Source organism: Myripristis murdjan, chromosome 6, assembly GCF_902150065.1.
Source record: "Myripristis murdjan chromosome 6, fMyrMur1.1, whole genome shotgun sequence".
Taxonomy (NCBI): Eukaryota; Metazoa; Chordata; class Actinopteri; order Holocentriformes; family Holocentridae; genus Myripristis; species Myripristis murdjan.
Genome location: NC_043985.1, coordinates 11,989,812 through 12,133,990, shown reverse-complemented (window position 1 = coordinate 12,133,990; position 144,179 = coordinate 11,989,812). Strand labels below are relative to the sequence as shown.

General features: G+C 40.2%; 3 protein-coding genes across 4 annotated transcripts; 1 reads left to right on the top strand and 2 right to left on the bottom strand.

Annotated features, from left to right (window-relative positions):
• Nucleotides 1–2,940: 2,940 nt before the first annotated feature.
• Nucleotides 2,941–11,787, bottom strand: snupn (snurportin 1). Of its 2 annotated transcripts, none has more exons than XM_030054042.1 (9): nt 11,640–11,787; nt 9,438–9,602; nt 8,862–9,045; nt 8,469–8,573; nt 5,876–5,972; nt 5,185–5,282; nt 4,942–5,019; nt 4,373–4,453; nt 2,941–4,054 (listed from the first exon to the last, which is right to left on the bottom strand). In XM_030054042.1, exons 2-9 carry the CDS (start codon nt 9,593–9,595, stop codon nt 3,728–3,730), a joined length of 1,128 nt encoding a protein of 375 aa, XP_029909902.1. In that variant the 5' UTR covers nt 9,596–9,602; nt 11,640–11,787; the 3' UTR covers nt 2,941–3,727. The 2 variants fall into 2 exon arrangements, with proteins under 2 accessions (XP_029909902.1, XP_029909903.1); XM_030054043.1 differs by lacking the exon at nt 11,640–11,787 and adding an exon at nt 11,512–11,633.
• A 587-nt stretch (nt 11,788–12,374) lies between these two features.
• On the top strand, nt 12,375–30,094 carry snx33 (sorting nexin 33). The gene is made up of 2 exons (XM_030054102.1): nt 12,375–14,728; nt 27,739–30,094. Exons 1-2 carry the CDS (start codon nt 13,297–13,299, stop codon nt 27,990–27,992), a joined length of 1,686 nt encoding a protein of 561 aa, XP_029909962.1. The 5' UTR covers nt 12,375–13,296; the 3' UTR covers nt 27,993–30,094.
• Nucleotides 30,095–52,196: 22,102 nt separating this feature from the next.
• cspg4 (chondroitin sulfate proteoglycan 4) lies at nt 52,197–125,242 on the bottom strand. Its single transcript, XM_030054492.1, has 11 exons — nt 125,109–125,242; nt 82,956–83,119; nt 77,417–80,986; nt 76,064–76,252; nt 75,596–75,877; nt 70,438–70,614; nt 62,184–62,382; nt 60,399–60,530; nt 59,129–59,289; nt 56,244–56,427; nt 52,197–55,812 (listed from the first exon to the last, which is right to left on the bottom strand). The coding sequence occupies exons 1-11, from the start codon at nt 125,179–125,181 to the stop codon at nt 53,948–53,950; spliced, it is 6,996 nt and encodes a 2,331-aa protein (XP_029910352.1). The 5' UTR covers nt 125,182–125,242; the 3' UTR covers nt 52,197–53,947.
• Between the last annotated feature and the right edge of the window lie 18,937 nt (nt 125,243–144,179).

The following is a 144,179-nucleotide window of genomic DNA, read 5'->3' as shown; positions in this document are numbered from 1 at the left end:
GACACACTTGCAAGAATATGATGGCGATATTTCAGGACACCTCAGAGTTCAAGGCTAGAGTTGGCTTGATTGATAAATTATTGATCTTTATGTTTTGAAATGTATTTTTTAAGACTAAAAAAAAAATAAGAGGTGTTTGTAGTGCCAAACAGAAACCAAATGTAAATTGTATTTATTTTACAATGGTTGTTAAGATTTCATTGTAAGAGCTGCCTCTCAAACGAGCTGCAGATTTTACACAATAAACTACCTGGATAAAAAAAAAAGGCAAACACTACATTCAGATTGGTTTTTTTTTTCATTATTCATATTTATTCAATTCTCTGACCTGCAATGTTTCTGTAACAAAACACGGGGAATGAGATATTTACAGGCTATTGATGTTTACTTATTTTCCACAAATAACAAGATCCCATAATAACTGTAAATGATGAGGCGTGAGAAAGTCTGTGTTGGAGAGCAAGGGAAAAGGGAGTGGACAACAATAGACTTCCTGTCAACCAGCTGACGTATGGGATCATTTGGGAAAATGTGATTGGCAATCCATAAGCCCTGCCCACTTAATGTGGTAAACCTGGGGGGAAAAAAAGAAACAGCCCTCCTCGCAGTCCTTATTTTATTGCATTAAGGATTTAGAGATGAAGTGCTGAGTTACCTCAGTGGGGCCTACAAGAAACACTACAGAGAGATCCAGTCATGTAGAATTTTCCAGAAACACCTTCAAAACCAGTATGATGTGCTTTACTGTACGATGCCACTATTCATCACAAACTACCCTGAGTCTGATGTGCTCTTTACACTAGTAAGTTGAAAGTCACTACAGGTTTCATGTAAAAACTGCAGCAAAATCCAGCTGATTATGGTTTGTGTAAACATCATGGACCCACAAATGAACAAATGTACGGTATGTTGATTTCAGATTTGGGTTGTCTTACATGGTAAACACTGGTAACGTCTTTTGAAGAACTGGGTATTTTGTTAACCAGCCAGGCTAAACTTTTTATGCCTGACAGGTGCTGGAACAGTTGCAGGAGAAACAGTGCCGTTTTTCGTAGAAGTCTTGTGACAAGTTTTTCACAGAGATCACACTGACCTTCGGTAACCTTAAGAGTGTGAGTGTGTGTGTGTGTGTGTGTGTAGGAGAGAGCGCACTCTGCAATGTGTGACTGTGAACTGACAGGTGCACAGTTCCTGGAAAGCGATTGAGGATGACTAATAACTAAATTCTTGCTCTTTACCACATGCCTGATTTTGCACTCAACAGCCTTCTCAGTTATGAGGTGACCCAATATGAGATAAAAACAATTGACTGTGCTGCATGTCTGCATTTCCCATCCAATTTAAGACCTCCATCATTCCCTGCCTAAAATATAAGTTTACAGGACTCAAATCATTTGGGCTTATTGCACAACCTAAACATTTGCATGTGTTGACCACCAGAAGGTTGAAAGTTCAATTGAATCCTAAAACAAAAATTGGAATTGCTATTTGAAGTTAAACTGGTACAACCCATACAAACACTGTTCCAACCCACAAGTAATGATGTGGGCTAACTGATCTCATTTCCTTGTCTATTCTACATTTAGACAGAACTGAAATCTCTCTGAAAAGCGGCGAGCAAAAGCAGATATGATCACCCTCTGTGATATTTGATCTACAGCCTTTAAAAGAATCATCCACCCTGAGATACTCTTACACTGTTATGTTATCGAGCTGTAATACTCTGCAGTTTGTAGCTGTAATTTGTGATGAAGTGTGGTAATTTACTTTTTTGGGGGTATACCCATGTCTTCAAAATCAACCTTTTCTACTTCTGTTGAATTGAGTGATTTCCTACATTTCCCATAATGACTTTCAACAACCCCCAGAGAACAAACATGAACTTGTTCCATTCCTCACTGTGTAGGTAGAAGGAGAAATCACCATAGCACATTAGAGGGGGAGGTTTTCTAGTTTAAAAGTGTGTTGTGCTCATTACCAAAAACACAACATGTTTTGGGGCTGCACTGCGTTATCTTAATGAAGACCAATGACAGTGGAAAAATTGGCACCTCTGCCTTTTGCATTTGTCCCTGTATGACTGTGAAATGACAGTGCAAAATGGTGAGTCTATAATGAAGCCCGACGGACTGGCAACAAAAGCTGATGTTCATCACTGATATTTGAGATAGCTCACACACCACTGATATCAAACTCTATTGTAGCTTTGCTGGAAATGTCTCAACGTGATGTCATCTCAAAAAAAAAAAAAAAAAAAAAAAAAAAAAAAAAGTTTAGAAACATGGCATATCACCATTTGCTTCCAAAATGTCAGCTTCCTCAAGACTTATAAAAATAAATAAGATCAAGTTACGTTCCTTCCTAACAAGCACTGATTACATCTGGAACTAGTAACCTATGACAGTGTTGGTAGGTGTCTTTTGGCAAGGGATGTGCTGGCAAAAGCCACTGAAACTATAGTCACAACTAAGGCAAGGCACATTCACATCTTTCCTGTTGACAGCCAATTTCCAGCTAGGGCTTCACGGTTACGCAAATGGTACAATAAGCTTGCTGCAGAGGGGAAGACACTCATGAATTCTGCTGATCAGGGCTGGTATCAGCAGTATGAGTCATGTTGTGACGCTAACCAAATGCTGGAACATCCTCTACTCACATTTACACTAACAGTGAATGTCTAGACAGTTCTCAAGTGGTTGCGTGACAACCTGATGTAAAATTCAAATCAACAAATTTTAAAAATCTACCCTCCAAATTTAGTCTACAATGGAAAGTGTGTTTTTTTTCCTCATTATTCAAACTTTATATTATAGAGAATGACTATTTTGCATTATATCCATTCCTGAAACTTCTACCTATTTTCTAATGTTCAAAATACCACAAAATTCCAGAAATTTTAACACCTGTGGGACAGCTGTTATTAATACATTTGTGCAGCAATAGCGGGTTAATAAAAGACATTTATTCAGAGACATACATATTAAAACCTTCAGTCTAAAGAACAACTTTCAATTTTTAAAAGCAAGTGTTAAGAGTCCATATCACTGGAAAAGCCCTTCTTAAGGGCTTTTTGTTCAGCCTGGTGTCAGCCTCCAGGGTAGTAAACAACGCTTTGCCCCCCTCACCATTCTATAAACAGTATTGATAGTAGAGGACACTCATATTTGCCTAACTGATGCTCAAAATAACAATCTCCTCTGTATAGATATCAATTAATCCAAGTGCTGCAAGTGGTAGAAAAGTTGCACTACTGCAAACAACAAGGATGTGTAAGTTTGTTGCATGTGATCTATTTTATTCCAGAGTGCAGCACAGCAGAATAATGTTCCCTCAACTGAGACATTTGTGCACTGAACATGGCACTTTGGATTAAAATGGATCTGCTGTATATTTGAGATAAGAAACATTTCACCCTCTTTTTGGACCGTATGCTGATGTCCTACTGATTACTATGGTGCTATGAGATCACTACTGCATCACAATTCTGGTACCCTCAAAACTTAGGTCAATGGTGGATTTTGTATTTTTAGCCATGAAAAGAACATATAGCTCTACTAATCTGCACGCTGGAGGTGTCTTGAGCCGCTCTGGATTAGAATTAGCCATGCTTTGCAATTGGTCAATCCTGCAGAACTATTCAGAGGAGTTCAAAGAGCCATATGTAGGCCACCAACACTCTAAAACGCTGAGTTACCAATTAGCATTTTGTTCACTCAAAGCATCCCTCTCAGCTCTCCATCTGTGCCTCCTTTATTGGCTTTTGGGGCAAATACCTAGGTGCGTCTCCGTCGCCTTTCTCTTGGCTGGGGGTGGACAGGTACTCTAACTCATAGCGTCCATTAACATCAGCCGGGCGGACCTCAACTGATGTTTTCTTGTGTTCGAGGATTTGCTGAAGCTGGTGGCTGGCATAGTCAGGCTTGGTGGTGAGGGGTCCTAAGGGAACCTCTATACCCAGAATATCTGTGACCATGTATGGGCGCAGCCAGCCTACAAGAGGGGTGCTGCCAGGGGTGTAATGGGTCTGACGGTGGTAAAAGAGCAAACCGTCCACCTGCAGTCAAACACAATGAAGCCGCCTTCAGATTTAAAACAATCAAACTCTGATGAAATGAAACCAAAATGTATTTGTTTCCATATCAATGCTATCGTGACAATTAGAAATCAAAATAATTTACAGCTTAGAGTTTTGGCATATAGATTCAGCTGACATTTTTCCATTTGTGTGTTTGTAAATAAATATAATATAATAATAAAAAATAACACTACTATTACTACTACTTCTACTACTACAACTAAGAGTAATAATAATAATAATAATAATAATAATAATAACAATAATACTAGTAGAATGAACAATAGTTATTCTTACATTGAAGCTGTACTCGGCAGTCAGAGCTTTTTGAATCGATTCCTCTGTGCAGTCTGTGCTTTGGAGGCTCACAAACCGGAACTGTTGGACAAAACAAAACCAGAGCACTAAGTTTTTAGATCCAAACACAACCAGTCTACATGTCAAAAAAGAAAAGTTCCTCTCTAACAGTGAGGTTGCTCTTCAATAACTAAACCAGATTTCGCCCGTTTTGGGCTGTACAGCACAAACATTGAGGATTAGAGAGAGGAACTTGCATAATTGTATGTAGTGGCCACTTAAGTGCCCAATAAATACGAGCAGCAATGATTGCCTTTAATTCTCCTTTGTCTCATTTCCCCCTGAGGTGTTTGAAGTTGAAGTTCAAGCCTTTATTTGCCCCATGTGGGAAACGTGGGTGCAGCAAGGAATAAAGGACAACACATACAAGCAAAAATAAATAAACTGAATAAGCATATTGCAACTTGAAATAGCAATAAGAAGTGCAGAAAATGGGGAAGGAAGCGGGCATGACATCTTCCTATTACAGCTTAAAGTTTTAGGCTTTTTTCTGTGCTGCTGACACTGACAGGGTTGCGCTTGGCGATCTCTGACAGGCACTCTGCCTCCTGGACTTTGGACTGGAGCCAGTAGAAGCGGAACTCAGTCTGTTGATGAGAAAACAAGCACCGTAAACAAAACCCCCCCCTTTCAAATTCCGAGAAAATCAAATGGGCAATGTGGCAAAGAGGCACATCTGTGGCCCAGACATTGCTACTTAAGCAATTAGACAAACATTCTTGGATTGCTGGCAGATTACAAGTCAGTCATACCGGGCAGTCATAGACAGGGTGACCTCTCCAGCACATGACATCCAGGATGTAATAGGTTCTGTCCACTTCACTGTAAATGCAGTCGAGGATAGTGTAGTCTGCATGTGGGATATACAAAGCACCAGTTAGATGCACTTATTTACAGGTAGTTGGCAGTTAAAATGACAAATATATCTGCAAAGGTTTAATGGGTTTGATTACTTCGCTGGGTGCTGAGATTTCTGAATGTCCAAACACACTTTCTGGTCCGTACTCTTTTGGACCATGAACGTGACAACACCTTCTCAAATTTCAACACACTCCCAACAGACTTATATGGGAAAATATGAGCTCTGTTAACATTTATTGACATTGCCTTCAAAATCTTAACAATTTATGTGTTGTACTGCTCCACTGAAGCTGCTGGAGCTGCCTTGCTCCACTGCACCTCAGCACTGGGTGTTCTCAACCAGAATTCAAACAAGCAATCTTCCATGAACAAAGTGGCTTCTATTACCTCTATACTATTACTTCTATTATTAAACTACAACAGGCACATAACATGACCTGTATGTGAGATAACTTTACAGGTGAGCAGGAGCCAAAGGGAGTTGCTTCTGTTGGTGGAATAATTACTTGTACTACTAAAATGCTCTTATCCTTTCCTTGTAATGAACCGCTGAACTCCAGCTCTACAAACCAGCCCACCTACCTTTTCCCATGGCCGAGTTGTGTCGGTTCCCACCAGGCAGCAGGGAGGGGAAACGGTTCACACAGTAGCCACTTTTAGTGTATGCTGCAGTTGAGCCCTTTAAAAGAAAGGCATATCAGAGAGGATACGACTGAGCCCAGAAATGACTGTTGCCAAAATGACAAACGAGGCACTATCATAAGATCTGTTATGTTCCATGTGTTGATATACATGGTTTCTAATTTGAACAAAAGATTAGACCAGATATTGTTTGGTTTCTTCTACCCTGCCTCGTACACTCTCCATCACTTTAAAGCTGTTTGTGAATACATGAGTGCACTGCATATCCAAGTGCCTTTAAGCCAAACTTTTTCTCTGCTTTTGCTGGGATCATATTATACCCATCGAAGGTTTTGCCATTTGCAAAGCACTTGGGCTGATCACTTGCTGCTATTTTTGGCATTTGAGGAAGGGCTGGGTGATATATCGATACCATACTGATATAATGATATAAAACTAGATTGTGTAGGATTGAGGATATCACAATATCAAGTGGCATAAATGTTATCTTCTCCTGTTTTTAATGGCTGCATTACAGTAAAGAGATGCAGTTTTCAGAACTTATTAGACTGTTGGAGTGCTTTTATTCTTTGTCTCTACCTGCTTGATCAATATATCCACATTACTATGATTTTTAATCAAAAATCTCTTTTGTCCAAATATCTTTGTGTCAATAGCTAACTTTTTAATATCAACAAACATCAGTCAAAGATATCATGATATCTGAGTCAAAGATATCATGATATTTGATTTCGTCCACATCACCAATCCATAACTTGAAGCACAAACTTGAGAAAGTTGTAAACTAGAGTGGCAACCTAACCTAGCTGACTAACCATAATGGTCTAACGTAACCTAACATAACATAATCCATTTGATGTACATTTTTACCAAAAATGCCTTACAACCCCAATGAGTGGACACTTTTATGGCCCCAAAGGAAATCAAACCCCTAATTCCTGGCAATGCTTTTGCCATGTTCTCCTCTTTGAGGTGGATGGGAACTTCAGAGATGTAAGATTTGTTCATTGTCCATCAAGTTGGCCAATAATTTAAACAGTGGAAAATAGACTGGAATGTTCTTCAATAGGGGAGATTTGTGCGCATTTGATATTCTTCGGGCAAAGCAAACTGTCTGCTTTTTTTTCAGTTTATCAAAGAATCCATTCTTCCAGATTTCTCTTGCAGAGTGCACTGGGCCATGGCATTTCATAGACCTGCCAACAATGAGGTCAAGCTCTGCAGTGATGAATGCGGAAACAGATGATTGTCAGTGTACATTCATTATGATGCACACTGCAGGATCATGGGGTGTGGGGTGGAAGTGACCAAGGGTTCAGTAAAGGTTCATATGTGCTCAGAGAGAGGAAACCAGTCTATGGGCCAAAGAGTCAGGACACACATAACAGCATTAGAACTATCACCTACTAGCACCTAATGCTAACAAAATGTTCAAACCTTTTCACATCAAAACCAGTCTACATGGAAAAAAGTTGGCAATGTAACATGAAAAAATGAATTTTTTATTGTATGGACTTTGCCAGGAGAAAAAAGTTGTTTAATGTGTGGCCACAATTGAGTAAAGTCACTAAAGTTATGTGGGATTTTGGGCCTCATACTATCATAATAAGTGATATCTTTTCCTGGTGTTAAAGGCTACATTACAGTAAAGGGATTCAAATTCCTGCATTTATTGACAGTTTTATCTGGCCCATTATCTGTCTCTACCTGCTTGGTCATCATATCCACATTACTAATGATTGTTTATCAAAAATATTTTGTGTGTAATTTTCTCATGAAAGCACCAAGTCATCCCTACAATGTTGCTACACCAGTGATATTGAGGTATTCACTAAAAATACTGTAATATTTGATTTTGTCACCCAGATCACCCAGCTCAAATTTTAGAGGTATTATTAGGTCCACACACTCTGCAGGCCATTTCTTACTCTGTGATTCCATGCCTAACGGAAAACAACTCCAACAGTTTGTTGTGTGTCAGTCCAATTTAAAAAGAAAAATGAATTCATTGTAATCTCTCAATCTCCATCTTCATCACCAGGGGATGGTAGTAATATCAATCGCAACAGTTTCTTTTTTTAATATGCGCCTACACTTTACCCAGATCATGCCTATACTTTCCATATCCTGCCTACAATTTTACACCCACTCTTTCCATATTGTGCCCACACATTAGTAATTTACATTTGCTTTATTTAATCATGACCACACATTAAAAAAAAAATAGCTTTCCAGTAATCACTCAGCACGCTCCCTATGATCAAAATTCACTTAGTAAATTCTACACTGCCTGCCTTTAAACTAATTGCTCCCTTACATCCTGAAATTTGGAGATGATGTGACGTGTTATTAAAGATCCCGCCAGAGTTCTGGGCAAGCTACACCTACAAATGGCTGTGAATGTTCATAAAATGTGTTAGTCTGCTGCCCATTCACTAAAACAGGCTTGATGTAAGCCGCAACCAAACCATGCTCATATCATGCCCAGAGCTCTGGTGGGATTCACAATAACACAGCTGTAACAGGTCCTTACCCTTGAGGCAACAATGAGAGATCGTTTCCCCACAGGACACACGACCATCAGCCAATCAGTGTCCAGGTCTGCAGGCACATCCACCAGCCACTCTGACAACATGAGCTAAACGGGAGACCAGAGGCTTCAGTTAGTAAACATGGCACTCCATCTTCACCAGCACCTTATTCAAAAGATCAAGAATAATAATAATGGGAAATCTGCCAGCACTCAACAAATTGGTGCAAACACAATGATGCTGTTTTGGTAGGTTTTATGCATTAATTCTACAATCTACAAACTCATGTGCCCTCTTCTGGCCAAATCAGACAATACATTGCAAAAGTCCACAGTGTGCAGCCATTTGCACATAAACAGTATCTCTCAGTCACTGCATTGGTTGATTAGACTGACCTGGTTGGCATAATGCTTTGGCAGCTTCCTCCTCTCAACCTCCATCCCCTCTTCCTCTGTGGTGGCTTCTTTCTCCCGCTCCCCCTCCTCCTGTTTCTCCATGTCCTCCTCCCCATCGCTGTCTACCCCAGTCCAGTCCCCATCAGCCAGACGCCGAGCGTGGTTGACATAGTTTAACCTTTTTCTGTGATTGGTAAAGGTGGGGTGGAGTGTGGGGGGTGGGGGGATTTAAGAGTCTTGCACTGTAGCATTTCTTTAAAAATGAAAACATCTGTGCAATTTACTTAGAATATTGATATCATTGCAAACAGAATTAATTTAAATATACATCAACATATACTTTATCTATCTATACCAGTCAAGCAAGCAATGCATTACAACATGAGAAACACGCACTAAGATAGCAGTCTTGTGATCTGACATCATTGAAACTTGGACCTATTCTGATGCACTGCATTATGGCAAAGTCAATGATTGTCAAAAACTGAAGGACTGGGACCAAGACTGGAGAAGCTGCAACTCAGAATGGAAATAGAAAAGGCTACTGAGAAATGCTGTACAGGTCAGCACACTGACGTTTTCTGCAGGTCTAGGAAGCGCCGGCGTCTCTCGCTCTGTTCCAGGACGCTGTACTTGCTCTTGTACTGTGCAAGCCGAGGGTGGGGGCCGGCTGTACTGTTGGGCTCGCTGGACACAGCGAAGCTGGCCGAGAGGGCTTGGGTCAGGTCATCCATGGGGACTCTGCAAAACAACACAGCACTCATTATTAGGGGTGTAAAACTGAATAGTAAAAAACCAAACCATAAAGTGCAAAACCAAACTTTAAGAAAACAAGCCGTTCAATACACAGTACCACACCCTACAGAGTTCTCACCAGTGATGGTTGGCCCTCAAAATATATGCACTTGACTGAGTTTAATCTATTTTGAACTGGAAGATGAAAGCGCCGTGTTACAAACTGTGAAAGGAAACATCCTCTATGACAGCCACACAATCATACACTTTTGAATTGATGAATACACTGACAGTATTTTCATGTTTGTTTTAAATTAGTCTAAGCAGACTAATGTTTTGCAACAAGACAAAATACAGAGAACACTGGAAACGGTAGTGGTTTCTTTTCTCTCTAATGTACAAACAAACCAAACCTGAAATTGTGACCCAAAAACCACAATACAAACTCAACTGTGGGTTAACTGAACCGTTGCATCCCTACTCATTATCCAGGTTTATAGTATTTTTTGTACCCCTCATGCCATCCATTCCTGTAACAGAGTATTCACAGCACTGGCACCCTACAAAAATGGAACTAGTGACATTAGTTTTGCTTCTGTACTTGAAGAGTAAGAACATACATAACCCAGTCTCAACTATGTTGGTGCCAGACAGAGTCGAGTCTGCACACTTCAAGTCCATAAATATTATTAACAGCTATAGATGTGATCTTTTGAGCTCAGATAATCTGGAAACATTTACATATATATGTGATAATGAATTCATACACTGCAAACTGCACTCCACTTTTGCAGTCTACTATACTTTTACACAGCTCAATGTAATGACTCTCGTGTAAAAAACAATGCAATGCCATAGTATACATGTAAAACTGTGGTTGTCCAGTGACTACCCTTTACATATATCTATATATATATCTATCTATCTATCTATCTATCTATATATATATATAGATAGATAGATAGATAGATAGATAGCTATTTATCTATCTATCTTTCTAGATAGATAGATAGACAGATATGCATGTACATGTGCGTATGCACGCACGCACACACACACACACACACACACACACACACACACTTTTTTTTTTTTTTGCTTATTTTTTGATTGTCTGCATCTCTGAGTGTCTGGAGAAGTGCTATACAAATAACTACATGTTTGATTATGTAGCCTAATAATGTTACAGAAATAACTGCGTGTTGCCTAAGAAACTGTTCTAAAAAATGTGTTCCTTTCTTCCAGGAATTATAGTTGCATGAAGGAAGACTTCATGCATATTAATTTAACTTTACAGAAGTAAAACCCCTCAAAGCAAACACTGGTAACTCAACTTTAACCCTCACTCCTTTAGGACTACGGCAAGTTAACAAAAACATTTTGTAGTAACTTGCCAAACACAGCGAAAGAAAAAGATTACAGCCAACAATAAAAGTATGCATGATCACCAATCACTGACCAAATCTTCAGATAGTTTTCACTCTAATCCCACCAACCAGCATTTTATTGCTTTTAGTGTCAACTGAATCAGGATTCACTTTTATTTACACAGCACTTTGTGCCTTTTCAGAAGTACAAGCTACTACTATTGGCCTACTTTATGTGTTCACTGCAGTTTTGTGATAATGCAAATTGTGGCGGCACAATAATGAAGCCTGGATTTTGAATGAATTTCCAATGAATCCCCAGGATCAAATAGGTTCAATAACATGACATTCACATGAAATTTGCACTACAGGAGAGTGGATAATGTCTACTTATTAGCTTTGATGTGTCTGTCTCTCCACTATGATCCCCCTTATTCTACATTTTGGAGACATTTCAAAGTTTAGAAACCCTTCTTACGTCCACCTAGCCTGCCACCTAACAAACTAGCATGATGCTAAACAAGCTAGCAGACACTAAACACTCTCACCACATAACACACAGCTACACGCTTCAAGCTACATGCAGTTATGATTTCAATGTCTCTTGGTTCTTCATGGTTATCAGCCACAAATGAACTACTACTCAGTCTATTCACACGAAAATAACATTAAATACCGTGGCTTAAGGAAGCTGCCGCAGAAACGTCACGTTGTCATCTTTCCCACCAGTGGCGACTTTTAGGTGGCCGACTAAAAAGGAGATCTAACCCGGAGTTGCTTTGGAGCCGTAAACTCATACAAGGCGCACCGACACTCGTAGCAATTTAAGATTAAATGGTGACTGTTTTCGTTGCATGTCACCATTAAAGTAGAATGCGGTTATGCTGTAGTAAAATACATATATTTAGATAAACCTGAGAGTGGTTCCCACTTTCAAGAGTGAGTTTGAAGAGCTTGAGGGTGTTCAAGGCTCCCAATTCACCTTTATTTCAAATTAGACAACGAGGACTATGAACAACAAAAAAAAATCAGTTAAATTCCATAGATGAAGTTAATTGTCAATTGTTATCACCCTACTTAGCTTACAGCATGGACATGTATGCAGATCAGTAGAAAACCATGGCGAACAACAAAGTCTTATCATCAACTGATGTTGTCCTACAGTCTGATGTGTATTTCTCTGGGAGTTTTTGACATGAACATATTTGGGAATATTATCATTATTTTATCTCGTAAGACACTTTCTGATACTGATAAGTGATATATGAAGGATTATTATTATTATTATTATTATTATTACAGCTACTGCCACTGTAGCATTCTCAGTGTTTTCATTTGGTCCTTGCATAATAATGCCACACTCCCTTTTCTCTTGTTGGGGGCGGTGTTGAGCCGGTTTCGCCTCTCTGGAAGAATGAAAAGGGGCTGATGAAAAAAGAGAACTTGCCTCAATTGTCCAAGGCTAACGTCATGGAAAGAGTTACTTTGTTGCAGGGCGCATAGGAATAAACCCTAAGAAATTATATTGGCCTGTGATGCTTGTTGTTCCTCTATAGCCGAAGATTATTTACTTGCAAAGTGCGCGTTTTCTCCAAAAGGATCGAGTGAAGATGCGCAAGAACCTGTTTACAAGGAACCCAGAGCAAGTTTGTATCTAAGGGAACGCGCAGAGGGCTCAAAATGCACGGGGATACCATTACTCATCCCTCGGCGTTTCTTCAAAAATGGGCCACTTTGTTTTGGAAATAAGTTGATCAAGGATAATTTCTTGGCTGCCTGATGTGAAAACAAGTGTTCGACTTCTGAACAACGCAAGGTTGCAATACATTTCCAAAGGATTACTGCGACGGCGTGTTTGGAGTAACTCTTTGGTGAATGCAGATTTGTTTTTAAACTGTCTTGTTTGTGATGTGCAAAGGAGTTGAAGACTGTTACAAAGGGGAAAGCAACCTGGCATGCATCATATAGTCTCTGTAAATTTATTGGTAGTCTTTTAATCAAAATAGGCGGTTAATAATAAGACAATAGACCTGAAGCCCCAATGGGTTGAGAATGTTACTGCATTTGATGTATTTCGGGAGATTTACATTTTTTGGCTAATATAGATATGTCCTACTGAACTGTCGAGTTTCCCGTGTCAGTGTCTCAGATCATTAAATTTACATAGGTCACACCTGATTAAATAGCTGTCATGTAATTTGAGATGAGTGTAAATATTACACTGAGCTAGTGTCAGATGTTTCCATTACAAAATGCACCAAGTCAGTAGCATCACAATTTAGCCACTACTGGCATGTAGAATTTCCTGTTTTAGTGCCCATTGGAGTATCAAGATGTCGGTGAAAGCCAAAGCTATCTACACTTTTCAGAGTGAAAACAAAGAGGAGATCAGCATACAGGAGAATGAGGAACTGCTGATCTTTGATGAGAACTCAGTAGACGGCTGGTTACAGGGGGAGAACAGCCGAGGGGAGAGGGGTCTCTTCCCTGCATCCTATGTGGAAATAATTCGCCCTCGCTCAAATTCGAACCTGACAGACTGTTCCATAAGCCCTGCAGGTTCTCTAGGAAATGACTCCTCCTATTTCCCCTCAACTCCAAACACCCCTCTCCACATGCAGCAGAGTTACTATGATGATGATGATGATGACTGGGATGACTGGGATGACAGCTCCACGGTGGTGGAGGATGATGACCACAGAAAGAGCGCTGGGGCCAATGGACATGCCCACCAGAGCCCACATTCCAACAACCCCAATGTGCACTACCGGGCTAAGCCGTATATGGAGAGACAGGACAGTATATCCAGCTCACGCAAAGGCAGTATGGTGGGCAGGAACTTGAACCGATTCTCTAGTTTTGTCCGCTCTGGTGTAGAAGCATTTGTGTTGGGTGATGTGCCCATGATGGCAAAGATAGCTGAATCCTACACCATTGAGATGGGCCCCAAGGGTCCCCAGTGGAAGGAGAACCCACAGCCGTTCTCCTGCTCCATTGAAGACCCCACAAAACAGACCAAGTTCAAGGGCATCAAGACCTACATTTCATATCGGGTCACCCCGAGCCACACGGGACGTCCCGTCTACAGGCGCTACAAACACTTCGACTGGCTGTATAACCGCCTGCTGCACAAGTTCACTGTGATCTCAGTGCCCCACCTGCCTGAGAAGCAGGCCACGGGGCGCTTCGAGGAAGATTTCATCGAGAAGCGTAAACGACGACTGATCCTGTGGATGAACCACATGACCAGTCACCCGGTCCTCTCCCAGTATGAGGGATTTGAGCACTTCCTGATGTGTGCTGATGACAAGCAGTGGAAACTGGGTAAGAGGCGGGCGGAGAAGGATGAGATGGTGGGCGCGCACTTCATGCTGACCTTCCAGATTCCCAATGAGCACCAGGACCTCCAGGATGTTGAGGAGCGAGTTGACTCCTTCAAATCTTTTACTAAGAAAATGGATGACAGTGTCATGCAGCTCACTCATGTTGCCTCAGAGCTGGTGCGCAAGCACCTGGGCGGCTTCAGGAAGGAGTTCCAACGGCTAGGAAATGCCTTCCAGTCCATCAGCCAGGCTTTCATGCTGGAACCTCCCCACTGCTCAGATGCTCTCAACAATGCCATTTCCCACACAGGCCGCACCTATGAGAACATTGGAGAAATGTTTGCAGAACAACCTAAGTATGACCTCTTCCACATGCTGGACAAGCTCTCGCTCTACCAAGGCCTGCTCGCAAACTTCCCAGACATTATTCATCTGCAGAAAGGTAATAAACTCACATAGCTGGCTTCACTGTTTGATTTGAGATTTCTTGATTCCTTTAGAAATGCATGCAAACTTGTATAAAGGGGCTTATGGTATATAACAATGGAGGAGAATGACCATGACAGCTTACTGTCACAATCCACATAGGTGTTTCTCAGGTGAAAACATGCTTTGTTCTTAAGTTCTCATCCTCAGCTTTCCATCCCCATCACTGCAGTTTCCTTCATATCCAAATTAAAATATGGGTCAACATCTTAATTCTTAACAAATCTTAATTGAATGCTTACTGCCATCACACCCGCTCAGACCAAAATTTACCTGGTGCAGATATGGTCCTATTGAAGGGACAACAGCCTTAAACTTTATTTCAGTTCCTAAATAATCTGAAGCATCCACAAATCAGAACTTCAACACTGAGTGCCAAATTGTTGTGCACTAGCATCCCACTGCTGTGATAAGATTGGGCAATCACTGAGGGAGAGCACATCAGGAAAAGGTTGTTATTGCCTCAATTAGTCAAAGTCAAGAATAATACCGACAGTGTCTGTTGATGGGAACAAATTAAAGTCATAGCCCATTTGTTAATGGTATTTGTGAAAAGTCCAGTGTGAACATATGTGTGTCAGTCTTGGCTGATTATTTTGTCATGGATGACTGACAGGGTCAGAAGTTCTGCCTCCAGCATCTCAAGTCTCCTCCTCTCCTCAGAGAGACACACACGCAGACTCTCTCTCTCTCTCTCTCTCTCTCTCTCTCTCTCTCTCTCTCTCTCTCTCACAGAATCCAGGTCAAAGGGTTTTGCTTCAAGCAGATCTTCAGTCTCTGGCTTCACATTCTTCTCCCCAACACAACTCATTTACATTAACAAAATTAGATGCTCGAAATTCAGATGCTCAATATCTGTAGATGTAAAATTGTACATATCTAAAGAGATTAAATGGTCTTTAGAAATTCTCATTCCTTATCAGAATGTGGTGATATCATTAATTTTCTCAGAGTAAGTTTTATTTTTTCTTCAAATCAAACAAGGGATTCTTTACCATGTCATGGGAAAAATGGGATGCCTGTGTAGCATACTGTAGCTTCCATTACAGATTGCACTGCAGCTCTGGCTTGTTTTGTCTTTGGCAGCTGATACCTCCTGTAGTCTGTCAGAGATTTTATTGATGATAAAGAATTGTAGTACCTGATGCAAACTAAATTTGCATCGTCAAGCCTTTTGGCCTCATGTAGGGTTTAATTAATTGGAATATTTATAGTGTGAGATAATGACAATGCCATCTATGCATGTATCTTGAAAAATGGGAATTCAGTGCTGTCTAAATTCACCTTAAATTCACCCGTTCAAACTTTGATGAGACAAACAGGCGCGTCAGACAGGTTAGGAGTTTTGTTCTTGTGCAATATCACAACCAGCAGCCATGTTGTGACAAGGAAACCTGAGTATCAGTTGCAGGGATCGGCTCCTGGGCTGGGCAGACAGAATAAATGGCATGTTATCAGGCTGAATCAGTGGCTACACGGAAGAAAAACCTGTTAACTGATTGTCTCTTAACCTGTACAGTCTTTTTTCCTCAATGTTTTTTTCAGTTCTGTTGGGTGCTGAAAACACGTGAATGATATTTGAACTAGTGAATCACTGATAAATTCACTGTTCAGCCTTGAGCAAACACACCACCATGAGAGTTAAGACTTACCTGTCAGATAGTGTATCCTCAACTGGGATGTGTTTTCCATAGATTTTCTATCAGTGATGTTTGAGGTTTTTTGTCTGTTTCATCACTGTGGTTATTGTTGCTCATGCTAAAACTACTGCCTGAAACATTTGCAAGTTTGCAACAGCAAAACAAAGGCTTGGCCAATAAGCCTAAGACAGCAGCAGGCAAAACAGACATTCATTTGAAAAAGCCACAGAATATTACTTTAATGAACTGTCAACCACCAATTTTGGCCACTCTGGTGTCCTGTAATTACCATGTCTTACTGTTGTTTTGGAAAACTCATTTCTAGCATGTATGCAAGTACTGCAAAGTAGAGCCAGGTCATATTATTCCAGGGAATTAGTTTTCAAGGAGTGGTTCAGGCTATTTGTGATTATCAGTATTCACAGCTGAGGTGGGGAAAAAACAGCAACATCTCAGTGGCCTTTTAGCAGCTGATGTTATTAAAATAATGTTGCTCCTGAACTTCCATCGATGTGTGTGCCGTGCAAAGTGACACATTGCTGTACTTCTACTGCTATCAGAATCCATAGCTTTTACAGTGCCACCAACTGTAATATAATACTATATCATCAATTACAGCATTGACCTCACTTCAGAAAACATGTCATTGTCCTTCAATGGTGACATTACTGCTTTACATACAGTTTCATTGCTGTATTTCCAATGACTGATTGCCCTACAGCAACTGTTGACACAGTTCTGCTAAGAACTGCAACTCAGGCTGGATCTTGCTGTTAACCTTGTCAGGTTTTTGAACAAGGGAGCTGGCACACCTGCCTATCAGCTGTCCAACAAACACCCATATCAGGTGAAAGGAGTTTGTTTAGGAGGAGGGAAAGAATGGCAACCAGATTGAAATAATGGTGTTGGTCAATGTTATTATCTCAGTCAAACAGCTGGTGCTCATAATCAGATAGGTCATTTGTAATATACTTCAACAAATTACATTTATTCACTCCATCCTGGAATAACAGAGTAAAACTGGATCATGTAAAAATGTTAGCTTTTTGTCAAAATTGGTAGAAAAGAAATGTAAGAAAGCATACATAGTTATATGAAATTTTTTGCAGTTTTTATGTGACATCTTTGATTTTTATTAACACATGGCGTCTGACCTTTAAAGGCCATGGATTATTATTTAACTGCAAGGTTGGCACCCATTCCTACCCCTAGTTATTTTTTGTTTGATCATCTCTGCATGTGTTATATTCACCAATGTGTTGTGAGAAAAAGGCTAGCGTGGCAGCACTACTCATTTGTGAATAATATTGAGACCCGTGACATGCACGTAGACATCAATACTTGGAATAGCACTAAGATTTGAGCAAGTTAATTGTCAAACTGGAAAGACATTGTCATGTATGAAAATCAGTTCCCCTTAGAGTCTTGTATTATTTTATAAGTTGTTTTTATTAGACTATTTTACTGCTCAACAACAAGACTCAAATACTGGGAACCTTGCTTGAAGCAAAAAGACAGCTCAGCTCCACTGGTAAAATCTGTGCTATCTTGTGACTCCCAACTAGCTTTCATTCATGCATTGCATTGCTTTACATTTTTGGCTTTTGTTGCCGTATTCTATCCCGATCTTTCTGTTGACTTGCCAAGAGATAACAAATACTGTACATGATATTGGACAGCTCTTGGTTGAGAATGCAGAGGCCATTCCCCTATGCTGAGTCTTCCCTGCAGCTTCCTTGATGTGACTTGTGTTCTGCCGAACCAGATACAGCTGTGGCAACATTCAGAACACTCAGAAACTGAGGTCAAGCTTTTCCGGTGCACTTCTTCTCATCCTTTCATTGCTGCTTTCCTGCTTGACTTCCCCCCTCTATGAGTTTTTTTTTTTTTTTTTTTTTTTAACTCTGATCCTGATGAACATGTGAACTGCAGGAATACTACTGTCTTTGAGATGAGGTGCCTTAATGAGGGCCTTAATAAAACAGAGGTGGGTAAAATGTTTAGGAAAATGTATAAAAAATGTGTTTCTTCAGGGATATGAGCCATACAGCTTTCTCTCTTTTCTTTTGCTCCTTTGTGTTTTGAATTTTACTTAACTGGTCTTTGGGTCCCTCTTTTTTTGGCCTCTGCTGTTGCTCAATCTGCAAGTTAGTCCTTCACAAATTCTTCACTTCTGTTTCATTATCTTCACCTTCTCTGCCTGCTTCTTTTCTTCTTCTTTCTGTCTTTTTTCACACATCTCCCTAAAGACACCCATATCACAATTGTCTGTCTGGACAGCTGCCCTGGTTTCAATAGAACTGAGTAAGTCTAGTCTGGTCCAAAGGCTTGGACTCAAACCAGAACATGCTGTACTTTGAGCCTCTGCCAAAACTAATCCAACAGTTAGACCTTGATCTTGTTTGAATACATTGAAAACCTTTATTTGAAGCATTAATTACATTGCATTGTTATAGAATAAAGGGCCTCTGAGGCTTTTGTGGGACAGGCAGATGTGGGCACTGCCAGCTACAACCACACTGCCTGTTACAATTGCTTGTTTGTTGGTACATCCTGGTCTCTGTAACTGATTTTGCCGTCTTCTATGTAATGAATACTAGACTACTCATCTTGAATTACATAATAATACACTGAGTTATGTACATCTAGTATCAGTCTGGTCCCAAATGTCAAATGTGTATTGTGTGCATGCACAGTAAGATTATGTAATGCACATATCATGCATTGTTTTACATATTTAGTACCTGACAGTGTCAGTATCAGTCCAATTTGGTTGGACATTATGTCAGAACTTCTGAGGCCTATGGTTTGGGCCTGAAGCACCTGTGTCATCAGAATGACATGTATTGGAAGTAGCATCAATATGACTGTTAATATCTCAGTGGCTAGAAGTAAGCAATGAAAATTATCTGCATTAAAGGGAACTGTAATTTGTGGGGTAGTTTGAAATGGCCGCAAATGGTGGCACTGCAATTTAAAATTCATGAGTATAAGGTTATAAATGGCATAAAAACACTACTATTACAAAATGCCACAGTATTGCTTTTACTATGACTCCTTTGGTGACATTTAGAGTGTTTCAGTGTATAGAAAGCATGGCATTTGTCTCTTTCCCTTCATCTCTTGATGATGGGGGGACAAAACCCACTGTGATCAAGACCAGAGCTCAGCTCACAGTCCGACAATGAGCTAGATCCCCCCTGGGATGCCTCTGGCATGCCAGCCAGACTTAAATGTGGACAAGAGGTTAGTTGTCTCCCATATGGCAACACATTACAAAACCACATGCAGCCTCTATCAGTCGAAAGGGAAAGATGTGTTGCCAGTTCTGAGGAAGGGTGTGCCAAATGACATTTAATAACATTAACATAGGTGGGTCTGTACACACATGAATATGGCTTTGTGTCATGTTGCCGCATATCTCTTGAATTGATACTGTTTTACGATTCCATTTGGGCTGACCAGGCATTATGGAGCATGTGACATTTTTATTGTGGTCTCACAAACATTTTATGGATTAACATTCCATACAGTGAGTACAACACACAGGATTTAAAACATGTGGCCAACATGTTGATGAAGCCCAGCCTGTGGAACCAGGCTTCAAAACCATGGAGTCACCTGGATTGATTGTAAATTGATGGTAGGCTGTGTTGTTTTCTTGGCCAGAGTCCCCTTTGCTCACTGTGGTGACCATGGAGAACAAATGTTTTTTCTCTCCTTTTTGCTCACCCATAAATCGTGACAAAGGCTCGGGCCTAGTTTTCACACACTGTCTATTCACATGCTTCTGCATTCCTGTCTGTGATGGCTCAATGTGCTGCTGTTTCACACTGAAGGAGATTGCAGATGTCTGAGGCCATGTCCACACTAAGCCAGCTCAATTTGAAAACACTGCTTTTGGTGTTTCATCCACACTATGTCACACTAGGGTTTCCAAAAGCCGCACTAAAACACCCCAAAACATTTCAGGCCTACCTGCATGGCCTGTGCATACTTGATGCTGGGCTACAGTAGCTTATAGATCACATGACAATCCCACAACAGCTCTATTTTCTCTCGCTCTGTTCCAGCATGTTACTTTCCATGAATACCCTGTTGGTAGCCTAGCCCCATTAACTGCAAATGCCATTGCTAAGTTTCTCACTGTCTGTACTCGAGTGGCTGGTTTTAATATAGTTAAGTTACCAAAGTTGACTGTTTTGGAATCATGAAAGACTTTTCTCAGTGTCAGCTCTGAAAGTGCTAACACTGCTTTTCATGTTAAACTGTGCTTTTTAAGCAAAAGTTTAAGCATGGAGACCACAGCCAATGTGGAGAAAAGTTTTTCTTTATTCCAAAACAGTCAGTGAATAACTTAACTCTATAAATGCCTGCCACTGAAGTGCAGACAGTGAGAATTTGGTCAGGGGCATTTTACATTGTCCTTGGCAGGGTTTTAGAGGAGCTAGATTTAACAACAGGCTAGCCACAGAAAAATGCCCTGGAACAGAGCTACATTTTCTCCATTCACACTATGGGATCTTTTTTCTTTTATATGGACATCATTATATGGACTGTTATCTTTGCTATTTTTGACACTGAAGCTTTTTTGTTTCTTGAATGTATTTTGTTCTATGTGGTGCCCAACAAGAGCAGGTGTTGCCATGTTGCCATTTGCAACAGCTAATGGAGATCCTGATAAACTGAATCAGCATTTTCAAATTGAAACACTTAAGATATAATTTCCAAAAAGCTGTTGTGCAAGTTAAAAATGCTAACTGAGAAAAAAGAAGTTTTCAAATTTAAATATATATATTATATCATATAAATACAGTACAAATCCAGTTTTACCTGGCCTAGTATATAGAACATATCCACCAAATACACTTTTTCTCAACAACCCACCTTGCACCGTCCTGTGCCACTTGGCCAATCAGTGTAACTGACCCTCCAAGTTCAAACTACACACTCTAGGTCCAGTATAAGCTAGTTAGCAAGTTCTGTTTCTGTGTCTCTACCTGTCTACCTGTCTTGTCTTTCTGTTGTGTGAACAATGTTCTACCTCTCACAAGAGCTGACAGTGCACACAGTGATTGTGCTTTCTTGATATGTAGCTGCCCCATTAGTCTCGCTGTTCCTTTGCCTTCTCCTGACAGGAGCGACACTTCAACTGTCAGAGGTTTATCTTCCTGCTCTGGTTGCAGGTACGATAACATTGAGAATGCCTGTGGTTGCCATAGAGATGCCATCCATCAGAGGCAACTGAGTTGTGTTGGTTGTGCATCCTCTGTCCATACCTGTGTGTTGGACTTTGTCTGTGTAGTAGTGTCTTTGTCTGTGGTATTGGGCATGCAAAAAGTGTTAGTTCAATGGAAAATTGTTATTATTTGACTATGTTTATCATGTGGTGAGATTTAGCGGTTTCATTTTGGATGCATATTACATATTGCATGGTTAAGTGATGTATTATGTTGTCAAAGACAAGTGAAGTTTTGATTAGCCATATGTTTTTAAGTTTTTACATGCTCTATCCATAACTGAACAGTCAATGCACATTACCTGACAGAGACTGAGAGAAAACAACACATCTGTGCCATCACAAAAGATCTGTGTCACATTATTGAATCAATTAGAGTTTGATTATGTCACAACCAAACACAGCCTGACTTAACATAATACCCCAAGGACCAGAGGGATTTCAAAAGCAAGGCACTGTGACATCACAGAACACAAATGTGCCAGAGCCTCAACAAAGCACAGTGTATTGAAGCACTGTGATGTCACAATGAATGCTAATGCTCATCATCTTTTGTAAATCATTTGCGATCAATTAATTAAATTGTTTTTGGTGTTTGAAGTCATGACTGCGAGCTTGGCTGAGTTTGAAAGCCCCGTATTTTCAAACACCAGCATAGCACAGCACCATGTAACTTGTCATTTTGTTCCAGAAAGCAGCTTGATATGTCAAATATTTTCATACTCTCCAGCAAGCTTTGGTTTCATAACAGCAACCCCCTTTTTCATCCAGATTTTGGAAACCTGAGCTGAAAAATAGATCATATTAATCCCTTAAAATATGCAGAGTCAAACAGGAGGTTATTTCCAGTCTGATAAATTATTAATACCATCAGCAACCATATTGAATATGTCCCTCCTAAACAAATACATAACGATAGTAACATGGCTGACGTGGATGGATTTACAACCCCATCTCCGGAAACATGAAATGTATAATGGCTTTAGATCATTTAGATCACTTCATACATTCAGGAACTCATCTGTTGAACATCTTTCTGTGTGGCTTCAATTAAGAACATTTGGGAAATGGAGCAGTTGATAGCAATCATGTTCAGCGCAGCATATATTTTGTACCATCGGAAATGCATGTGGGATTGAGTTTGCAGAGGAACTTGCCTGGTCACAGAAGCATTTCTGGTAACTAATTCCCCATGCATGCTAGAAAGGGTGGTTCTGTTTTGAACATTCCTCATCACTGAAGTAATCAAGGATAAAAGAATTGGAAATATTCAGTTTCGTGTTCCACAGCCACTCTATGTGGTTACAGTTAGCCTTGAAGCTAGCGAGGTCATTTGAGATGACCAAAATGGTTTGCGAACACATTCCAACTCGACATAAACTCTAGCTGTTGTTATCTCTTTAAGTGATTGGCTGATGTAAACACTATTACAGTGAGCTTACTCAGCAGAGAGTTTTGGCTTTTTAGTGTTTGTGTATCCTCAAGCCTTTTAACTCCAATTTTAAACACTGGCAGATATTGCACAGTCCTGTGACCCTGTTATTCTTGATGCTACGTCTCAGCTTCCCACCCCTCACCCCTACATTGAGGTCAGTATTAATCTTGATTCCCTCTCAATACAGACCAAGACCCCAATTTTTCGAAAGACTAATATCAGTACATTTGAATGATTTTGACACATTCACTGACATTTTTGTGAGACTCAGAGAGAGAGAGGGAACTAATATCTCACTAGTTCACTGTGGTGCTTGACACAGACGTCAGCCCCTGCCAGCCAGTCTCCACACACACACACACACACACACACACACACACACACACACACACACACACACACAGAGAGAGGGAGCCCTCCACTATCGGTCACTGTTTTTGCGGTCACAAGCCACTTTTGTCCTCAGCTGCAAAATGTTTCTTTATGCTGTCGATTGTAAACAAGATTTACTAGTCTTATTGGATTTGTTGATTTGTAGTCTCACGTAGCCAGACCTATCTTCAAATCAGCTGTGTCAGCAGCTGACAACACAGCCTACCATCAAATTTCAAAATCCCTTATTTGCGTTATAATAATGTGTGATCAAATCTTTTGGTAGTGGAAATGTCTTTAGTCTTATCTTGGGCCTTTTATTTTGCCAGATACATTTGGAGATAAATCTATTTAGCACATTAAATTTAGATATAGGTAGCCTTATGGAACAAAAAAGATGTCTGGGCAACAAATTTGTCACCCTACCAAATAGTGACCAGGGAGGACATCCCGCCTTATTAAAGTGTCTTTCCTTTGGTTGATCAACTTGTTTGTTTTTTGATTTGTATAACTATGTAGAATTAGGTGTGAGAATCACTCCAGGGTGTCTAAATCCTTGTCTAGACCTGTGAAAGAAAACGCCATCATTTAACTGAGATCGTGTAGTGTTGGATATTATCATTGCCTCTTTTTTGCCCTTATTATTTTTTACCCTGATATTGCTGTACAGGATGCTGTACAGGAGTAGAGGAGAGAGGAATTTCTATAAACAACAATATGTAATCCACAACAAGGTCAGTTCTATGGGAAATGTCATTTTCATCAGTTATTCCCTTTATCTGTGGGTTTTGCCTGATAGCGTCTTCTAAAGGTTCAATGCTAAGTGCAAACAGACCTGGTGATAGAGGATCCCCCTGTGTCATCCCCCTTTCAACCTTAAAAAATTCTGAGTAGTAGCCATTGACACTGACCTTTATGTATTAATCCATTCAACAATGTTTTTTTGTCCTCATAATATCCAATCAACTCTGTCAACTGCTTTCTCAGCATTCAACCTGTTGTCTGTTCATTGCAGTAGACCCCTTATGTTATTTGTATCTTGGCAGTTGTGGGTAAATCCAGTTTGGTAAGGCTTATCAAATTTTTAACATATTTCTTGATTTGGTTGGCAAAAATGGAAGTCCAAATCTTTAAGTCAACACAGAGGAGTCTTATTGGTCGATACCCAGTGTGGAATCTTTTCCTCTTTTATGAAGAAGTTTTATGATAGTCCCCAGACCTTATGTCTGTGGTTTCTTCCACTACTTTTTCTAATCATTTACTAGAAATGAAAACAACTGACAGGAAAAGAGATAGTGGTGAGTAGGTTTTAGACCTATTGGTAATATCATCTGTGCTCCTGGTTTCATTCCAGTATTGTAATGTACATGAGTAATGTGTACAGCAGATAGTTGCTTTGCCAAGTATTAGCACATTACCTTGGATTTAGAGCAGACTTGTTGTGCCAATGTTTTTTTTTTAAGAGAAAAACATGGCTCTGTTCCAAGAAAAAAGAAAAAGTGGTGGTTGTTATCTTTGAAGGAGTTTTATTTTTTGTGCCTAGACCTACTTGTGCAATTTGTTTTATGTTGCTTACATTGCATCTTTAAATTACATATCAGTGGCTAGGCTGTGACACATAAACGGATAGCCCAGTACTGTTTTAATACCACATACACACACAAACACATTTCAAGCAGGATTTGGAGTGTCACCAGCCCTTACTAATAAACTTTTTTTCATAAGTGAAGCTGACATTTAACTTTTCCCTTAAATGTCTAGATAAAGTTTTTAAGAAACCTATCATCAAGAAAGTATTCTCTTAGTGTTATTTTGAAATAGAAAAAGCATAAATTACTAGCTTTTGTTAAAATACCATGGTCATCATAGGCAGTAGGTGTATACAAACTGGTATCCATGAGGGTCCAAAACCTTGAAACAAGGCTACCAGTTCCTTGTTGCTCCCACTTAGGGGTTAAACCTGCAGAATGATTTAATTAGCTCTGCTTGGGAACCATGGTCCCATTTCTGGACAAACTAAAATTAGATGCACTTGTCCTAAAACGCTGTGTTAGTATTTGGACTGTAATACAGGTCGTATTCCACAAGGGTACATACAATGTGCTGGGTTTGCCTAAAAGGAACATAGCCACAGGGATTTGGGTAAAGGTCACCATTAAGGCCTAGATACAACCACACAAGCAATTTGTGCTGTAAACAAACACAAGTATCTTGAAAGTAGATGTGCATTTGTGTTTGTGCTTGCATGAGAGCGACAGAGGGTAGAGGATCAAACCCTGTACTCACTGGCTAGATCTGGTGACCTTTGGCCCAGGGAGAGTTGTGGTAACAGTTCATTTTGACCATCCTCTTTCTTTTTCTTTTTTTTTTCCTCATACTATGACTCATTAGCTTTGTAAAATCTCCCTCTTTCTCTCTCTTCCTTTCACCTCTCCTCTCCTTTTTCCAATCACTTCTCACCTACTCTTTATCCCCTGTACAGTAATAGTAGCTACCCAGTGCAGACCCATGAACCTGTCACACATGAAATACTTCAATTCTCCACACAGTCACAGCCATAAAACATGTGGTAGCCAAGGAGTGCAGTCTGGTAGGGCAAGATAAACAAATCTGGTGACTTTCCAGGCTTCTCACTGGCCATGTATCATTATGCACTTGCTCACCAGGGAAAAAGAAGGCAGAAACCCTCGTCAGAAAGAGGGTTTGGTTATAAGAATATCATGACCCCTACACAGCTGCGCTTAATATTCCAAAATATCTTTATTATTATTATTATTATTATTATTATTATTATTTATAACATTTTTTACGTGCTTTTACAGGATGGTTTTGCTTAGAGTAGGAGAAGATTGAGTCACAAGAAGGAGCACATCAAGCTTGCTTTGTCATGAGATTTTGAATCGAGTGAAATGTTGGTTGAAACCCCCGTTTTGCCCTTTCCACAAACCCACACACACACACACACACACACACATTCACATACTCACACATAACTGCGAGCCCGTTTGCTTTATGTCCCACAGACATGCGATCTGGTGATGCACATTCTCCTCTCATGTGGAAAACAGAGTGTATGAATGTAGGTCAGCGCCACAGACTGCACTCCACACGCCTCTTCACTGGAACAGACTGGAAGTGCTGTTCATGCTTTCCCAGACTTGTGCCAGGAATTCCACACAAAATTCAGGGCAGCGCAGACTCACAGATATTGTACTCACAGATAAAGTGAATGGCCTATACACTGCAGCAGCTGCTATAGATTCAAGCTGCACTATATTGTGTAATTTTAACAACCCAACTAGCTTCTTTGTATGCACACTGACAGGATGGGGTTTGATTAAATCCTGACTGTTTCCTGGTTTCAAGTTAAGACCGTATGTCTCGTGATGCAGACTATCTCACAAATCTGATAGGAAATGCAGTCTGGTGACATGCCATTGGGCTGCCATGTTCTGCAATTTGGAAAGTGATGTCATGGCTGTCTGGGTGAAAGAGAAAACAAAAATAACTGTGTGATGTGTTTTCTTATATCTTATGCAAGTTACGATGTTGGTCCTCACTAGAAAGCTATGGCCATATAGATGTTGCCATAACACTGATGTCATTTTAAAGGAAACAGGCATGTATTAACTTTTTTTTATACAGCATGTGAGAATCCAGAGCCACCCAAAGAGCAGCACAATAAAATTCCCATTTCTGCTTCTTCCTCACCCTGCATTTAACTTGATGGTTGGGCCTCCAGGGTTCTCATCGGTGGCCTGACTGACCAGATTATATCCTTGTCCCTCATTTTTTGTCTGCTGGTTGTAAGTGGTCCTCACTTCAATCACCCCTTGGCAGGTTTGGCAGTTTAAAGGTGCACTATGTACCTTTAATGGGCACCTTTAATTTGTAAATTCAACATTCAAATGCTGTGCAAGGTTTTGTTTTTTACTCTTCTTCTAACATCTCAATGCTTCTCGTCAGCTTTTAATTGCCAGGAGGACGATGGAAGAAGTAGGAGTAGTAACATGGAAGGGCGCAAGGCAGTAATTTCGCCTAGGGCGGCAACATAGGCAGAACTGCCACTGGGAGAAATTCTGCTCTTTTATATTACAAAATGGTGAATGTTGAGTGGTCAGAACTCTAATAGGTAGTAGGTGTGTTTGCTTTTAAGGAAACCATTTTGGCCTGCAGTAGACCAATGTGTGTTTTAGTGCACCTGACCACAAAATGACCCTGGCATTTTCTGTTGAGACGCTCACTACTTGCTAACATAGATGCAACATTTTTGCCCTCAGGTGCCTTTGCCAAAGTGAAGGAGAGCCAGAGGATGAGTGATGAGGGCAAGATGGACCAGGATGAGGCCGACGGCATTAGGAAACGCTGCCGGACGGTTGGCTTCGCCCTCCAGGCAGAGATGACCCACTTCCATCGGCGACGAGAGGTGGACTTCAAAGACATGATGCAGGCCTACCTCAGCGAGCAGATAGCCTTTTACCAGCGCGTTGTCCAACAACTGGAGCGCACACTGCGCATGTACGACAGTCTGTAAAAACCCAAACTGACTGCCCAGTCCAAGATGCAAAAAATATGAGAGGCATTCTTTTTGATCATTTTTGGGCTCAGTCTGAGTTTGGAAGTGAAAGACATGCAGAGAAAGGAAGCAATAGTTTGTGGAGAGACTTAATGAAGCCAGTCGACGCTCTCTGTGGAGTCATCATTCACTTTGATGGATTCAAAGTCAAACTTCTTTTTTTTAAAAGACCTACTGTACACTTTATGTCTGAAATATACATCACTTTCGCTATGTCACAGCATATTGTTTATTTTGCATAAACAGGACAATTTATCTTATTTAAAGTATTTGTAACAAATTAAAACAAGAATGTAGGTTTCAAATTAATAGTAGTTCCATAGTGCATCAGTCAATAGTGTAACACAGTAAAGCCATGAAATGGGCTTAATTCTCAAATAATCCCCTTCTTTCCAACATGCGTTTTGGTGTCACCAGGGATTGATTCAAGTTACTTCCACTCTGTAAATTCATAGAGAAATGCTAAATTGTGGTTTGACACTGTCCACTAGCCATTCCTAATAATTTGTAATGAAGTATATTTAGGTTGTGCTGAATTAATTGTCTCAGCTGAAAGTGGATAGATTGTAAGGCCTATTTCTGGTCAAAACAACAGCACCATGTAGTAAAGGGTAATTCTACCCAAAATCATTCACCATCACCTCCACTGGTCCTTGTCAAGGACCTGACTTGCTCAGGTGTTCAATGCATTATTTTACTTCATATCCTTTTCCTTTGGTTAGGTCTTGATACAAGCCACAAATGCCTGTCTAACCTTTGCACCACAAAGAAGAATTACTGCTATGATATAATTCAAACAAGTGATATAATTTTCTTTTTTTTTCATGCAGCAAGTGCCTTTAAGGGGCTGAGGCATCGTGGTGTGACTTTTTTTTGTTTTTTGTTTTTAAATAAATAGACCATTTGTCTGTAGCATGGGTTTTGATGGACTGTAGAGGAAATGGAGCCTTGTTGGAATTGGTGTTTGCACAGGTTTTTAAATTCTCATGGGCCATAAAGTGTGTTAGAATGAATGTGTGTGTTTGTGCGAGTGAAATTAGTCAACTACTGTGCTGATCATTCCAATTCAGTGGTGGAAAGCAAATTCACAACCTTTACTTGCATTAACTGGATTATATAGCCAACCACTATGAGAAGTAGCCAGATTATTGAGGCAGATTAGCTGGTTGTATGAACCAGAACATCAGTTTAGAGTTTCAGCTGAATTTTTGCCAATCACATTATCAGACCTGAGTTATTTGGGAAGCACTTTGTGTACTGTGCTTGAAAAGTGCTATACAGATGGACATTACTATTGTTATTATTATTGTTCTAATTCTAATTATTGCTACTATAAGATCTGCTACCTATCTATTAGGCTGTGTGGGTGTTGTAGTGGCAAAATTATCATCCTTGTTGTTACATTTAGAGGGGTTTCATGTTTATTGTGTTTAAAAACCACATAGAATATACATCTAAAACTACATTACACCATTAATGATGTTTCAATTTTCTACCCATAAGGTAACTGATAATTTAATAATAAGCCATACTGAGTATTGCTTTCATTCCAGCAATAATTACGTAGTGGATAGGTATCACTTTTTCCATCTCAGTTGGGAATGACTCTCTTCATATTTTGTGCACTAATTTGTTCATGTTAAATGAGAGTATGGAGTTGTGAGTGTTGCTCAGTGTTCTACTCTGCTCCGTCTGAGTGAGTGTTTATTACCAAATAATAGTTGTTCCAGTAACATTACTCATTCTGTTTAACAAGAGAAAAAAAATCATGGCGACTTGTGGTTGTACAAGACTATCTTTAGCATTGTGTCAACCTCGGAGGTTTATATGGAGTCTGTGTTGCAATGAAAGCATTACCTCAAGAACTGTAGGGGCTGTGTTTAATCCACTCACAACTCAACAGGATTTTCCTCGAGCAATGGAAAGAAATACCTTCCCACTGTTCGTCTGTGGTCTTGTGAACCACTGAATCGGAAGTTATCTTTTGGATCAAAGAGGATTTGATCTCCAAGAGTTGTATTTTGTGATACAAACAATTAATTGGAAAACTACAATTTTTTTTTTTGTCAAAAATGTGCCCAGTGTCAGCCTCTGTGAAGTCATAATGCTGTAGTTCCCATGCAGTAATTACTGAAACACAGACAGTCCAGGGCTCTCAGTCAGCCTTCAAATGGTCTAACTATGTGTGACTCAGATATGACTGTTGACCATTTTGATCCAGTCCACATCCACAGTTTCTTGGCCCATTTGCTCTCTTAATGGGGTATTGTTTTTGTTTGTTTATGTTTAACAAACTTTGACTTTTCATATGTCAGCGTATTTATTTCTGTCAGCATTGCAGTAACTCCAAGACCAAAGAAGAAGACACTTTCTACTGGGCTTTCAGTTTTATTTGGTTGTGGTGAAAGTTAGTTTGCTTGCTTGTTTCTGAATTCAAACTGTTGTTTTCTGTGAAAATTGTGAAGACAGCATTATAGGAAAAAAAAAATAATAATAATAGCATTCCACATGGAGACTAATGGACACCAAAGGCAAAGGCACATTTTGGGCAAAGGCGGGCACGGGAGGTGTCAAAGGAAGAGAAAAAAAATTCAGCTGATCGCCTCATTCTACAACACGTGGCAGCCCCAGCTGCCATGTAAAGTTTCATGACGACACCTCACTCTCATGTTCCAAAGCTGCACGACAATTTAAAGGCCAGGCATTTCACACAGATGACTGTTTGTTAACATGGATGTGTGAAGCAGGGAGTTGCAGGTGACCTATGCTTTAGTTTCATTCTTTGAAATAACAGATGGTGACTTTCAGCACAGGCAATTTCACACTTAATTAAAATGCAGGGGACCTGAAAGTCTTAATAAAAGTGATGATGATGATGATGATCATTTTCTGCCTTACTCTTCTTTGTGAATTAGCATCAGTTTGTTTTTTTTGTTATTGTTTGTTTTTTCGTGAAATGTGTGCGTATCATGTCTATTGGAGGAGGAACACTGACTTGTTGAAGGGATCATTTCAGCCACCTTAATCAGCACATCTGAAAAACCAAGTGGAAGCTGATCTTCCAGGATAATGAGTTTGCTTCCATGCACACTATTACTCCATTATTATCTCGGACATTCAAATATTTCATTTTTGAGTTGGATCATATAAACATCATAATTTGTTTACAATTACCCAGGTAAGCTTTAAAACACCAAAACAAAGATATTTCCCCTGTTTATCCATCCAGATAGTTCCTGTTTAATTTGGTGAAGTGTTCAGTCTTTTCTGGCAAAAAGTGTCTATCTAGGCGGACAAACGGTTTGCGGGTGTTCTTCAATAGTAAAGAGTTCCCAGCAAAGCTCTGTGCCCTCAGTGGCTTTGGACTGGGGTATCATTGGTTTAGTATCAAGGTGTAGGGAGACAGGGAAGATTGCGACAGAATGGAAAATTCACCAAATCACAGATATTTTCTGTATGGATGACCTTATCCATAAACGCACTCACACAAACACATATCTATTTATCTAAATATCTATAAAAAAGAATCTGTGTATGTGTGTGTATAGATAGATAGATAGATAGATAGATAGATAGATAGATAGATAGATAGATAGATAGATAGATACATACATACATACATACATACATACATACATATGTAGTTTTGTTGCTATGGTAGCTGTTCTTTTTTTGTTATTATTATGCTGTTTTTCCAGGGTAGGACCTTTACCAGAATAGCCAGGAGCTGCAACCCAAATTTATGTGTACATGTAAGCAAACTGACACAATGACACTACCAAAATAAACTACAAATATGTGTCCATCTGGTCAGCAGCTTTCACAGGGGGGAGTACTTTTTGTGTCAAATTCAAGGCAAGAAATCTGGGCAAAGATTTGTTTGTGGTAACCAGGAAGCTTCATTTTGATTTTTCTTCCGTGTTTTTATTTTTATCCATGTGTATAGCTTTGAAAAAAATGGTGTTGCACAACAGATCTAACTATGTGTGACTATGTGTTGCACAATAAAGGAAAGCCCCCATGGTTATTACTGCTGTTAGAGAGCTTTTTTGATGAAGGCTAGACCCATGCACAATTCTGACTTTTTATTGTAGGTTCCTGGTATGAGTAAGGCTCTAGAGCTAGGTTGCCTCTTTGAGACAGCTGATAAATGCCTGATTGTGGCACAATATGCTAAAGTGAAAACACAGGCCTTTCTCTTTAATCTGCTCCAGATGTTTCAGAAGCAAACATTTCATTTGGACAGCAGAACTTAACAGCTCTGTTGTTAAAATGAATGAGGTGTTGGCATCATTGACCATGATCCTGTTGAGCTTGATCCTCTGTTTTCACCCAGACAACAGGTGTCTCAAAACTAATACAAAGCTTAATTACAGATCCCAACTTGTACACTCTAATAATAATTCTTTGGTAATGTGACATATAGAGATGCGATGCTGAAAAAGTATTGTTACTCGCAATCCTGACAAGTACAATCATGTCAGTGTACTTTACAAACACATTTGATTGCAATCTGTCTCTTAATTTTTTTGTCCAAAGCATGCCAGATGTTTCTATTTCAGCCCTGTGCCTCAGTCTCATGGTAATATTTCAGGCCCTTTCAGGTTTAGGAATGCAACTTGGGTATGATGTCACCCTCTTGATATGTGCCAGTAGGAGAGGTCACCAAGTGCAATTAAAAACCTATGATTGACCGAGCATTTTGAATCTAAATTGTATGATCATTTACTATTCTAAACAAAGGGTACAAAAATGATTTGAAAAGGTGCTTTATAATTTAGTTGTATATCATGTGCTTTTATTTTGTACACCATTGACTGTTAGTGTAGCAAGAATGTCTCAATAGAAATAAAATGACACTTTGGAAAAAGTTCCAAACCTTGAGGTATTGCTAAAATAATGCTAACAGTGCACTTCTCTTCTGCGGCCCATTTTGTGTGACTGAGGAAGTGGGGGGTTGAAAACCAGTCAACTTTGTCTTCTTTTAGCTTTTTCCATCAGACACAGCTGAAGTTTGGATGAGCTAACTACCTCTTTTGCAGGAGAAGGGAACATTTCTTGAACTGGCTCCAGTGTGGTGCAAAAATGGAAGTTGTATAAAGCTTGAAATATCTTGAGACAAAGCACTCTTTCAGCTATCACATTGTACCCTACCTGTGGCTAGTTTTCTTCTGATGCTTGAGTATCTTGTTGCAAGGTTTTTGAAACCGCTCACATTTACTGATCACATTCTAAAGTACCACTCACACCTCTTTTAATGCTCTTAACTTCAAAAGCAATACACGTGGCCTGTGTCTCAGGAGAAGCGTGGATTTCTTTCAGGGTCTCCTTGCATTGCTGCTGAAGGGGCACATGGTAAAAGCGTTATGGCCCAAAGTGCCAGCAGATGTCCATAAAAAAACCAACATGCTGAGTGAAAGAGGGGAAAGGAGCAGTTTCATGTCTGTATAGTCTGGGGAGGAAAAACTGTACCTCCATTGCAGGATACCTCAGAGGACATGGCGTACCCAGAGTCCTCATTCGTTCCCCTTAATGAAAAATCAGGCTGAGCTCCAAAGTGCAGCACCAAATGTGTTTTATACAGCAAGTTCCCAGCAGCAGTGGTCTACATAGACTGAGAGATTGTAAACTTGAATCACAGATGTGACTTTTCAAGCACTCTCAGGGTTCCAAGTTTTGATTCTCAGAACTCCCGTTGAATTGTAATGACATTGTCCCCATGTTAAATGATCAATATGTAGTCCAACATATTTGAATTAAGAATTCTTTTGCTGTTATATCTTTTAGATATCAACCCATGCTTTGTAGAAACAGAATTATTTTATGTTTTGTGAACTGACTAGTATGACATGGACTTGACCCCCATGGTTCAGCAGATTATAGCATCCCATTCCTCTTGCACTTGAAGAAAACAAAGGCACCAGATGGTCAAACCAACACACAGCATGGTTCTGGTAATCCCTCCTCCTGCTCCTCCTGCCTGCTGCTGGGGCCAACATCACAGCAGGGCCAAAAGCCAACATTCAAACCAGATTTGTCTTAACCCCTGTCAGCTACTCTGGCCTGACTGAATTAATCTGGAAGGGAATTCCTCACACTGGAAGCTTCTGTCAGCAACAACTGTCCATTCTCTAAAGAACAAAAGGTGAACAACCCATAATCCTTCTGGTCATTCTAGAGTGGTCAAGGGAAGGCTTTACACATGTAGTTGTGTACAGCACTAAAGGATGAAAATACAACATGGCAGCATGCAGAGAATAATCCAGCAACAATTATTTTATTTATGGTATATGTCTATGAAAACATCTTATAATATTATCATAACCTGTTATTCCCTTTAACTTAATTATAATTAAAGGACTACACTAACTTATTGGGAGTTAGCCTAGTTAAAAACTAACAGACCATAAAACCAATACAGGCACTGGATCAATAAAAGATCCATCCTCATATTTTTTGGATTATGCTTGTCACCTACGACTATTTATGCTAAAGCATTAGCATGTCCATCAGATCCACCAGAGATGACTTTGGTGCCAGGCCTCTGCCCAGATGCTACAGCAGGTAATGTGACCAAAATGTCAAATTCTCAAAAAGTCCTCTAAGTGGCAAAATGTGGTAAAAGATGTGTATAAGTAAGCGCAGTCTGTGATTGTGACCATCTCCAGTAAACTTAACAGCTCTGTTACAAATGTTGATGGAAAGTTATATAACTACATAATTACATATAACTGTATAGGGCGTACAGATGGGTATGGGAAATCTCTCAGTAGACGGTGACTCATGTTTCTCTGTAAAATAACTGTTCATTCTTCATCCCCACATCAAAGCCTCTGAAGAATAAGCAGACTTACTGTACAGACTTAGTCAGCAGAATGCATGCTGACTCCTAAACTTTATTAAAGTTTGATAAATCAGCAAACAGTTTGACATTTAGATGATAATAAGAGACACAATGGCCAACTGGCACTGAAACCTAAGAAAATATGGACGTGTCTTAGATCAATGTGGATATTTTTCATGTTATTATTATTGTCATTATTACTTTTTCAGTGGTAAACATCCTGGAGCTTTAGGATGCTAGCTTAGCATTTTGAATGTGGCTTGAATCATCACCAATGGCCATTGTGTAGCACCAGTTTGTTGTTGTCTAAACATAATAAAAATGCATTGCACAAGAGTTGTGAAATAATCAGAAAGAGACCATGGAAGCAGTGGTAAATGAAAATACAATTTTCAAGAGTCTTATTCTGAAGAGAGAATGTGAAAAATATGGCATGTGCTCTTTCACAATGTTTTACAGGCAAGAGAGTAGTTGTTTAGTAGTAGTAGTTTTTTACTGAAATAATTTGCTAGATAAGAGAATTACGTTCTTATGTGTTTATACTGCTACAAACAGCATCTTGTAAATTACAGAATATTCTGTCTAATATTTTGCTTTGTTCTTTTTCTTCTATTGTATTTACCTATCAGACATTGTTTACTTCCATTGTAGTGAGTTGACTGTATTGGTACTTCTTAGACACTGGGTAAAGTAATAGGTCTGACATGATACAAGGCCACTTCTGTGGTTACAGCAGTGGGTCTTTTTTAGTGGTATGAAAATGGTCATAGTGCCCCATCTATCTTCCTCTCTGTCTCTCTTTCTTTCTCTCTGCCTCACCCTTTTCCTCTACTTTCAATCTACTTTGTCATTTTTGTCTCTCATCCTGTGCCTAGCTCTGTCTTTCAGTGTCTCTGTCTCTCTCTCCCCCTTTCCATTGCACTCCAGTCACACACAGTGACTGGAGGGGGAGGAGTGTGCTGGACCTCAGACTGGTTCCAGATGCATCTCTCTGGCCAGGCCTTCAAGCAACTGCATTTCACAGGGGTGAGGAGCTTTTTTTTTTTTTTTTTTTTTTTTTTTTTGTTTCATTTTTGTTTGTTTTTAGCCACAAAGCATTGTGCATTGTATAGTTATGCCAGTAACATATACCATGTGGTGGATGATTTTACAGTACCATCAGTGAACCATCATAATAGTGCCAGTATGGGAATAGAAGGCTGGGTAGTGTTGGCACTGTCAATTGATATATAGGTTAAAATCAACAAGAGGTCAATAGAAAAGCAGTAAGTCATAAATTACGTTTGTCTGTAAAGCATTATTATGAATCCCACCAGAGTGCTGGACAAGATATATCCACCAGTGCTGTGATTGATCATACAATTTGTTGGCCTGTTGCCCATTCACTAAAACAGGCTTGACATAAACCCTCACCTTACTGTAACCCTATCCTTAATCGTGTCGGCAGATCTTGCCCAGAACTTGGTGCGTTTCATAATAACACTGCAGGCATCCCACAATATTACAGTATGGCCACTAAAAACGCCACATATAACACAATATGTACATCAATTCACAAAATACATAATCCATCATACAAATTGTACAATATTCCAAAGTGCATCCTGATCCTAATCAGATAAACATCAGCTCACAATATCAATGTGTTGGAATATAATTTATGGCTGTTAACATTCTTCTGACCTTGTGGAAGTAACTAATTACATTTACTGTTACTGAGCAGCTTTTTGTGTAATTTTACTTTTACTTAGGTACATTTTTGCTTGAGTTTTGTAACTTATACACTCAACGGTCAGTCAGCAAAGATAAGAAGAGGCATCTGCTTCTACGTTGTTGATTCTACATTTTGTCAGTTACAAATTTCCAATAAAAAACTGCATTTTGCAGAACTGTGGATGCTCAGTGGCAGCGAGAACCATTTAGACTCAACAGGCAAAAATGTGTGTAAGTGTGCAAAAAGGAGGGAATAATATCAGTGAGCTGACCTGATGATGAGAACCCTGTAGACTCAAACATCACATTATGTGTTTATTCCGCATTTGACAGTTGAGTCTACAGGGTCCTCACTTCAGTCACCCTTGAGCAATTTTGGTGCAATGGATCTTTAAAAGAAGCTAGTTGGAGCCGTGTACTCTCATCCTTTTAAAACTGCGTGGAAAACATCACACAAACCAACAATGTTACTTTTTTTAAAGTACTACCCTATGTAATAGTCAATTAAGTAGATTTTTACAGCAGTAGTTCTACTTCTACTTGAGTAAAATACCAGCAAAGTAAGAGTACTTCTAATTGAGTAGCAATTTGTAGTACTTTTTACACAGCTGTATAGTACCCATTGACTCTGTGTGGCTCAATGATTTCTAACACTGTCAAGGGAAAGGCTGCACTCTCATGGCTCTACCACAACCATGAAGTTTGCTCTGATGGTAATGTAGGGTGCTTTGGAAAAGGTATTCATCATATGATATGTATTAACAGTCCCTCCCTTATGTAATACTAGTACAGATGTCAAAGAGTCCATGCTGCAGGTAGCGACCCAAACTCAGGCTGGTCTCTTCTGCTCTGCCTGACTACAAGCAAGAACATTCCAGTGGGTTGGACCCTAAACGCTTCCACATTCTTCTGGAAAGTCCCAGGGAAATATTCTGCTGGAGGAGTTTCTCAAGAAGGCCTTCTGACAAGTTAATCAAACCTCAAGAGCCTCATCATGACTGTCCCCGCTTGTTGACATCACTGCTGTCCGGTGGGGAATGTACAGTTTTAGCATCTTTTCTCAGTTACTCTCCTCACGCAAAGAAAACAAGCAGACAAATACTCACACAAAACTCAGTTCTGACTGTACAGTTAGAGAATGCTGGGATCTGTCTGTATAATTAGTGACACACTTGACACAAGCAGAGATTATGCTTTTTAAATGGGAGCAACAATCATTCAAAATGATTATACTCTTGTTGTTAGGATAGTACAATCAGTGTTTGTTGACATGAACAATCCTCTGCCAAAGCTAGAAGTCAGAGAGCCAACACACTAATTTGTTATGTCACATTGATGTACAGCCTGGAGCTGTGCCATAGACAATGGCTAGGAAGCTGACTTTATGGGCTTAATCACCAAATATGAGCGGTTCCAAACCAAACCAGCTTCATATTTTGTTAATACTATCGGTCCCAAACCAATAATTGCCAGAGCTGTCACAGACACCTTTTTTCATCTCTTCCACACCCTTGCTGTGCTGCAATACATCAGTGTGACATCAGATTACAGGGTGTGACAAAGTCCTCTGACTGGTGTCTGGCTATGAAAGAGAATAGCTTACATTCACTGGTGCAGGTTTGATCTCGGGCATTAGTAATGACATTTACCAGCTGAAATTCAGCAGTATTCCCCCTGTAATGAATAAACTCTCAATTCCGTCATGTCACATTTTGGCTGCTGAGGACATGGACACGTTATGATCACTTCTGCCTTTGTTCTGCTCTTAAATAATTTGTAACTGGCAGGCAAAGAAAAACTGACACATTAGTTGTAGCAGTAAATGTGTACGTGTAAGTGTTTTTGTGCCTGTGCTTTGCTTTAAAAAAAAATGACTAAATCTTTTCTTTGCCACAAGCCTGGGCAGGTAATCCATGTGCTTTGATTGAAAGTTTTTCTCCTGACTGTTTTCAGGATGTCACATGACATGATAAAGACTTGTTTGTCCAGGGGAGAAGAGATTGTGAAATCAAAGATCTACAGATAGGAAGCCTAGTCAGACATAAGGTAGTTGTGAAAATTGTAGGGACTGCTGGGACTGCGGGGATAATAAGAGAACACCATAGGATTAAAGACAAGCACAAGACCTATAAACCACAGAGGCAGACAAATAATTCTGCTGGGACAAAAACTGCTGTTGTAACATCTGGACCATTGTCTTTAATTGAGTAAGATGAAAGTAATCTCAGGACAGTACTGTTCCAGTTTTGCTACTTATCACCTTTCATCAACATTCCCATTGTTTCTTTAGTAAAATTCGCTCACTGGATTTGAAGATTTCACTATTCAAAAAAATTACCAATAAAAGCTCATTAATATCCCCAGTAAATTAGGCAGATTCATACTATAGAGAAAGATTTTTGTCCAATGGCGCCAAATGTAAAACTACATGTTAAGCATAACAACAATAATTTTACATGTTTTTCCAGATTTTGAAGTGCATTTCCCAAACTTTTCACAAGCTGTATTCTATCAATGCCACTGTCTCATACTCTTCCAGACTTTCCACATCTTTGTAGGAAGTTTCCTGTGACCCTCCTGACAACCTAAAGTAAAACCTTTTTGATTTCTGACACTTTAAAAGCACCAGGAGACAAATGAGCTGTGACTCAGTCTCTCACATACCTGGGACTTCAGGCACAAAATTCAGGATTGGAGAACTAAGGTGCAACCCAAAGGTTTTCTGAACAGCTGCCAGAGATTCCTCACCTAATGAGGTGTTACATTATCCTGCTGAACTGCCAAATATTGCTATGAACTGAGTTTGAAGAGTCAGAGTAACATGCCTGTGTGTTCTTCTCTATCACACAAAGCTCACAACTTGTTTTAAATTGGTGTGTTAACTTATTTCCTAAAAAAAAAAAAAAAAAAGGTATTTCTGCTGCATTTCTGTGGGAGCCAGAGGGGCTTACACACTGTATAGCAAAGGTCATGACCTCACCATGACCGAGTTACATTGCACATTGAATATATTCTGTACATGCAGCTAAGCTTGCAGAGCATGCAGAACATCTCAAAATGTTTCCTGTTTTTATTAGCACTCAATGTATTTTATTCTCTGTCGTTACGTAAGTTGCAATTCCTCGGCCATCAACATGACAGGGAAGCAAAGTGCAAAGGACAGAGCCACGGTTACCTGACAATGTTATTGTTAACCTAAATGATCATAAAGAGGAATGAGAAGAAAAGAAATACATGAGCGAAACAGAGAGTTTGAGTTTTATTTATTTATTTACTTATTTTGAGAGTGGTTTAAACTGATTTGAGGAGGAAGATGTGGGAGAGAACTGATGATTCATGAGTACGGGATGACATCAAATACATCTTGAAAAAGATTAGTTATATGACAGGAAATAACTCTCCTGTAGTGGATGGAGCTGGAAGATCATTCCAACATTGCTGAGTCAGAGGGATAATGATATTTGATGTAACAGGCCATTTACAATGAACAAGCCATGTTGGCATAATATGTTAATAATAAATATTCAGTGTACCAAAAAAGCCAAGATGTTAAACTCTATTGCTATTGCTAGAAAAGGTCATTCCAAAATTGCAACAAGCATATTTCAGTGGCTACTAAAATTGAAAACAGCGCAATAAAAACGCCCAAACAGCAAATCTGGGCTGAATTAAAGCTTGGTTTAAAACAGATTCTATTTAAAATAAACCTCTGTAAAGGGCACCAAACCATAAAGTGTTGGTTGTGTTCAAGAGTTTGGATTCTCAAGCAGTGTTAATTCAGAACTCTGACCACTGAGCTACAAAGGACCAGATCAGTAATACAGGGGCATCCACAGAGCCTCAAGAGTCATTACCTTCATTGTACCTCTGCCAGGGGAATTGGATAGGGGTAATGTTTTCACCCCATTCATCCCCATTTGTCTTTATCTTGGTTAGTAGCATATCTCTACAAGTTATGAATAGATTCAACAAAGCCATTAAACACAGAGCCAAGCAACAAACAACAAAACAATGGAAACCGCTAGTTCGACAAACAATGAGGCACATGGCCTTATCAGTATTTGAGTAGATTAAAGTGTTCAGCACAAACTTTACTCAAATTTTGTTATGCACTTTGTACCCTTCATGGTTGCTTCATCATACAATGGAAATATAAACAATAGAAGCAATCCCAAAACTGAATTAGGACTCTCCCTCTCATCCATCCAACAAATGGTTTGGGTGTGTCACCTTAACAAGAGGCTAAGGACTTTTGAAATGAGCACCAGCTTTGCCCATCTATTCCATGTTACAGTCCAGGGGTCAGACATACTGAAAATGCATGCACTCAAGATACTGCAAGGAGTTTTGGATATAAGTTAACACCACACAGTATATTATATCACCATATTATCTGTAAATATGATAGGGGCGTTGCACTACAACCCATATGCTACATCTGAGGTCCATCCCTGTCAGCTTCCCCCTGAGTCTGCAGCCAGGCTGTAGAGGTTCCCTCTGGAGACAACAGCCATTTCCTCTGAGCACAGTCTGCATTCCTGAGACGCTGTCCAATCCCTGTAAACAACATTCCATCTTGGGAAACAAACGCCACAGAAAACTATTATCTCACTCTCAGTTCCCAAAACTGCCTCTCATCTCTCCCTATCTCCTTTTCTCTGTTAAGCTAACAACTAACAATCAAGTTTACTGTTTCCAGTGTTTCAACCATTCCACTGGAAACAGGCAGGTGGGTTTCATGAGAATTTCTGAGATTAAATGTAGACCACCAACCTTACATCCTCCTAGACCACTAACGTTGATTTGAGTGGCAATGCCTTGTAATTGACACAAACAATAAAATCCAGTTTTTACAAGAGATAAGTATGTTAGAACTTTATTTTTATTTCTGCTTTCTTATTAAGTCTTCACAGCTGACATGTTTTGCAACACATTGCTTGTTTATTGCACTATCCTCTGTTGAGGATAGCTTGTACACCTATGCTGGGTGTTTATATGCTAGAAGCTTGACCAGTGGGGAGGAAACTTTTCCTACAAAACAGATCATGTCTTAAGTACATGTCAGAAACATTTTATATTCAGTATTTATGAGTTAGAAACAATTGGACGCCCCCCTTGAGGTTGTAATGTCAAATGGGAAACTTGGGATGATACCCGAGTTTCCAGTTTGGGACATTTCATGAAAAATGGTTTCTTTCTACTTCAGCAGCAGAATGTCAGCTCCTCTTTCTGCTGAAACTTAGACAGCAACTCTGTCATTTGTGGTCTTTGTAGTTATGTAAAATCCACTGAACCCCCCCCCCCCCCCCCCCCCCCCCCCCCCAAAAAAAAAAAAACAGCTTTCTAACAGTGTCAGAAAGCCATGTCAGATGTACCATCTTCCAATATGCACCTGGAGACACTAAGACTATAAGCCAAAACGTGAATTTCGAAACAAAAGTCTCAGCACCTGGCATAGTAATGGTAATTAGTACTCATTAACAGGCCCCAACAGACATGCTATGGTCATATGCAGCAGTAATAATCTTACCCATTGCTCCTTTAATTCTTTAGGATAGGAAAAATGGACTGAATACATCTGTCCTATTAAACAGACATTGGAATGCCTGCGATAGTATTACAGTCTCAATGTCCTGGAATGAGAGAGAGACTTGTGGGGAACATTAGGTTTTCTCTGTCTGTCTGACCTTCTCTGTCTGCCTGTGAAATTGTCCCATCTCTCTCTCTCTCTTTCTCTCTGAAACACACAATGTAGTCAGACTCTAATACCAGCCAGTCCCCTCTGTCTCCCCTGGGATGGTAATCTGGCCGTGAAATGGACAGAGCAGACAGTCTGGAGAGTACATCTACAGCCAACACTGACAAAATAACAACGGTTCTGCACCGGACAATGAGACTGTTGAGGGTATACAGTCAAGCGCGATTAAAGGGTTTTATTTCAGTAAGATATACATCCACGTGCAAAGAGTTATTGTTCCCAAATGTTTAAAGCTCAGTAGATGATAACATCACCTAAAATGTGGCTGTTTTGTGAGGAAACGCTTTCCAGATGATAACATCACTAATAATCAGTGAGTGTTAGTGCCATGACAGCAATCTTTTTGCATGAGGTTGTCCTGGTCTTCGAATGGTGAAATTCTTCAGTGCCTCCATGGTAGAAACATCTAAAACGCCATCTAAAATGTCTCAGTCAAAATGCTCATCAAGAATTGCACCAATGCCAGTTTTATTTCTACATTACTTTCCTTCAAGCTTCAAATATCCTTAATGATATCACTTGCTTTTGCTTTTCCTTTTTGTTCTCCATGGCTGAAGATTGGGAAAGGGACAATGTATTGGCATCTATCCATCCATCCATCCATCCATCTGTCATGCAGGTCATGTTTTCAGCCTCTGTGCTTTTTTTTTTTTTTTTTGACAAAACTTGGTGTAATGTGTAATGATGGATTTGGACACTGTTTGGCATTTTTAACACAAATCTGATTGGCCCGCCAGTGTCACCACCAGGCCAACAAGGCAGTAAGCCTCATGTTTAATATCTTGGATACTACTAGGTCAAATTTGAAGAACTTTTTGGGAATGATCCTGTATTCACAAAATGAAACTGATTGGCCCACCACAATGACACCAGCAGGCCCAAAAGTCCCCAAGCCTCAAGCAACAAAGTCTCAGAGACTGCACATCAAACATACTAGAGGCAAAACAAAACATAAACAATACCAAGGGTGATTAAGTTATAGTCAATGTTGACTTGTAAATTCTAAAAACATAAATCTAGGCACATGATGTAAACACATGTAGAACCTTTCCTGACAATATTCCCTTTTCTCTGTTCATATATTTCAAGAGACATTTTTACTGTGTGCATTTAATAACAACTGTTAGAGAAAAATGTTGTGCTCCGATTTTCAGTATACCCAGAGAACTGTCAGTGGTTGAACAGATTTTGATGTCCACTTCATCTAGATATAAAGTGAAATATCAAATGATATTTCCTCACCTAACAGACAATCAGGCAATGATTTTTTTCACAATGCTTGAAGAAAAAAAAAAAAAAAAAACACTCAGGAGTTACAACAAAGACTTACAAACAAAGAGTTACAGAGGAAATTGTCTAGCAACCTAGGCCAGAACTGAGGTACCCTAGTATAATTTCAGTGAAGCGAGCAGAGTTTTACAAGGCAGCCAATATAACTTCAAAGGTAAACTTTAAGGTAAGAATATGCATGACCCAGTTAGCTTTATCAAACAGTACACAAATAAATGTTCTGTGGCATATGCAAGAGTGTATGGGGTTGATACCGTATATCTGATCACATCACGCCCTGTGTAAATGTCAGAGCTGAGCAAGGGGAAAAGATAAGAAAAAAAGCTTTGGCTTGGTTGCTTGACTATGGAGGAGTACCAACATTTTTCCCCTCCCCTCCTGCCTGCAGCCAGCCCCCCCCTTCCTTGCCCTCTGCCTGTGGTTTGAAACATTCCTTGATGCAAGGAAAACTAGACTCTGAACAGATATTAACAGCAATTAGACAGATCCCAGTGATCCTTTCACACAAGCAGAAAAAACATCCACCCACTTCCTAACAGACATTCCTGGTGTTCGTCATGTCTGTGGAGCCTTTAGGTGAAATGTCACTGTATTCGTGTGAACCTAAAAATGCCCATTGTTTCCTTGGTAGCATTTTAATAAGACAAAGGAGCTGCTGATTACATTATCTCTGCTTATCATAGATAATGGTCTTTCCATACACACAACACCAATCATGCATAAATACTGTACATTTGGGAGCCGATGGACACACAGCATAAAACTTTACCTGACAGTGGCTTTATTCCAATGTATTAACTCATGGAAAGTATTTGTAAGCACACAATATGACTGTGACCATGTTAATGAGTAATACTGCAAAGACTTTATGTACTCAACAGTCTTGAAAGCACATCATGTATATGAGAGATTGTGACTTACAGAGTGTTATTATGTACAATATGTTCCCACTGGTTAATAGACAGATTGTACAGTGGAATAGCTGCCACTCCGAAGTGCTATTGAAAATATTTGAAGTACCCAGATCTTTTTACTCCATAGAGTGACTTCACTTTGGTGTCTGCTGGTCTGAATAGCACTGTCTGTAATGAAAAGCTGTGGAGACAGGCAGCTGAGTGAATTTCCAGAAGGGCTCCCCCTTAAAATAACTTCCCAGTTGGGTCCTGCATACCACATCTTTTTCTCTCTTGTACCCCAGCCTGCCCCAGTCTGACCACTACCTCACCTCACTCACACACACACACCCTGTCTTCAGGACCACCTCTGTCACTTCCTCTAGTCCTATTTTCCAAATTCAACATGAAGAACTTGCACAACTTTCCTCAGCTGAGCTCCTTATCTGCGTACAACACTAAAACCTGATTAACATGTATCCCAAAAAGCAGAGCAAGATTAATTCTGTCCTTTGACTTTGACAAGGAATTTTCATACATCCTCACACTTTTATTGCAAATTAGCAAAAAAAAAAAAAAAAAAAAAAAAAAATCATTACCTTGTTGGCTTTGCCATACATGCATGGAAAAATGTCATGCAAAATAATTTTTTAGCAATTGTAATCACAGAAAAACTCCACCCTATCAGCTGGCTGGGGCGACACGACCTGAACCAGCCCCCCGCCAGCTCCCAAGGAGGGGGGAAGGGTGTCCACCATGGTGATTTCCTGCCAGTCCCAGACTGTCAGCCTGTCTCCATGGTTTTGGCTGTGCAGGACATGGGGATGGATGGGGTTGAGGTGGTGAGTGGGTGGAGGGAAGTCAGCAGGGGGTTGACGTTGTAAGGAGGGAAGGAGGTCATTCGGTTACAGACAGAGGAAGAGGGAGAGAGAGATGAGGTGCAAGGGTGGGAGGAAGGGAGGAATCAAGAAGGGTGGAAAGGAGAGACGGAGGAGGGATGAAGGAAGGATAGAAAAGAAAAGGGAGGAACATAGAGGCTTTGCTAGACTGAGCCTGTGTTTTTCTTGGCTCTCTCTGTAGTTCGTCCCACCCCACTGCGGGGTTCTACATGAACACTTCTACATACACACACACTCTCACACACACAAAAGCACACACAAAAACACACACAACAAAACAGAGATTTCCATGACAATAGTGTTCCACCCAGTGGGAGTAACAAAGCACACCACACCACGTTTCTCGTACAGAGAAATGGGTGAAAGTCACTTTTGACACTGGGACCCGAGGAATCATCTGCTCCACCGGTCAGGCCACAAAACCAAATAAACCGTGCTATGACTTCAGAGGCAAGCTGGCATCAGATCAGCCATCATGAAAAATGGATAACTAGGTGGGGTCTGTGGTGAGCTGAGGAATGACATTTGACAACATTGCATTTAGTAGAAGTTAGTGCAAAGAGAGAGTATGTGACAAGGATTTTTGCCGATCTTGATGTTTCACTACCACACATTTAATCTCACCACCTAAAATATTTGCCAGTGATATTCATGTACCACTCAGGCCCAAGAGTCTGCAGATCTACAGCAACTGATTTCACTCATTCGCATACTTTCACTTAAAATATGGAACTAAGTGAACAAGTGGTATAGATTATTGCATTATTCTGTACTAAGACATATCTAAGGGCTCGAACCAGTACCACTATTTGACTTGCTGCAATGCTCTCCCAGCAGATTATTTAAAGGTAACAGACACCTTTGGGTAAATGAGAACATTTCTGATGAGAATTTTAACAGCCATGATGTTGTCTGCCTGGAGGTCTTTTGTTGTGGAAGAGGGCTCATTAACTGCTAGGTATCTCTGGTTAGATAGCTTGCTTTGTTGTGAGCACAATAACAACACAACCTATGGGGGGAAAATACATCTTTGTGGAATCATTCTGGTGCTCCTGAATCCAGAATTATTCCAGCATTATTGCATGGTGGTGTTCATGATAGAGTGTACAGAGTTCTTGTTCATGTATCCATGTGGGGGTTTGACTTTAAAAACATAAATGTTATTTAACATTGTTGGATAGAACTCTGGCCCGCTCCCTTAAACTCACAGGCAATCTGTGACAGAATGAACTTGTTCGTAATATTAAAAAAAAGCCCCAGAGATGATATTTAAACTTGAGGAGCAACTTTGTATAAATTGCAAACCAACAGCAAACCTATAATCCTTCAGTGGAAACTAACAGTTATGTTTCTATAATGTATGAGTTTTGTTTAACAAATCATAACATATCAAGGAGTGGATGGAACAGTGCTTCCATGTGGAGACTATCTGGTGAACAGGAAGGTTGTCATGTCTTCCAGTGATCATTAAGAACTTAAACCACCCTTAAATCTGACAGAGGCTAAGTATTTTTAAAAAGTAGTTTAAAAAAGAGACGATTTCAGGTGCTATACTTCTTTTGTCATCTTCAGCAGGCAGGCTGGCTTGTAAAAAGAGACCGTCTGCACTGAGGATGAGGTTACATAAAACATAATTGCACGGCATAGGTGACCTATAGCGAATGGAATGTTGCTTGGAGATGCTGCGGTATAACTGCTGCTACAGTGCACACTTGCACCGTGTTGTAGTTCCCATCATATGCTTTTGCCTTCATGGACTCTTCACCCACCATTCCTTTGTCTTTGCTCTGTATGATATTTAACTGAGATGAAAATCATGAAATAATCGTAGGTTTAGTAGAGAATAAAACAGTGGGATCTTCCAAATGCAGGTAGCAAGATAACTGAATTTTATATTAAATCATTTCCTAAATGAGGCCTCATAATGAGACATCACTTGGCATGGCTACAAGAGATTCCTAAGACAAAACACTTACATTCAAGCTTAATTCAACACGTTATTCAAAATCCCCACGAAAAATATTCAGTTTTACAGTTTTCTGGCTAAATGGATGATCTTACTTCCTGAAATATCCCACAGGATAGATGACAGCCTGAAAGACTGACATAATTCCATCATCTAGGCCAAGTACTCAAAGCAATACACACCCAAACACTAGCAGACCTAGCCTATGAGAAGGGTAGCCATTTTCATTTCATTTTCAGTGCATCAGGCTGATCTGCTGGGAGGAAAATGATGACATACACATGCACGTGAACACACAGATTGTACAGTGGGCTGCTGGCTGTTCACACAACAACAATATGCTATCAGTTATCTCTGTTCCAGCTGTCTGCGTGTGTGTCCATCTGACTGAAGGGGCCTTTCTTCAACACAGCAGCAGGGTGGTGTTTGGGTCACATTACTCTGTTCTCCTGACCTGACCATATGGCTCCAGGGATCCACCTCCAACCCTGTTTGACAGCTGCATGGGAGTGCGAACAGGCTGCTGCATGTGCTCGGTATGAAACTAAGAGGCTTCATTTACATGCACAGAGAATTCAGTGTCATACAATGGTTATCAAAATGTGAGCAAGCTTGTTAACAGATGTCTGTCTGACATTTCACAGATTTTTGTTGTATGTAAACATTTCATTTCTTTAGCTTTTGGGTTTTGCCATCTGCACAAACTCAGTATCCTACAGGGATATGGGTACAGGGTTTTGACGTGTATAATTGCCTGTAACGTCAGGTTATTTGTGTGGAGCATCAAGAAAATTGAGCAGATTGCTGAGGATCTTCATTTCTTTCCCCTGTGTTTGAAGTAACCTACCATAGCCCAGTCAAACAGGGAGGGATTAGCTAGCAAACAAACACTTTCACACCTTTTTGCTTGTGGATCTTTGTAGCTGTGGATGGGAATCACAAATATTCCATAGCAATATTTTAACTGGTTTACTCAGCGATGCACACTTTGCACAGTATCAGAAGTACATTTAAACAGAATAAGACCTTAACCATACAATGGCTAACTTGTGTTAATGCAGACAATGAAATAAAAAAGAAAACTTAAAACTTGAATTTCAAGGTTAGTTTTGTTGAATTAATTATCTGCAGCATTTTCCTTTTAATAAAAGTTATTTTCTGTTGCAAATTGTGAATCTTTGGCTTGGCATTGATTTAGTTTAATTTACTATCTGGTGACTCAATGTAAGAATGATTGTTATTATTTATTTATTTATTTATTTTTTGAATGATTCAGTTCAATTCTAGTTGGTAAAGCACAGTTGAAGTCAAGGTGAGGTAAGTACTTTTAGCCAAACTCTTATGTCCTAATAAAGAAATACTTTAATGTGTGACTATTGTTTTTTTTTCCAAAATGTGAAATGAAAACTGACCCACCCACTCTCAGCTGAATCCGCAGAATTTAAAATTAATACATCGGTGAAATGAGTGGTTACACCCCTGAATGTCACAATAGCAGTTTAACCTACTGTTCAGTTCAGGAAAGTTTACATTTACTGTTTTAAAAATCTGGAGTCTAGTAAGTCTTCATGGATGAAAATGCGTTCGTGACCGTGGTGACATTTTCCTGTTCCATGTTTTCAGGACCAGAGTTTTGTTAGGAACAAACAAAAGAAAAATCTACCTGTAAGTAGTTAGCATGAGCAGTGACAGCCACAAAGAAAAGAGGGCCATCTAGAGAAGTTCTGACTGCATCAACGGAAAATTCATGAAAATAGTAGTCACACTGTCTGACTGATAAATGACACCAAAGATGTCACACAGCTAACATCAAGATGTTGTGGATTACTAATTAAATCCCTGAAATGATGACTCCTTTTAGGTTTTCATTGCACAAAAGTGATACACCAAAAGGGCAAGGAAGTCATGACCTCTGTATTGACGTGAGAAATATCTGGTGAAGGTGGGAAGAGAATCTAATCAACTATCTGCACAACATACAAGACAGTTCACAATTTAAATTTCAGCAGAAATACAGAGGAAACATGCGTGCTACACACACACACACACACACACACACACACACACACACACACAGGTCTGAAGGTTGTCCTACTACATCCTGCTTACTGCACATTGAAAAACAATTAGATCTATAGATATTATAAGCAGAGTAAAGCCTAAAGCAAACAAGCTGAGGCTGTCTGAAAGCTTGACTGTAAGACTTAACCCCAATGTCAACAAAACCAAGCTCAGCCGAATATTAAAGATAACAATCAAACTAATGGTCTTGGACTCATGGAGGCTGACTTACTTGTCTGCTGCTTTGCTTGTAAAGGGAACTGTGTTATCTGAAAAACTGTTGCTGGTGCATTTCAGTGCATTACACTGCACATCTTCATTTTATCCTTAGCAGACATCTTGCAGGACCATTTTTGTGTCTACTGGATTTTTTTTTTTTTTTAATTTTAATAAGTCTCCTTTAACCAGAAATCCCCAAGCATCAAACATAACTGACATATTTTTGTTAATTGTCTGAGAACCACAATCAAACTTTGAACCGGTTCAATAGAAACCAAGGAAATCAGAGCTGATTCTTTCTCTAACTGTCCATCTTCAGAGTCAAAGAGTACAAGCATTTATCTCCATGGCATCTCAAAAATGGTTCCTCCTCCCTGCCTTGTGTGTTTTCATTCCTAATGGTCCTGTGGGAGAAAGGAGGAGTCAGCCCGTTCCAAACTAACACTGACAAACATCCGCCAATCAGCGGCTCAGCATTTCTGACCAGGCCAACGACATGAAAGAGGAAAACACGTCATTAAGAAATGCATTTCCTTCCAAATCTTGGGACCGAGGAATTAATAATCTGTTATCTGTTGAGAGGCTTGTGGTTTGAAAGCACCATCATACAGCAAAGCAACTTCAGAGCAAGGGATGGGCAAAAAGAAGAATTGTTTCATATTTTTTGGTTTATTGTAGACCCTTCAGAAGAAGCACTCAGTTTATAAATGTCTTTTTATGATTTCACACAGACCAGTGACACTGACCTTGAGCCCTCTCACATCTGCATACTGTTCTTATGTGAATGCACATCTTTTGTTTCAATCTTACTGACAAAACGGTGGAGTTGCATTTCAGGTGCCACTATATGCATATGATGTTAATATGCTGCACCCTACACCCAAAACTAAAAATGAAACAGGTTCATTTTTATTTTATTTCAGTCAATTTTGATAACAGATGTTTTCATTTCTAGTTAAATTTATTTTTCATTTCATTTCATTTCATTTCAATATTTCATTTTTAGTTTTTTAGTTTATTAAAGTGGTTTTCATACCTTTTCTTAAAAAACAATAAACAGTGAATTTGCTACACATAATGTGAGATATGACATGCAGCAGAGAGTGACTGGTTAGAGACCATGACATAAGTAAACACATGTGGACAGACAGCTGTGCCAGGAAGGTTATGAAACGTATGGCATCAGCTCTCATATCACAACACAGTCCGACCAGCGGAGGTGGAGTGACACCAGGATGAGAGAGGAGAGCAGGAAAATGTAAAAGGCTGAGAGAGATGCTTAAAGTAAAGGCCATTCACTGGAAAGAATGACGGCCGGAGAGGGCCTTGTTAAATGCTGACAAATGGCTGCACATTCTCTCCTGTTTCTTAAAGGTCCTATTTGCACCCTAATGCCACCTGGTGGTCAAAATCTCTAGTGGAATCCTTAAAACCCTGGATAAAAAAAGTAGACCTCTAACATCAGAAATGTTCTTGTCTTGCCTTTTCCTGCCTTTCCCCATCAAGAGGCATTTTGTCTTTTGCCTGGACATCATTAATAAGGATTTGTTCTTAATTACCTTGCCTGGTTAAGGTAATGTTCTCTACACAGTCCCTGATAGTTTAAAAAGGTTGGGTCATTGGGCTGGTTTGAGACAATTTTTGTTATGTTTCAACATAGTCTGTTAATAAAAAACTCATATCAAAAACAAACTTTGGTATTAACATGTGTTTAGCTGAAACATAACAAATTTATGTTGAAAATGTCGGTAATTTTGGCCAGTAAACACACATTTATCCTTAGACATATTTGTTCTAAAATCATATATCTAGTATATCTATTGACTTTGATATTGATTAGTGCCTTCATAGAACATACCAAAACTACCAAAAACAATGTTGTACAATTAAACATTGCATTTTGAAAGTGTTCTTTCTTTATTTCTTTTTGCAAAATTTTAGTCTCGCGTTAAATTAAAGAGCTTCAGAGATGTAATCATATCAGTACAATCACTACAGTCATTAATAAGACAATACACATAGGTTTTGTTGCATGAACCTTTTATTTCCATTAGTGCCAAGGACAAGGTTAGAGGCATAGCTTTGTTGGATATTTCTCTCAATCTGAAATCTGAACATGATTTTGTATTGCCATAATTTTGTAAGGCACCGTTTGAAATAAGAGCTTAATCACTGAAAAACCAAATAACTGATTATGAGTAACAGATACAAGGAGAGTGGCAGAAAAAAATAAATAATGAAAAATGAGGGGCACTGATGAAGTTGAGGGAACAGAAAAATAGTGAGACACAGAGAGACAAAGAAATGGAATGGCAGGGAGAGAGAGAGAGAGAGAGAGAGAATTGCAGTCAATCTCAAGATCTACTGAGGAGATGTATTAAAAAGAGAAGTACACCTTAAACATGAAACACAATATATTTCAAGGTGTTCATTAGCCCCAGAAAATAGTATTCAAAACAGAATATTTACACACAAAAATGGCATGATACATGAACGGTAAATCCTGAAGTAGGAGCTATTTTTGCTGGCTGTAAGAGATAAAGATAATGTCACTGGAAATACACAGCCCGTTACCTGAGCTCTCTGCTGTCTTTAAAATCTACATCTGGAATCCTGCTCCTAAACATCTACAAAAATAGAGGATCAACAGAAGATTAATACAGCAAAGAACTCATTGTATACTTAGTATATAACCAAAAAAAAAAAAAAAAAAAAAAAATAGAAAGGGGTCATTGCATAGTTATACAGCATTAGAAAGGAAATGTACAGCAAATACTGAAACTTACTCTTCAGAAAGATTAGTTCTTTGAAATTTGTCAATCAGAGTGTACATTTCCTTCAGTGGGCTGATAAAGGTATCTGAATTTGAACTGAATTTGAACACTTTGAACTGTGTCTAGTTTACCTAAAGCACAGCAGTCCAAGTTTGATGGCTGGTGGATAAAGATGCGCTATGAACATTTACCAACGTAGCCTCCACAGGTCAGAGTGATGATGTAGATGTTTAAAGAGGGACAGGAAGATTCTGATTGAAAGCACAGTCTAAGAGAGTTAATAAACAATTGCTCTCATGGTTTTAAGATATCAACACATCTTTGTTCAGCTCAGAAATAGAATGAATAACACCACAAGAGGCTTTGAAGATATAAAATAAATTGATCATGACTTCATCAAATTCTGTATATATACACACTGAAATTTTGAATCATGTAATATAACCAGTGAAGCATTTTAGACTTTATTCCCACATCTACACCAACCAGTTTCAGCTTTTATAAAATCTTAATTGTGGACTTGGAAAATGGAATCATCCCAGTTCCAGATGACCTCATCCATGCCTATAAGCCAATAAGGATGTGTTAAAGACCAACGCTATTGAATAACTTCCTGCCTGTGGTGTACAAATTTATACTGTGCAGTTTTGTGGTCAGTGCCATGCCAGTCCAGTGAATATTTACAAGCACTTTGGAAGCATACAGAAAGAATAAGATATGAAAGATGACAAGATTAGTCTGAGCTAAATTCAATCAAACCTGTGTAAGTTTTGATGGAGGCTGTGATTTATTACTAGTTTTCTGTATTAATCCAGCTCCTATTTATCCAAAATGTGATGCAGTTAAAATCTACTGAAATCCAGCATGATATTGTGTGATGAAGTTAAACTGAATTTAGCCCTGAGAGACAAAAACAAACAAAAACAAAACCGAACAAAAAAGACAATGATACCTGACTAAAATACAAAAATAAAGCAGAGGCAGTTTTTCATTTTCTTACACATACAGCATATATCGTACCTCATGATTTATGTACACATACTTATCCACTTTCCTGATAAACCAAAACTAAAATCAAACTATTACCAAACTTTAAATTACCTATGCACTCAAATGAATAATATTGGCCTATGATATCATATGGAATACATTGGCAGAGCACACCCAAAATAGATTTTTTGCAAACACAAAGCATGTTTATGTCCTTATTTGTACCCTTTGACGAGAAGGAATGATAAAACTAAAATAAATAGACATGGATAAAGCCTTCTAAGGTAATAAACTGCCTCTTTTGTTGCCAATAGGTATTCAGTGTTTCATTGCCTGAGAATTGGTCCACAGTTTGATCTAAAGAAGTAAATAACTAATGACTTCCAAAAATAATTTTTAATCATACTGCTGTGGCAGAAGTCTTCAATACTATGTGGAATGATTGTGGAGGCAGTGTTTCAAACACTCGAGGATCCACCTCTCTCTGTCTCCTATCTCAAAGTGTCTCAGACCCAGTACTGGTTCTTTTTCAAGGTCGGGTTTGTTGTCCGACAGTGCTGCAACAACTCTGGATCTGCGTCTTTGGAGTCCATGTTGGACATGGGGATGTTATTAGCTGGATCAGTTTTCCTAAAGGTTTCTGTGCTTGCCACTTCTCCATTCTTGGGCTTGGTTGCAGCTGTCTGGACATCATGCTTGCCTGTCTTATTTTTGCGGATCAAGTAGTAAGCCAAGATGGCTGCCAGGAGCAGGAGGATGAGGATGACCAGAATAGGAATAAAAATAGACCAGAAGTTGTTGCGTCGGGAAACCACAGGTTTTCTGTGGGAGTTTTTGCCAGAGGAAGCTGTAGTGGGGGCATCTCCATTGGGCCAGTCCATATCCCAGCGGGGTCTGGGTGGAGTGGCACGAGGGGACCCTGCCCCACCAGGGAGATCATTGCTATCTACCCATGGGATTTCTGCAGGAAACCTCAACAGGGTGGCAGGATAAACTCCAGAGGCATTATAGGGTCCAGTTTGGAAGGAAAGCACACATTCTGCAGGAGGGACCCCATGGGCCTTGAGCAGGAACCGGGCCTCATCCTGACTGTCACCTCCTTGTGATCCTGAAGAAGTATTCAGGATTTCCATAGCCACACGCCCCTCATCTAGTTCCTGCTGGCTGAATGTGTCCACAGGCTGACCTGCATCAGGACCTCCAGACCTCACAAAACGAGCTCCTCTTGCCTGCTGGATGACAGTGAATGTGGGGGAAGTCCTGGTCTTGTTTGCTAGGGGAGTTGCATCCAGAAGCTTTCTGTCCAATTGGACGAGAGCACCTTGTGGTAAGAGTGGATTCTGAGCAATGTTGGCCAGAGGTTGAACTGTGATGTTGAGAACAGAGGATACATTAGCAGCCCGACTGCGGGCTACAAATGCCACACTGTCTCGAGGAGAAGTGGACTTAACAAAGCGGACACTTACTCTTCCCTCTCTGATCTGTGTCTGAGTGAAGGCGGAGGTAGGCTGCCGGTCCACCATGACAGCCGCGTACTTAGGAACACTGGTGATCTTGTATAGGACATCCTCCTCAATAGGGCCACCTGTGGTGGCTCTCAACATCTCCTCAGTTATTAGGGTCTCATCATCTCCTTGTTTCACCTTGATCTCTGGGGCTTTGTCAAGAACTAAAATACGAGCAAGAACACCAATGTGGAGTGTGTGTGGCTCTGTTTGATGTTTCCCATCAGACACAATGAATTCCATAAAGCCATCAGCCAGGCTGCCATCACTGACAAAGCCCACCTGCCCACGATTGACCATCTCTTGTGTGAATTCAGAGATAGGGTCCATCGTGAGTGAGTCTACCAGGCGACCAATGCTGGGGGCTTTGGTTATCTTGAAGTGCACCTCATCGGGTGGACTGTCCTCATCTCGAGTGTTGAGATGTTTCTGTGTCAAGATGGTCATAGAGCCTTGAAGGACCTCAAGGAGCATGTCTATGCTGACCAACTCAGGGGGATTAGAGTCCCGTCGTTTGATGGAAATGTTGAAGATCTCCTCCAGGACTACAGATTGGGCTGGGGATGCCACACCACGTCCCTGAGGGTTCAGACGGGCTCGGAAAGAAAAGCTGTCAAAGGAGGCCCCTGAGTCATCATGGAGGTACTCCAGGTCTCCCTCAGTTACATCCTCCTGCATGAAGTATGGAGCGTCACGGGGTAAGTCCAGACCACCCAAGGTGATACGTCCATGACTAGGGAAACGCCTTATCTCAAAGACCACATCCAGTTGGTCTCGCTCAGACTCAGGTATGCTAGCCAGAAGATTAGAGGCATCAAGAATAGAACTATCAATAGCCCTCCTCTGACCCTGCACAATGTCCAGACCTGACAAGAAACAACAAAAACAAATCAGATATTTAAACATTTTTTTTGCACAGTCAGTTTTGGTTGTCTTCTGCCAGCCAGTATTTAATTATGCAGCAGTATTAGGAGGTTGGTACTCTTGGAGGTTCAAAAATCAGGGTGCCAAAATGCACATCTTCACACTGTTCAGACAGTGAGCAATTATATAGCAAGAAACACAATCTAAAACTATTCCATGTCAACTGTATTCAGTTTAATGGAGCATATACTGACTGCAGACTAAATAAGAATTATGGCAACCTACAAATGTTTCACATCTTGCTGGTGAAATGGTAACCTAATGTTGCACATTACGAGAGTAGCGAAGAGACCATTTATTTAAGTAAAATGTTCAAGAATATTTCTTTAAATCAGCATGTCCTTGATTTCTGTATGTATGTATATATGCTTACCTCTGTTCTTCCACAGTTGTGAAGAGATGTTACTGTGAGCAGCATAGTAAGATATGGTGATGGGTAGGATGTGACGGACATCTTGGGCTGGTTGGGATGACAAAATGAGGTCTATGGAATCCCTCACTACCCAGAAAGGTTCTTCAGGCATCTGGTGCTCATAGAAAACGGCTCCTGACTCCAGCTGGGTGGGTCGGTGGGGGCGGGAGATAAAAACAGGGATAAAAACAGACGATGGTGAGCTGTTTTAAGATAAACAATACTATGCAAATCAGCAATTGTTCCTTGGTATGCTAAGTGTACCAAAATCAGAAACAGAATTACAATCAGAATCAACTTTACTAGACAAGTATACTTATGCATATAAGGAATGAATCTGACCCTGGTTTAACAAAGCTTCTAGTACTTACTGTACATACATCATTCAAAACAACAGAAAAAAGAAATAAAAAGCACTATAAATAGAATACTGGAGGTAAGTATATATGCACAACATGGTACATCACAACCATAGATCATTCAGCCATAACATGGCTGAATGATCTATAACCAGTGTACAGCAGCTGTAGATGTATTTAAAACTGCGCATTTTACACATCTGAGCTAATTGCCTTTATATTGCATGGCTGAGATCAGAGATACTGTATGTTAATGAGAGAAGACAGTCTTTTCAGTATTTCTGAAGATCCCTTCCTGTCCTGTTTGGTGGCTGAGCCAAAGCAGACAGTTACAGAAGTTCAAAGGATAGACTTGGTGATGGCTGAGTAAAAGTGCATCATCAGCTCCTGCGGCAGCTTGAACATCCTCAGCTCGCGTGGGAAGAATATCCTCTTTACAATGGAATTGATGTTAGTCTCCTACTTCAGGTCCCGCAAGACTGTAGATCCCAGGAACATGAAGGACTCCACTGTCACTGTCATTTCCACTGTCCTTTCAGCTCCAAGTTGTTCTGACTGCACTAGACTACCACCAGCCTCTCTTCTATAAGGTCTTTGGAGGTGCAGTCATTTTGTATTTGTGTAATTATATATATTATATATACAATTATGAATCAAGGTTTAATTTGTAGGTAAAAACAGAATGCTGAACTTCTTGTTAGATGCTCCCGGTAGTGTCTTTTGGTTGAAAATTAGTAAACATTTTATAAAAACAGTCACAGGGAAAGGTGAATAATGCATTTTACCAGGAACTCTAAGATGCTGTTCAGATTATATATATGTTCAGTGTCAGCAACTCTTTTTTTTACTTGTAGATGAGTAATTTTGTAGATGTGCTCACATTTTAGTTTGGTAAATATTTCATTGGTTTCTCTGCCTCTGATGTTTGCAGGAATGGTCATAAAATAAGAGCCCAAAAAGACTGTGGCAGTAGTTTGGGATAGTTAAACAGGGATAAGAGTTAAGGAACTGGAATGTTACTGCCTTGTGTATGCTTTCTGAGGTCACTGTGTCCCAGGCTCAACTCTGCTTGCTTACTCACTCACATAAACACACACACACACACACACACACACACACACACACACACACACACACACACACACACACAACTGTGCTGATGAATGCACACACAAGGACTCACTGCTGCTAAATAATTGTGGTAAAATCATCAAATCATGTTCGGAGATAAACACAGTGAATCTCTGTAGCCCACTATATGAATGTTTTATTTTCTGTTGCTTTTGTTTATATATACTTCTGGTTTTAATTTTCCCAGCTGGGAAAAAGGTGAAATAAAATGCAATCATCCCCCTGCCCATCTTCTAGTATATGTTCATGGGTGAAGCACCTAAACCTGACAACAACACTCAGTGCACAGCAATGAATGAGCAATGAGGCCCCCTGCTGGTAAAGAAGAGGACTATGTTGATATCTTTTATGTTGTGAGTTTGGAAGATATATTTCATACACATTTAAAGTACTGTTGCATCAGATAACTTTTAGACACAGAGTGCATCATTTATTCTGAATCTCAACTACTTTTGTTTGACTATAATGTGCCAGTTTTTGATAATAGATAATAAAGTGATAATAGAGTGGTATTGTGTGTGAATAACAGCTTATAATACTGTGAACATTAGTAGATAGATATTTAATGTCTAGTTTTGACTTAGGGTTATAAATAAAGTCAGGTTAGGGTTATATGAAGCCTAGGGTTTAGGATGTGATTGTTGAACATATACTTTTTGCCACCTGATAGTCAAGTGTCAAGATTGGAATTTCCAAATAAAGGGTAAAAACCCTCAAAATTTTAAAGCAAGTTAGAAAATTATCCCAGTAAAACATAATGATTAGATACGATTCGATATCACTTTTCAGTCATATCAACAAACAAGTATCGATTATTGGAGCTTAAATCGAAATGGACTGTACTTTACTAATGAGAGAGTTAGAGATCTAGGCAGAAGCTCTAGCTGGAACAGTTCAGATGAGTTATTTTCAACTTCTGGAAAGTGATGGGTACTGCAGCGCAAATTTGTACTGAAAGGAGGATTAGTTGGGTTATATTTGTATGAAACTGATATTATGTCTTCTCATCTGTCTGCCTGATGCTTCCTGTATATGCAATAGATTACCAGAGTGTCTTCAGTATTTACGATGGCTGATAATAGAAAGGATGTTTTTATTACCTGAAAATAGAGAAGATTCATTTGGAAAAATAGGCAGAAAATAAAATAGTAGTTGAACTTACAGTGTGCCCTTGTGCAATCAAATGATTATTATTAAAGAAAAATGCAATAAAATGAAATTCAGGATTTTATAGAGGAAAGGATCAAAAGGTAGTTCCAAAAAGGGATGAAAAGAGCCACCATGCTTCCCTGTATGAAAAAGACAAAAAAAGCCCCACAGATAGACTCTTTACCATTGTACAGGAGCGCACATTACCTGTGTTTGAGAGAAGCGGGTAATTTCCTCATACTGGTTCCTGTCGTTGAGTAAGATGAGCCTTCCCAGACGAGGTGGGCGGACAAGTGAGTAGCTTATCTCATTTCCATCCTCATTGGTCACAGCCCCCAGATTGGCACTGGTGATGGGCTGTCTTGTTCCTGTGAAAGTACACACATGGTCCTCTGAGTGCTGTGACTACTCTGTGGAAAATATCCTCTTGTCAGTGTAGTTACACTTGCAAAATTAAATGTCATTTAAAATTGTCTCTGACTTTTGCAGTTACTCAGTAACTCACGCACACTTCTGTGCGATGTGATGTGAGTTCTCTGATGTGGGGTGTCTCATTCCAAATTATATAGGCCATTTAAAAAATGTGATACCTCATTGTATACAATGATGACTGCCAATAAAGTAATGCTCACTATAGAATAGAATATTTCTAAAGTTACTATCCATGCTGACACAAAATAGATCAGTATCTGTAATGTCAACGCTTGCATTGATTTTTGATCATCTTTTATGTTTTGGAATGACACTGTTCACATGTCTGAACATTTCTATTTGGTGTACTGTAACTTCTTCTTCTTCTTCTTCTTCTTCTTCTTCTTCTTCTTCTATATATATATATATATATATATATATATATATATTTATTTATTTATTTTTTTAATTACCTTCAAGTGCAGGTATTTTGTTCACAGAAAGCAAGTATTGTATCATTTACTGTATGTCATTAGTAGTGAATAGAATTGGGATATTTTGACAATTACATCACATTTTATACATTTAGTTGACACATAAAGGGTGAATTAGAATAAGTGTAACTGTAGAATAAGATTAAATTCATATACCTCCAACAGGGCAAAAAAATACAAAAGTCATAGCCACAGTGCTTGGAAAATAAATTTCAAATTATTCTGCAGGATTTTCAGTAATCAAAGCAGTTAATAAAAAAGTAAGAGCCACAAAGAAAAGGTGAATGTAGATTCTCAGTCATCTAAATAGGCAGATGTCAGAATTCTGCTCACAAGACTTTGTGTTTTGGTAAAGTCCACTGAATAGTCCAGTGAAGCGAAAACATCTTCAACCCCAAAAGCAAAGTCCCATGAACAGACTGAATTTCCCATGGATAAAAAGAAAAAGTGCTTTTATGTTAAAGCATAATTGTTTATGGTTAAGCTGAAGTCACATCAGACTGCTCACTGGAGCTGTCTTTCCCTCTGAGCCTTATTTGTGGCGTAAACGTAGAAGAATTTTTGCATCATACCTGGAAATACCATGAGCTCCTCCTGCGTTTCCATGGTGATGGTAAGAGGCCTGGCTGTGACGACAAATTGGTAGAGAGGAGATGTATGCTCTCCGTCTGTCACCGTGAAGCTGAAACCACCAGACTCCTCACCTGGTGGGAGAGAAACGGCATGAACTTGACTCATCAGTCTCTCAGTATCTTTCTTTCTTTCTTTCTTTCTTTCTTTCTTTCTTTCTTTCTTTCTTTCATTCTTAATATTTCTTCTTTTTATCTATCATTAATTAACCTGCACTGTAACAGTCAGAAAAGGTGAGCAATAAGCCATCCTGTGGCACAGATTCCCTCCAGGACAGCTGAACTGCTGCTGACCACAGCAAAGCAGAACATGAATGACAAGAAGTTGTCACATCAATGACACTTTTATTCAATGTGTTAATAAGTGATATTTTACTGCCCCATGGCACAAAATGGTCATATAACATCTGTAGGGGTTTTTATTAGGATACTGATCAGTACTAATGAGTCAGTGGCTTCATCTGCATATGCTCAGATTTCTAGCTCTCAGAACTCTTGTGGAGGACTTGAGGAGCTGATGTTTTATCAAAGCTGTGGCATTTTTGGCTCACTAAAGACTTGCTTTATTGTATGGGCAAATACCCTGTGTCTGCTGTTTTGTCCTCTGAGAGAGAAAATAGAGGGTTGTATTTGCTATAATGTTTTAAAGGGCGCTAGAGGAACCAAGGCAAACAGTTACCGTTCGTTTCTCTGCCTCTGTTTATTGTCTCTTCTCTATGGTGCTCAAGTGGAGTTACTGAACTCTGCCTTTGTTTTCCAGAGCATCAAAATTAGGTTTGCCCACACCACTCCACTCCCTCTGAAATGTGAACTAAAGGTACCACTTTACAATTAGACCACCCCTAGTGAATTACAATTAGGTTATTAATTAGGTTGTAGGCTCTAAATCATTCATAGACTGTGAGATTTAACAGAGCAGTAAATTGATCTTGCCAAATAGTGAGCTTGTGCTAGTGCATGAAAACTGCATTATAACGTGTTTATGTGTATTGCCTAATTAATAACCTAACCATAGACCATGATAAACCCTTTATAAGGGTGGTCTTATTTTAAAGTGGTCCTGGACCGAATAGTGTAAATTTTATTTCCATTTTACTGTATTTATTTATATCAGTGTCTCTTTTATTTTCACAGCATATATATTGTGTATAAGTAAGTATATACTGTGTTGGAGTATAACATACTTGGATACATCATGAACAATGGTATGTAAGTTTTATTGTAAAATATTTACTATTTAGTATTTATGATCCTATGGCATTATTATTTGTTTTTGGTCTCCATTGCAACAATACTTTATCATCATTACATAGCTTTTTATTATTAATATCAGCAACCAAGTGAGAGATCAAATGTAAGCTACTGGCTTTGCCTTTGCATGAGCCTTTGTCTGTAGACGGTGCAAAGACAAAATTCAAAGGGTCAAGAATCAAAGATTAAAGGACAAAAAACTGCTGCATTTCTAATAGTTTGCCTAAAACACATTTGCCTGGACAACAAAAAAACTTTAAAGTAATTTTTCTGGACTCTCCTCTTGGTGCAGTTCCTGCTTTTTGCCTTCATGGGGCAGTATTGGTCACTGATAGAGGTCAATAATGGTCGTACATTACTTTATGCCCCCTTAAAAAAAAAGTTTTGACTGAATATACTACACTGAATGAATTCATTATATGCATAGAGGCCAAGAGCATGCAGTGGCTTCTTTACTTCTCATCTTAATGGCCTAACCTTCATGAATAAAGATGACCTCGCCGTTGTTTATGTGAGCCTGTGTGAAATTCAGGATGCTCTCCTCGGGTGACTCTTTTAATGCCACCATGCCGTTGGTTGGTGTCTCGACCTGGTAAATCAGCCCCTCCGCAGGGGTATCTGCGTCCTCCGTGCTCAACATGCTGGAGGTGATATCGACTTCCTCACCAGCAAGGACCTGTGAAATATCAAAGGCGGAGTGAGAAAAGGGGACAGAGAGAGATAGATGCTGCAGAAAAATGACTGATGGCCACTTTATGAAATGTGAATCAAGTCAGAGTCTGCATTAGCAATTAGCATTAGCAACAGTAACACTTCGCTTAACATATAGACTGCTGAGCATAAAGACCTAAACAATATGAGAGAACCAATGTCTTCACATAATACCTGCCTCACAAGCCTTAAAATGATAGATAGATAGATAAATAGATAGATAGACAGACAGACAGATAGATAGATAGATAGATAGATAGATAGATAGATAGATAGATAGACAGATAAAACAGGACAGAGAGACAAGCAAAAACAAAGCAAACCAGGAAACAAATGAAGAAACCTCCAAAGAAATTAAGTACCAAAACAAGACCAAACCCGTCCTACAAACAGCCACCTCCAAAGTAACAATTTAAAAGGTTAATTATTTCTCCGTGGCAGTCTAGACGCTCCTGTTATCAGAAGATGGAGCACAGCAGCACAGGCTGAATGACTCTCCCTGGGTGGAGGCGCTTTAATGGACTTCTAATGGTCGGCTGGCTGAAAGGAGCATTAATTGAAAGAAATGGGCCAGATCCCCTGAAAGACACTCTTAAATAGCAGGAATCATTTGGGAGAGTGAGCTGAGGGTGCCCCTTGGTAAGAGGTACAAATCGATCTCCTCGGAAGCCATTCGCTCTCCGATACCTCTCTCCCTCCCTCTCTCTCTCTCTCTCTCTCTCTCTTGCTCTTCCTCTCTGCAGTCTCAGGGTGAAGAGTAAGACACCTCAGGCAGAAGGAAAGGAGAGAAGAAAACTCGTATAAAAACAACACAAAATAATATGCAATGAGGGACACTTATGCTTCAAGTTCCACTGTCTACTATGTAGAAAGTAACTTATGATCTGCAATTTCTACCTAGCACTTGCACATGGATGAATATAACATGTGCCTGTTGTGAATCAATCAATCTGTGATGTCCAAGGCCTTCCAGATTCAAGTTTGTAACTTAGTGCTTTTAAGGTGTACTCACTTCCCTTAAACTTGCTTCGTCTACATCTCCTTCAGTTAGTGATTTCCTACATTTCAGAGAATGGCTTTCAGCAACCCCCTGAGAGAGAGGGGGCCTGAGCTTGTTGCATTCAGCTGTTGCTTATATATGAGCAGGTGGAGAGAGCTGCAGTGGTACTGATAGCATAGTAAGAGGAAGAAAGTTTTTCCACATTAGAAAAAGTCAGTCAAAACCTACTCAATTCTGGTCTATCGAGAAATGGTATCACCAAAACATAATGTTTACTGTCATTTCCTGCTGCAGACTCCCTTGTGGTTGTGCTCGAAATATCTAAATATGATGCCCCATTGTTAACATTTGGTCAGTTACCAACAGGAAAAGGAATAATACATCCAACAACCCAGAAATGCAAAGCTGCTTTGCCAAACATCAAAAGAAGTTGAAGTGTTTTATCACAAATTTTTCCTTTAAAAATCAGCTAAATAAATGATTAATTTCATGCTCCCTTTTAATGCCCATCAATATTAGCATCTAGATATCAACATCAGCATCTTAACAAGTAATTTAGTCTCATATTCAGTGTTAAAAAATGTGTTTCTCTTAAAGGAGGGGAAAAACTTGCCACTAGAATGAGATACTCCCACTTGTTTCCAATGCAAATAAACTTATTTTAAGAATTTTCTTGAATCGAGTGTAGTTTCCTTGAACTAGTGGGCTGATCGGCCTTATTCTGCCATTTGTCAAGAGATTTATACTTATTCCCTAAAAAAATCCAGAAACTGCATTGGAAACAAGTGGGCTTGTCTCATCCTTTTTTTTTTTTTTGAAGAAAAACAAGATGGCAACACTGGATATGAGACTAAAGGACTTGTTAAGATGGAGGGGGTTTGTGCTGAAGTGCCTAACGACTCAAAAAATGATTTACCAGTCACTGAAAAAAAAAAAAAAAACACCCCTATATATATTTACCTTATGACTGTGAATGCTGTTGCAGTTTGTACTTGATATTGCAGAACTGCTGTGAAAATAACAAACCTGCTGACTTTCACAGTCCGCTCTATCATTTCTGTTATTTCACACCCATCCAGACCATGGTTCAATAAAATAAATGTGTTGTGAGATATATAATTCAGCTGCCTTGGATTCCACTGCTCATAACATCCCATTCAGTTTGACGCTCCATCAAAGCTCTTTCACAGTGACAGGTAGCATCAACTGTCCAAAACCATAATACATCATTACACACTTGGTGCTTTTATGTCGAGAAATTGCCTCTTTTCTCCTCTCAGGTGATAACTTTGATGACTGCTAGAGTGAGTTTGATAACTCCACAGAGTGAAAGCGAAGAGTATTGTTCATGTTGGTTGCTCAGATTCTGCAGCTGTTAACTTTTATTTCAGCAATATTGTTTACAGAGAGAGGCAACAGAGGTCATTAAAAAGCAGGAGTGTATATCCTGCCTGTACTTCCTTGTCTCAGTGAACCAGTGGCAATGTGAAAAACAGCAGACATTTACTTAGTACTTACTTACTACTTTTTTTTTTTTTAATTCTGAGAAAACAGATTTAGGGGCAGAGACCTTTCTATTGACTTTAAAGAAAGAAATGCAAACAATTAACACACTCATTAAATACTAATTATATGTGCCTCTGTGTATGCTTAAGCAGTACCACATCAACTTTGGGGCATTAGGATGATTAAAGTAAACAAACAAACAACAACTGCTGAGGAGACTGGCAGGCTTTCCTGGTCTTGCCAATGCATCTGACATTGAGCGCCACCATGTTTGCGTTAAATCTGTTTGATTGCTTTCCATCACAAAACCGGCAGAGGGCGCTGTTCTACCAGTGCAAGTGGAGCTGAGGCGTTCAGAGTTTCAGAGTAAAAAGGCTGGCAGAAAAATCACTTCAGGCATATTTACCCAATTCACTAATGCCAAAGAGAAAACAAACTCACCTAGAATGAAGTCTCGGAGAGGCAGAGGGAGGAGGGATAAGCAGCAAAATCCTCTTTGCCGCAGAAAGTAAGTAGAAAGGGGAAATGTGGTCTTCATTTTGTGAAACAACAGCACTCATGATACCACTGCTGTGAGACAGAAGCTGCCAGTTGTTTTAAGCGTGGTCTCATTTGTTTACAGTAATTTTTTACCAAGGAATTAAAAGTAATTTGACAATGATATACTGATGCTTGCAAAAGCTACACATATCACCTTTAAAACATTCAAAAAATTAATCGGGCTCTTCCTCAGATTCCTGCTTTGGCTCGTTGCAACCAAGGCATCAAGCTGTAGGGCATGCTGCAATTTGTTCCAGGTATATGGAGCACAAAATCTAAAAGCAGTATTTCCCAGGTCAGTGCTAATCCGTGAAACCTGGACTATCAGTCAGTCCTGAGAGCAGCTTTGATAAACTCCAACTCTCCAGTCAAAAAACTGACATAAGATATCATAACAGGTTTGGGGGAAGTGCTTTATAAATAAATAGAAACCAATGCTAATCTCCTCTCTTATAAATAGAGCAGCTGCCTTTTTATGAGACCCAAATGATAGACAGCAACAAGAAGCTTGTGAGTAGTACCTGCTGTGTCTATATCACCATGGTCTAAAACACAGAGAAATGTAGTTTAGAATGTGTGTGAACAAGCCTTGTTTCCACATTATCAATACTGCAGAGAAGACCCTATAACCAGTCCCCTCCATGTCCAAGTGGCTCTTGGTTCTGGGTTCCAGTGCTCCAGTCTCGTACAACAGTAGGCAGATACTAACACTACCAAATATCTCTAAGTTTGCCAGCTGTGTCATGTTTATGACAGGTTGTAGTGCCTTGGCTAATCTTAAATTGTCATGACCATAACATGCCACATATTCATTTAAAGTGACATAAGAGACCACTAATGACAGTTTTCATTACCTTGGCCTACGGCAAGTTGTTGTGACAAAGACATCCCAGGCAATCTCAGCTTTGCAGGGAAAGTGACCGAACGACACATTATGACAACAGTTGTAAATATTTCTTAATGTTCCTGACAGCTGCCTTGACATGGTAATGACAGTGTTATGTGTCAGTCTTGTGAACAGTCCCCTTCAAATAAAGTGTTATCTAATCTTCTAGAAACAGGTGGTGATATCTCAAAATAAGCCTGATCACACCAGTGGTTTCAAGACTATGCCACTATTTGTTCAGATGCAGATCTTGTTTTTTAAATTAATTAATTAATTTATTTTTTACAGTGTATTCCACAATCCCTAACACTAGATGGCCACATCAGCACACTCTGCACCCCAGGAAGACGTCAGGCAATTTAGGGCAGGTAATCTGAAAATGGCCCTGCAAATTGATGGTTTATATAACAATCAATACATTTAGCACCTAAGAGGATGGGCTTCAAATTCAATTTGATCAGACACAATGGCTGATATTTCATTTAGATGCAGTAATGAAGGAGCTGCCATAGGCAAATGACTTTCTTTGTAGATGACTCAACAGGATACCACTGTCTCTTAAATGTCTGAGACTCTAAGGGGCGCCAGATGTCTGAGCTGTATCCCCAAATTGCCCTGGCATCCAACATCTCTGTCTCTTTTCTCAAGTATGCAGAGAAGGCATAACTGGTTTAAGTGTAGGCTACAATGCTATGTTTCAACTCTCTCTATGCCTGTGTGTGTGTTGGCTGGGGGGGTCAGTAGCTGGACAAACTCTAGGAAAAAAAGCTGATGAATTTGTGAATCTTAGTTTTTTGTTCATAGCCACAAAGCCATTGAGTCACTGTAGCATAGATGCAGTTACATGGAGCCATGAAGGAGAGATCACAACAAAAGCCCACAGTACCTTTTTGATTTCAGCCCATCATCTACAGTTATGTCGTTTTGCCCTGAGAGCTACTCTGCACATAAACCCTGCTTTGTGTATTGGCACAGGATAAAACAAAATTACCATAATTGGTGACACTTAGAGAAAGGTAGCTTTCATTCACCTGGTCACTATCTGGTCATATGCACAAATAGCAAGGGGATGAGGACTGGCATTCACAGTAAAGGTGTTTGGATAGTTATGTAATCGTACCAATACTTGAAAGAGTCTAGAGAGAGGAGGAGGTGGCAGACAGTTTGCTAGATAAAAACACCAGCATATTAAGACCAAGACAGATAGCTAGATAGACAGACAGACAGACAGATGGACAAATCCAGATAATCAAGTAGACAGAGCCAGATTGTCAGATAGTCAGACTGACCCAGAGGAACAACCACACAGACACAAAGTAAAGCCTAGCAGAACCAGACAGAGACAAATGAGTGTGTGCTCAAATCGAGACCAGCTGCATCCTATAGACTGGGCCAAATGGGATCAATAGTGAGCTTGAGTCCCATCATGGCCGTGTAACACATCGTGTCTGATCATCTGCTGTGGAGGTCACTACACATAGACATACACACACACACACACACACACTTCCTGCTTTAAATCAATCCAAGTGCCGCAAGGCCAGCCCTGGCTCTGCATGTGCTGAGAAATCCACATATTATTATGTTACATTCTGCAGCCGCAGCAGAAGAGGCACAGGGATTGGCTGCCTCCCTCACTCTGCCAGAAAGCCGCGGTCTTGTCGACCATCTTGGTTTTCCAAAAATACGGGTTGCCAGGGAGACGCAGAGCCGCAGGCAGAGCAGGGAGGGCTGAATGACACAGTTGGTTTCCAGTTCTGTGAGCTGATTACTGCTGGCTTTTTCCAACTGCCTGCCGACTCTTACAGTAGAATCTGCAATATTGATCTTTCAAAACTTTGCTTTGTTGTCTGAAAGAAATTATAGATTTTTGCAGTGTCTGGCAAAACGCTTCTGAACCCAGACGCTAATTAATTAAACATGCCAATGAATAAACATGCTATTTCTTTCTCCAGAATATATATATATATATATATATATATATATATATATATATATATATATATATATACAGTAATAGGTTTAACAGTATACTGGTGTAGTACTTACACTCTACCACCTATTCTACTCATTATAGTAGTAGCGCAAAGCAAAGTAGCACAAAGCAAAGATACAATTCCAACCTTTAAATCAACTTTCAGATTCTTCCAATCTATCTAATCTTACTTGTGAATCCAAGTTCAACTGCCTCCTCTCTTGTGTGAAGGCACAGAATGCAAACGCACAACATCAAAGACAAGAGAAAAGTTCAGATGTTCCAATGCCCTGCTTTCATCTGACAAAATCTACAAATGGTGCATATGTTTAGTAGGACTGGGCAATGATCCAGCAGTATTATTTATCATCTTCCACCAGAATTAGGTTGTGATTAAACAATGACATCAAGTTCTGTGATACATACTGCTGTTGTCTAAGTTAATCATAAAAAAGAAATACTGTTTAAAATGACAGAATTAAATCTGAAACAAATTAAGCAGTCTTTTTTTTTAAAAAATCCACCTTTATCATACTTTACATTATTATGCAGTTCAATGTGATGACAATGTCATTTTGCAAAAGTTAGTATATTGATACTGTTATCCTGTATACTGCTAAATATAAAGATTTGAATCATTATTACTGCAGTATGAGATTTTTTTGCCCTTTATGTTATCTGAGGTGTTTGCAAATTTGAGACTGCATTAAAATGCATACAGATTTGGCAGTCAGGGAAGATGAGTTCAACACTGCATACAGAGAATGCAATGACTTTGGTGCAGGATGCATGAAACAGTGGACTTCTTCATGGCTGCAAGGTATGTGAAGCTTTCCAGTAGATGCGAGAAAGAAGAGCAACAATTGTTGCAATCAAGAGAATCTTGAGGTTATGAAATGCAGTATGTGCAGTTCACTTCATAATAACTAAATGACTAAACCTTCAGTGTAAACTATTCCTTTACATAAAAGCCAGTATTGGAGAGTAAGTAGGTACAAAATAACAAAGTAATTGCTAAATTAAAAAATAATTGTAATTGTAATTACTTACAGTTACTGAGAAAAAATGTAATTAAATTACAGTTACTAATAAAAATGTTGGTAATTACAAAGGGGTTATATATTCTATATAATTTTCAGTTCAAATTTGAGTGCAACACCATTAAAGGTACATGGAACTGTCCTACAGGGAGCTGGCTCTACATCTACAAAGGTTCTATTCATTTGGCACTATGCGCTAGAATTAGTTGTTTTTGAGTGTTGTTTTTGATTGGTTCACTTGTTTGAATTTGCATGGCCTCTCATCTGCCAATCAAATAAATGCACACTGCTCTAAGCAACCTGTCTGCCATGTGGCATGCCTGTGACCAGCTGATCACGTCAAAGTGGTTTGTGGTTTGTGATCGAAATTCTTGTGATTTGTTTTGGTGGTTGTGCTTAAAAATCAAAAAAAGTTCTGATCATACTGTATTGAAGACTTTTACTGTAATGTGTTGAGTAGTGGTTTAAACTTATGTTTTAAGCTTTATTAACCAGCTTAAAACATTTGTTCAAATAATAATAATAAAAAAAAAAATCAAAAAGTAATCAAAAGTAATGTGTTACATTAGTGTTTTGATGAAGTAATTAAAATAATTACATTATTTATTACATTATCAACTAATACATTAGTAACTAGTACTCTGTAACCTATTAAATTTCAAAATTAACCTAACACTGATAAAAGTTATGGCTCTATGAGCCAGCGTTGACTTCTTTGGTTGCTAAACAGCATTGCATTAATGTGCTATGCCTTGCACTAATGTCCTGTAGCTTAACAAGCTAATTTAACAGCCTTAATTTAGACAAATGTTGCTTGTGATGATTAGTCTGGCAGTTGTGTAATCAAGGTGCATGTGCATGTAAGTGTTTTCTGGTCAAGGTAGAACTTCTTTTTTCTGTGACTTCTAGCTTCATCATCGTGCTTTATCTGACAGCACATGAATGCAGGACAGCAATACAGATTCAACTTTATGTATATAAAAAAAATTCCAGCAAAAGAAACACTTCCACCTCCTTTACAGTAGAGAATGTTGGAAGAAAGTATCATGGCTTTTCAAACATTAAAACATTACCTCCATTCCGGTGTTGCGCATCAGTTTCGGCGGCTCATCGTTGACTGGGATAATGGTCACGGAGATGGTGAAGGGGAGACTCCGGCGCTCTATCTCATAGGCTGAGGCAGTGAGTGTGAAACTATCCTTGGAGCTCTCAGTACTGTCATGCATGTAGTAGACATGTCCAAGTTTCACCTGGAAAAGACAAAAGGGACTCAGCGACACTCAGTTTTGACTCAACATGACTTTTTCAATTGAGAAAAAGATCGGTAAGCCTAAGCAGAAAGGGTTGAATCAAAGTTTATGTATGAGTGTGTTTTCCTGTACACCAACATCCCAATAATATTTTACTTTAGAGTTGGTGCATGAAACCTCAATAAAGGGTCCCTAAACATTTTCAATTTCAAATTTCTAATATGTTTTCCAGCTCTAAATTTGCTGATGTGATGTGAAGATTTTAGTGTGCAGCTGGATTTTGAGCAGATAGACAACATGGCAACAACAGCTGTATAGATGAAAATTATTCTTCAGGCAACAAATGTCAGAATATGTGAGATGTAAAACCAAAGAAAATACTTAGTGTCATGCAATTAGAGACAGTAAGCAATATTTTTTGATACTTTTTAAAACTTGTCATGTTACTTAGAAACGTATCAAGACCTGCAAAATCACTAAATTCTTTTTCCATACATTTCCAGATTTTCCAGAGCTTTGTAGCAACCTATAAATAAGACTCCTGCAGTATATCAATATAATGTGGAAAACTGGGACACGGGCATAGCTTATGAAGATGAGTTGAAGGTGTTTTAGTGATGAGATATGAAGATGCATATAAATAGCTTAATCTGGAATAAAACCTTATCCAGGACTTAACTCAATGTAACCAGAAAATTAATAGTAAGTGCATCTAGACCTACATTAGACAAAGCACACGAGAGTTTTAAATTAAGTGTTATATGCATTTTGATGAATTCTTAAATTCTGCCAAAGCTTGATCAGCATATACAACATTAACCTTTTGGCGCATAGCGGTCACTACAGTGGATAGCTGTTTAAAAGTCATTTTCTCCTAAATGCAATGGTGGAATTGCATATCAGCTGTTAGAATGCTCTCTGCTGCTCGCCCCCATTGAGTTTTATGCAGAGACTGTCAATTCTTGTTGCTGAAAACATATTAATACTAGTATCATGACATGGTAATACCAGTCCTGCATCCTTAAAGAAGTATGGAGACCCACAAACGTGTTCATGCCCTAAGAAGAGTAAAAACACATAAGAAAAAAATCTTGACTTTCATAATTCATGCATCAAAGGGTTAATTCACATATTTTGTATATATATTTAGATCAAAATTCTATAAGTGTGATGCATTTAAGTTCATCCTGTATAAAGAGGACACACGATGTTGATCCTACTAGAATACACTATGCTCGTCCTTTATTTTGTTCATCTGTTAAATGACCACTATGGGTTTTCAATGCTGAAATCCTCTGCGGACAGAATTATTCTTGCTGACAGGTACAAAGGGGAAAACATGCAGGTCAATATAAAAACAACACAAATGCTACATCCAAATGTTTTCTTAACTAGCACTAGCAAAATTGTCTCATTAGGAAATATGTTTCAGGATGCTGATGGTCCTTGACTGAAGTGTGGCCAAACATTTTAATAGCAGACTTTGGCAACAGTGTGCAGGTGTCTTTCACATGCAGATGTCTGAGGTCTTGATAGACAAGGACATGCAGTTACTTCATTCTGCCTCACAAACCGATGAGCAGTAACTGTGTGAGTTTTGAAACTATGAAAAATTACTGACACTGACTATCTCCTGTCTAGACAAAAGTATTGTTTAAACTGAAGTGGACAGTGTATAGTTTTGCAGCTTTTATGACAATAACTTTTGTTTAAAACTCTAGTTATAAACTTTGACCTTTGAAAGACACAAAAATAGTCTCTTTTCTTTGCCTTTCGCATTCTTTCCAGAGTTTTGAAACAAAGGCTATAATCAGGTCCCTGGAGCAGGCAGCAGCACTGGGAAAAGGAGAACCTCCCTGGTATGATGGAACCATGAGAGAGGAACCAGATGCATACAGGAGTCATCCAGTGTCAGGTTGAGCTAGATGGAAAACAACACCTGCACTCTGCCCGAGCCAACTCTGTTGATTTTCCGCATAAAAACAGAAGTGGAGTCATACAGTATGTTTGTTTCTTAATGCTGTCTGGGGAGTATAATCCTTCTATCTGACCTTCTCCTCTGACACTTTTTGAGAGGGCACAAGAGAAGGAAAAAGATATTCACTGTCTCTTTGAGAACTGTTGAAACTTTGTCTATATCCAGGCCAAGGCAGCAAGCCCCTATGAGAGGAGCTGCTCTAAAGAGCAGGAAGTGCCTAATGGATCCCACATGGCTGGCATCCTACTGGAAAAACACCCCCCATCTTTACCAATCGGGGTAAGTAAGTGAGACAATCAGTCCCCTCACCGGGACAATAAACAATGGCTGGTTGTTGGACATGTGGCCATCACATTTACCCAAAAAAAGATAGAGTGCTGATCTAATGTGTGTGTCAATATCAAATTGCAATCCTAATTGCATGATTTATGTAGGTTTGATTTTTGAGAGAGATGCATTTTAAATTGTGGGATCTGTTTAGCTACTGTATGTCGGACAGTTAGTGGGATAAAATGCTGAACTCCTATCATTTTGCTCTGAAAACAACTTTGTTTTTGAAAAATAAAGATGCCTATCTGGGCTTTAATATGATTCCACAGATGGAAGACCTAATAGGGACCTGATGGAGAGTTGAGCCTGATTAGAAAGTGTTTTAAAGTCCTTTATATTTCACATATCTTCTCTGCTTGGATTCCACTCAACACAGCATATGTTATAGGATGTGTGCATACCTCCCTTTCAGTAGTCGGAAAGGCAGTGAATGATAGTCAGAGCCGTGGCTGGCGAAACACTGCATCTTTTCTCACACACATTTTATCCTTGTGTGACACATCTGGGACACATGGTTTGTAGAGTCGTTTCACATTCTTGCGGCTGCTGTTAGTGTATAACTCACGGCCTGTACTTGGAAGCTTGAAAGTGCAGACCACTTATGTTACAGGAAGGCTGCTTGACTCACTCTCCATTTTTTTAAGTGTACCCCCACATTACTGAGCCCTTACATAACATTGTAGAACCAACCCACATGATGACTTTATCACAAGATAACTACATGCAGCAGTTAAGTGAATGTCCAGTCCCAGGGGCAGGGGGACTTGGCCAGTGGAGCTTGAAACAGTGTTGAACTTGAAAAGAACCACTGCTCCCTACAGAAATTTCAAATAACGTTGGATAATGAGGGCTTGCACATCCGACTTTAATTTTGGAACTATTACTCTCTGGTTTACATGCTGTGCTGACTGAGGCTCACACATTTATTTTTCAATATGGTTCTCATTTAGGAATGACTGTGTCTCATGCTCAGAGTATAACGGTAAAAGGAAACAGAGAACATACACAGAGTCAACCCATAAAACTGTTTCCACTAACCACTATACAAAAGTCAAGGCTATGACGTTTTCTCTATGACATTTCCAGAGTGGCAGACGACTGATGTACATTCATTTTTGCCCCTACTACCAAAGTAATCAGATTTAGCTGAATCATGGCTATGCACAAGTCCCAGCTGAGTTGGACTGTACAGTGGGGTCTTTGAGAGACAGCAAGAGTGAGCCTGGCAGTTGCAAAGCGCGGGAGGTTTGTGTGCACACACATTATTACAGAAATATACTGGGCCAGTTTATTTTGGCTCTGGGCAGTCCAAAGGCACCATCAGATTTTCCACAATACTTCAGCAACGAGAGAGGAGTAGAGGGAGAGTATGTCTAGATGTAGAAGCCATAAGATATGTGACTAACTAGCTCCACAAAACCATGTGGTCCATTCAGAATGCATGAGGTTTTTCCACCGGTAAGTACTCATGTATTTTTAATACTTTCCAAAAGCAGGAGCCTCTGAACCACATGGCGGGACACCAGATAACTGTGCAGCAGCTCCAGCATTCTCCCTCTCAGTCTGGTACTACGCAACAAATCCAAAACAGCAATGAATAGTAACTGGGGAAAGTTTCATGGTGACGTGTACTTGTGGCAGTCCTCTTGAACAACCACCATGCTCAAAGTCATCAGAGGAAAATATTAAATTGTGTTATAATTTAGATGAAAAAAGTGTTCCAGAGGAAATCTTTTGGTTCCTGAGTAATATAAATATGCTTGTTTTTCCTGAAGGTTTCTCAAGCTTTGATGGATAACCCTTGAAGCTGTTCCAGAGATTGTTTTTGTGCAAAAATTCACCTGTTTTATCAGCCTAAATCACAAAGTGAGGCTGCAACTGAGAGGAATTTCCCACCCCCACAGCTGAGATGCCATAGATTCACTCTGCAGTATTTGCCCACAAACTCCAGTAAATGAACACTGTTTCCAGAGAAAGTTGGACTCACTAATGCTCGATCTTTTTCCCGTCTTGTCCATTTGACATCTGTTAAAGCCATAACAGACTGTGCTGGTAAACAGTAAACTTGGCAGTTGTACTGACGGCACATTACATGATCTCTGGGTATTGTAACTTCAGGCAGTTTTGAAACAGTCACCTCTTGCTACTATTTTGAGTTGCAAATGTGAAGTTCCGTACCACAGCTTTTAAAGACTAAATCAGCACTAAAACACATAAGACAGAGAATTGCTCCTTCACTGCTCTCTGTGGGTTGAAACTTTAAAGTGTTTTGCACTTCACTTTAACTAGTGATGTCAAAGGAGGTGTTTTCCGTCATCTGTCAAAGCCAAAACAAAGGTAAAAACATCTGACTTCAACCCAAGTCTTACTTTCAGAGTGATTTAAGAAAAACTTGATTGACAACCCAATAAATTATATTACAAATAAACTTCTTTCAAGTCATCAATATATACATAAAAGCCAATATTCCAGATAGTAACTACCACTGGAGTGAATAGTTACTCCTTAACTGAATTTGAGCAGAATAAATGCACTAAACATAGTTCTGAGATACCTGTACTGAATTTGAGCATGTACATTTTAGTTTTTTTGTTAATCGTTTTACTTTCTACTGGAGTGTTCCTGTTTTTACCCAAATAAATCATTTATGTATTCAACCACTGCAATGCCTACCTCTTCCCAGGTGAAGTAGTTGAGTTCTTGCTCATCACCGTCCAAGTAACGGATGTCACCATGTTGTGGCGGCTCCTCCACAACAAACTCAATGTTCACTGAACTGTAGTAGGGGTGTGAGATGTTCAAAATCTCTGAGGTGACTGGCACGCCAGCCCCTTCCTTTACAGTAAAGTTTAGGGTGTGGATGGGGATGATCCGAGGCACGATGTTCACAGAGACATGAAGGTCTTCCACTGTTGTAAAGCCATTACTGACATCTGCTGTGAAGGCATCATTACCCTGGAAGACGAAGGTTGTTAGAATCACCATAATGTTATAGGATAATGTTTTACAGTTTATGTGATTTTTTTTTTTTTTTGAAGAATATGCAATGCTTTATGGCTTTGCTTTTACACTTGTTATGCATATGGCAGTGAATGCTCACATCTGAATTGTCACTATAGTAGAGTAAGATAGAATGTAAACCTGAATGGATGCTGACACATAGAGAATGTGCCCTTGATCAATGTCCTCCTGAGTGAAAGAGTGAATGTAGTCCAGGACAGGGGCGACTGTGCTGTCTGAGTTATTGGTCAGCTTCACCACATGGCCAAGACGAGGAGGCGCTTTAACGGTGAACACCATTTCTGAGGGTAGAATATCAGCCTGCTCTACCTAAAAGACAAAGATATTTCATTGTGTTGTACAATCAAGCTGCTATAATTCTTTGTAGAATGATAAGCTTGCAGATAGAGAACTTGCTTGGGTATCAGACAGCCGAGTGAACAGAAACTATAAATCGAATTGTGACATTTTATATTGTATAATATCATGCTGCAAATGTATACATAAACCATTTATGGTCAATCCATTTTTGAGAAATTTGGATAAACTCTTTGGAGTTTTGCAATGTTTAGCAGTCATGCTTCCATTTGACATTATTTCAAAAGAGCTTGCCATTTTCCATTTCACAGTAAGAGACCACCAACCAAGTCAACATGTTGACGCTTTGAAAGGCCACTCTGCTTTGCTCAATACATTTTTCAGTAAGCCATGTGCTGGGTATATAGGTATAGGTGCTTTAGTCAATACAAAACATCAGACTTTTATTAAACTTTTAAAACAAGAAATTTGATCCAAATTGTTTTATTTTAAAAGTATCTATCTATCTATCTATCTATCTATCTATCTATCTATCTATCTATCTATCTATGAATATATATAGGGATATGTGAAGAATGGTCACACAAAGGTCACATTTAAACTCTTAATTAATTACTTTCAAAATGAAGTGCAGACAGGCTCATCTTATAAATTACAGCAGGCTCCTTAGGGTATACTTAGTGCTCTGTTTTCCACACTTAATAGACTGTAATTTAGTACATAAACTAGATTAAAAGCGGCAACTATATAATCATGCTTAGTCCTACTTTCATGTGGAAGTTTGCAAACAATGTACAACACCCAAAGAGCACTTGGCTGAGAATAGTCTACCAAAACAAAACAAAACAAACAAACAAACAAACAAACAAACAAACAAACAAACAAAAACCACTTTGAAATAATAATAATAATAATAATAATAATAATAATAATAATAATAAAATGTTCAGCCTCAAAGTAATGACTGCCAAGTTGTGTAAATTCTAAATGCTCTCCTCTTAAACGAAACTAAATGTCTGCTATAGGGAATAAATGGCAGGCAATGCAAAACAAAACAAAACAATAAACTGTATAGTGTAGATTTGTTAATAGTAATATTAAATAACTAAAAACATCTATAAATCAGCATAAAATATCACATTGTCCTAATATAAAGGATAATTTCAGAGACAGTACCTTGAGATGATCCTGGGTGATTATGGTATGTTCTCCCTCATAGGAGATGATGACCTCATTTGTTATAACTTCAGGTTCAGAGAGGTAACCATGCTTGAATATTTTAATCCTGAATGTGCCATCTTCAGAATAACCTTTTGCTTGGACAGTGAAGCCAAAGCTGTCTTTGGACCTCAAACTCTGGTAATTATGTTCATATGACACAACTCCCTTCTTCAGGTCTTCCTGGGTGAACTCTGAAGCCTCAATCCCACTTACAATAATCTTTCCATCACTGGGTGGTGATGTCACTTTGAATTTGATCTCACTGTCATCTCTGATGTCCATGTTGGTGTCAGCGCTCAATAAGGTGGTGTTGAGGGTCTTGGTGCTTCCATGGTCCATGACAACCATTGTGTTGTTCACCACCCGCAGGTAGGGGTCACCTGCCTGGATCTGGAGCAGTGTGGTGGTCTTGTGGAAGCCATCTGACACTTGTAGTGGGAAACGTTCACGGTCTGCTCCATGGTGAATGAAGAGAATGTTCTTATCTCTCAGGTCGGCTTGTGTGAAACGGAAGAGGGATTGTGAAGGGTTAGATGCTGACACAATGTTGCCTGAAAGGATTCCCTCACGAGCGTAGACAATTTGAGTGTCATTAAAACCTGAGTCATCATCCCTGAATTGAATGAAATCAGTGGTTAACAATCGCTGTCCATGGCGGACCACATTGAAGACTTTATCCACAACTCGGACAGGCTCATGCTCATTTTTGGACTGAATGGATATTCTGAAAACACCACTCACTGATTCTTGACTGCTTGCCTGGGTGTTTGAACTTCCTGCTCCTTGATCAAATGCCAAGAAATGAAACTCATCGCTGCTTGTCTTGGACCCATCATGTTTGTAAATAAGTCTATTAAGCTGAAGGTCCTCACTGCTGAATACTCTTATGCCCCCTTCAAATCTAGGCTGGCCAGGTGGGGACTCCCTTATGAGTCGGCCATTCTTTGGATCTTGTGTGACACGGTACAAAAAATCTGTCGAGGTTGGTGACTGGATCCACAGATAGTTTTTGGTCAAAGTATCTTCACCACCCTGCAGAACAACCAGTCTCTCATTTGTCAGAACCGGAGCATCTGAATCAGCAAGGATGTTAACTGGGTAGGTATACACAGGAGAGTACTGATCCTCAGCAAAGACTTTAAACTGGAACTGGTCCACACTATCCACTGCTCTCCGTACCCGGAGCCTGTAGCTAATTTGACTATCCCAAAGGTCCTGCTGGGTGAAAATGTCACCCTCAACCAGTTCTTTGTCTACCAACAGGAGACTACCTAGTGTGGGAGGCTTCACAAGGATGTATTTCACAGTCGCTGGATCAGGACTTTTCCCTTTTACTTCAGCCTCAAGCTCGGTGTGCCTGATTGTCTTTTCTTGCTCTCCCTGGATCTCCAGTGGGACCAAGTTAGAAACTTTGACTTGGGCAGGCATGATCTTGACTAAAAAAGTATTATTCCAAAGAGAGAATTGTCCCAGATGGATGTCAAACTGAATCCGCTCAGCCACAATATCTTCCTGGTCACTTGAGTCTGTGCTCAAGTATCTAAGGCGGTTTAATTCCAAATCTGATTGATGGAAAGTGGTCACCTGCTTGGACATGCCATTCCCTGACATAATCTGGAGTTCTCCATATCTCAGAGGTTGTGTAATGTTATATACAATATCTCCATTGCGAGGATGGGCAAGGACAGCCAAATTTTGAATACTTATAGAAGAGTTGCTGCCTTGATACAGGAGAAGACCAGTATTGGTCACAATAGTCATATGTGGTTGTGTGACAGATATCTTAAAAGTAGTTGATTGACTTATTGAGTGTCCATCAGATACTTCAAATGTAATTCTATCAGCACTACCCCCTCTGTGAACAAAATAGATATTTCCATTTTTCAGTTCCCTGCAAGTGAACTCTGTGATGCTTCTCCCTGGTTGCAGGATATTTTCTAAGTAACCAACTTCCTTTGAAAGCTCTGGGGTTATAGATACTACCAATTCATCACAGCGTGTGTCAGCATCCACGATTTTGATGAGATTGGGACTCAAACGAGTCCTCCCATTTTCTGTGATGGTAATGTCACCTCCACCAAGTTGGGGTATATCATTTACAGGAATAACCTCAACTGGGAGGACATATTCACGAGGGTTTTTTAGACATTCTGGTAGGTAGCTGTTACTGTGAACAGCCACTTCTAATTGGATTTGATCTGCATACCTTTCATTTCCATCATGCAGATATTTAATTTTTTTATTGACGACATCGAGAAGAGTAAACTTCTGAGTACGTCTAGTGCTAATGTTCATATCAACAAGTCCATACCAGGGATCACTCTGGAGAGTAAAGATTATCTGAGACTGGCGCAGTCCTGCGGCATTTAGTTCAAATGTAGGGCTCAGGTTGTTTACATCAAAAAAAACCTCTCCACCCTCAGGGACTAGCAACGGGGTGACATTAAGGAGTTTTGTGATATTTCGGAACATTTCTGGTGTATCATCTGTTGGGTAGCAGTGTTGTTTACTGAGATCCATATCGCTATATTGGATCCGAACAGGGGCAATTGTTGTAGTTGCATCCAAGTCATAGTAGGTTGAGTAGTCAGAATAGTCTTCTCCTTCACATTTGACATGGACATCTTTGGTCACCAAAGCATCTTGTAAGCTCCGATCCTTCTGATTTACTTTGATTTCTCCAAAGCACCCAATGAAGGATTCAGATGTTAACTGATCCTCCATACGATCCAAGAACCCACTACTACGGAAGACGTCTTTCATTTTCCCCTGGATACCTCCTAAATACAGATTTCCCACTAAATCCAGTTTTTGTGAGGGGTCAAGAGTGAGAGAGGCAGACTGACTGTCTACATTAATGTCAAATGATTTCTGATCGACCTGGACCCTAACTCTATGCCACTGATCATCATCCACCTTCACCAGGGTATTGTCCAACATCTTCATGCCACTGCCAAGGTCTAACACACCTCTGAGATAGCTGTTCATAACACCAATACCAATGAAATCTGTCTCTCGACCAGGGTGGAAAATAAGCAATGTTTCATCTATGGTTGTTTTCATGAGGAATTCCAAGGTCCGAACAGCTCCGCTAGGTTCGCTCCAGGTAGGGAAAGACACAAAAGAGTCAGGAGTGCTGAAACTAGTTGTCTCCCCATCACCAGCCTCAAACTCACTGCTACAGGATTCCTTAGTGTCATGGCAATCCGTTAACTCAGGTTTGAGAATATTAAATTGATGGGACTCAAGTTTGACCTCAGTCATGCAGCCACGGAATGGTGGAATGGCGTTGCTGAGGTAGGGGGCATCTAGGTCTCCTGTTCCTCCAAGCCAAACTCCCAGGTCAATGTTAAGCTCCTCCCCGGTGTCAGTCACAGGGATGTATGTTGAAAACAAGTCATCAATTGTCATGGTGAGCTTGGCGTCCTGTAGCATGAGAGACACTTTGTGCTCCAGAAGGTTATTCAGCTGTATTCCAACAGATGAGGACAATGTAATCTCACCAGCCCCCATGTTCATTCTTGCCTGTGGAAAAACAAAAATGTTTCACTTAATGCAAAATTATATGACTCCCTATTTCTGTTACTTTTGTAAATGGCAATTGTGACGTTTAGGATATCTTGTGCATTTTTAACACCACCACCACCACCACCACCTTTTATATGAATATCAATATCTAAATTTAGAAATCGTATAGCCATGTAAGATGCAGTGTTCTCTTGCCTAAACCTCTAATCTGTAATGACATCAAAAAACACTTGGTTTTGGTAAGCTGATTTATTGACTCATTGACTCATAAAGTATTTGAGTATAAGCTTCATCCCATTGTAAAGTTAACATTTATGGACCAGAGAAGATACCAAAAACCTAGAAAACACAGGTATACCAACATGCTGACTAAGCTGTATATTCAAATGAAATTTGAAAGTCACTCGCAATCTCACAAATCAGAGTGACATACAGTGCATGGCAGAAAATGCATTTATTTTTACTTTGTGAATGCAATATATATATATATATATATATGTATGTGTGTGTGTGTGTATATATATATATATATATGTATGTGTGTGTGTGTTTATATATATATATATATGTATATATATATATATATATGGGGCTCCAGCGTGCGACCTATTAGGTCGACCTAATTTTTTTAAGGTGCGAGTTAAAATTGAATTAGGTCGCGCCGGTGCTACTTGCAGGAGGACGAGTGAAAAAAAAATCTGTTTTTTTCTCTCATCACTCCCGTGGCTATGTTAGTGCAGTAATGGTTGTGGTTGATAATAAAAATATTAGGCTACTTTCTGGCTCATTCCTGAGACTCCTATCTCTCCCCTCTCTCGCTCCCTGTCTCTGCCTGCCCGTCTGTCTTAATGCGTGATGTGCACAGACGTACACGTGCGTACACTCAGCGCGCTTACTGAATGATCACTGACGATTCCGCTAAAAAAAAAAAAAAAAAAAAAAAAAAAAAACCTAAACAAAGAAGATGAAGCGGTCTATCATTGATTATTTTAAGAATAAGAATGTGTCAGAGGAGGCTGTTGATGCTGGAGGGTCTGAAAATAGGGAAGCAACAAGCGAATTTTGGACTCGGAAACCGAGTCGAAAAGGCAAAGAAACTTTCCAGACTACAGCAGCACACTGACATAGATTGTGTAACATAGCGAAGAGTTGCCACTCCGCTCTATTTTCACTGGCTAACAGCAGCACACTGGCTTAGCTTGTCTATTCAGAGAAGAGGTATCACTTCGGCTAATTTTTCAATCTATGTTATCACATGCATACTACTGCTCTTTCATTGGTAGCTGAGTTGTTAGGTCTGTTTGATAAGCAATTTACATTGTTAAAACAAATAATAATTTAACATATTGTTACAGTAAAAAGTACTCTGTCAACCCTCAGGTGAAATAATTACTGATGCATCCTCTTGTCATTTTTGTTCAATCATTAATAACATATCATTTCGTGGTTTTATAGAAGTATTGGATCGGGACTCAGTATCGGCAGATACTCAAAATCAAATGACTCGGACTCGGACTCGGGGGCAAAAAAACGTGATCGGGAGATCCCTACTTTCATTTTTATGTTTTGTTTATATGAAGAAGATGATCTATTTTGTACTGCTGCTGCAGAGAAACGTAAAGTTCCAATTAAAATATTTTGCAGACAAGTTTGGGTCATTTTTAATCTTTAAATTTCATCAACATGATAAGGTCATGCATTAATAACATGCTAAATATGGTACTACCTAATTTCTTTTGGTGCTACTAAACGAAAAGCTAGGTGGCACCAGTGCTACCTGTGAAAAAGTTAGTCTGAAGCCCTGTATATATAAATATATAAATATATATATATATATATATATATATATATACACACACACATATTGCATACAAGATTAAGACATGTCAAGCTTTGTTCAGTACCTCTATTCATAGTGGTGAGTGTAGGTTGATAGTGCAGTGTCCACGGTTTGGTGCCTACTCACCTGTAATTTCCCATTTTGAAGCTCAAGGAACAGGTAGTCTTCCATTCCTGCAGCCAGGAGCAACAACCCACTTCGTCGACTAGTCTTGAACTGTAGTGACAGGTGGAAAGTGGAGACATCTTGGATGGCCTGTATTTTGCAGAAGCTGTCTCCAAAGTAGGATGCTATGGAAAGAGGTTAAACAGTGTCAGTGGGCTCTGTAACTGTTGGAAGGCTTTGATTGCCATAACAATCCAGCAAAGTATTTAAATTCTATATAAAATCAAACTGCAAATTCCAAAAAATCAACAAAAAGTTTTTTTTTTTCTTTTTTTTCATCCATTGATATTGGGAATCATACAATGAGGCTGTCTCTCAAGGACCCAAGGGTCATGAAATGCTCTCATCATATGTAGTAAATGACAATGTCACCTCACCAACTTGGTAAAAATTAAACTTGAACATTAAGTAGGCTGTTTTTTTTTGTTTTTGTTTTTTTTTGCAAATTTTTTTTTAATTGTTGTGTTGCAGCAGGGCAGCAAACACATTATGGCTCACTGCACTGAGAGAGCACAAAAAGTAACCTACAAATGATGCTATCAAATCCTAACTTATCCTAAAACTGCTGGCAACTCCAGGAACCCTGAAGTGGAAGTTTGGAGAAACCATTAAATAATCTTTTTACTGTGCCTCATGTTAGAGTGCAACTTGCTCAGGATTGACTACTATATTATCAGGCTTGCTCCAGCTGCTCCTGGCTGAAGAGGAGCTCTTCTGGCCTCAAAGGGATTCTCTCACTGAGACATCAGTCATTACCCCTGCGGAGGTTTTCTGGGCATAGAGTCTTGGGGTGTAGGATTTCCCAGGCTCAAGCTGTCTCCTTTCCAATGATATGCAAATTCAGCCACCTGCCTCGGACCGTGCTCTCCGGAGCCCCTGACAAAATGTGAACCACGGAGGAAGTCAATTATTTCCCCATGCACATGCTCCAAAATTAAACTGGACAACCTCCAAGACCCCGTTTCCTACACATGGTTTTCCATGGCCTTAGCCAAGAGACACAGAAAGGGGGCTTTCCACAAGCCACCCAGTTGTCTTCGTAGAGGTGACAGTTCAAGACACAGAAATTCATTGGAGGATGGTGAAAAAGGCACTGAACACAACACAATGGTAGTGTCTTACAATAACGAAGGAGAGACAGAAAATTGCTACTCTGAGATTGCAAGGGACAAAAATATCTGCTGAAAATCAAGTCGTAGCAGCATCTAACAGCGTGGCAAGGCAGTGGGCTCCATGCCACAAGGCAGATATGACTAAATTACTAAAGACTAATGTTATTTCAGTTAGTAAACAATAAACGAGATTTGACATTCACACTCATAGCTATATATGGAAAAACTATTCTTTCAAGTTTGTTTGAGTGTGTCTGTTTGAGAACAAGCGTGCATGTGTGTGTGTCTGTGTAAGGGCTGTGTCTGTATTGCATCCTTGTTAGTGCTTCGCTGACAATTTCAAACACTGAAGGGTACATTTGTCCTTTGCTTTCTCATCCTGTAAATGATCTCTTCAATCCCAGATCTGCAAGAAATCCTGGAAAAGTGAAAAAAGACTCATTTTGATGTCAGCAAGGACGAAAAACAAAGCTTATCATCGCCCCCATGCTTTTGTGATTTTGCTAAGAGGCATTTGCTTTTGGTTCCAAGGCTGCTCTGTCATGAGCGAAGTCAGTGATGAACGGTTTCAACAAGAAGCCAAATACACAGACTGACTTTTGATTACACACTGCTGCACAGCACTGCTCTCATGCAGCCAATGAAATGCTATGTTAGTGGATCACACAGGAAATTGTCTTCAGCATTATCACATGCTGAACATGACAATCCATTATCATGTGAATATGAGTAAACAAGCAATGAGATCATATCATATAATTATAAAAAAAAAAAAAAGTGACACATAAATAATCACATGGTTAAATATTTACAAATGGCACTTTTTTGAGGCGATATTCAGTAGCCACTACGGCTTATGTCTGATGCTCTTTTGATATGTTCAGAGAATTATGGGTAAAGTGAAGGACTTCAGAATAAAAGGGTAACACTAATTGCACAGGAGCCTTAGGATGAAACTAAAAAAAAGAAAGAATCTTTTCTTAAAGGCAATTGCATTAACAAAGCAAACTGCAATGAGCTTCATGGTCCTTAAACCTGAGCTTTTGTTGGATTGTTCACTAAGCATGGGGATGAAAAGCTGAAGGAGAAAGTGATGCCAAGACAATTTTGCCTGGGGATTTTCTGGTTCAAATTGAGCTCGCTGCTGCTGTCTTCAGGAAAAGGAGCACATTTTCTAATGGGACACAATGGCTGTACTCTCTGCAGTGTACCTGAACCTGGAATTCATTAGCTGTCTGGCTAAGCTGTGCAAAGCTGTAAATAGAATACATGTATGAAAAGAACATTTTCAGGAGGCTCTGTGTCTGTAAAATGCCTGGTGCTGTGGCACTTCTCTGTTTCTCTGGCTCCTTGCTTCAGGACTGTGCAGAGCACCAACAGAGGTAAACCGTTTTTGTGTTCACATATTCAGACAAGTATGCTGAAAGAGAAACATACTATGATGGGGTGGGGGGTGGGGATCTTGCAGGAATGGCCTTTTGAGCAGAATTAAACCACGAGCCAGTAGTGTTCTACCGCAAAAGTCCACACAAAATAACATCTTCCAGGGACTTTGGGGCCTGGGCTTGGTAGATGTAGCTTAGGTGACTATTCTGCTAAGGCATCATTAGTACCATCCCTGCTCCCTCAGAATGCAAGCCTGGAGCTGTGAATCCGCTGACAGACTAGGTCAGCATGTGTGTGTATATGTGTGTGAGTGTGGTTATCCCACCGTAGACAACATTCTGAACTGATCTTGGGACAGTCTCTGATGCCCTTTAGCCACCACACCCCTCTTCACACTACTTTATTGTGCAAAGAGTAGAATCCTGGTCTCAGGCCAATGCAGATGGCTATAATTTGATGACTGAATGGGGTTGTATTTATAATGCTTGAAGGAAACCAAGAGTCCTTTTCTTTTTCATGAAAGACTGAATGAATTACCCCGTTGTCTTTCTTTCCCTTTCCTCCTCCTCTCCTACGTCCTCTTTTGGTTGAGCTAGTGACATGTCCGGAAAAGCTACAGGGAAGAGACACAGATCGACCACAAGTGCTAGAGGATTGGAGACACTCAGTCAGCTTTGTATCCTGTGACTTAACAACACCAATGAATCACACTCCCTCGCTATGCACAGAGATCTTATGTGAGCGTGGAGATGTGTTTTGAGTCAAGACAAGTTATGAGTCCTCCAAGAAGAAAGCCATCCATGAAAATACCAGATCAGATACAGTATAAAAAAAACCAAAGCTCTTGAAGAGGTGGGCTCTTTCCATTGTTGAGTTGAACATTATTGTTGAGCAACATGCAGGTATTTTAATGATACTTATTTAAAGGTCCTTGTTTCTATCGTATGCCATTTGCTAAAGTATGTTTACAATTTAAACATCAAAGGAGCAAGGCTACTCAGTGTGTCTTCTTCCCCTCCCATTTTACCATAGCAACAGTGCCTGGAAGCCAAACAAACCATCTGCTTACGTAGCCCATGGTTAAACCATGGTTAGCTTGAGTATAAATAGTGGTTATGTTGGTCATTTGTTTCCCTTGCTGGGCTGTGCCTACTACACCAGGGCATAATGACTTCTGGATATAATTATATGAAGGATAGGGTGCTTTTAGCCAGAGATAGAATGGGGGAGCATTTAGTGATATAATGACATTTACCGTATGGCAACACGGTAATTACCAAGACAAGCAATTAAATCTCTCTCTCATGGGTTATGCATGAGTCAAGACAAGGGTCAATAGCAATCCTGTGTGTTACAAGCACTAGTTTTTCAGTTATTTCTGAAGCTAGAAACTCTCAGTGGCCTGTCAGAATATGAGTTGTAATGTATAGCTGCTATCAGTTATCTGGTGAATGTATATGTGCAGCATCAAAATAACAAATCAAGCACAGATTTTCATCCAGTTTGCTGCAGCTCTCACTTTCTGGCCAAGCTGCAACACAGGAGTGTGCTTTTTTCAGCTACAATCATTCCACTGACCCTGTCTCATTCGACTTTATACCCAACTCAACTCTCATTGATGAGTATTGGTCTAAAGGGCTTAGTTAGGTTCATTCAAACAGAGTGAAAGCTGTTTCCCAGGGACTAACGTGTGCCAAATTTGGTTTTGTTTGGTAATGAACTGCAGTGTAACCTGCAGATGAATGAAAGTAACACTATTTGTTCTGAACCCGCTGGGATGGCAGTGGCACAAGCATCAAGACTTCCTTCTCCAACAAGCGGCATTAATAGCTAAGGTGTGTTAATCACATGCAGGAGGTAAACATTTAACACATAACGGTTATAGAACTCATAGTGCCACGCCAGCACAGTACCATAATTAGCTTTGGCTTCTGAATACGGGAGGGGGCATAGGAAACGGCAGTGAACCCCAACGCTGTTAAACAGTAGAGAGGCGAAAGCACAACTTCACATACCTCAGCAGCACTGTTTTATAAGTCCCCCCTGTTCACTTTTCAGAAGTCACTAGGGACGCACTTTAACAGCCTTCATGGAGCCATTTCACAGACCAGACTATAGCAGTGTGAAAGCAAACACAACATCATTTTAACCTCCTTTCAAATCCCCATCTACCTCCTTATCCGTTTGAGACAAACCAATGCCAAGTGGAGCGAACAAGCACAATACATAAAAAACAGGCTTGTGGAGCCTCAGCGGGTGGTCACCTCCCTAGCAATAATTAAAACTTTTCAGGACTCTTTCTGTAAAACTCGCACTTACACAGCAGACAGGGGGTGGGAACAGTGACAAAAAATTATGACCTTTTCCTGTATAAGGAGAATAACAGTGTAATGTAATTTCAGCTGTGAAAATGGACCTGTGAGAAAAGGGAGGCAAAGCCATGGAATAGAGGACATGAAAGCCTCACTGTTGTCGGAGTTTTGGTCTGTTAATGCGAGAGAGGCTCTGAAAGGCTTGGTTTCTTTACAAAATGAATACAAAAAAGCTTGCTATTTTGGAGGCAGCGCAAAATATGTGGCAGACTTATTTTGTGGAGGACTGATGACATTTGTGAAAAGAAGACATGTTGTCATCCACTGCTGTTTTCTTGTTCCATCTCTGGATTAAATTCTTTGTATCTGAATAGGGAATCAATGAAGTGAGGGGTTATGCATCCAGTAGAATGCCAGGCAGTGGAAAAGATGGAACAGAGTCTTGTTTCATGTCAAATGTACATTTCAAAAACTCACCAGTATCCCTCCCTAACTCAAATGGCCTACATACGCCCTTATTCATATGCCAGGGAAAATAATATTTGCAGACATGTTGGCTGTGCTTCAGTTTCATGTTAAATTTGCCATACTCAAACTCACTGCAAGAGCGAACACGGAATTATTGTGCTACTTCTCAAAGTGTAAAACCTCACAATGGGACATTCACTCTTTTACAACACATGCCTTAGCTGAAGTGTGAACCACTTTTTTCCTGTCAGACTCTATGTTCCAGTCCAGTGAGGTGCATGGGGCGAAGTCACAGTTTGTTCCTAAGCTCATCACACCCAGCTAAAAGACTAGTTGGTCATAATGGCCTTGGAGCGATGATCTCACTCACCTAACAACACTGCAAGATAAACAAAGCTGTGAACAGAAGCATTGTAGTGACTCAGGGCTCTGCCATAGTTTATGACTTGCTAATACAAAGCGTGCCTCTGTCAGCCCAGCCAAGCTACGGAAGCCATCAACCGCCAAGGTCCCAGTAGGTGGGCCCTGTTTAAATAATCCCCCTGTGACATCAGGAATGACCCCCCCCGATTCTATCACACTTTATACTATACCCCTCAGCCGCCTACATCCATACTCACACACTCTCTCTGTCTCTCTTTCTCTCTCTTTGCCAAATAAGCTCGTGCTGCAGCAAGAATACTAACAAACCAATATTTATATATCTATCTGTAACCTTCTCTGCTCTCCCTCAGCTGGAGGTAGGTGGCGTGAAGGACGTCTTATCACGCAAATAATGAACTGGCTCCTGGGCGGATAGGATGCAGTGTCAAGGGACGTCCAGGAAGAGGAAAGTAGGTATAGAGTTGAAGTAGTGTCATACTGAGTGGCTGAAATCATGCAGCAGCTGTACAAGTGATGCAATTGTTACTGTGTAAATTATGCAGTACCCTCTGCTTAACTGTGTACTTGTATATATATTTCACTCCAGGAACCCAGGGGTGGGCTTCTATTTTGACAGGTTTTATTTAACCCACTGACAAAAAATCCCTTTGTTTCTTTTGAAAAAATCTATTTCAAAAAATTACTTCTTTGGCTTGTTGAAAAGTGTCTTAAAAATTAGAAAAAAAAATTGAAATGTCCATATAAATATATTTTAGAGTCAATAATTCCTAAAAGATTTTCGCTATCCTTCTTCATTATTAAAATTTAAATGAAATGTAAATGATAATGAAATAGAGTGAGAGTGCTTGATGTTTTTTTTTTTTTTTTTTTTTTTCCCATTTCAGGTTGGCTGCTCTGGCTTTGCTCCATAGTACCTACGGTGCAAGATTATAGCTGGAGGAAATGTACCTAGTGGTTAAGTAATGGCTCTTAACTTTCTAATATTTACAATGTAAACAGGAAAGCGGGAGAGCAAAGAGTGTTGATTACTGATTAATCTGGATAATTCAATCAAATTATTGATTTTAGTGCACCAGCTTTAAGGATGATGCTATGATATTCCAGTGATGATTATCAGTCCCTCATGTGTCATAGCTTACTACAAGGGTATTTTCAATTTTGTCATGGGGTGTGTTACTTGTCTTCAAATATCACATCACAGCTGTTTCAATCATTTCTCCATATATACAATGTATGATGTTAGCTAACAGGAAATCCCTCTTGACTACTGCTACTGTACTGGTGCACATTACTAATGCACAGAGGAATCCTTGTTTAGCCCCAGCCTAAATTTGGACTTTGCCAAGTTCAGACCACACAGTCACAGGCACTCGACACACCAGTATCATTTGCCTTGCGTCTTGGATCAGAATCACACCAATTCTTGTCTAATCACTTTCTGTTGCTTGTCAGCAGTTATTATTCTTGGTGCTATCATGTTTCTGTCAGTTACATGCAGTATTACGGATACACTGCTGTGCGTTGTTGAGTTTTGAGAGACTCTGTTGCAACACTGAACACTGTTAATTGCATTTATGAATGAATAAAAACTTCTTGACATTACTGCAACTTGGTCTCATCATTTCCAACATAACACCTTGGCTATTAAAATGTATTTTTGCAGGCTCCGTCTCATCCTGATTATTTCTAGTGCTGCCTCCTTCACACCATTCCGCAGTTATTTCTGACATATCAAGAGCTTCATTCAGCATTTGCTCTGAGAGCTCTTATAACTTTAGTTATGCGCACGAGTGCAGGCATCAGTCACTCCACCACTAATTATCAGCATGACATTGGCTTTTCAGTGGGCTGGAAAACACTTTGCTGAGTAGCAGTTCAGCGTCGTAAATCATTCCACTTAAACGTCAGCACAGGGGAAGAAATTTAGGACCTGGACCCTGAGAGACCTCTCTCAGCGTGGGGTTCAGTACCGGAGAACACTGAAAAGAGATGGGGTCTGGGTTTGGCTGCTGCAGGGTCGCCATTTTGGGCCCAGTCAGACTCTTTAAGTTTGCAATTTCTGTTCCTATTCCCTTCACCTCCCCCTTCATTTTTTAAAATTTATTTATTTATTTTTTTGTCATTTGAAAGCATAGAAACATTTTCTGAATTCATTTTAAATTTAGTTTTGAGTGCACAAAGAAGTGTATACAAAACTCATTGATTTGATCTACAGGCGGGACCCTTTGTCATGTCAAATTTAAAGTTTATGAGTAACTACTTTAACATTGATTTATACAAATACAGACTTCTACAGCCTAATATGATAGTGAGGCCTTTCTATAAATGAGGCCCCTGGTCTAGCCGCGGGATAAGAGGGGAAACTGTGATACAGAAGCTGCAGTGAAGGGGCCTCCTAAAACCCATATCCGGCCTTAACCTAGGTCTGTAAAGTCAGTGTGTGTTTGAGATCAGAGCGTCACATTAGACCCTGTAATGAGAACCAGCTGAAGGTACACACTACCAGTCTGACCCTCTCCAGCTCAGGGTCATCCTCTATCACCACCGCCCCTACGCCCAAACCCTAGAGGCACTGCTCCTTTATACCCATAACCCACTGTATTTATGCCCAGATAAATGCTTTATCCAGATGCTCGTTTTCTTCTTCCATCAACCAGTGGTACTTATGCACAGACACACAGATGTGGTGCAAATACAAGCACCCACACACACACACACATGCACACATTAGTGGCCATCCTCTCACACACTCTCTTGCCACTATCCTCTAACAACCTGTCAATCACTCCTCACAGACCTGCTGGTTGAGTCAGGCCACCCTCAGCTGCCCCTCCCTCCTGCCATTCACACCAATGCTTTCCACCACACTACCACCCCGCCCAGCTAGCTGCTTTTCTCTCAATAGCTTGCCTCTCATTTGGGAGAAATTAGGCGCACCCCCAGCCTCCATTTCCCTGCTCTTGCGCTTCCTTTGCCCGCCACTCTTGGCCCAAAATAAACAGCGTATTAGGTGGAAAGCCTGGGAATGCTGCAAAACAACTTAAACAGCACTCTAATCTTTGAGCTCCAACTTTTTCATCCGTTTTGTTTTTCCACAGTTTGGTTTTGTTGTTGGGGTACTGATCTGAAGATGGATAGTGTTGGTTTCAGTGGAAAATGGTGGACATGGAGAGAACTCTCCAAAGGACAGGAGAAACAAACCTTTCTTTCCCTTTTTATAAATTCTCATGTGGACCTGTTGTACTGTACCTCTGTGTTCCTGAAAGCAGATTTGATTTGTTATCATTTCATACAGAAACATTGAATCCTCAGTGCTCTTACATACCATCTATTGTATCTAAATATTCTGGTGTTTTCATATGTTGGCTTATGTGGTGACTCTTGGGCATATTTGAAATGTACGTCTAATCCAGTCCAGAACAGGCCATACAGGACTTGGACTTCGGACATATATTTATGGAGACTCTGCTGGGGTTGGACCAACAGTAAATGCCCATGCCGTATCAGTGATGATGGTTTGAACATGTGCTGCAGTGAGGAAATTCCCCTGGGCGAGAACAGACTGAGCCTTCCCCAACTAATCAACCGCTGACAGCAGCTACTCTGTACACCGCAGTGGGCCCTGAGGTGCGGTGTGGTGACACGTGTCCTCCAGCACAACCCTGTATTTACATCACTCACTCCCATTGGCAACTGTTGTTTACAAATGCAGCCACAGTAGCAGGCCCATTTTAGTCTATGCTTTTGCACCACCACTGCACTGCTACTTCACCTCTCAGAGAAACTAAGCTAGCAGTGAGATTCAAAAGTCTTTGCCTTTTCAACCATCTGCCATTATCTTTTCAGCAAAACAATGGTTTGACAACCAGTTGTTTGAAGACTCAAATTTTGTTTAACAATTGAGGCCTTACAGCTGTGCCACATATTACCCAGCAACTGGCTCTGGCACCATAATGGAAGTCCATGAACTGACTGTGCCCAAAAATGGCTAAACATAGCCTAACCAACCACACTAGAAAAAGAAAAATACTTGAAAATGATTGTTGTATGGACATAGGTCAGCTCAGTGATATTAAAATTGCAAGTGGATAGTCTGATGATGTGTGTCTTTTTAAGCTTGGTTGGTTGGTTATGGTTCCAGTTGCTATGAAAGCAGTACAGCTTGAGAAGAGTGTTAAGTAAAAGAAATGTCTGGTCTTTGGCATTGTTGGCTGGCAGGCTAATTTAGCAAAGCACCCAATGTTAATTTTAAGATGCAATTTGTAGCTACACTGATGCTTGCCTCAATTAGTTATGGCTTTTCACTTAGAGAACAATTCACAGGAGAATGTACAGCAACATTCAAACATGGAAAGAAAGAAAGAAATAACTGCGGGCAAAAATAACTTTTTTTCTAGTCCACTTCCCATAATAAGAAAAGAGCCTTCGGTCAGTATCTGTTTTTGACTTTTTTATTTTTATTTTTTTTTTTATTTTAACATATCTCTCTCCTGGTGCTTGATAAGGAGCAGGCCTACTAATCCAAGTGGGGTGTATGCACTTTCTCTCTCTTGTGATGTCTTTTATCTGTACCCTCTCTCCAATCCATCCATTCATTTTCCATATCTGCTCATTCTGTGTATTATTACTTCTTCAGTCTCTTGCTCTGTCACTAGTCTCTTTTCCTAGAATAATCGCAGAGAAAAAGACACAGCCATACCACCTGTATTCCTAACAGTGTCACACGTAAAACATAAAATGTAAAAACAATAAACACAAATGTGTTAAGAACACAGGTGCTAAATGGACACCTTCTCTCTGTAGGCTACCAGTAATTTAATCTTGCAAAGAAAGACCTAAAACAAATCAGAGGTCAGAAGTTCAAGTAGAAAAGTTATAAATTAATAAAAAAAGGGCAAAAAGCATGGTACTGGTGCTCACCTATATATTGTCTGACAAGAACGACTTTGCTTCATGCTTCTTATGGGTGCAGTGAACAGACAAGGTAATGAGAAAAATTCCATCAAATGATCTGATGTTGCCCCACAACAGACACAACTGGAACAAGTTTTTTAGTCAGGTTTTCATCCATTTTTATCGTTAACGTAGCTGAACAAATCAGGAAACAATGTTTCTGTGCCGACAGAGTCCATAAGTCTCATTATGCAATATTTCCTGACAAGAAGTTCTCAAGACCTCTGTTGTTTTATACGGAAGTCTGGCTGTGTGAGATTACTACACATCAGGCGTATGATTACGAATTTACATGCTAGCACACAGAGAAAATCACATTTGCACATTGAAGAGTGGTATTCGGCGTCTGTTTTATGGACACAGATTGTCTTAGTGCAGAAGAAAGTGCCTCTTTCTCTGACTGACAGATATCCACTTGTCTTGCAGTTCTATGTGTGGCAGAGCAAGACTGGAGAATCTTTCATGACTCAATCTTTCATTGACTCATTATGGATCTTTGCCAGTTTCTAATCCTCTTCATTGCCTAGAAACTTCTCTCCCACATTGTTGAAGCAACGGGCAGAGTTAGCGCCGGATGTGGTTGTTGAGAAAAGTTTGGATAGCTGTCCTTGCTCACTTACTGATGTTTCTGAAGGGTGATGAGCAACACAGCTGTAGATTTGAAAAAAAAAGTTGATGTGAAGTGTCACAAGCTGAGAGTGAATCTTAAAGCTTGCATAAGTATGTAGAATTTGGTTGATGCCTCTCCTCTCACACTTGATTACAGTATCAAATGCCACATTGAGGCCATAGCTTCATCCAAATCATCCAGAATGGTGTGTAGCATTGACACAGGAGACAGAGGAATGTGTAACGTGAGCGGCTCAGATTCTCCATCTTCTCATTTTTTTTTTCAACTTGCTGCCCAAAAATGGTTTACACAACATAATGAGCAAACATTAGGTAAGATCTTGAGGTAACCACTTAGAAATGGTAGTGGTAGGGTTGGGTTACTCCACAGAGTACTGACATGCCAGCCAAATCCTCACAGTTTCAATTGGCTCCACACACCATCCCATGTGCCCTCTTCCTGTCTGCGCTGCTGGAGATGTGTGCTTGGGCTCTTTGATGCTGCATCTGCAAGTGTCATATTTGGCCTGTAATCTCGTGTGTGTAACATGGACAACTTGGAGTATGTTGTCAAGTATAATGAGGCAGGTGTGAAGCACAGGGAGATCATGTGCTGATACAACCCACTTGCTACCACTGGCACTGACCACTTCTCTCCCTCGACTCACCTCTTTCAGACGGCACCTGATAGCAGCACGCTGTGATTTGACAGCATAGAGACATCAACATATGCACGCCCTAGAAGTCTCACTGGACTGTGCAATTTCCTTCAGCTTCAACGCCAAAGCTCTCCGCATCAGCAGAAACCTGTGGGGGTTGCTTGGCTCTGCAAATGTGGAGTACAGTTTGTTAAGCACATTTAGGATCATTTTAATATCTCTGCTGACTGTGTATGATTTAACTAGGACCAGATTCAGTTTGTGGGCAGGAATGTACATAAATAGCAAAAGCATAATCCTCTCAGATGCACTGCTGGATTCGTGTGAAATGCCTTAACTGAGGCTTCATCATAAGACTGAGCAACTATGGGAATATCCTGCTGTCCACATGAATCCAAACACTTTTTGATACCCACAATAAACCCTGTGGCATTGCTGGCAGCAGAACAGCGAATAAAGCAAATGAATCCTTAACTTGTAGCCTCTCTGTATCTAATGTACCTAATGCATTTACTATAGAAAGGTGCTCAGTCTTTCAGGATTTAGCTTCAGCTGCATTAAATGCTCTGCACAGCTGTAGTTTTTGCACTAAATATTGTTGAAAATCTGGGGCGTACTTGGAGGAGAAATTGTATATTCCGAGATAATTACCGCTTGCGTTAACAGAATCTGTAAAGAGGCAGTCCTAGTTTAGCAAGCAATTTGATAACACTGACAACTTTGCGCAGGTACTCTCTGCTTTTTTCCATGGTGACTTGATGGTTTAGGGACACCTTAGATGCCACAGATACAGATGTTTCACTGTTTGTAGCTGTCCCATTTCTGCATGCAGATTGAAAGTACTTGCGATAATGCATGCATAAGACAGTTTTTTCCCTCAATCCTTTGCTCATTTGCTTGCCAACACTTTGTCAGTATCTAACCTTACTGTAGAAGCATGGCATCTATGAAACAAAATTCTCCAAATGTGGAAACTTGGGATATAGGAAAATGGAGAAAGCATGATTAGTGTTGTCAGTGAGGTTTAGGGAAAATGGAACTGTCTGTTTCAGGTATGTTTTTGGTATCATCACCGATGCAAGAGTCAAGGCAAGAGGAATCATGGCAGATTGAGCCGTAGCAGTGTCACTACTTTAGATAAGTTAGCACCCAGGGTTCTCAGCATATGAATTCTCTTTAGCTGGAGGAGTGCTGGGCTCAGTGTATGGAATTTAGGCAGCATCAACTTCCAATCCAGCTGACATTTTTTTGTTTTTGAGGGAGTAAATAAATAAGAATATCCATTATGCTGCTGTCTCAAGTGCTTAATCATGCAAGGATGCCATACTAACAATAACTGATCTCAGTGAGAAGTAGTAAAGAAGTGTATTGACAAGCCTACAGAGAAAGAAAATGTAGCACAGGGGGGATTTGTCCTGACAAAAGCAAAAACACAACCAGCGCATCTCAGGAAAAGAGGGACGCCATATTTGTTTCCCCATTATAATTGCTTTAATTGAAGTGCGATATATGATGATTTCTGTTAATTCTACAAGACAAAAAAGAAATTTCTGCTCTTTCCACTACCATTTGCTGATCTCCAGCTTTCAGCGGTGGTTGTGGACCTCCTGTCTGGCTGGTAACCTGTATTACTTGTACACCTGAAAGTCCTCTATTCAGTTCTACTTTGTAAAATTTGAGAGGGAATTGGCTGTAGTGGCCACTGTAGCACTAATGCAGGATACAGGCAGGGTTAGAAAGTTCCCAATGCATTCTCCCTAAGATACAAAGGTCTGATTTGAGACAGGAAGGCAGAGATAGTGTATAATAAAGATATAATCTTAGATATTTTTGATATTCATATTTTGGAAGCAACTTTGTTTTTCTAGACAAGAGTGAGCTGTCAGGAAACATGGAAGAGACATTGAGATCAAGGAAGATATAGATAGGGAGAGAGAGAGAGAGAGAGAGGGTAACATGTGACAGGGGTCATAAGTCAGAGTCAAAGCCCCAATGCCACAAGTTCATATACGCCTTAGACTGCTGAGCCTGAGGTATGCCCCAAAGCCTGAAAGAAAAAAAAATGTTTACAGAGACAACAATGTTCAGAAAGAAAAAGATATTATGAGAGAGATCCAGAGAAACAGGGAGGAATACTTCTGGGAGGTTGAGAGACATCTCATGAGAAATACAAAGAGCGAGAGCAGAAAAATTGAGAGCAACATTAGACAGCCTTTTTCTTATTGCTGTTCCTGAAAGTTTTGGCACAGAACTTGAGCAGATAGACACACAAGGTCCTTATTACCTTCAATTTGCATTTAGACGACAACAATACCAGGCGGTTTGAATGGGCCGCTGTTCAGACAATTTCTGTGTGCATTAAACAGATGTAATTACACGTAGTGCACCTCATTGCCTCTGATTGATTGCACGGTAATTTCTTCATTTCATTTGAATTAATTTGTTCATAACCTTTCCCTTTGTATCATATGGGGCCTAACATGCATGGATGATGCTCCCCTCAACCAAATGCTCCTCACTGTTCCTGAAACGATCATGTGCATGGCAGACTACAGCTGAACAACTCTTGAAATGGAGAAAGCCCAAATCCTGAGGGTGACTGCAGATCCCCAGCTGTTGTTGGAGCTTGACTGCTCCTCAACAACTGAACTGATGGAGGTGTGCACATAGAAAACTAAAACCACTCTACCGCTGTCACAGATCACTTTAAATTGCCAGACCACTGGATTCAGGGCCTAACGGTCTGTGACAGCTGAACTGACGTTTGAAATCGACTCAGAAACTTTAAAGTGAATATCCACAATCTTTAAGTTCTTTTAAATAAAACAGGACGCCTGTACTCATGTGGGTAAACAACACAATGAACTGTTGAGTAAGAATCATGAAGTTTTTGCTCTAGACTTACTGGATGATCTCTTTGAACAGACAGGTGGCTCCTGCAATTTCCAAATGCTTCCACCTACATGTCTGTATTTTTGCATGGCTGAAGCTGATATAGGAATAGAACTTGGATATCTCCCAAATCCATAAATTCTTGATGCCAAACTAATGGTAGCTAGTTGCAAATACAGCGCATTACTAATGTCTAACAATGTCCTGTTTGACTGAATTTGTCAGCGGTATGTCCATTCAATCAAAGTTTTAGGTGGTGTAAATAAATTAGCCATATACAGCTAGCATTACATATCTTCTGCCTCAGTTTTGTTTCCGAGGGAAACATACTTATGAACACTGTTGTGACAGCTTCTGGTTTTGTCTCGTATTCAAACTTTAATAGGCTGCGGTGCAGACTCTCTCTGGAGTATTTGAAGATTGTGGAAGAGAGAGGCTGGCTTGAGATGCTGCTCACTGGACAACATACCAGCAACAAACTTTTGAACAATGCATGTGTCTCAACCCTTAAAAATCTCTCTTTAGGCTGCCTCGTCCCTTCATCTATAACTTCTGTCTTGGCTGAAGAAGATTTAATGGGTGAGTTTTTGTACAGTAGCCTATGAGTTGCAACACCACATCTGCTAAACCAAATCCAGTGCATCTTGTAAGTCGTATGTGGTAAATCCAAGCACAGCATGCACCACATGTGCCTTTGTTGGCACAGTAAATTCCCCCATTCATCCATCATCAGGTAGACAAATCTTTAATCTTGTCAGAGCACAATTACATGTACTGATGGAAGTTCCTCGCATGGGTGAATAATTTGATGGTATAAGGCGTACCATACGTACAGATGGCTAGCACAGATTTTATGCATAAAACCCACATCGATAAACATAGTTTTACATACAACGGTGACAGCTCTGTGCCTTTATTTAGATTTATGAGTACATTCGCTCATCTCATCGAGACACAAGATGGCTTTTTGCCCACTTTGGGTGGTGAATATTGACAAGGCTGTCAGACTGTGATGAATATAGGGTCGGTAGAGAAAGATGTTGAAACACAGAGTCAATGAGAGCGAGAGAGAGAGAGATTATCAACAGGGCGAGAGAGTCACAGAGCAGTGGGAAAAAGGGAAAGTGAGGAATGTCTTTTTTATTCACTGCTGGAGGCGAATGCTCTATTGAGATGGAGTCACTGTCTTGACTGAAGACTCTATAACAAAGCTCTTGACTAAAATCAATGCGCCTACTTGCAAACCCCTGTAGCCAAGTGCAGAGCAGAACCTTAGAGAGGCACCCAAACTGATGAAGCGGAGACTGAAAAAAGATAAACCCCGAGGATGTGAAAGAGTTTATGCAGACAGCTGGTAATTTGAAATATTTATTGTAAGAAATGTTTGACAGGTACTCCCACATATTATTCATTTTCTGTATCTCTATGTACAAACACACAGTGATAGCCATTGTAACTTCCTTTTTTTTGCACTTATCCTGTATCTATCCGGCAGTAATACAGGCAAACCCATCATTAATGCACAGTAAAACAATAAGATTTTGAAAATGTGTTGTTAATCTAAGAAAATCATGAAGCCAATAAAATTTGCATGCACAGTTACACCTCATATGGATTACATCAGGCTGTACAACTTGTCTATGTTGCAGAGGCAATGTACTGTAAAGGCAAGTTATACAGTGTGAAATTCTAAATGTAGCCGCAAGTGGCAATTTCAACAATCCAAGCACCATCGGCGCAATTCGGCCTACAATCTGTTAAAGAGGTAGATTCAGAAATCATAGCTCATTTGTTTGGATGGAAGGACAAACTGACATTATATGCCAAAACATGAAAACATATGTGTTAAAATTGTTAGACCGCTGATCGAAAGAGGATGTCATATCTGAAGAGAGTGATATGGTGAGGTTTGAGCCATGCACACATTGTTTTCCTGATTTTAGATGCATAATTTTGGTGGTGTTTGATCAAAATGTGGGAGAAGTAGAAAATGTGCACACAGTATGACATTACAGTAAGATATTAAGATATTAAGGGCCTAAATAATCTCTGTGTCAGTTTTGGTCATATTTGAATGAAGAATGGTGCTGATTCAAATAATGTTTCCCTCAGGAGGTCATTTGGCAGTCACTGACACCCTGGTTATGTCTTCCTCAACATACAGTAATGCGGGAATAATTTTTTATGTAATTTGGTTCATCCTATGGAAAAAAGATGGTTATATTCTGTTGAAACATTTAAAGTATATATTTTTTAAAGCTTTGCTGGAACGGCTCCATAAGGAAACAAGAGGGTATTTTAACCTCAGTCTCATCATCATGTGATGGGACATCAGTAAAATGCTCACGGCATCACTTTATATCATAGGATACCAAAAGGGAGAGAGACACAAATAAAGCTATTATTACTCTCTGGATGGAGAGCCAACTCTCTGTTGCTTAGGAGACAGTTTGTGTTTTGTGCTTGAGAGTTGATTCATCATTTCCTGCGGGTGGAGAAGTGTCCTTGCCCAACACCAGAGTCCTCCACAGGGAAGCAGGGTGAATCGATGGGGTCTCCCTTTTAGGGGATGGTACACTCTTTGTGATTTAGACTAACATGTAATTTTACGTAATAATCTTGCCCAGTATTGCTTTAAACAATGCATTGACCATTGTCTTACACTTTACTTGATGTGTTGCCTTTTTACTCCCTCACTTCCACTGATAATCACAATTTTCAATGCCTCAAATATATATATATATTTTTTTAAACTTGATAAACCAACAGAATAAAAGATTACTGAAACACCCATGACTACTTTTGAATTTCACTGACGTAGAGGAGAACTTACTGGAGAGTAAAAGACCTTGATCTCAATCACAGAGCCAAACATCTGCTAGTCAGGCAATAGGTGATAATTCCTTTTGAAGGTTAGATATTTGGGCTTTCAAGGCTTCAGGCAGGCTTTCAATTTTGTACTCACTACCTCTTTGACCTGCTGTAAAAATCCTCCCACACACCTACAGAAAATTTGGGGCATTCACTCTGATTAATTAGTTGTTTACTTATATGAAATGCTAGCCATATGAAACCAGTTGACCTTTTTCTAAAGAAGGAACGATTATCCATTATGTTCCTTCCAGCTTATTTGGGAGAAGGAAGGGTTTGTGAAGATGAAACTTTCTATTCTTTCTATTTGGTTAAAGTAAAAGTGTTTTTTTTTTGTTTTTTGTTTTTTACCTGCAAAACAAACTGGGAAAAAAAGGGGCTGAAAACTTTCTACAGTACTAAACCAAAGCTAAACCATCTGCAGATGTGCTCACTGATGCTTACTCACTAAGTAAGCAAACCTTTCCTGCAGAATGCTGTAATGTCAATATCTGTGAGGATAGAGGTGCACATGGTCTGGACATGCATATATTACATCTCATACCTCATAGGGGGATCAAATTCCATGCTGGGGGATATGATAATTGTAAATCTGAGGATTAGCTTTTTGAATATTTCACAGATCTGGATTATCTGTCAAGCTGGCAACAAGCTTCCTGTAAAACTCAGGTTGCCACTCACAGTCTCTGTCTCAAAAACCAAGCAGAGGAATGCTAAAAAACAACAGCAGCAACAACAACAACAACAAAAACATTACATCATTGAATAAAATAAACATACATCATGAAAATGTAGGTCATTTTCTTGGGTCTGTATGATTTCATCTTTTCAGTCATTACATGAGCAGTGTTTCACCCTGTTGTAAATAATCCTCCCTAGTATTAATGCTGAAAAACACTTCCACAGGGCTGTTTTGCAGTGCCTCTCTGCATCACTGCCTTAAAAACAGCTCATAAGCACATAGTCTTCAATGCCTGGAAAAAAAAACTGCAGTCAAAATTGTGTTGAGCAGGATCAAGACCAAAGACTACAGTGAGTCAAGGCTACATTCAATATATTCTTAATTTTGTTTCATCCATCCATCCATTCATTCATTCATTTTCAAAGCCATTATACTTATATTTAACTTTGTTTCATTCATTTAGCGTCATTACATTTAACAACAATGAATGAAGGATATGTATCTATTGTTATACATTATTATGTAGCTATTGTTATGATTAAATTATTTTTGTTTTTTCGATTCATTCAAAGATTCCCTCTTTACTTGGACTTCAGGTTTTACTAGATGGAGATAATTTTTGGCTTTCAAATTACAGATTATGTTTCCCCAGGGAAAGCAAAATATGGAGCTGTGAGAGGCAATATTCACTTACACTATTGAAAAGACTTTCCAGGTTAAAATTCTGATGGCGGATTAAGAAACCAATGGGAGGATGGTGAGTGGGTAAGTACTATCTGCCTTCTGTTTTCTCCAATAACTGAAGATCTTCCCCCTAAGGTTTGCTCTTTTCTGTGCAGAGGGGAAAAGCGAGCTTACTGAATCCAAAGCAAATCTGAGACCACTGAAAAATGGAATTGACACCAGTCTTACCTGAGAATGGGATTCAAATGCTTAGAGCCCCATCTTACTAATGCTTCAAATTCTGCTTTATCATAATGAAGAACTTTGAACATTATCACTGAGGTTTTGGCTAAGCACATGGTCCTGTTTTTCATGTTAGTCTGAGGATTAAATGAAAACATCTTTAAAAAAAGCCTTAATTTACCATCCAAACAACACAAGCTAACCCAGTTGCAAACTATCTGAGCATAATTAAAATTCCTCTGTATTTATATAAATTCTTGGGTGCTCATGTTAACGGCCCTTTTGGGAGGTTTTTGGACTAATCAGAAAGACTCAGAAGTGTGCTCCGTTTGCTAATGGATGCACACATGATTTCACAGCTCCCTATGCGATTATATTCTTATTAGGGTCAGACATTCATAAAGACTCATTAGCAGTTTTTTCCCATCATTCATGTGGGTGATATCATTTCTATCTCTTTTGTTGTGTGCAGCATTTCTCCTTTGATTCAAGTGCCTCAGTCCCTTTGAACTAATTTGTAAATCACATGAATATTTGCACCCACCCAAACTTTAATAACAAGCAAAAGTCTAACTACAGACAAAAAGGTTGAGAGGCTCTCTAGGCAAGTTTGAATTATTTTGAAATACTGATTTTTCTGTCAAACTGAAATATCTGAGAAACAGCATTTGGACAGGCAGAGCACAGTTCAATTTTGTACAAAGGATGTTCTAGGCAGCACATTTCAAAAACAGAAGCTTGGAAAAGAGTGGAACAAGCCAGGTCGCCTCCCTCAGTCTGGGAAGACTGGGCTTCGTTTCAAATATTATAGTTATTTGTGACAACAGCAAAATCCCCTCCCATCTACAGCGAGGGGTTACTAGAGGTAATTCCCTGCTGTATGACACACTGTTTTCAACAAATCAAACTAAAGATCAGCACTTCTGAATATGCTAGACATGGGTAACCCTCCATGTGTAATGTTTTACATTTAGGTTACCCGATTAATGCTGATGCACATAATGATAGCATAACTGACCGATACAAACAACCTCTAGACGTAGCTGGCTGGGTATGTAGTCTGTCTCAGACAGATGACAGAATGGGTATTTTCGTCCTTTATAATGCAGTTTGGTCAACAGAGGGTTTTGGAAACACTACACAAAATTTGGTTCCCTTGCTTTGACTCATAGGGCAGGGTGTGGTGCTAAATACAGCACAAATAAATCTAGTTGGTAAGTTCTTATAATTTGACTACATGTGTTAACACTGAATTCACAATACATGCTATAACTCAAGCAATTTTATTACAGTCTCGCACAACTCACTGTACCCACACAGTCAACATATTATAGTTCTCAATCTTGTCATCAGTTAAGTAATGTGTGTTAGTTTACAGTTGTAACAAAAGCCTGGGAATCAAAGTGCCACGTTGGGTGGCGTTAATTAATAGACAAGGGTTGACTGACTGTAGAAACTGTTCTGTCTGCGAAAGCGAAGCTCTCTTATTAGATTTTTTATAAGAGCCTCTGAGCCTTTCATTTACCCTGGCTTGATGCTGAAATACATCCTACCACAAGGTGTGGTGCACTTGACTGAAAGATTGTTCTGATAAAAATCAGCACATGGTGAAAACATGAACATACACTTTATTATTCCATCTGTCTGGCTAATCAGCCTAAATCTGTGCCAGTTTATGAAACTTCCTTGACACTTGGCTACAAAACAATGACTTTTCAGAGGAGTGATATGTTTTATATCATCTACTAATGTCAAATACCCTGTAATTTCCTCAAAACATTATTTCATATATCAGATACTGTTGTTTTTCAAGACTTTTGGCAGTGCATGCATAGTTGAACTGAACAGTTATGGTATGCTTTGATGTAGTGAAACAGAGAGCTTATTGTTAGTAAAGATTTTTTTTCACCACATACTGTATGATTGTACTTATTATAATGAAATCAACATGCAAGTCTTGTCAAACCCATTTCTAAAGCACATTTTAGCCAATGAGATTTCTTTCTCTTTGTTCTTACTAAGCGACAAAGATCATAAATACAGTTAGAAATAAATAAATAAACACATCATGGATGCATTGGCAGTAACACAAGTAAAAAAAATTGCTTATAACTCATCCATCTGTCTTTATGCTTGAGATGGCCACACGCATGAAAGTCACACACTGACACACCCACATACCCACAAGCACCCGAATTTCCTGCTCTCACCAAACAAGCCCAATGAGCCACAGACACGCTCACTTCCAACCACCCTGACAAAACATTCACAAACACACAGTCAGTGGTAGAGAGAAAGGACCTCTTGCCCACGCTGAGGCAAACACAAGGGCTGGTAGAATAAAGGTTACAGAAGAGGATTCGTGACTAGAAGACTTTCAGTTTGAATCCCAGGACAATCTTGGGGATGGGTGATGCTGCTTCCAGCCGCCACAAGCTCCAATGAAGAGCCCTTGAGCAAGACACTTACTGCAAGCTCGATTTCCTCTACTGTTGACATTCAATAGCCAAAGAGTAGAAAACATGTTTGTGCCTGGGTATCTTCTTAGTCTGAATGTGTGTAATGACATGAAGAGCCGAATAATTTCATCACCTCCCACACCTATCACATGCAAATCATAAAAAGATTCATGCAATCATAAATGTTCTCGTGTTGGTGATCTGTTGCTCAGCACACAAAATGTGAACTAAAGTGGAGTATACAGGGAGCTGTTGGCCATTTTCAGATCTGGTTGGCTTGAGTCTTGGCACAAACCACACCTCGTTTTTACCATAAAGATAAAGGCAGCACATCCAAAAAAAATGCAAGAATTAGCACTTAATTTTACTGGATGGTTTTTATATTGTTATACTGCTGAATTTCCAGCTACATCCTTTAAGGCTGACATTTACTATTCTCCCTTGGAGTTTACATCAAATGTCAGTGGAAGAAAGCTTTCATTATGAATGTCTTGTCCAACTTAGCAAAGTTGATCATTTCATGATTAAAATGATCAGAAGACCCGCTGCCCTCCAGCGCCTTTACAGACAGGTGCCTCAAACTGGTAGCATGTCAACTCTTTACTTGCACTGGAGATCAATGCAGTAAGCAATTGCATACTTCTTATTAGGTTGGATATGATGTTGCTGCTGTACATATAAGAACTCAGTGAATGAGTGAATAAATTAGGAGTGTTGAGACTTTTGATTCATATATATATATATATATATATATATAGGCACACACAACTTTGCAGCACTGCTTTGCAAAGCTGATGACATGGAATGTGTTTGCTACATTTTACTGTGCACCTCTTTTAACTCTACCATGGCAAGCTTTGAGGTGGTTTTGGATCCAGGAGAAGAAGGCTCTTTTTTAAACATTTATGAGCTGCCGGGCAACTCCTTTGCAGAAGGGAGGGCCCTTCTAGCTCAGGCTGCAGAGGAAACTGCCCCCCCCCTTCAAAAAAGAAAACCAAACAAATGGCACAAAAAGTTATTTTTCAGATGACTACTGTAAAAGGAGTCTTTGTGTCCTCAAAAATCTGCCCCAACCGACACTTGACTAAGTAGCAGCAGAGGTAAGGACAAATGGAAAGAAAGACTCAAACAGAGAGTACGCAATGTACCCAATGGGAGGGGATTTTCTGTTGAACAGTGAAAGATGTATTTTAAGAAAAAAAAAATCGCCTTCTGGAGCTCTCCTAGCCCCTTTTCCACCAGGAGGCCTTGGCACATTGTCAGGGCGTTGGTCTTGTTTCCAGAGCGTTACTTTCACTGCGACACCACAGCTTCATAAGACCTTAATAAGGTGTTTTATTTTTAACTAGTTCTTTTATCTGATGTGGCAGTGCTAACGGCAACAGTTGCGTTTGGTGAGAAGCTGTGGTTAAAATAAAGCACACACAATGTACAGCCACGGATCCAGTTTGACAGAAAACTCAATGGAGAAATGTGCTGTAACATCTGTCCATGTGGAGCAAGCCAGTGTGCACACTAGACACTTTAGAGTGTCAATTATTTTTCAGGAATTCTTGGGGTCATGGGATTCCTGAGGAATTCCTGCAGGATGGGAGTCAATTTCACTATCAATCACGTGACTGGGATGGGACAGGAAAAAAATCAACGGGAGAGAGCAGGATGGGAATCAAAATAATAATAGGTAAATTTTTATATAGAAATATGCAGTTCAAATTTGAATAAAGAAAGTTTTCTTTATTTTGAACACAAAATCAGTCATTATGTTGTCGTTTTTATCCTCTCCTGTCTGATCTGCTGGTTGCAACCACATGATCAGTGTGTGATGTGTGTGGATTAATGACCATTGACTGTATAAAAGTGTGAGCCAACCTAATGGCCAAGTGGTGTGAATAAAAAACTGAGCAGTACATCACAAAGGAAACTAAGAAAGGTATGGTGAGAATGTCAAATCAAAATCAAAATCATTGCATTGCTGAATCTTTTGGTATTGTTTTCTCTGTCATGGGACTGGGACAAGACAGGAGAATTTTTGTGGAACTGGGATGGGACAGGAGTGAGAATCCACTACCATATCATCCTATACCAGACTGTTTACCTGAAGTGCTGAACACCTGCTGGTGGGAAGTGCTATTTGCTAAAACTATTTGAAACATGTCACCTGTTTTCTAGACAATTAATTACTTTTAATAGCAAACTGAATGCTCTACATAATTACAATATTAAATCTATAATTCAACTCTCATTAGCCCTCACTCTTTTGACAACATATTACCCAGTTATTGACCAAGCACTAAAGGCATCATTACATGTTTAAACCATGCAATGATGCCTTTCATAATGCCTAATGTGCAAAACCTCTAAATGTCACCAGAGAAATCATATGTGAAACAAAATACTTTTCAGCCCACAATTTAAAAGTGTTTAGATTTGTTTAAACATCTCACTTAAAATAACTCAGTGGGTAAGGTGCAACAAAGCATCTTTTGCACTGGCATGAGTAAAAAAAAAAAAAATGTCCGGACTGTGTGCTGCCCTTTACAGCATATTCACTGACCCATGAATCATATATTATGGAGAGCCATCTAAAAATGAGTAAACCTGTTATTTTGGTGAGCTGTCAACTCAAACGTCTCTCATTTCTTCTTCTCAAATCATCATGAAATCACATGTCAACTTCATAAAGATCACAGTTGTCAGAACACTGGTGTTTAAGATGCTTTGAGCAGTAACATCCTGGATATTACAGTGTGTTAACAGTTTTATGTCAAAGCCCTTTGGAATTCACACCACCAGTCATGTGAGTGGGATGTAAATGAGTTCTGGCCTTTGGTTCTGAAAATATTTATAGTTGTTTATTAGAATTCAAATGAGGTTGAAGAATTGAATTCCACAGGCCAAATGAAGCAGCCCATATTGCTGACTGCTAATGAATGCTGTTCTGAAATGCACTGATTCTCAATAATCCTGCCAAAGGCATGCCATCCAGCTGGCATTCAGATGTTCTACAGATGTGCTTGATTCACCAAGAATAAGGCCCATGGGAATAAATGCATCCAAAACACTGCACAGCAAGTATATCCAAAGTATGGAATGCGTGAATGATGCATTTACATGAGGATGCTTAGCTGCATGGCTTCCAGGGCAACTGTTTGGATATCCCAGTCAAACCGCGCAGATACAGTATATTTGAGAGCCAGTTTATTCCTGAGTGTCTCAGTTGCTCAGTAAGCCATAGCAACTGTTACAGGTTCATATATGGTTCACAACCTTTATTTCATGTGATCCTCCTCCGTGTATTTGCTGTTGTTCTCCACTGTATACTATAGAACCAGGCTGAAAACTGCATTGTTTATGCAGTGTTTATGGAAAATATGACACATACATACACATGGATTCCAGACTGCCTAGTTTAATTTGTTTCTGCTGTATGAATAATGAGGTTTGTCTGTACATTTAATTAACAGCTATAATGTAAACCTAGAAATATGACTGATGTTTTTGTTATGGAAGCATTTCTCAGAGCTGCTCTGGAGGCAGAAGTACTCTCATTGGTTGATTTAAACCTCAGCGGGCAGAGCTGGTGAATCAAGTTAAGATTGTGGTCATGAGAAGTGGGAAGTTGGAAGTTTCTGACTTGGAACTTCCTTGCCCACTTCCCACCTCAGAGCATTCAAATGATTGAGGAAAGAATAAAATGGATTCCTGACTAAAAGTGTTTGTTTGGCTGCTGTCATAACAACAAAAGCTTTGCAATGCAGCTTCAAACTCTCTTCCACAAACTGCATACACCAGTGGACTTCAAAAAATTTCCCTACAAAGTTGCAATGCTGGTAATATAGTGTCACAGAACTGCATCTTAGATAAACTGGGACTGGGAAACTAAGGCCAGTGAAGGAGGCACAGGGTACCAAAGGAACTAATGTTATGAATCCTTGTTCTGTTGCTACTAATAAAAAAATGCAATCTGGCCATGCTAGGTTACTTGGGTTAGTTAGTCAGGATCACAACTTCCATGATTAGGAATGAATAAAAACAAATAGCTTCATTCAGCATTTTAATGTATATTTTGGCCACAGGGAATTAATAATAATACAATACAATACAATATCACAATAAATGGTGGTCTACACCTCTTTATCCTCCTGACACAGTGCATCTCTCATGTGTTCGGTTGTTTAGTAAAATCATACAGTAGGGCTATGCCCATAGTGGCACTACTCACTGCTTATACTTGCTTTTGCTATAATGGTGACTCTGTTGTCAGTATTTAACCCAACACCCTGGAGCCCTTTTCATTCAGCTACTGAACACTTCAAATGTTAAGATTCCCATGGATGGAACAACCTCTGTAACACAGGACACCTGGTCTCTCAAAGCTCCATTTTTAAATCCATGTCGGAGTTTTTAGGGCCCGAGCGCTGGAACAGCGCGAAGCCCTATTGTTTTTCCTTCGTTTTTAGGGCCCGAGCGCTGGAACAGCGCGAAGCCCTATTGTATTTGTAAGGTTTCTTTCTTCTTATTATTTATACGTCTCTTTGAGGCTTAATTTGACCCCCTAAACATGCTCAAAAACTCACCAAATTTGGCACACAGGCCAGGTCTGGTGAAAAATTTGATAAAATGGACAAACGGACCCCCTAAGTGCAGAAATGGGCTCGGTAGCGCCACCTAGGCACACAAAGGCAGCCGCTGCGGCCCACAGGAATGTGATAGAAAGACCAAACCACTGCCGAAATGTAGGTCTCATCAAGCCCTACAAATCACGCGCTGACACCCCCCCTCTAAAACCAACAGGAAGTCTGCAATTTGCGTTGGAATGTTCACGTTCTCGCCAAAATTCCGCTTTGAACAAAATCTATCTCCTCCCAGGGCGTAAATGTCAGCGGCTTGAAAATTTAACAGATGACAGAGGACACAGTGCTGAACAAAAGTTGCTAAAAACTCCGTCATTACTCGATTAGTTTGGATTTTATAACACCTCCAAGTCGGAGGGGCCAGAACCAAAATCTCATTTTTTCCCATGGAGTTTGGTGTGAAGAGGCTGACTTTTGGCACTAATTAAGCCCCTGGAGTCTAAAGTAAAAGTCTGACAGCTTTGAAAACTATGCAGATGGAAAGAGGACAAAAATTCCTACAAAAGTATGTAGTTTTGATGTGGATTGGACCAAGTTTGTGGGAGCTATGAAGAGTTTTCAAACATTTTGACTCTGGTGTGCTCTGCTCTGCACTCTGCCTGGACATGTGACTCACTCTAGCTGCCTCAGGAATGCGCAATACACACCCATTGTAAGAGCTCAGAGGGAGCAGAAAACACTCTCAAACTGAAACTGCCATAACTCAAAAACGGTAAAAGATAGCAAAATCATGTAAATGGGAGATTTATAGATCCGAGTCTCGTGACTCGTTTAAGCTTTGAATCAAGTCTGTCACTCAAACGGTGACTGAGCTGTGACACCTCAAACAGGGGTGGGTTTTCTGGATTTCTCCATTAGATTGAATGAGGATTTCTCTGTCTGCCTGCATTTTGGTGTGATCATGCCACAGCTGCCACTACTCAAGTCAGTCACACACTAGGACATGCTAAGGGCGCCATCTGCTGGAGGGGCGCTGCTAGTGGCCAGAGGGGCACCAGCAGCGAATGTACTACCAGTGGGTTTTTGTTGGCGTCGTGTGTGTGTGTGTGTGTGTGTGTGTGTGTGCGCACGTGCATATGTGTGTGTGTGTGTGTGTTTGTGTGAGTGAGTGAGTGAGTGAGTGTGTGTGCCTGCATTTTGGTGCGATCATGCAGCAGCTGCCGGTAGTCCTGTCGGTCACACACTAGGACTTCCGCGGCCTTTCAAAATAAAAGCCCAAAACTCTTTCACAATAAAAGCACCGAAAAATACCCTTAAAACTGGAACACACGGACGGATTGTCTGCGCTTCGACACGCGCGCCGTCCCCGACGTGCACGGGGGGGCGAGGGCCCGTCCAACGCTGCTTGTTTTTTCCTATTATTACGTGTCATTAGGCCTTAATTTGACCCCCTAAACATGCTCAAAAACTCACCAAATTTGGCACGCTGGCCAGGTCTGGTGAAAAATTTGATAAAATGGACAAACGGACCCCCTAAGTGCAGGAATGGGCTCGGTAGCGCCACCTAGGCACACAAAGGCAGCCGCTGTCGCCCACAGGAATGCGCTAGAAAGACCAAACCACTGCCGCAATGTAGGTCTCATCAAGCCCTACAATTCACGCGCTGACACCCCCGACCTAAAATCAACAGGAAGTCCGCAATTTGCGTTTGAACATCACGTTCTCGCCCAAAATTCCGCTTTGAAAAAAATCTATCTCCTCCCAGGCCGTAAGTGTCAGCGGCTTGAAAATTTAACAGATGACAGAGGACACAGTGCTGAACAAAAGTTGCTAAAAACTCCGTCATTACTCGATTTGTTTGGATTTTATAAGCCCTCAAAGTCGGAGTGGCCAAAACCAACACCTCGTTTTTTTCCATGGACTTTGGTGTGAAGAGGCTGACTTTTGGCACTAATTAAGCCCCTGGAGTCTAAAGTAAAAGTCTGACGGCTTTGAAAACTATGCAGATGGAAAGAGGACGAAAATTCCTACAAAAATATGTAGTTTTGATGTGGATTGGACCAAGTTTGTGGGAGCTGTGAACAGTTTTCAAACGTTTTTGACTCTGGTGTGCTCTGCTCTGCACTCTGCCTGGACATGTGACTCACTCTAGCTGCCTCAGGAATGCGCAATACACACCCATTGTAAGAGCTCAGAGGGAGCAGAAAACACTCTCAAACTAAAACTGCCATAACTCCAAAACGGTAAAAGATAGCAAAATCATGTAAATGGGAGATTTATAGATCCGAGTCTCGTGACTCGTTTAAACTTTGAATCAAGTCTGTCACTTAAACGGTGACCGAGCTGTGACACCTCAAACAGGGGTGGGTTTTCTGGATTTCTCCATTAGATTGAACGAGGATTTCTCTGTCTGCCTGCATTTTGGTGTGATCACGCCACAGCTGCCAGTACTCAAGTCAGTCACACACTAGGACAGCTAAGGGCGCCATCTGCTGGAGGGGCGCTGCTAGTGGCCAGATGGGCACCAGCAGCGAATATACTACCAGTGGGTTTTTTGTTGGCGTCGTGTGTGTGTGTGTGTGTGTGTGTGTGTGTGTGTGCACGTGCACGTGCACGTGCGTATGTGTGTGTGTGTGTGTGTGTGTGTTTGTGTGAGTGAGTGAGTGAGTGAGTGAGTGTGTGTGCCTGCATTTTGTTGTGATCATGCAGCAGCTGCCAGTAGTCCTGTCGGTCACACGCTAGAACTTCCGCGGCCTTTCAAAATAAAAGCCCAAAACTCTTTCACAATAAAAGCACCGAAAAATACCCGTAAAACTGGAACAAACGGACGAATTGTCTGCGCTTCGACACGCGCGCCGTCCCCGACGTGCACGGGTGGGCGAGGGCCCGTCCAACGCTGCTTGTTTTTTTTTTTTTTTTTACACAGCAGTCATACATTATCCACTTCCTACACAGACAGACAGTTTTGGGATCACTAAGTTTGTTTCCAAGTGACCTCACTCATGAGAGATGTGATTTAGGAGTCAAGTATGGGTTCAGATGGAGACCACCATCTATAGTTTATGGCTCTTCTTTACGACAGGTCTAAGCAGGTCTGTTCAGGTCAAGGTAACATCATTACCCTGAATCATACATCTGATAGTAGGATTTCGTATAAACTACGACAGGAAAACCACATGCCTCAGAAAATGTCTCTTCAACAGTCACAGAGCCACAGCGTGTTACACTTGTGACAGCGGTGTAAAAAATAAAAAACAGTGATTATGTTCCCAAAATAATATGAAGGGGAGAATTATGCCACTGATCAACAGGTCAACAGGCACAACAGGAATTACTGTTTTGTATTTGTCCATTTAGGAAAATCAACACAATGTGATGTGCACAAAGAAAAAAAAAAACTCTCTGTTCCATTTTTTGCTGAAGTTCACTGAGGCAAAATGACTCAGTGGGTAAGCTCTCAGCACTGTTGGGAAGATGCAACAAGGCATCCTTCCTGCTGATTGCTCCTCAGCTCCAATTGAACATACTGCAAACTGGTTCCCTGTATCAGGTCCCAAACGGTATCTAGTGACTGACTCAGGAACACTAACCAGCACACAGAGAGGCAGATGGTTGAATAATACCTGGCAGTATATCTGCAGTTTTCAGAGACCACAATACAAAATACAAAACATGCACTAATAGAACATGGACTGGATTTTATCTTATCTGTGACTTTCTTACATGTACAGTGTCACTTTGGAAAAAATAAATCTCTTCTACATTGTTATTTAGAGGTGAATATAATTCCTAGTATACCAATGGAGAGGCATTTTGGGATGCAGAACAACTAGGCAGTCTAAATGGGCACCCATTAAAGAATGTTCAAAGCGAGGTTTACCCAGTAGAAGTGACATTGGCACTAGCACCTATGCATGTGCTTGATAAGCATGTAATTTGTGATAAACTGCAAATAGATTAGTGCAGATTACATTATTTGGGTGGTGCAAGGTCTATTGTTCACATCAAATTACAGGTGTTATCCTTTTTCAGATTGTGCAGTCACCAAGAACAATGTTCATGAATGGCTAATCAATGATCTGCAGTGTGTGCAACATTATTAAACGAAAAGATGTTCTTTGTCTAGTTAAAATCATATGGAAGTAAATACTCCCTGTTATTCTGACATGGCTGCTCGTTGGGTTCAGGACTCAAACCTGAAGAATTTGGCAACAGTAGATGCAAACCTCACGCTCCTGCATGAAAGTCTGCTGCATTACCAAGGAGCTAGAGAACCTGTATGGCTGATTGAGAAGCTTTAAGTAAATGTGTTTCTGCATCCTGCGGCTATGTGCAGCAGGGCTTTCTGAAAAGTTTGTGACAAACAGACAAAAAATCAACTCATTGATAGAGTGAGTGAAAACTAATGGATGTTTTGTTTGCTATGGATTCACACAGCACACTCCAGAAATAAAGTTTTATTGTGTCTGGGATAATTAATGCAATAAAACCTGAGAGAGGAGTCTTTATTATGTGTTCTGGTACAAATATGTCACAACATGTAAGAGGTGCAGCTGTGCTTTACAGGAATTGTAACCATCACTTGATGCTTTGTAGCCATGCTATCAAAAACCTAATGGTCTTCCTACATTTCTTTTGGGGCTTTCCTTTGTCGTGCAAATTACAACATTACAACATTACAAGCAAAACCTCTTTGTCTGTCCACACATGTTCAAGCACATTTGGGATTGAGATCCACAGCCTCAGCATGGCAATGAACTCAGGCGAATTCCACTTTTAGTTGCCAGGAACATATTTGTGCTCACAAGTAGCTGCATCTTGGATCACAATGCGAGTCTTCTCTGCTGCAGCTGGTGAGAAATTTAGTGCTGAGACTCCCACCAAAATATGCGGCATGAGATTTTACTGAAGGTGAATCTTTACTTTTCCCTGAGATAGGAAAACAATCAGTTATTGTGTTCTTGTTCCAGAGCTCATCAGATTTCATACAATATTTCTCTCTAACCAAACGTTGACTGTATCAGTCTCTATTTCTCCACCACCATTTGTCTGATCCCATCAACCCTGAAGAAAGCAATGTAGTTTCTAGTTTAACATTTGTCCAATTCCAAAGTGGAAAACATTAATCTGGTTGACAGAAAGCTTGCTGAAGCTGTAAAATGGATTTTAAATGAGAATACAATGTGGAGATGCAAATACATACAAGGATATTCATATTTTAAACTTCTGATTAACATTCCATCTTCTAAAGTACAGTCTGTCTATGTAAAACTTCAGGGCTTCATTGAGCTGCCCCTCAGTTAATTTTGACAAAATAGCAGTGCCATTACAGTAACGCTTTTTAATGACTTATTTTTCCTTTTCATACACTGACAGGATTGTTTTATATTTGTTTAATGTGGAGAAGGGAAACAAACACTGGGAGCTTGCTCATTTTCCTAATAAATTTATGTGCATTAGAGCATCAGGGAACCATAAAAAACAAGTTCATACTTTCCCCTTAGGCCGGCCTTAAGATAATTACAATCCAATGGTTTCACCTTATGGGCTGTGAATTGCTCTCTCACACACAGCAGATTAGCTATTCTCTGGAGGATTGGCCCGCATTGCTAATATCTGAGCATGCCATGTGTTATCGTTGGTATTTCTCAAAATAATAGATTGAAGTTGGCTCCACTGAACCTGGACTTCTCTACCCTTAGAATGTCATAATGGAATTTTGATCGTACATCATCATCATAAAACATTTTCTAGCTATCTTTCAAACGTTACATGTCCAAATGTGTTGAGCACAAGAGTATTGTAGTGAGTTGGAAGAATATCTTTCAACCAGAGCCCCTTGGAAAAAGTGAAAGGAGAATTTCTCCTTTGGTGGATTGAAAGAGCATCAAAAAAAAAAATTAAAAAAAAAAAAAAAAAAAAGACAAGTAAATCCTGATCTTGATGAGAGCTCTGCATCTCAGCACAACATTGCACCAAAGCTATGCTGTTCTCAACAATGTGTCAAAACACCCAGTTTGTCTTTTCTGTGGTCTCTTACATAAATGGAGGTTTGTCCTGAAGAGAAGTTTTGGAATGCTAGTTAGCATTTTTGGCAGCAGAGTGGCTGGATGCACTGGGGTCATGTGTGGTCAGTTCCCCTATTCCATATCCTTACATTCCCAAGAGGCCCATTCCCATAAACCTATCTGGCATAATATGGTGAATCTGACTGCATAGTTGGCCACAAAACTATGGGCTGTTCTTAGTGCACGCTGATGTCTCCTGTCATCTGCATCTTTTCTGGTTTGGCTGATCATTTGTTTACTTTGGTTCAGCTGCTGTTGTCGGTCTTTCTTTCCTTTCTTACCACTTTTGTTTTTCTCTACTAGTTTCATTTCATTATAAATGTTCATTTTTCAGGTGAGTTTGAAATTTCAAGAAATTGGCTTGATGTTACAAAATGCAAATGTAGATTTGGTGCATGTAAAGTGGGAGAAAAATGTTTCCTCTCCATAAAAAGATTAGGCCAACAAGAAGCAGACATGACTTGAAATGTGTAGTCTGACATTCAACCTATGGAGTGGACCTTAAGGGTGTTATGGTGAGGGTGATGGATGAATGTAGACTTTTAGAACCAAATTTTCCTGTTTTGTATGAAATGTTTCCCTTTTGTGGCAGCACACTAAATGCCATTCAAAAAGAAGGCACTGATTTCCCTTTCAATCTTCATGTGCAAAGGTAAACAGGAGAAAGATCCTGTTGAAGGAGTCATTGAATCATCAGAGGAGGCAATTAGCCATGCTGTAATTTTTTATTATACAGTTTCAGCATAAATTTTAGTTATATTAAATGTAACTCACTAACGGAGAACTGTGCACCAGTGTGAGATTGTTGCCATAGATACCAGCTTTTCAAAGTCTGCAATAATGCAAAATGCAGGGAGTTTTATTGGTGTGCAGTAGGATTAATCATCAGTGTGCACTTGCTTAGTGTGACAGAAGGTAACACATACTTATTTAAATGTAAATGTTCCATACTATACAACATAGCTTGACTCTGGCGACTGCCGAGTCCCAACTTGTGAATACATTTTCTATTTTGAGTGAAGGTTTGATTGGTCCTAGCCTAATGTTAACATTAGCCCTACCCCTGCCCAGAACAACTAGCTAAGCTTTTCGCTTGACAAACAGAAGAAGATGATGTGTCCAGTTCCTGTTATTGTCACATAATCCCATTTGGTGGTGGAGGAATATAATAGTAGCATAATTGGTGTCCACAGCATGTAATCTGTGTTTCAGAGCTCATGCTCATTTTACAAAATTCAATGAGAATATACTGTCACGTTTTGCATACTTAATGCTGTCAATAAATAAAAAAATACACCTTTGAAAAGATGGTTGGATAAGGGGTTTGTATTAGTAGACAAGGCATACGTGCTACAGCTCTGCAGTGCAACTCCTCACTGCTCCATATATGGGAGGAGACTGTGCAGTCAGACAAACCAAAATTCATGGGTCAGATAATTTCCTCTGGTTATTTTAAGCCTCCATAACCGGGGATGACGAAATGACTTTGGCCCCCTAACACTGAGATCTGTGTGAGCCACAGCACATATACACGCCCTTACACACACACACACACACACACCAACACGCATGCTCAGACATACACACACACACATGAACACGCACACACACACACACACACACACACACAGATCCCCACCCTGGATCTCTTTCGTCCCCCTTCCTCTTTCGTCAGCCCCATGTGAAGCAATGCACTCTTTTGTTGGTTCTCCCGTCTGGCTATATTTATCTGGCGCAATCTATTCCAGACTGTCATCTGCCAGATCCTGGGCCTGGTGCTATCCCCCAGCCCCCTTGATTCTGTCTGAACCCAGCCTCTGATGAGGCCGTCTGGCGTCAAATTACTCAGACCACTTCATGGTCCCTCGGCGGTGGTGATGAAGATTTTCAGCAGGATAGGAGCTAGCAGATAAGCCTCCGTGTCAGCATGCTGTGAAAAGTGACCCTCCTAACTGCAGCCTTCTGCTGCCATGTCGTGGAAATGACAGAGAACAAGTAAACTATTTGGAGTAAGGGGAGGTCACATTTAGTACATCAACAAGAAAGCACTTTCATATAAAATAAAAAAATATATATATATATTGCATATCTTGGTGAGGTTTACCTACAGTCAGTTTAGTCATTGTGTCATAACTTTTCATTGTGTATCAGGTTTTAATACTTTGTAACAGTTTTCTCCATAAATTATCTCCTATCACTGAACATACACGTGACCAAAGCTCAAGACTGGAGCTGCTGGAACAAATAAGTTTTTAAACTCAAGAGTTAATTGAACGCACAAAACCATTAGTTTCAAGTCTGATGTCTCATGATCAACCACTGCGGCCTTGTGTTTATGACTCATACACCCTCTGGGCTGGAGGGAGTCCCCACACTAGCAGTAGATTTCTCTATATTTAAGATTGTGAGTCATTTTCATGTGCGAGCTACCACCCTGGCCAGGCTGTATTTATAAATATAGCAAACTTCAGTCTCTGAGGTATAATGTTATATATATCTTAACAAACTTAACAACTGAGCAACTGTGAAATTAACAAGTGTGTATTTCAACATACAACACATGGCTTTTACTTTCATGAGTTGAACCTACTGTTGTGGCTTATGTAGCCTCTTTCAGGATTAGAACTTGCTAAAAAAAACAAAAGGCCCCATGAGTTGGAGATTTGCTGCGAGAACAAATACAAAAAGATGTTTACTTGATAACAGACTACTCCCTCCATTCCTGTTTCCAGGGTGACTTAAGATCTAATAGTGAGCATTCTTTACAACCTGAATAACTGTGGTGCATTCAGCACGCTCACATTCTTTCTCTGCTGCTGTTTCGTCTATATTAGGTTAGGGAGATGGAAGGACATTTTGATTAAAGCCTCCAGGTCTGGCCATGCTACTCACCGACCAATCTAACTCCAGATGTCGGAGTGGAAACCTCAGCCTGTCCTAACACATCTTAGATGAATCAGCCCACCACTGGAAACATTTCCCATGATTCATGCAGCTTTTCCAGTGCCTTGGAGCTAGTAAATCTATGTTACCCATTAGCGTAGTAGAGTCCACGTAGAGTCCACTGATCAGAGCATGTGATTTACACGCAATGTATTATGTGTTCAACAAAGCGCATGTCTCTTGTATCTAATTTAGGCATTAATGTGTATGTTATAATTACTTGCAGTAGATAACAGAGGTTGATAATATTAGCAGTTAATCTTATTCAGGATCAACTAGAAGATGCTGACAGCTGCAGATGGGAGGTTAAGCAATCGTAATTCCATTGTAGCCCTTTTTTGTTCATATTTTGTTCATTCAATTTATCTTTAATGGATAAGAGAAACAATAACAGACAGTGTAGAACGGAATCCTTTTTGTTCAACCAAAAAGTGATAATGCCTATTATCTGTGAGGGAAAAAAAAGCAAAAAAATACCATAGAGACTACTCATATCGAGACATCTGCTCATGCATAATTCCTACTTATTGAAAAATTGGCAGTTCTGTGATGATGAGAAATTTCTCTTGAGTTTTCATTTTGGGCACTAAATTCCCCAACAGCTCTTATCAAATATAAACATGCTGGATACAGTTGCTGCAGTGGGAAAGAGTATCACTCTGCGTTTCTTGGGGACTTAACACAAGCTCTGACCTTAAATGCTCCATTGCAGATCTTGGCCTCTTGCTGTGGCTCTACTGTTATCCTAATGAGCTTGACATTATCAGTGTTGGCCATCATCTATTTATGATGTATTTATTTGCATCTTTATTAGCAAACCTGTTGGTTGCAGTCATTATTTGTTACTATTCTTCTTTTTTTTTTATTGCATTTAGTTTACACCATTTCTCTTGTATTTATCTATATCCTATTCTCTGCTGCTGCAATGACCCAGTTTCCCCACTGGTATCATTACCAAATCTAATCTAATCAGCAAGTCATCCAGATACAATATAACAGCGGTTCCTGATTGTTTTCATCTCCCAGACCCCCAAAAGACATACACTAGGTCAAGGGGCCCAGTTTAATATGAATTGCTCCCACAGACGCCTAATGTGTCTTGTGTTAGGTTAGCAACTGGTAATTGAGGATGAAAATTACATAAGAGTCTAGATTAGAGGGAAGGGACAGTGAGACATATGATCAGAATATATTTTCCAGTAACATCTTCTCTCTGTAGGAATGTCTTGTATACCGGAGGACATCACACCACATTTCGGAAGTGGCTAAAGAACATTTTCCAAAAGATCAGCAGTTTCAATCATTGAGCTTATGGGAAAAGTATAAGTGGGGGAGGAGAATGGCAAACATGCTGAACTTCTTTGATACCCAGTGCTGGAGTTCCCTTGAACAAGGAACACACCCCTTTTCATAGAGCAATGCACCAGAGTAAATGTGTGTACGTGCAGCTATTACCCCAGATCTTGCTGTGGGTGAAACTGTGTCCTTAGAATTACACAAAATTGCATGGTGAAAAGCTAATCATAGATGCAGAAGGACCCACCCAATTTGAAATCTAAACCTGACACTTAAATACAGAAATCCGGGTGTAGACCGTCCATCTGTAAATCTCTTCAAGACCCCCTTGCATCAACTGAAATGTCTGTATCTGATTGACGCTAAAAGGGTTAAAACAACATACCACAAGATGCTCTTTGACCTTCCACCTAAGGACGGAGTCTGGGCTTCTGTTTGTGTACAGAAACTCTTTTGTGTACACACCCAGGGCTAAATGAGGTCTGTGTGTGGGCTGTCTGCCTGCTCTAAGCAGATCAGAGCCCTAAAATATAATCCAAGCACCCTGTCGTTGACAGCCAACAACCTCAAAGAGAGCACTGTGGGAAAGATCATCTGCCAGGGGAGTACAGAGTCCTCACGGTGCTTTTGCATCACATTGAGAATAAACTGAACTACGATCGGTGCTTCTGGGGGCCTTGGGCCCTCTGCAGCAAATGTGACAACTCTGCCAGAGGTGAATTCAACAGGAAGGCAGAATGTGCAACTGGCTCATCTGTAACATTGTCAAGGAAGACTCAAGCTGACAGCTTCATTACACGAGTTTCTCCTGCTAACTGTACACCTAAGCTCTCATTCAGGGAGATAAATGATGTAATGGCCTTCCACACACTGGAGAAGGGACTGTCTAAGGGATACATTTACATTTTGGATTTTTGGCATCAGCTGACGTTCTTATCCACAGAGGCTTACAATGAGTGAGCACTTTGCTGCTTTGTGTTTTGCTCAAGGACGGCTCAACAGGACATATCGCCATCACCGCAATCACCCTTGCGATCTTTCAATTATAGGATCATCACTATAATCACTAAGCAGCCTTCCTGCCCACCCACTTGAATGTAAAAACCTACCTGTCGTAGAAAAATGAGGTTATACCGTAGCAAGGCAAGGGGTGGAGTCGGGGAGCAGCCCATACAACTAACTTTGGATTCTTGAAGTGGTGTGTGCCTCAGGCCAAAACCGAAAAAGTTCATTAATAAACCATGACACATTCAAACTTGCCTTCTCAAAGTGTCAAGAGAGAATGTCAGACAGGCAGAAGGGAACGAGGTTGTATCATATTAGAAACGTTATCAATATTGATTTTCTCCCATGCTCTGCAATTTTATGAGGGCCTCATTTTCATATACCCACAAGCTTGTTACTGAGAAGAATTTGATGTCTTCCACAGAGCGTGACTGAAACATGTACAGCACTAGTCATGTTAAACAGGGGGTCATGCTGCCCAGGATGTTGGCAAAAAAACAAAACAAAACAAAACAAAAAAAAATGCTGTGTTCTCCAGAGAAATCCTGAGAGTTCATTATCTTTAAGTAGAAAAGACATGCTCAGAAAGTAAAATTCGCATGTGAGCATTCGATCTACTCATTACAAAGTCTATCCTTCTTATGGACAATGAGCATATAACAACTCATTTCCTGAGGATGTCTTAGTTTGTGTACACCACATTTATTTTATGGCCTCCTAATCATTCAGTCACAAGAGGTAAATGGATTTCCATAAAGACACTTTGCATTCTGCACTACATTTATAAACACTTTGATTTTCTTGTCTGGATTCACACCAACTGCCACATTTCTGTTCTGTCCAAACATTGCTTTGTTTAAAACCAGAGGTGAGGTGAGGGTCACCTAGCGCGTCTGTTGGACCAGCAGAGCCACCAGAGCACTAATCTCATCAATTTCCTAATGCAAATATTGGACTTATTAATCTTCTGTGCAGACACTTGTAGTCACGCCGTTCGCCCTGCCAACTCTGAAGGAACACATGGAGGCCTTGTATACAGACGCACCACGAAGCCCAGGCAAAATCCATATTTATTTTTTTCTTGTTACCATAGTGACATTATACTCGAGGGGAGATAGTACACTCATATGCAGTCTCTGGATGCAAATCCCCTCTTTAAGCTTTGCAATTCAAAGTGCAAACACATTCAGGAGCAAGTCATCTCTAAAACCCTCACAATTCTGCATAAATCATTAGGCAGTGTTTGTATTAGATATTTTTTTTATAATGTGTGAGCAATTTACAGGCGAGCATCCAGAATTTTAGCATAGCCCGATTCAATATTCGTGATGCACTTATAAGTGACTTTTTTCACTTTATATATTTGTAGTGATTTATATCAGCATCATTTTATTGGTTTTGCTCAAAATCCTTAGTTAATGGAGCAACTGCTTGTGTCTCCTGTTTCGTCTCATCTGATCCATGATATGCAGGAAGAAGGGCGGGAGGGGCGGGAGGCGGCAGACTTGAGCAGGATGGTAGAGATGGCTGCAGACTGTAGAACCCTAGTGGCAGCTAATGCTCACTGCTCAAAAAATGGACTCCCCTGTATTTGCTTTTGAGAAATGGCCTTTACCAAATTTGGGATTCAAGTGAGCACCTATTATGGAAATCTAGCTTGGGTGTTCTAATATAGAAGATTGAATGACAGTAGGGATTATTACTTGGTTTATCAAATGGGAACGTCAAATTGCAGGAGTTTTGTGGAAGTTCACAGGAACTTCTTAAAGTCTACTACATTGTTGAAATCCTTAGACACGTGCACTGCATTTTAGTGCTCCTCTATTTTCTTCAAGAATTCCACATGCAGAGAAAATTATAGAATTGATTCGGTTTGTTTAGTGTCGCATGAGCTACTCCCTTATGCTCACATCATAATAGTTACTGTGGCTGCTGCGTGGGCGGATAAAACAACATAGCATAGCCCTGTGAGAAAGTGGGCATTTTTTTGGTACACTGCACCACTGACGAAAACTCAAGGAAAGACATGCAATGGGGGAAGGCTTCCTGTGCTGTGTTCATTATTTTTTGATACACGGACTCAAAGTCCTTCTACTTTGCTACTGTGCAGGTTCCTCCATGGATAGAAAAGAATATGGTATATGTGAATGCGGTTACACCAGAATGCCAAGTGCTTGCTTAAAGAAAGATAACAATGATTTCAAATACATCCAGGCATCATGGGTCTCATGCAAAGTGCAGCCTCTGACATATGAAGATGTAAATGCTGGGAAGAAATGCAACTTTCAGTAAGCTTTCCAGGTAGTTTGTGGAAGTGTCCCTCGACAGCTTGTGGCAGGCATTATGCTAACCAAAAGAGGGGCCAAAATCTAATCAGTGACTCAGTACATCTGGTCAACATTAGCATTTAGTTCTCCAGGGTCAGTGGGTGAATACTATTCACACTGAGGCAGCGGGGATTGTGCCAGCCAATAATTAGTTGAGGGAAAAATTTACCCAAATACAGTTTCACTTGCTTTATTCCGCCATGATTTTCATCTGGGGGACATACTGGGTGACATTCTACCAATCCAAGATCTGTGCCAAAATGACGTGCCTCTACACCATTTATCCAGTCCTAGTGCAAAAAATCTTCATTTTAACTAAGTCGTTTCATATCATTATCAAAAAAAATGTTTTTCTTAAAAGAAGAGAAAACAAATCTGATAGTGGGATTAGATAATCCCATTTTCCCAATGCAATTTAAACAGTTTCAGTATTTATTGTAGGAAGTATGATTATGTTGGAACCAGGCAGACTAAGGCAGATCAGTACACTAGTATCAAGAAAACAACACTTGATTCAAGAAAACTCAGGAGACAAATATCGTTTGGAAACAAGTGGGATTATCTAATCTCACTGGCAGATTTTACTGCTTGATTTAAGAAAAATGAAATGTCAAAGCCAAATGAAATGACTTGTTAAGATAGATATTTTTTATTTTTTGTTTTTTGCAGTGCAGTGCAGTGCTTACAATGTGACCATGTATGACCAAGCTACAGATACTTGACACATTGCTGGGAAATGCAATTTGACCTAACTCAAAGAAGTGACGCCATTACCTCAGAGGGTCACCATCATACAACTAAATTCATTGATGGAGGTGTTGCAGTCATGCCAATCACCAGTGCTTATTTATAAATGATCAAACAGAAGATGAGAATAATGTTTTCACACTCCTGGTGAACAGATCGCAATGAAGTCAAAATGACTCCCGCTCTCCAGCTGAGCTTTGATTCCGCGCCACTGAAACAAAGCGGCACTCCTCTGTTTTAGATCAAGAGATATTCTTTCTTTTTAGCTGCCAATGAGACACTCATCGAGGTTTGCCCAGACTTAATTGGACTGGAATTTCCAGAGAGAGTCTGAAGATCTGACAGCTGGTGGAGCACAATGGGCTCAACATCTGCTCCAAGTCCATGGGCGATCCTGCCAACTTTCCCTGTGTACAGGTTTGTGCTGAGGGGGTATTTAGAAAGATGTTCAAAGACATAAACTCGACCCACTCACACACACGTCCCATACTAGAATCAGGTCAGAGGCCAGATCCTTCTTCATCCAAACACAGTACTTCCAGCAAACACATTCACACTCAAGAGGAATAAGAATTGCTTTGCTGCATCATATTCAGAAAGGTACTCCTGCGGCTGATTGAGGCCACTGAGGCACTATGGGACCATTGTAAGGAAACTGCCCTTCGTGCCTCCCTCCACGCACACACATCCTCTCGGTCACATACACACTTGCACACTGCCCCTCAAGCTCTCTCTCTCTTTCTCATTCATACCCTCAGTACACCCTCTTTCCTTCTCTACCTTTCATCTTTCCTCTCTAGGTGTATGAGGAGCAGCTCTACCTGTTTCCACTGAAGGAGCCATTCAGTGCCGCTGGCAGAGGGACCTCAGCCTACCTCCTCACCACAGTGGGTTTCAACTTCACTGCATCAACATGCTTTCAATGCAATCATTCTCAAGGTAAATACACTCACACACACAGATGGACACAAACTAAGAAAAAAATCTGTAAAGAACAGACACCAACAGTTGTCTTGGACCTTGGACTGGACTCAGACTCCTGGCACATCATTGCCCTGATGTATTCAGTTTCAAATAGGGTTTTCATTGCTAAGCAATGAATGCCATAAGGATTCTGAGAATATGCAGTGAGCAACATAAAATGGAAGAAGAAATCTGCTCTCTTCTAAAAAGAAATTGCTCTTTGCCAGAAAAAAAATCAATTCGGGTCAAGAGTTGACTTATAGAGTTTGCAGTCTACTTTTTGGCTTAAAGGTGAAGGAGGGATTTTAAGTTTAGGTTTGAGGCGTTAACTCATCAGAGCTTAGTCGCATGCATTGTGGGATACCGCAGAAAGGGACAGCAGTGATATGATCTCCCCTCTCTGACAGAGAGGAACAGAAAGGGGGTGGGGTGGGGGAGGTTGATGGGGGGGGGGGGGATACACTGGCAGCTGGCAGACAGATTTGGAGTAGTACTTACCTCCATGGCTGTGGCTGGGGAGGCAGAGCAGGGTCAGGAAGGCACCGGCCAGGACCAAATGCAGGGCTCTCATGTTCTACTGCTGCAAGTTAAGTCCTCCACTCTTCACGTTAAAGACACTCCATTCAGAAGGGACTGAATGACTTCTTTCCAGTTTTGGGACCTGAGCTGTACTCCAAAGGAACCTCCTCTATGTTGAAGGGGCAGGGCTGGGGAGGGAGCCTGAGAGGGACGCCCCCCGCCTCCCCCACCCAACCGCCCTTGCACCCCACCCCTCCAAAAAAAAAAAAAAAAAAAAAAGGGAACGGAAAATCCAGCCTTGCCTCTCCCTCCAACCCCTGCACTTACGCACTTAAAAGCGCAAATCCTCTGATCACATATTCTGTGCACACGTGTGCAAACACACACAAACACTCAAGCACAAATATGCATTTGCTTTACAAGTACTTAAGTACACCCATGTACATCATATGCTTGTGCACACACACACACACACATACACACACACACACACACACACACACACACACACACACACACACACACACACACAGACTCACAATCTCCAGCCATGTCTGGCCCAGTGGGTGGGAAAAGTTTACAAACTCTCCACTATACCACAATCTCTCTCTCTCTCTCTCTCTCTCTCTCTCTCTCTCTCTCTCTCTGTCTCTCTCTCTGTCTCTCTCTCTCTCCCTCCCTTCGTCCCTCTCTCTCTCTCTCTCTCTCTCTGTCCCTTCGTCCCTCTCTCTCTCTCTCCCTCCCTCCCTTCGTCCCTTTCTCTCTCTCTCTCTCTCTCTCTCTGTCTGGCCACTCCTGGAACTGAAGGGCTCCTTTTGTCTCACTCAGTAATTGGAGTGGCCTTAGGAGACCGGAGGCTGCCTTCTGCAAGGATAAACCTTTTACTTTTAATTAAAGACAAATCAGGTTGCCCAACTCTCTTGGTGCTTTATCTTCCTAGCCTTTCCCTTGATCAATGTCTCGTTCTTTATGTTTTTGTTCAACAAACCTGCTCCCGAAGCTAATTAAGCTCACACTTTGTGAGGAGTAGAGGTGTGTTGTGTTGGATACACAAATCCTTTTTGCTTTCACTGTCTCTCCACTATTGATAGGGCAGACACAACTGAAAAGTTTCACTGCAAGTTTATCTTATGCGCTGAGAGAGAGAGAGAGAGAGAGAGAGAGAGAGAGAGAGAGAGAGAGAGAGAAAGAGAGAGAGACTTTCACTAATAGTGGAAGGTGCTGTCACTGATTGTTCTGTGGTTGAATTTTTCTTTTTTAATGAACATGCATGTCTTCCCCAAAAGGATTACTGTTTTCTGGTTGGATGCTAAAATTAAACCTGAAGTTCACTCTTAAAGCCTGTATGCTCCATTTCAGCTGTCTCACAATTAGATGGTTGGCAAATTATTCTCCATACCTTCTGACAGCTGGAATGGGAATAGAGTTTGAATTTTTTAAACAGATGTGGAATAATTTTATAACAGAAAGTCACTGTGCATTGAATGTAGCTCATGCAGTTAAATGACATCTGCCTTTTCATTTGAACAAACAATACCTCAAAATAATCTTTGAATTGCCTGCTATATATTAGAGATAAAACACAAGCTATACCAGTTTCACTAACTAAGATTCAGAAGGGCATGTCTTCACAAATGGCAGAAAGATTATGATTAAAGATTCATTTTTTCCCCCCTGAATTTATGTTTGATTCGATCACACTCACATGCTCCCTGTGAATGTCTTTGGATGGCACTTTCAAAATGTGTTATACTGTAACTCCTACGCTTGAACTGCTAGTGATTTCAGCAATGGCTAATGCACTGGGTGCACAAAATATTAGGAATGCCTTCCAAATATTAAGTTACACCCCCTTTGCACAGACCACCTCTCAACTGTCTAAAGGCTTCAACATCTTTTTTAAGATGTTTCCCCTCACTTCATCTGCACTGAATTTCCCTGGCCATTTTCATAGAAAAAGTAGGAGTTCCCTCTGTTTTTAAAGGCACAGTTCACCCAAAATACAATGCAAAAAATACAATAGGGCTTCGCACTGTTCCAGTGCTCGGGCCCTAATTATGTTTTCCCATCTACTGATAGTGCAGTCTGTCTATCCAGATATTTTCTGTGGGATTTGGTGAGGTTTCCAGTTTCTGTGTGATTTGGTGAGGTTTCCAGTCTGCTTCTATTTCCATGTATCAGCTCCCACTGAGTATGACTTTTGGGAGGATAGATACAATCTTTGGCAGGAAATAGTGTCTAACAAAACCCTTCACTTCCCAGGGCTGTGAATTATGCTGCATATCTGTGCCATTGTGTTTGAGCTCTACAAACAAATACCAATTCATTCCAATTGTACTGGGGGTGAAGGAAAGATTATTATATGGCAAACTAAAAACCCCACCAAATCACACAGAAACCATCCATGAACAGGACCTTAGGGCTAAGTGGGAACATATTTTGGTTGGCCTGATCCTTTAAATCTAAATATGTGCCAGTGTCTTTATTTTGCTTCAACAGCACCTCCAGTGGCAAACTGCTAAACACATTCACAGCCGCACAGATCAACGCCTTTTAAATCAGAGGGAAAACACCAGAGACACGACGCAGACGAAATGGGCCTATCAACTGTTTACTCTATGAGCGGGTGTGAATGATGGCGGCTGTCTTCAGAGTGAAAAGAGAACCTGTAAAATAGCACATGGCAACTGTAACACAAGACTATTTATTGCAGGCAACCTTTTCTGACACCACAGCCTTCCTGATTATTTCAGCATGACACAAGCTACAATTAAAATGCTCCCTCTGAGCCTCAGCCAACTGTTTGCACCGATGACACGCTTGCCTCCCTGGGGAAGCAGAACTTGCCCTGGAGGGATGTCACCCACAGATATGAGTGGGCTCCCACAGTGTGTAAGAGCACAGTCACTTTTATATAATCCTCATCACCAGTGGGCCCCTTCGCATAAGCATTCCACATGATGCAAGTCCATGTGTGGTGCACCCGCCTTTTCAAAAGTAAGTTGATGCAATTAATTGGATTTTTTTAACTGATATGGTTCAGTAATGCATGGCCCTGATATGATTACATAGAATAAAACACACTGTTACACACGTTTCTACCATTTTAGCTTTTAGCTTGCTGCTATATCTCAGTAACTCTGCTAAACCTGGGAGTCAGTTCAGCAAATCTTATCAGATCTCCTTTCTCACACAGTTTATCTAATTCACATGTTGACACGGTGCAGTAGCTGAGGACATTTTGCCGAAATATCACCTCACAAATCATTGTGGGTAGAGAGAAGAAGCTCAGCTTTCACCACACAGGCTCAAATATCACCTTCCTGTGTTGCTCCTGCCGTCTGGCCAGAGCACCGCTATGCTTTCAAACCTCCAGACTTGATTAAACCGCAGTCAGTATGTCAGTGTTATTCCAAACCTTTTTTCCACTGTCACAAAAATAACCTGATCCAACTGCAAGATAATTACTACGCTCTGTTCTAATCACTGTGAGTCTACTGTTTTTAAAATATACTGTAATTGTTAAGTGCCCCCCGAACAAAGAGCCTTGGTTCTATTACACAAATCTGCAGCAGTTTCAAGGAGCTATTTACTGCCTAACGGAAGTAGGAAAAAAATGGCTTCAGACACCATTCAGTTTCTTAATCACTGACTGGAGAAAAAAAAAATCACTTTTCCATGTGTTTCCAGCTACTATAACCCCAATCTCATTTTCTCCCATTAGTATAATGGCTCACTTTTCATTAGCTCAATTGTTTGATTTAATTATAGTTCAATTTTCCTCTCATTCTTCTTTGTCCTAGCTGTGGGTGTCATTAACGTTATAACATGTTGCACCGAGAGAGGAAAAAAAAATGTCGGTTGACAGTATTAATTTGTGACCTCACAGAATTTTCTTTCTTTCAGTACCTGCTTACGTTAGGAATAGTGGAAATAAACTCAAACCACCTGTGTAACATCACCACTCCACATGCAGCTTGCCTCAAGTGTGGCTGCTGGACAGGGTCTTTATATGGGGAAAGTTATTGGAGGGGGCCAGGTTGCACCCCTGTCAGTTCACCAGCACAAGCAAGCACTTTCATGAGGAGCAGAGGGAGAAAGCAGCATAGTGACAGGCACTGGCAAAGCTCATGGTGACCTTCACTCTAGAGAGGCCAAGGAGGGCTACTTTCAAAATGTAATCTGTTGTAGATCACTCATTATGGTCTTAAAACTTTCAGCAGACATGTTATCCACAGGATAGTGAGTAATATAATCACTTTCAACTCATGTTGTGCTTCTTTGTGTCTTAAAAATTAACACAATCAAAACTAATATATTACCAGTGGCATGATGTAATTTATATTCTCTATATTCTGTGCAGTCAGTATTTTATTTCAAAATTAGTAGAATCAGGTTTATGATATTTTTGACATCCTTTACCTTTCATACAATACAAAACACCTTTCTTTCTTTCTTTTTCTTTCTTTCTTTCTTTCTTTCTTTCTTTCTTTCTTTCTTTCTTTCTGTGCCTGAGGAGGGTCAGCACACCAAAACAAAATGTTGTAGTGCAGATGGTGTGTAGGAGAGTAACCTTTGTTTGGAAATTTCTGCCACTCTCTCAGCACCTGTCATTCACGTGTGCATAAGAAACATTTGGTTTATTATTTTTTGGTTCACAAGAATAGGTAGATTAAAGAGTCAAGAGGGTTATTGTCACATCCTGAATATGCAACGTCCAAACAGAGTGAAAATCTTACACCAGGTTCTGGCTCCTCATCACTGCAAAGGGAATTTAAAATGAACTAATTACAGTAAGGACAAAAAGAATACAATACAAAACTAATAGCAATAAATAGACAAGTAAAAACGTTGGGATATTGAATGACAGTATGTTATATGCACGGGGTGATATGTGCAGTAAATACACAGTTATACAGTAATGTATATTAATGTTTATATCATACAGAGTAATAATTAAATTTTAAATCATGCCAGAATGTACAGTGTTAATACAGTTTGGGATAAAACCATTACTATTATTACTACCATTACTATTATGCACAAGTACTTATATATACGCACATGCATATGCACTCATGCTGATAGTCCTTTTATGTGATGAATCAACACAATAAATTGTTACAACTTTCCTGTTAGGGCGGATTAGAGTAAATGTCTGCCTCTTACAACACTCACACATGTTCCGTCCAGGGACGACTGTGAGCCCAAACAGGCACTGGAATCTGTGACATATTCAGATAAGACTGGCATTCCTGCTTATGCATATTATTCTGCTTATAGGCTCACTGCCATGCGGCTAAATTTGTACTGCAACACAGGTCTTAACAGGTTTAATATGGATACATTGTCAGAATGTGCTTTTTTGTGGGATTTGATGCACAGACACATATTTAAAGCTGTAAATGCCTCATGTTTGCTCTTACTCTTGATGATGACATCCAGCCTTTTGTGTTTGCTCTTTTAGGTCTTATGCTCAACACCCTTTCTACACATTCATGCACTGCACACACAATTGATAATGTCTACTTCATACCTTGTTCATCTTAAACACATGCATTGTCACATTCTCTGAGCCAGTCTATGACAATATATATCCCTCTGATAAGGCATATAGAGAGATAGACTGACAGCTTGATAGATACTTTACTGGTAGCAGGTAGGCATATGTGGTAGCAGCAATAGATAAAAAATATGTGTGTAACCTGGGATGCAAATGAAATTGGTTTGTTTGAAGCCAACAAAGCAAAATTTAAGGGGAAATTTATTTCAGTAGCACTTTACACACATACCAGAGCTAGAAGCTACACTTTATTTTGTTTTTAATGTAGTGTTGTGTAATTACATTTGGACAAAGTACCATTCTGAATGAATTCACATACTTTTCTTGGACTGATTGATGTTGCACAGCACAAAGGAGGCCATTAAATTGCCACAAATGTGCAAAAGTCCACCCATCTGTCACTACAGGCTGACTGAATCAAACTGAGAGTGAGGGATTTTAATTACTAATTTAACCAAGCGTACATGTACCCACAGTGAAACTTTTTTAGCCAGCAACTGACATTCCCTGATAAAGTCAGTTCACTCATGGGGCAAAGTTTGAACTTTTTAAGGCGCTATGAAAAACAAAACAAAACAAAACAAAAACAAAAAAAACACATGCCAACATTTTCAGATTATAAAAAAGCATGGCAAATATAATTTCTCAGAGAGCTATTTTGTGCTTAGATATTAGTATCAGACGCTAGTTGTCAGTGTTACTCTCTTCCAATAGTAAGCCTATTAGCTTTTGACATTCCATAGGCAGTGTCAGCCTAATTTGCTTTTCTTACCTCAACAAATGCATTAAACACTTGACTCATTCGAAGCATTTACACATGTTTAAATGTTGTTTCCCACGTTCCTCAATGCTGTTAATTCTTCTTACAACACTGATGTCATCCTCATGCCAATTTTTTAACAGCGCCTTTCCTAAGCCTAAAGAAGAATTCATTTATGTATACTCGCTCAAGGAGAGAGGGGGATTAAGCCTGTCAATCAAATAATTTCACATCCTCTAAAGCGATATAACTTGATAGTAAGTGGTTGCACCCAAAACTGTATTTGGCATTCACTGTAAACTTCATTCCTGGGTCTTAATCTGTATTAGCATGTACTTTTCAAAAAGGCACAGGGCTCCCTGGCTAAATCCTCACCACATCCAGTTTGTTTATCTTTTCCCTGACAGCTTTGTGACTTTGAATCTCCATCCCTAATGTGATGCTTCGGGGTGCATTGTCTGCAGATAGATGGGGATCCTCAGGTATTAAATGGCGCTTCTGGAAATTAAATAAATAAATAAATGAATAAATAAATAATGGGGATGCACGGAAAATAAGGGATAAATATGTCTTAATGAAAACAGACTACTCAGAGCAGTCAAAAGATAAAGATAACGCACACCAAGAACACCTGTTCAGTCATATAATGGCTTTTTAGTCTCTCTGTCTTACTAACTAGGTTGCCATTGTAATCTTATCTACCAGATGAGTTGCAATCATTCAATTAATGAACCAGTATTGAATTAGAATATCAAGAATATTAATTTGACTATTAGCATATTAGAAAAACTTTTCCATGTTGTCTCTTGGCACATGCATGTTACCCATGCACCAGGGGGAATAACATCACGGATGAATGGCTAAAATGTCAGCAACTGTGGGTTTTTTTGGGGTGGGGGGAGAGGGTGTGTGTGTGTGTGGGGGGGGGATTTTTCCTCCTTCAATGGAAAAACTTCATTGGTGTGAAAAGAACTGGACAGAGAGCTTTGTGACGTTTAGTTCTGATGAAGAGCCAGATTAAACACAAGACTGCATTCGGAATTTCATGCTCTTTTTACTCGATAAGGGAAGAATGTAAGTCATTCAGTTTGTTTGCAAATATACTTGTTCAATACAACAGAGAGGGTAAACACTGAGCCCCTCTGCTCTGGCAATGTTCTAAACCCTCTTGAACCCCACCGGTCCCATTGGTGGTGCTGTTATTATAAATGCATGGTGCGTGGTCGAGCTTTGTTCAAACCCACAGAACAGAATTTTAAAATTCTTTGTGTAGATAAGATACCAAACTTGTCATGCTGCATAAATTACAGGTAAATTTGTATAAAATGAGGCATGAGGCATCCAGATATTTTCTATTTGATGCAATGCTGCAGCTATAAAACAATGGTGCCTTAGGTTTGAACATTCCACTCAGTATAAGTGTGATGTAGCTTCATTGCAGAGTCTGCATTTCAACCAGCAGACATGAAAAAAAAAAAAAGTTTTTTTTTTCTACCTTTGAAGCTACTTGAGGAAAAAATTAATGGAAAGAGTTCAAGGGGTTAATAAAACAGTTAAAGTGCCTCATGAAGGACACATAATCATATATTAACCTACTAGTTTTCTTTGCAGACAAAGCAGAGCTGTGACTGAAATATTCTCAGAAGCAGAAACTGCAGCACAGACTGACCGCAGCACAGACTGAAATCAAAAGGTTACGTTTGCAGTAGCAAAGCTAGCGGATTTAAAAAAAAAAAAATATATATATATATATATATATACAGTACAGGCCAAAAGTTTGGACACACCTTCTCATTCAATGCGTTTTCTTTATTTTCATGACTATATACATTGTAGATTCTCACTGAAGGCATCAAAACTATGAATGAACACATGTGGAGTTATGTACTTAACAAAAAAAGGTGAAATAACTGAAAACATGTTTTATATTCTAGTTTCTTCAAAATAGCCACCCTTTGCTCTGATTACTGCTTTGCACACTCTTGGCATTCTCTCCATGAGCTTCAAGAGGTAGTCACCTGAAATGGTTTTCACTTCACAGGTGTGCCTTATCAGGGTTAATTAGTGGAATTTCTTGCTTTATCAATGGGGTTGGGACCATCAGTTGTGTTGTGCAGAAGTCAGGTTACTACACAGCCGACAGCCCTATTGGACAACTGTTAAAATTCATATTATGGCAAGAACCAATCAGCTAACTAAAGAAAAACGAGTGGCCATCATTACTTTAAGAAATGAAGGTCAGTTAGTCCGGAAAATTGCAAAAACTTTAAATGTGTCCCCAAGTGGAGTCGCAAAAACCACCAAGCGCTACAACGAAACTGGCACACATGAGGACCGACCCAGGAAAGGAAGACCAAGAGTCACCTCTGCTTCTGAGGACAAGTTCATCCGAGTCACCAGCCTCAGAAATCGCAAGTTAACAGCAGCTCAGATCAGAGACCAGATAAATGCCACACAGAGTTCTAGCAGCAGACCCATCTCTAGAACAACTGTTAAGAGGAGACTGCGCCAATCAGGCCTTCATGGTCAAATAGCTGCTAGGAAACCACTGCTAAGGAGAGGCAACAAGCAGAAGAGATTTGTTTGGGCCAAGAAACACAAGGAATGGACATTAGACCAGTGGAAATCTGTGCTTTGGTCTGATGAGTCCAAATTTGAGATCTTTGGTTCCAACCGCCGTGTCTTTGTGAGACGCAGAAAAGGTGAACGGATGGATTCCACATGCCTGGTTCCCACTGTGAAGCATGGAGGAGGAGGTGTGATGGTGTGGGGGTGTTTTGCTGGTGACACTGTTGGGGATTTATTCAAAATTGAAGGCACACTGAACCAGCATGGCTACCACAGCATCCTGCAGCGACATGCCATCCCATCCGGTTTGCGTTTAGTTGGACGATCATTTATTTTTCAACAGGACAATGAGCCCAAACACACCTCCAGGCTGTGTAAGGGCTATTTGACCAAGAAGGAGAGTGATAGAGTGCTGCGGCAGATGACCTGGCCTCCACAGTCACCGGACCTGAACCCAATCGAGATGGTTTGGGGTGAGCTGGACCGCAGAGTGAAGGCAAAGGGGCCAACAAGTGCTAAACACCTCTGGGAACTCCTTCAAGACTGTTGGAAAACCATTTTAGGTGACTACCTCTTGAAGCTCATGGAGAGAATGCCAAAAGTGTGCAAAGCAGTAATCAGAGCAAAGGGTGGCTATTTTGAAGAAACTAGAATATAAAACATGTTTTCAGTTATTTCACCTTTTTTGTTAAGTACATAACTCCACATGTGTTCATTCATAGTTTTGATGCCTTCAGTGAGAATCTACAATGTAAATAGTCATGAAAATAAAGAAAATGCATTGAATGAGAAGGTGTGTCCAAACTTTTGCTAAGTCACCAGCAAAAAAAAAAAAAAAAAAAAAAAAAAAAAAATATATATATATATATATATATATATATATATGACTGATGACTTAGCAACTGCTTTCACTGTATGATCACCATAACCTTAAGAAAACTCTCTGGACATTCATAATCAACAACAACTGAAACAATATAAGTGTAAATCTGAGTGTAAATTTTTCTGACATTCCCCTGTTACATATTGAAATCAACTGCTTCTTATTTAGGTAGGTTTTTCTCAAGACTAACAAAGTTATGAGGACTTGTTATCATCTTGATGGGGTGAATGGATTTTTTTTCCCACTATCATTATAATTTATTTTTTTTTTTTATTGACAAACTAATGAATACATAATGGAAATTTCATCCATTAATAATCAATGATGAAGTGGCCATTCCACATGAGGCACACAAAAGCTACAAAACTAAGGTTAGTATCAGAAGAGGCTTGTGAGGAGGGACTGAAGCTTAGGAAAAACTATATATATATCATGAACAACAAGATTAAGAAAGTTTGTTTCGGGGGACGGTGGCAAATGTTGTTTTCTCTCACCAAAATTCACCACCCAAGGTTAAAATCAGTTAGTGTTGTAATGTGGGACAATATTAACTGGAAGCTTACAGCATATCCTGTTAGTGTCATGAGAACACTAATAAAATTAGTTGTAAACATGAACAGCTGTGTTCAAAATCTAATCTGCTCCCCTGTCATTTTTGCATAAAGATAACATAACATGTGTTGATGTGAAACTGTGGCATTGCAGCAGAAGAGAGAATGGGGAACAAGGATTGCAAGGCATTAAGGAGGTAAGGAGAGAATAAAAAAAGGTGATAAGGTGATAAAAAACACAAATGAAAATACAACTGAAAACAATTTAATCTCATGCAACAATATAATATATTAACATATATGTGCCTTTACAAGAGAAATGTCATATATGTTACATACGAGCTCTATGAACCAAACATACAAACCCTCTTTTGGTAATATGTGTGTCACTGTTATATGTTGCTTATATACGTGCATGTATGGAAACAATGGGGATGATGAAAATGTTAGACATACACTACTCACAAAAAGTTAGGGATATTTGGCTTTCGGGTGAAATTTATGGAAAATGTAAAAAGTTCATGCTACAGTGATATTATATCACGAAAGTAGGGCATTTAAGTAGAAGCATACACTGGTGATTTCCTCATCTCAAACAATTTATTGAAACAAAAGCCAACAACAGTGGTGGGTATACCACAACAAAAAATATCAATGTCTCAAAAACTTGTCATGTGCCCTTGAACATCGATTACAGCTTGACAACGACGTCTCATGCTGTTCACAAGTCGAGATATTGTCTGCTGAGGCATGGCATCCCACTCTTCTTGAAGGGCGGCCCTCAGGTCATTGAGGTTCTGGGGTACAGAGCTCCGAGCCTCTACACGGCGACTCAGCTGATCCCATAGGTTTTCTATGGGATTCAGGTCTGGAGAAAGTGCAGGCCACTCCATCTGAGGTACCCCAGTCTCCAGCAGCCGTTCCCTAATGATACGACCTCGATGAGCTGGAGCATTATCGTCCATGAAGATGAAATTAGGCCTGTGTTGTTCATGCAGGGGCACAATGACTGGATTAATGATGTTATTCAGGTAGCATGGGCTTGTCACTGTACCATTCACAAAGTGTAGGGCAGTTCTGTACTGACTAGACACACCTGCCCACACAGTAACACCACCACCACCAAAGGCTCGTCTGGTGACAACAGTGGCTGATGCATAGGGCTCTCCTTGACGTCTCCAACATCGTTGGTGGCCATCATTTCTGCTCAACATGAATTGGCTTTCATCAGAGAACAGCACTGAGGCCCACTGGTCCCTCGTCCAGCGTAAATGCTCCCTGGCCCATGCAAGACGATGACACCTGTGACTGGTGGTGTGGTCAGGTACCCTTGCAGGTCTTCTAGCACGCAGACCATGCTGATGTAAACGGTTTCGAATGGTCTGACGTGACACCTCCCTTAAACGTACCTGGAGTTGAGTGGCATTCATCATCCGGTTCCGCAGGGCACCGTTCACAATGAAGCAGTCATCAGTGTGGGATGGGGCCAAAGGACGTCCACTTCTATGCCTTTCTGTGACTCTTCCAGTCTCTCTGTATCTCTGTTGCAACCTGCTGATGACACTCTGTGACACTCTAAGCTCAGTGGCCACTTCCGTCTGAGAACATCCTGTTTGAAGCCTCGCAATGGCGAGGTGCTGCTGATCAATTGTTAGGTGTCGTCTTGGTCTCTTGATGTCAAAATGTGAACAGCATGATGAGGAGGACTGTTTAAATACCAATTCTAATTGAACCAGGAAATTTATTGGTCGATTCATGGATCAAACACCTGATGTGAATTTTGCCGTTAAGCTCCTTGTTAGAGAACAGCAACTTGTGCAAAAAGTACTGAAACACTGAACAGTTGGACATGTGCATTCAAAAGTTTACAGAAGGTCACATTAAGTTCACCTGTAAAGGTTATAATGCATTTTAGGTTCATCCTGAAATTTCACCCGAAAGCCGAATATCCCTAACTTTTTGTGAGTAGTGTATATGTTAATATATGACAATGTGACATTTCCATATGAAAAATATTAAATATAGAGAGTTTATAGAATATATTGACCAGAAATAAAATCTCTCCCTGGTAACTAGCTGACAGACTGACAGATTTCCAGATGTGCAGATGTTACATTTTTTTAGTCCAGTAGAAGCCATCTCAATGCTATAGTGAGTTAATGCAGTTTACACACCAACCCAGCTGCATTTTGTATTTGAACACATTCTGCTAATCTCGCAGAAGTTCATGAGCCCAGACTGAGCTGTTGTTTACTTAAATCTGTATCCTGTGTTCCTCAACTGCCAAAGACAAAGCAAGTGACCCTCCACTTCCCCTAGATGGTGCATGGATGATTGAACCAGCTGGTCAGAGGTGACTATTGAGATGCTGCACAGCATTCTTACCCACTGAATCATGGGGAAGTTGCAAGCCTATAATGACAAGACTGTGTGAAATGAGAAATGATCCCAGCATGAGAAGACCATGCAATATTCAATCCAAACTTTGCTTTGCTGCTCTCTCTCTCTCTCTCTCTCTCACACACACACACACACACACACACACACGTACAGACTCAAATATAAACAATATGAACATATGTGTGTGTTTCCCATGTTGCTGAACTTTCAGTCTGTTCAGCCACTTAACAAGTATTTAAACACTTTAATAAAGTCCTTCTACTTATTGATAACTCTTTTTATTACTTGATTTATTGTATCTTAGTGAAATGTGTCACTGAACTTCTGACCATGTAACTGAATTTCTGTCCTACTTTTGTATGTATGACGTGTTCTTTAATGGTCATGAAAACTGCAACAAATTGCTCTTGCCGGGATAAATAAAGTTGTCTGAATCTGAATGTGAATGGAAAGGGGGAAAAAAGGCTTGGCAACCAGCACAAAGAGAGATTACTGTTGGCTTGATACTGATTCACTGTTGATTTTTCTCATGTAGTTTCCATTAGTTGGAGACATCATTAGGAGAACTCCAGGACAGTTCTCTGCTGCAGCATGTGAAGAAATTGCCAAGTGATTGCGTGGTTTGCATGCAGTGGTTGGCGTGGGCGGTGAGACACCGGTCTCAACAGAGGTCGTGATTGAATTGATTATTGTGGGAGAACCAAGAAAGTTGCATAAAAGGCTGACAGCCTTGGCCACAGCATGCATAAGGCAGACAGGGAGAACAGCCCTCCACTTACAATACTCCAGATAAACCACTTGACGAATGGATGAACATAAATGCTGCAGTGTTTTCTGGCTTATATAAAGTACCAGAGTGAGAAAAACAGGACACAGTTGTATTTTTCTTAAAAAACAAACAAACACCCAAACGCCCCCCAATAATATTTAATATCAGTAGCAATTTTGTAATTTGCTGACAATGTCCTTGGCCCAGGCTGTTCCACCAAGAGCAGACACTGGCTTGATCGTGCCCAAGTTACCATTGTATTCTGTAACCTTGATTGAAGATGTCATGTGGATTCGTTGATTATCATTCAATTTTACCCTGTGCAAAACCTGCTGGGAACATAAATCATCGTGCGACTATCTTTTGTGTTTGTGCTGGGCTTATACAGACACAAAAGGCACACTGAAATACAAAGCTAAGCACAGAGCAAAGCAGTGATTATTAAAAAAAAAAAAATCTCCATTTCAACAGTCTCAATGATTCTGTGCATCCTCTGTTCTTGCCTCCTTTTTGAAAAGCGCTGGAACAGATCCAAAGCACCTTCTTTCTACCCTTCAGTGCTTTGTGGAAAAGGGATGAGGGTTTACGCCGTGTAGAATCGACAGAAGAAAAGTTGCATCCCACACAGTCTGAAAGTTTAAACTGCACACTGCCTACTAAATAGTGCTGTATGTAGCAGGAATCCATGGACACATTACCCTCAAGGGCTACACCAACATCTGGAGGTTTATGCAGTGTATTCAGTAATTACTCATTATTTATGACATTATATTGGTTTCACAATTCAAAATGTTGTGAGCTAGTGGAATAAACACACCTGGTAGGTAGAATGTGGGATGAGAAACAGACAACTCTGCACCAGGGAGTCAAGCAAACTCTAAGGTCAAGTGAGCACTTAGCACTGCCCTCTGCTGGAGGAGGATCAAATGAGCTTTGGTGACTGTCTCCACTGGTGAAATTTATTGTATTATTCTCTCTGCACCCACCAAAACCTATTTGTAATTTATTGCCAGTTCTATAGCAACAGGGTTTATATAATCAGGAACTGAATGAATAAGACAGCTGTTTTCAAGAAAATACTAAACAGATTTTGGTCCATGGGAAAATGTTGAATTTAATGCTTCCGGTTTGCAGACCAGAGAGTCTGAATGTTTTCCATCAATATCAAAACAATAAATGAATGAGTCAGCCATGTAAACAAATCCTGTGGTGGACAAACAGCCTTTTCCATTTTGACTTTACATTCACAGATGGGTCAAATGGGTCAGAAATGCAGGGTCAGCCTCTGGGTGCTTGGGAAGAAACCAGTAATGGATGCTTGTAAAATGAGTGTGTGTGAACGTTATTTTATTGGCTAGATTTGGTCAAAGGTTGTAATCATGGAACGGTAATTGGATAAAAATGAGAAAATGATCTGAAATTGGAGAAATAGTCTCTTGAGAGCAGTATGACTTCTATACATGAAAGGTTAGGTAAATAATGGATAGCCTTTGCTGTTTGCTGAATATCGGCAAAGGACAGATGATTGAATGTTTAAAAAAGCCTTTTTATTCTGGTGTCACATTTTTAAAACTGTGCTGACAAGACAAGTGGCAGGAGGTTCTGGTATCTACCAAAGCATAATTATGCATAGTCAAGTATTGAGAAAAAAAAAAAAAAAAAAAAGGAACAAGTCAAATGGTCTCATATTCAGTGTTAAAATCACTTGTTCTTTGAACAAGTGAATAAATGTGATACTATTATGTCCTAAGTTCATATGTGTTGAAACAAGGCTGAATAAGACAGATCAGCCCACTAGTATCAAGAAGAGGCCACTTGATTCAAGAAAATTCTGGAAACAAGTTGATTAGCTGTGGGATTACCTTGTCCCACTATTTTTTTCCATTTGTATGAGGCAAAAAAAAAAAAAAAAAAAAAGATTTTAACAGTGATTGTAAAACCGGAAGGCCCGCAAAAGGCCTAACACACTATAAAAACTAAAACAAATAAAAGTACAGATTTTAAAATGGTAAATAATGTTAAAAACCAAGAAAAGCAACAACACCACATAGGATTGGTTGAGCCTAGGACTCTACCACACAGGTTCTTAAAATCAGGCAGAGCACAGTTTTAAAATAACGACCAGAACCAGAACATGCAGTAAAAGGGTTTATTACAAAAATGTATATTTCTTTTGTCTTCTTTTCCCCAACCCAGTCTCCAGAGGCCCTAGAAGTCTATCAAAATACTCAAGGTTTCAGGCAGTGCAGTCAAACAAATCTCTTACTTCAGTTCGTTTGCCGAAGTCCTGGTGCCACGCTTCAGTCCATGGTGTCACCTTCGGCACAATACTTTGGAGACGAGAGAACAGCTTGGTGAGTGTTTGTACTGAATTACAGTAGATGATGTGTACTAGCCCTCAGGAAACGTGCATGCCGCCAGTAAATCGACTGGAACACTCACGAATTTCCTGGGTCGCAGTTATAAACTGACGACCCAGGCCGGAGTAGAGTGGCGTTGGCGGGCAAAGCTACAGCTCGGTCGCACTCTCGTCCACTCGCCATTCCTCATCTGGGGAAACCCCTCGTCCTGGCTCTGCTGCTCGCCGCAACTTAGTCGCAGCCCATGCTGACCCTCATTGCCGTCAGCTTCCTCTGTCCAAGACAGGTGTCCACTCCTCTGCTGCCACACGCCAAGTCTCCTCTCTGGCCGCTGCCGCAGCTCTCGCCGTTGTGCTCTGGCCGACCTGGCCGCTCCGGCCGCTGCTGCGACTCTTGCCGCTCCCTTCTTGTCACTCTGGCCGCGCAGGGAGCGACACTTGTCTCTCGGGCCCCCTCATTCTCTCCTTCTGCTGCCTTTTCTCCCTGTTGCTCTGCAGGTGAGGCCCACCTCCCCGACACTGGTTGGTTTCGGGAGTCCTGTTCCCCTTCCCCAGTGGCTGTCTCAACTGTCCATCCAACCAACCACACGTGCAGGTACTCTCCAATTATGTCCCAATTAAGACCAGAAGCCTGCGTCAAACTCAATCTAACATGTATATAAATCAAGGATAAAAACACAACAACAGGGCATATAAAACCAAATTAAAATAAAATCATGCATGCATAAAAACAACAACAACAACAACAATATTAAAGCATGCATAGAGACAACGGGCTCTAGTTTCCCGGCGCAGCGCGGGGTGGCGCAGTGAGGCGAACCCCGCGCAGAGCTAGTTTCGACCGGCGAAGCGGGAGAGGCGGACAGTGTCCAAGTTTCGCAGACGGACTTGCGCGGAGATGGGAGTGGTGGCGCAGCGGGGGGAGGTGCCGACAGATTCGGCTTGGCGCAGTGACAGTTTTGTGCCAAAAGGCTTCGCCGAGGTGCGCCAAAAGCTCGCCATCTGAAACCACGTCTACTTTCAGCGCAAGGCGGAGCGGAGCCGGCGCAGTGGAAGTTTGGCTGACTGGCGCACATCACCAAAACCTCACAATCAGCATAAACAGTGCCAATCTCCTTTGATCTGACATCAGCTGTGACGGGACAGTTGATATGGAGATATATGTATGTGCTGATTGTGATCGTAGCATTGAATAGTGTTTTTTTCGGTATTTATTGCATCGTTCATGTGCCGACATCCCGGAAGCCTGCCTGTGAGGTTTTGGTGACGTGTGCGCACTGCTCGCCGGTCTCCGCTCCGCGCCTGTCTCCTGTGCTCCGCTCCGCCTGCGGCAGTAGACCTCCATGTCAGCTGTGTAAACTTTCATTACGCCTTCGCGCAGCGCATTTTAAAGGCAAGGACAGGGGCTCATTTGATTGGTTAAATGTGAATCGGCTGTGTCAAACCCACTCCACGCCTTCTCTCCTCCCTTGCGCCGGTAGGAGGGACGGCGGACTACTTGCGCCACCGAGAACGGCGTGCCAAACTTGGAAAATCCGCCTGGCCACACCCAGTTGGCGAAGCGCATCTGCGCTACGCCCCCGCCTCGCCTGGTCTGCGAAACTAGAGCCCACAAGATAAAACCATAAAACACACTTCTGCCTTATGACATGATCTTGAGACTAAATTACTTGTTAAAACAGGGATTTTTGCAGTGAGCATGAATGGTTTTTAAATCAGTGCTTGAAAAATCCACAAAATGGCCTGCTGTTGGGCTTCTGTTCAAGCTGAAGTTGGACCCTGATCCCTTGTATGACAGTGATATTGGAGTTTGAACCCAAAAATGGTCCCCTGTGCTGGAATGGTTGAGGCTCTATTCAGAAACACATGCACTGGCCTGATACAGATATACTATGTAGAGACGTGAATGTGTGTGTGGAGGCGTTGTGCAAAATCAACACCCACTCCTGTGTCCCGCCGGCCTTGTAACTCAGCTCTATGAATATAGCAGTGCTGAGCCAATTTCCCTGTGTTGCGGAGCGATGGTGCTTCTTTCCCAGCAGACCTTTGCTCTCTCTCTCTCTTTCTCTCTCCATCGCTCCATCTCTGTCTCTTCCTGTTTCTCTCTCTCTATCTGCCGCTACCTCTCTTTCTCCATAGTGCAGTGGGGCCATTGTAAAACACTGGCCTGAGTCCCAAGCCCTCAGGAGGCTCAGGGGCTCAGGGTTGACTGATCGCTGGATTTCACCACAGGCTCCCAGAACGGGGATTGTTCAAGAAGCTTTTCCTTCCCACTGAGACCCCTGTGGATTAAGGATTCCTGGCTTCTGTTGCAATAATAAGGCCTCACACACTGCCAGAAGAAAATACTGCAGTAAAGCTCTGCAGTGCTTCAACTGTAGATGCTGTACACTGTCATATTTTTCCTCTTTACTTTTTTGTGGTTTTCCACTATACTGGGAATGAAGATTGTATTCTGATTATAAGGTTTGCACTTTGCCAACAATCCTGTTGTTTGTGTTTCAACAGAATATTGGTCTGAGGGGTGCAGGATGCGATCCAAATGCCATGATATCAGTTTAAACAACAGCGGCCTTGATTTCATGCCTATTCAAAATAATTACACATAAATAACTGAAGAAGCCCAGGTTGGCCCGAATTGCATTTAAAATTTCAATAGAGTTTCCTTCTATTGGCTTCAGTAGGAAGCATGTAAAGCCTCACCATTACATAAAATTGGAAGCTTTCTTATAATTTTCCATGGTGCATATGTACCCCAAAATAAAAACAAAACATTCACAGGTATGATTTCTCATTCACATTGAAAGTTGTAAGGAATAACGATTTAAATAAAATGAGAAAATATAATCAAACTATGAGAATATCTGTCAACCATAAGAAAACTCTCTTACACACCAATTCAGAACAAAACAATGGAATGCAATGCAATTGATGGGATGGGATAGGAGTGATGTAGTAAAATTTAGAGTGTGGCATGGATTAGCAGATTGCTGGGCTGGCTATTGTGGTGTTTGTTTATGCAGGGTATGATGTGATGCGGCAAAATGGGAAATACCTTGAGGGACCTACATGGTTTCAAAGACTGTTGTTGAAAACTTCACCAACCCACCAACTCGCACCAGTTCACACTAAAACATGCACAAAGCAGCTTTACAACAACTAGATATCTACTAATTAGATGCCTATGTTCAGTATTT

Coding starts and splice junctions, on each gene's coding strand:
- cspg4 (XM_030054492.1), bottom strand. CDS start 125,181: ATGAGAGCCCTGCATTTGGTCCTGGCCGGTGCCTTCCTGACCCTGCTC. Junction 80,987..82,955: donor TTCAAAATGGGAAATTACAG/GTGAGTAGGCAC, acceptor GTTTTTCCACAG/GCAAGAATGAACATGGGGGC. Junction 76,253..77,416: donor TCACCCAGGATCATCTCAAG/GTACTGTCTCTG, acceptor TTTGTCTTTTAG/GTAGAGCAGGCTGATATTCT.
- snupn (XM_030054042.1), bottom strand. CDS start 9,595: ATGGATGACCTGACCCAAGCCCTCTCGGCCAGCTTCGCTGTGTCCAGC. Junction 9,046..9,437: donor TTCCTAGACCTGCAGAAAAC/GTCAGTGTGCTG, acceptor TACCAATCACAG/AAAAAGGTTAAACTATGTCA. Junction 5,283..5,875: donor CAACTCGGCCATGGGAAAAG/GTAGGTGGGCTG, acceptor TCCCACATGCAG/ACTACACTATCCTCGACTGC.
- snx33 (XM_030054102.1), top strand. CDS start 13,297: ATGTCGGTGAAAGCCAAAGCTATCTACACTTTTCAGAGTGAAAACAAA. Junction 14,729..27,738: donor CATTATTCATCTGCAGAAAG/GTAATAAACTCA, acceptor TTTTGCCCTCAG/GTGCCTTTGCCAAAGTGAAG.